The sequence below is a fragment of the Spermophilus citellus genome, assembly GCF_964194105.1.
Source record: "Spermophilus citellus genome assembly, chromosome: 4".
Taxonomy (NCBI): domain Eukaryota; kingdom Metazoa; phylum Chordata; class Mammalia; order Rodentia; family Sciuridae; genus Spermophilus; species Spermophilus citellus.
Genome location: NC_138185.1, coordinates 31,939,998 through 32,084,176, shown reverse-complemented (window position 1 = coordinate 32,084,176; position 144,179 = coordinate 31,939,998).

Below are 144,179 nucleotides of genomic sequence, written 5' to 3'. Positions count from 1 at the left end.
TATTTATTTATTTTAGTTTGGTTAGTTTTGCTTTTTGGTTATTTTCCTCCCCCTTTACTGAGATACTTCCTGCTGTTAGTTTTGGGCACTATTTTTCACATCCTCTTCTTGTAGTGTTTTGTTCAAAATGCTTTGCAGAGCTGGTTTTCTTGCTGCAAATTCTTTTAGCTTTTGTTTATCGTGAAAGATTTTAATTTCATTGTCAAATTTGAAGCTCAATTTTGCTGGATATAGTATTCTTGGTTGGAATCCATTATTTTTCAGCGTTTGAAATACGTTATTCCAGGATCTTCTCGCTTTCAAAGTTTGTGATGAGAAATCTGTCGTTAACCTAATTGGTTTACCCCTGAAAGTAATCTGCCTCTTTTCTCTCGTAGCTTTTAATATTCTCTCCTTGTTCTGTACGTTGGCTATCTTCATAATTATATGTCTTGGGGTTGGTCTATTATGGTTTTGAATGTTTGGGGTCCTGTAGGCTTCCAGGATTTGGCAATCCATTCCATCTTTCATCTCTGGGAAGTTTTCTAGAATTATTTCATTTAATATGCTGTCCATTCCTTTGGTTTGAATCTCTGTGCCTTCTTCTATCCCTATGACTCTCAGATTTGGTTTTTTTATGACATCCCATATCTCTTGAATAGATTGCTCGTGGGAATTAAGCATCTTTTCTGTGTTGACTATATTCTTTTCAAGTTGATAAACCTTGTCTTCATTATCTGATGTTCTGACTTCTACTTGATCAAGTCTATTTGTAATATTCTCGTTTGAGTTTTTAATTTGGTTTATAGTTTCCTGTAATTCTAGGATTATTGTTTGATTTTTTTTTAATATCTCTATCTCCTGGTAGAGCTCGTTCTTTGCCATTTGAATTTGTTTGTTTAATTCATTTTCAAAATATATTTTTATTTCTTGGACTTGCTGTCTCATGTCTTCTCTAATATTCCTTTCCATTCGAGTTAGGTATGCCTTGAGTTCTTTCCCTATACCTGTTTCTGAAGTTTCTATGTCCTCCTGTAGAATTGAGTAGTCTTGCATTGTTTGTAATCCTTTTTTCCCTTGTTTTCTCATGTTGTCCACATTACTTTCCAGCTCTTTTTGATTGTCGTGTTTCTGCTCTCCTCTATAGATTTGTTTTGTTTCTGTATTACTCTGATGTCTCTCCTTTGTGTTGTTGAAGTATGACTGCTAACGTGGATTCCGCTGGGAAGGAATTCTGACGTTCGAGCTCCAGTGACGACACTACTCTGCTATGACGAGCCCCAGTCTCCTTGCCGGGGTGCCCTAATGGGGGGGTGTGACTGGACTGTCTCTGTGTGGTTTCAGCTCCCGGTCATGGCAGGCGGGTAGACTCCAGCTGCCCAGTATCACAGGCCGCGGGCAGGTGATCCGTCACCAATGGGAGGGCGTTCTCCTACCGCCCAGTTACGCGGGCAGTGGGTGAACTGTCGCCGGTGGGCCTGCAGTTTACAGCTGCCCAGTCGCGAGGGCCTTGCCTCTAGGCTCCTGGTTTCTCCTGCTAGCCTTGGTTTCTCCTGCTAGACCAGATTTCCACTCAGTGGTGATTCTCGGCAGTTCAAACTGTACTCTGTGCCTGTTTTGTTGTTGCAATCTGTCGGACAGTGGCGGTGGATACTTCAGCTGTCCAAGATGGTGGCCGCTGGTTACCTTAGTGGAGTGTCCCTTGTGGGGGGTGGGGCTGTACCGCTTCCGTCCCCGTCAGCAATCCCGAACTCAGCCCGGGGGTCAGTGCGGGCTTGGGCTTGGCTGGTGGGATACCACCGTGTCGCAGCCACTTAATTCCCTGCTGACTAGTTAACCCCTTCTCTGGGGCGCCACGCCTTCTGTAGCCTCGGGGCAGGCCGCGCGAATCAGACAGCCTGGATCTCCGGGGTCACACCGTTGGCTTTTGGGATCCCCGGCACTCTATGGTTTTGATTTTTTCTGCTTACCCCTCCCCCAGCGCTGGCTAGACAGGTTTTGTTTTGGCCGCTGATGGGAGGGGGGGTTGGGGGTCAGGTGCCTCTAGCTCTCCTTTAGTCTTTATGCAGGCTCACTCTGATAGTCCCTCCCCCTGAAAGTCTAGGAGAGATTTTAAGCGAAATCCCCCATGTATGGGGGCTGAGCTGGGTGACACACACCTGTTTGTTGTTGCAATCTGTCGGAGAGTGGGGGTGGATACTTCAGCTGTCCAAGATGGTGGCCGCTGGTTACCTTAGTGGAGTGTCCCTTGTGGGGGGTGGGGCTGTACCGCTTCCGTCCCCGCCAACAATCTCGAACTCAGCCCGGGGATCAGTGCGGGCTTGGGCTTGGCTGGTGGGATACCACCGTGTCGCAGCCACTTAATTCCCTGCTGACTAGTTAACCCCTTCTCTGGGGCGCCACGCCTTCTGTAGCCTCGGGGCAGGCCGCGCGAATCAGACAGCCTGGATCTCCGGGGTCACACCGTTGGCTTTTGGGATCCCCAGCACTCTATGGTTTTGATTTTTTCTGCTTGCCCCTCCCCAGCGCTGGCTAGACAGGTTTTGTTTTGGCCGCTGATGGGAGGGGGGGGGGGGTTGAGGGTCAGGTGCCTCTAGCTCTCCTTTAGTCTTTATGCAGGCTCACTCTGATAGTCTCTCCCCCTGAAAGTCTAGGAGAGATTTTAAGCGAAATCCCCCTATGTATGGGGGCTGAGCTGGGTGACACACACCTGTTTGTTGTTGCAATCTGTCGGCGAGTGGCGGTGGTTACTTCAGCTGTCCAAGATGGTGGCCGCTGGTTACCTTAGTGGAGTGTCCCTTGTGGGGGTCTTCTTCTATTTCATCCATTGATATTGGTCTGTTCAAATTGTGTGTATCCTCCTGACTCAGTCTGGGCAAATCACATGACTTAAGAAATTAATCGATGTCTTCACTAACTTCTATTTTATTGGAATATAGGTTTTCAAAATAATTTCTAATTGATTTCTGTATTTCTGTAGCATCTGTTGTGATATTGCCTTTTTCATCCCGTATGTTAGTAATTTGAGTTCTCTCTCTTCTTCTATTCGTTAGCATGGCTAAAGGTCTGTTGATCTTATTTATTTTTTCGAAGAACCAACTTTTAGTTTTGTTAATTTTTTCAATAGTTTCTTTTGTTTCAATTTCGTTGATTTCCGCTCTGATTTTAATTATTTCTTGCCTTCTGCTACATTTGCTGTTGTTTTGCTCTTCCTTTTCTAGGGCTTTGAGATGAAGTGTGAGCTCATTTATTTGTTGTTTTTTTCTTTTTTTGAGGAATGACCACCAGGCGATGAATTTCCCTCTTAAAACTGCTTTCATTGTGTCCCATAGATTCCTATATGTTGTGTCTGTATTTTCATTTATCTCTAAGAATTTTTTTATTTCCTCCTTTATGTCTTCTGTAACTCATTGATCATTCAGTAACATATTGTTCATTTTCCATGTGATGTAGGATTTTTCCTTCCTTCTTTTATCATTGATTTCCAGTTTCATTCCATTATGATCAGATAAAATGCATGGTATTATCTCCACCCCTTTATATTTACTGAGGGCTGCCCTATGGCATAATATATGGTCTATTTTTGAGAAGGATCCATGTGCTGCTGAGAAAAAAGTATATCCACTTGATGATGGTTGATATATTCTATATATGTCAGTTAAGTCTAGGTTATTGATTTTGATATTGAGTTCTATAGTTTCTTTATTCAACTTTTGTTTGGAGGATCTGTCCAATGGTGAGAGAGGTGTGTTGAAGTCACCCATAATTATTGTGTTGTGGTCTATTTGATTCTTGAACTTGAGGAGAATTTGTTTTATGAACGTCGCAGCACCATTATTTGGTGCACAAATATTGATAATTGTTATGTCTTGTTGGTGAATGGTTCCTTTTAACAGTATATAATGTCCTTCCTTATCCCTTTTGATTAACTTAGTCTTGAAGTCGATTTTATTCGATATGAGGATGGCCACCCCTGCTTGCTTATTAGGACCGTGTGCGTGGTATATTTTTTCCCAACCTTTCACCTTCAGCCTGTGTATGTCATTTCCAATCAGATGTGTCTCCTGGTGGCAGCATATTGTTGGGTTTGTTTTTTTTAATCCATGTTACCAGCCTATGTCACTTCATTGGAGAGTTTAAGCCATTAACGTTTAGAGTTACTATTGATATATGGTTTGTACTTCCAGCCATGTTTGATTATTTATCTATTGTTTTTTTTAATTTAGTTTGTTTCTCCATGATTAGCTTTCCCCCACCCTCTGTCTTTACTGAGGCACTTCCCACTGATGGTTTTGGTTATTGTTTTTCATTTCTTCCTCGTGTAGTGTTTTGCTCAAAATGCTTTGCAATGCTGGTTTTCTGGCTGCAAATTCTTTTAACTTTTGTTTATCATGAAAGATTTTTATTTTGTTGTCGTACCTGAAGCTTAATTTTGCTGGATACAGAATTCTTGGTTGGCATCCATTGTCTTTCAGTGTTTGAAATTCGTTGTTCCAGGATCTTCTCGCTTTCAGCGTCTGTGATGAAAAATCCGTTATTGGTTTACCCCTGAATGTAATCTGCCTCCTTTCTATTGTAGCTTTTAATATTTTCTCTTTGTTCTGTATATTGGACATCTTCATAACAATATGTCTTGGCATTGGTCTACTGTGATTTTGTATGCTCGGTGTCCTGTATGCATATACAAATTGTATATCCCTTTCCTTTTTTATTTCTGGAAAGTTTTCTGTAATTATTTCATTCAGCAGGTTACTCATTCCCTTGGTTTGAATCTCTATACCTTCCTCTATCCCGATGACTCGTAAGTTTGTTTTTTTTATGTTAGCCCATATCTCTTGGATGTTTTTCTCGTGATTTTTTACCAGCCTTTCTGAGTTGGCTAGACTCTTTTCAAGATGATATATTTTGTCTTCATTATCTGACGGTCTGGCTTCTACTTGCTCCACTCTGTTAGTGATACTCTCATTTGAGTTTTTAATTCGGTTTATCGTTTCCTTCATTTCTAGAATTATTGTTTGATTTTTTTTATAATCTCTATCTCCTGATAAAGATGCTTAACTTCTTCTTTTATCTGTTTATGTAATTCATTTTCAATGTGTTCTTTCACTGTTTGAATTTGCTGTCTCATATCCTCTTTAAGGTTCCATTCCATCTGTCTAAGGTGTTCCTTGAGTTCTTTATTTGACAATTTTTCTGATGACTCTAGGTCCTCCTGAATATTTAGGCTGTCCTGCATTGTTTGTACTCCTTTTCTTCCTTGCTTTTTCATGCTGCTCATGTTACTTCTTGTTCTGTTTGACTGCTGAGTTACTGTTTACTCCTATAAATTTATTTGATGCTTGGGAGGAAAGGTATTAGGAGGGAAGGGAAGAAGTCACTAAAGAGAATGAGAGTAAGCAGGTAGAATTCAAGGAAGGGGGAATAAGAAAATTGAAAAGAAATAAAAAGACAAAAGAAAAAAATAGAAAAGAAAAAAAGAAAAAAATTTAAAAAAAATAATAAAAAATAAAAATTAAAATTAAAAAAAATAAAATAAATTTTTTTAAAAATTTAAAAAACAACAACAAAAAAAATGAAAATGAAAAAAACCCAAATTAAAAAAAAATTAATAAATGCAGTCTTAGAGTTTGATTAACTTCTCTTCCAGTAGGTGGCGCTGTGCCCACCAGGCCAAGCTTCTCTCAATACGCGGGAACCAATTACTGTGCAGCAGCTCCTCCTCCCAGACTGGGCGGGTCTCCAATCCTGAGTGCCTAGGGCCTTCTCTTGTGTCTAGTCACTTCCCCACTTTTCCTCTAGCCAGGCCCCTCTCATGGGTGCCGCTCACCACAATACTGGCTACATGCCAGGTCTGCTGCTCCCGGGAGCCCTGTTTTCATGAACGACTGGGCACACTCTCCCTGTTTGCCATTGCCTCAGACCCTAAGTTTGTAGAGCTTGGGGCTGAGAACCCTCAGCGAATTTTGCTTGCCCTCCGGTAGCCATGCCCCCGGTAGCTGGTGCAAGAGACCTCAGTTGTCAGCACTGGTGGGAGCGGTAGCCGGGAGTTCCGTGCCGAGGGTCCCGCACCACTCCTGATTCCCTCGGTCTGGCTATCACGCTCAAGGGAGAGCTGGGAGGGGCCCTTAAGGTTTCCCCGCTGTGTGGAGAAGGAAGGCTAGGGGGTTACACACCTGTCCCCGCCGGTTTCAATGAAGTTATCTCCTCCGCCACATTCTGGTGACATCAGTTCTCTGCCATGGTAGTATCCCATGCAAATGGCAACAGTTCGTTTCCCTTTGCTGGGTGACCAATGCAACGGGTGGGTCCTGACTGGCTCTCCCAAGCCCCGTTTCAATCCTGTGGCCACTGCCTATGAAGGCTTGGTTGGCATTTACCTCCGTAGGTTCAGAAGGGCCAACCAGTTGTTTCAACGGGATTGTTTAGTACTGAGTCACAGCAGTTTGTCTGCGAGAAGCAGGCGAACGGGAGCTTGAATTCAGCCTATCCGGGCTCGGTGTGTGTTCTGAGAGGCCCAGACTGTTCGCTCCAGATCCACGTCAGCTCAGCATTGCCTAGTGATCCTGAACAAACAGCATTTAGACGGTTTACGACTCCCTATGCCCACGCAGCTGAAGAGGTCAGAGACTTGATCTCTCCACGCCCGCCGCCATGTTGGATCTCCTCCAGGAGCAAAATATTAAAGTATAGTAGCTGAAATTTTTTTGCACTTAAACTATATAGCCATATTTTTATTTTTTATTGGTTCATTTTAGTTACACATGGCAGTAGAATCCATTTTGATATAATTACACAAGCATGAAATATCTTACTATAATTAGGCCCCCATTCTTTTGCAGGTACATAGTGGTGGGATTCACTGTGCTGCATTCATATATGTATATAGGAAAATTATTTTAGATTCATTCCACTGTTTTTTTCCTTTTCTGTTCCCCCTCCCTTCTGTTCATTCCCCTTTGTCTAATCTACTGAACTTCTATTCTTTCCCTCCCCACCTATTATAGGTTTGATTCCATATATCAGAGAAACATTCAACCTTTGGTTTTTGGGAATTGGCTTATTTCACTTAGCATGACAGTCTCCAGATCCATCCATACTGGCCAATGTCATAAAATCATTCTTCTTAATGGCTGAGTAATAGCTCATTGCGTAGATATACCACATTTTTAATCCATTCGTCTATTGAAGGGCTCCCAAGTTGGCTCCATAGTTTAGCTATTATGAATCATGCTGCTATAAACATTGATGTAGCTGTGTCAGTGTAATATGCTACATTTAGATCCTTTGGATATATACCAAGGAGTGGGATAACTGGGTCAAATTGTGGTTCCATTTTTAGTTTTTTGAGGAATCTCTATACCACTTTCCAGTGTGGTTGCACCAGTTTTCAGTCCCATCAACCGTGTATGAGTGTACCCTAAGAAACTCAGTGTTTAAAATGTCATCAAATAAGCCCAGGAACAACTTCCATCTGCAGAAGCAGCATAAGAAGAGAAAATATGACAAATATTTAACTAATATTTATATGAAATGTAAGATCATAGTTAAAAGATTAAAATTTAATCCTAAATTTTTAAAAAAGATAAAAGAAAATATTGGTTGAATGAATACAATGGAAAAGTAACTTTGAACACAGAAAGAAGAAAAAAAGCAGGTGTAAAATTCTCCAAAAGAATACACAAATGGAAAATGAGATAGACACATAAAAAGAAAAAGTGAGAGAGACATGGGAGATCACCTGCCAAAGGACCAATGGATATCTATTAAAGTTCTAGAAATACAAAAAAGAAAATCAAAATATTTAAGGTTAAAATAAGTCATGGAGTCCTTGGCAGGATAAATAAAATAGACCTACATCTAAACCCAATATAGAAGATTTTCAGAAAGCCAAAAGGAGAAAGAAAAGTCCTACTTGAGGTAGAGACTGAAAACAGATAATCTGCTGAGATTTAAAATTGAGATTTATGTTAGACTTATCATCAGTGATACCAGAGGAAGAAGGTAAAAAAGCAATGTTTGTTCTGCCCCATATTGAAAAGGATCTCAAGACTTCAAAATTTGGCTTTGAAAAAAAAAACATATGATGAATTCAAATAGCCTGATACTGTCCAATTCTCTCTTCAACTTACTATTGTAGGAGGATATTAAATAACCTGAAAAAAAACATAATATATTAGTGAAAAAAATAAACATAAGCAAACTCTCAAAATTGTATTTTTCTAATTATAACACATGTATGTATATGTGACATAAAATTCATGATATATATAGTTTCCAGAGAAATAACACAGAAGAGGAAAGATAAATACAATCAGTGGTTATCTCTGAGTGCAGAGTATAAATCAGATTATATTTTCTCTTTTTAAACTTTTTTGTGATTGTTAAAATCTTCCCAAGAAATTTATGTTTCTTTTAAAATTTAAAAAGTGTATTTAAAACACAGAATAAGTCGACTGTTGAGAAGAGTTACATCTTAGTCTTTGAAATCAAAGAAATACTAAAGAAAATACAAAGACTTTTCATATATTTCTCTTATTCAAATCTCAGAATGAACTACTTTCTAACTAATTTTCATTTCTCTTTTCTTTTATTAGAGCATTATAACTATGTGTAATGGTGGACTTCATCATTACATATTTGTACATGCACACAAAATAACAATATAATTTGGTCAACTTCATTTTAATTTTTATATTTTACAAAGACACAAATTCAAGTGACTTATACACTAGTTGACATTACCTATAAGTCTAGTCTAAGAAGATGTGAAAACACTGACCCCGTTTGTACTTAATTTAAAAAGTTATCTATAACATAAGCATAAACTTGATCATGTAAAAATAAAAGGAGATGCTGTCCCTGAATATATTGAGATAACAAGTATACACCAGAACAGTACCAGGCAAATCAATGCACATGGTCGGCCTGGTTATCAACAATAGCTTCTGGGGCACAAACATATTTGTCAATTTACAGTCAGAGAGGCCTCCCTGACTGTGAGCACAGGTATGGGCTATGGAGCATGTTCTTCTCTAAGCTGTTGGGCTCCTGTTGGGTCTTCCCACCCTGCCTGTCTTACTGAGGGCTGCTTCTCAAGCAAGGCTACCTGGCCCCCATCTAGTTCCCCTGGGGCTAACTCCTATGATTGATTTATTAATACTCAGAGGCTCAATTAGTAGCTAATTTTGCCCAGTGTTATACATTTGCATGTTAATGGGAGTAAGTTAGATCTTAATTCAGCCGGATTCATGTACTACAATCTTAAAGTGAATGGGAGGTTTCTGGGTATTCACCCAATTGCTGGTTCCCTCTTGCCCACCAAAGTAGGAAGGCTAACAAAATCAGGTTCGTTGCAAACCAATGAAGGAGAACAGAGGAAACACTCAAAGCCTCCAAAGCTTTTGAAGTCATTTGACCTGATTAAAAACACACCGGACCCCATTCACACTTGGGACTTTGAGTTCCAGTCTTAGTTTTGTTCTAAACTAGCTGTGAAATGCATTTCCAACTTATCAATGTCCCAATAATCACATTTGTTTCAAAAGGACATATGAATGAGACCAGAAGCTTATCATCACAATGATGAAAACCAAAAATACATTGTGATCAGTTTAGATGCAAAAGTATTGATATATTTACAAGTGTTGTGCCCATTTTAACAGTCCTTGTCATTCATGGATGCCACATTTGCAAATTTATCTGCTTGCTAAAGTATATTTGCAACCTCAAAATCAAGACAGCATTTTCATGAGCATTTGTGGACATTCTTAGAGTAGCAAAAGTATTTGAGTCAAATGAATCATACCTTCTCAGCTGAGATCAAAAAAGGGTATATTCGGGGCTGGAGATGTAGCTCAAGTGGTAGCACGCTCACCTGGCACACGCGGGGCGCTGGGGTCCATCTTCAGCACCACATAAAAATAAAATAAAGATGTTGTGTCCACTGAAAACTTAAAAATTAATATTAAAAAATTCTCTCTCTCTTTGAAAAAAAAATTGCTAAAAAAGGGTATATTCTACCTTGTTATTTCAGCTCTCCTTCTGTAGACAAGTGTCTTTTTTGCAACCTATTTAGTGTGGCATTTTTCATATTTTTTGTGCTGGTGACTCCCTTGTTTAAAATGGTACCCCAGCATCTTGCTAAAGTGTAGTTCATGCTCCTAATTGCAATAAGACTGTGATGTCTTACAAAGAAAATACATTTATTAATTAAGCTTTGTTCTAATGTAATTGTTGTTGATCATGAGTTCTATATTAGTAGATCAACAGTATATATTAAATAAGTGTCTTTAAATAGAACACATATGTAGAAACAAGGTTATATATTAATTGGTTGATAAAAATATGACCAGAGGTTCATGAGAAACTTACTCTGTATTTCTCTTCAAAGTAATAATTAGGTATTTGCTAATTCAGGGATCAAGACTTTTTTAGAATATAGCTACTGCACCTAAAAATTAACTGAACTTTTAGGGAAAAAAAGAAGAGATCACAGGAGAGAAGAAAAAAACCTTTTATCATTATGCCCCCAGAAAGCTACTTTCAAAATATTTACTTGTCTTATTGTTATTATTAATTCAGTTATTTTTCATGGGTGTGCAACCTCAAAAGCAGAAGAGCTAGGTTTGAAGTAACTTTACATAACACCACTTTGCAAAGAGAATGTAGAAGATGACATGTCCCCAGTCAGTTTTGAAGAACAGTGAGCTAAGGATCACACTCAGATGTGGAATGAGGATGAACATGAGAGCTGGTAGAAAAGTCCTCCTTCAAATAAGGAAGGATATCCCCACAACAAGGTGGAAACCTGTCACTCATTTGGTGACATGATGGTTTTCAGAGTCACTTGGTCAGTCACAGAACTTCTATCTGGCTCCCCTTGAATCAAGACCAGCTCCCTATGGTCATGACTTGGTGACAATTGGTCCTTGCCCAAAGGTCATCTTTCAAAACTTCAGATACCAGGACACACAATTTCTATTGATACCAAACTGCATGACCTTCAGCCCATTGATACCTCGGTTTTCCTAAACTTTGGCTCTATTTATCAGGTAAACTTTAACATAAGCCTTAATATAACACAAAGTTAGGCATGAAAACTATACCAAATCCATAAGCAACAGGCCTATTCTCCAGTCAAGCAATGAATGATTAAGATAAAAATTATAAAAACATACAAGATGGCCCATGATAATAATCTTGTATTGAAATCCCTCAATACCATAAAGAAAAAATGAAATTATGCCATTTGTAGGAAAATGGATGAAATTTGGGACCATTATTTTAAGCTAAATAAGCCAAATTCCAAAGGTCATAGGTCATATGTTTTCTCTCATATGTGGAAGCTGGAGAGGAAGAAGGGAAAGAAAGGTTGCAGTGGGGATCTCATGGAAAGCAAAGGGAGACCAACAGAGTAGAGGAAAAAGACCAGAGGGAGGGAAAGAAAGAGGAAATACTGGAGAATGATATTGACCAGATTATACTGTTACATTGTGTGCATGTACAAATATGTAAAAACAAATATCACCATCAGGTACAGCTATAATGCACCAAAACAAAATATGGAAAAAAACAAACACAAAAACAAATAAATAAGTAAATAGAAACTCAGTTCCTAAGCTGACATGATGAAGATTTGGGCCTACTTTTTCTTCTATTAGGGGGTGGGTCTTTGTCCAGTGCCTAAGTCTTTTACCCACTTTGAGTTGAGTTTTGTGCAGGGTGAGAAATAGGGGTTTAGTTTCATTTTGTCACATATCAATTTCCAGTTTTCCCAACAGCATTTGTTGAATAAACTATCTTTTCTCCAATAAATGTTTTGGGTACCTTTGCTTAGTATGAGATAACTATATTTATGTGGGTTTGACTCTATGTCCTCTATCCTGTACCATTTGGTTGCACAAACCATGCCATTTTTTGTTACCACGGCTCTGTAATATAGTTTATCTGGTATTGTGATGCCTCTTGCTTCATTTTTTTGGTAAGGATTGTTTTGGCTATTCTGGGTCTCTTATTTTTCCAAATGAATTTCATGATTGTTTTTTCTATTTCTATGAAGAATGTCACTGGGATTTTAATAGGAATTGCATTAAATCTGTATAACACTTTTGAGAGTATGGCCATTTTCACAATGTTAATTCTGCCTGTCCAAAGCATGGGAGATCTTTCCATCTTCTAAGGTCTTCTTCAATTAAAGCAAACATTATGGAAAAGAGTATGCATATTTCTCAGAAAACTTGGAATGGGACCACCATTTGACCCAGCTATCCCACTCCTCAGTTTATACCCAAAGAACTTAAAATCAGCATACTGCAGTGACATAGCCACTTCACTGTTTACAGCAGTTCAATTCACAATAGCTAAACTGTGGGACCAACCTAGATGCCCTTCAACAGATGAATGGATCAAGAAAATGTGGTACATAGACACAATGGAATATTACTCAGCCTTAAAGAAGAATGAAATTATAGCATTTGCTAGTAAATGGATGGAGATGGAGAATATCATGCTAAGTGAAATAAGCCAATCCTAAAAAAACAACGGCTGAATGTTTTCTCTGATATGCAGATACTAATTCACAATAAGATGTGCGGGGCGAGAGTGGGGAGGTGCTAGGGAAGAATAGAGGTACTTCCGATTAGGCAGAGGGGAGTGAAGGGGGAGGGGAGCGGTATAGGAGAGGAAGGATAGTAGAATCAATTAGACATTATTACCCTATGTGCATATATGATTATGCAACTGGTGCAATTCCACGTCATATAAAAGCAGAAGAATAAGAAATTATACTCTTCATGTATGACATATCAAAATGCATTCCACTGTCATATAATTAAGTAGAACAAGTAAAAATGAAAAATTTTAAAAATATTAAAAATATGGTATAATGGATTCACTACTCCATAAAGGTAAAAATTCTTATAGGTAGTCAATCATTATAAAATTTGTATCATTTAAATAATACAAATAGTCAACAGCATCTAAACTCTTTTTAACTCATAACCTCTTAACCACTATATAAAATTCAAGTCAAACACAAACAAACTATAAACTAGCAAAATTTTATTTAACAAAACTAATTTAGTGTAACACATGATTATTATCTTAAAGAAGCAAAAATACTAATCTTGCAGCCATAAATAGAGTTCTGTTTGTGTTCTTATTTTTAACTTCTCCACTTGGTCCTTTTTATTTTGAGCATGAAGGAACATCATTAAATCACTTTTGTTGAAATATTAGAATTTTCTTTCTGAACAATAAATCTGTATTTTTAAGCTTAATCCTTAAATTTGATGAGCACATGTATTTAATTCTGTCCCTCAAAATATTGGCAAAATGTAAAATGCACTTTAATTAAGCTCTTCATGTATAACAACTATGATGTTCAGTGTAAGTTATACTTATGGAATTGAATCTAAACAAAAAATATAAATTGTTAACTGCAAAATGAATAAACAAAGAAACAAACAAATCCCTTGATACCACCTTCCTCTTCTCTACCTACAGCATTCATTGATCATTTGATGTCTCTGGGGAGGCTTTCTTTCTAAACCTTCGCCTTTGCATTACATTATAAATGTGAAATTTAAAATATTTCACCAAGATTTACCCTTTAAAAAGTAACCTCAAAGAATGAATCTTGTACTTAAAATTTTTTTTGCTGCTGCTGCTACTCTGTAGTGTGGTTGACATGTGTCCAGAAAAGTGTTATTAAAAAAAAAAAAAAGTGGTGCTTTCTTAAAACTGTTACATTACCTTTTACTAAGAAGGAAAACTTAGTCTGAATTTCTAAAATCTATGGTTCCATCTACTGGCAACCTCCAGTACTGCTTTACATTGCATTAATAATTTTGCCTATCTGTAAGGCCGACTCAAAAACAAGCATAAACGTTAAAGTACATTTGATATGAGAAACATAAAACACTTTTTGTATTTTAAAACCTCACCATTAAAAGCAAAAATCTTACATGCTTAATGACTTCCCCAGCTGGCTTCCCCGTTTATCTATTTCTTCCTTTGTTCTTCCACTATGTTACCTACTGAATACCTCAAGCATGCTATGCACAAATCTCCAATCTTGTTGCTAATTGCATAACATGACATAGTTTCTCAGGGATTAAATTCATATAGCTAACCTTAGAGTAAATGTGAACATAGGGCACATTCAATAGATGCTGTCTGATGATTATAATAATATAATACAAATGATCCTTCAAGGGTAGAAAGTTTCCTTTATATCTTTCACTCAATGATAAGGCAACCAAAGTTCTTGCCCTAGTGGAGACTATAATGTAAATAATGACAAAAACTCTTGACAATTATCTCTGTTGTTGTTGCTGCAAGAGTTTTATTAGAGTTTACAATTGTAAGAAAATTATACTTCTGTGTCTTTCAATGTGTATCTCCTGAACCTTGAGGCACACAATGTACAAGATGTTTGATTCACACCTGAAAAATCTAGGGAGCAAGAAACTGCCTAAGATACTATATGATGACAGAGTAGAGGTGACTGAGGGGAGAGAATTAGAAAGCAGAAAAATAATTAGAAGCCCACCATGCCCCCCACAACACCACCCTCTCTCCACATGACTGAATATCCAGGAGCGAGCCCTAACTTGAGGAGATTAGTGTTAATTCTGAGTTTAGAATTTTAATTATTATACAAGTCTGGAAATTTAAATTATAGAAATAAGAGTATCATTGAGAATCACACATGACATGAAGAGTGTTTATTATGTGAAAATGGCTATAAAATCACATTATATACCATTATATACACATATGGAAATGTCACAATGAAACACACTAATTTTTGCAATTAATATGTGTTAATAGTTATAATTTTTAAAGTCACGGAACTTGCTGTATATTTCAGGAGAAATCCTAGCACAGAGGGGAGAAAAGTTGCTTTTCTGAGGACATCTTTTGAGTCCTGCTCACTCAAAATACCATTCCCACTAATATAGTATTTAGGAATTTTTCATGCTTATTCAAGTGTAAATTCCCATAGTTTTCTTTTCTCTAACTATCAAGTTTTGGTATTAAGGTGATTCCAACTTCATAAAATGAATCTATGAATTTTCCCTCTTACTCCATAATTGGAATAATTTAGGCAATTTAGAAATTGACTCTTCTTTGAAGTCTGTAAAAAAAAATTGTTTTAAAACTTCTTAAGTCTGCCTTTTTAAAATTCTATTTTTATCTTGAACACATTTTCATTTTGATTAATCTGTTTAACATTTTCTACTGTCTTTGTGGGCAATTTTAGTTATTATTTGTGTTAGGACATTATGCATTTCCACTAGATTTTTAAAGTGTTACCATAGAACACACATAATACGTTCTTATCACTTTTACTCTTTTCTATATCCATAAATACATTTAGTTTCTCCTCTCTATTATTGAATTTTTCTCTTTTTCCTTTATTATTTGTGGCAATGGTGGATTTTTTTGGAAGTACATATAGAGGAATCTTTTCATTTTGTTTATCCTTTCTAGTCTATTTTTGTAGTCACTCTACTTAATATCAGATTTTATCTTTATTAAGTTGACCTTCCTCCTTTTTATAGTTTGTATTGCTCACCTTTTAGACTGTTGCCTGCATTTTCCCCCATTCCCTCACAGTGCCCACTGAATTTACCAGCAGAGTTTTCCATCAACAATTCTTCCTTTTCTCAGTCACGAATCACCCTCCCAGTCATCTCAGCTCACTCCGCACAGACTTCAGACCCCCTCCATACTCCCACTCCCATTGATGAACTCTGCTCTCCTTTCACTGAAAAGATAAACACAACCAGAAAACCACCAAATATGCCAACCCAATCATGGCACCAACTGATCTCCTGTTATAATGGATAAACTATTCCCACTCAACCGAAAACCCAGTCCTTCTGGGTTAGAGCCTCTATCTCTTCTTCAGTAATCCGTTCTCTCTACTACATCATCAGTTTCTTGGACTATTCCCCTTGGTATAATGTAATATCACCAATCTTTTTTAAAAAGAAATAAAAGAACAGAAGAAGAAAGTGAGAGTCTTCTCTTGCCTCTTCTCTTGCCTTCTCTTACCTTTACAACTCCTTCAAATTTCTCTGCTCTCCTTTATAGTAAAAGTCCTCAAAAAGAGACCTTAAAAAGAGAGAGAAACCTTTACTTAATTTCTCTGTTTCTCATCTCCATTTTATCCTCTGTTAAAAATTGGGCTTTTGAATCCAACACAACTACTGAAATTGCTTTGACTCAGTTAAGGAGAATTTTCTTTACATTTAGCCAAATCCAAGGGTCAACAATATTTGCCATGGTCAATCTCTCTTTCCTTGAAATATTTCTCTCTGGCTTCAAAACCTCCTAGTACATTATGTTCTAGTATTCCCAAGCAGCAGCCTCTGGCATACAAAAATTTAAATTTAAAATTTTTCTCTCTATAACTAATGTTAATGTCTATTCAAGTGCTTGCTCTGTCTGATGACAGAAAATATAATCAGTTGGTTCCATATGAACTCTTCTGTGACCTTTGAGTACCTTTCTGGCTTGTCTCCACTATTAACCACTAATTTAGGAGGTCTCTCCCTCTCTTCTTTATCTACACCACACCTTCTTCAATTCTTTGGTGTTAACATCCTGGAGAAGTTTCTGAGGCTCTTTCTTAGAGCAACATTTTTAAAGGTGTACAATAAAGTATATAGAATTATACAAAAAGACTTTGACATATAATTGTCAAAATACTTCTTAAGGAAGATAGCAGCGATGGGAGTGCATCACCCCAGTGCGCCGCGTCACTGTGCGGGAGAAAGACGAGGTGAAACGGCTGAAGGCTACCTTCTTGGGAATTTCCAGTGAAATTGAGGTGCTCCAGAATCTAGAGGACGGATTTACATCGCGCGGGGTTCGGCTGCGGGGGCTCGGTTGCGGGCGATTTCTCCGCACGGAGGGTAGCAGAGCCTGGTCGGCGAGGTACCGGAGCGGGAGTACAGCGATGCGGATTCTGGGGGCTCCTGCCAGCGGTGCAATGGCCGTGCTTACTGCTGAGTTCCGGCTTTGAGACAGAGGAGAGAAGCGGTCCAGTTCGGTTCTCGACACCGGTCGGACCACAGAGGAGGACAGCAGCCGCCATCTTGGAGAGCTGATGTAATCATCCCTGTTTTCTACTGATCTCAGCTCATTCAACTACGGAACAGGTGATTTCAGGCTGGTATTTGCCTGCGTCTCGCAGACAGATCGCTCAGGCTCGGGGCTGGAGAACCTGAGGAGAATACTCCTCGGGGCTCGTTCCTGGCAAGGCATGTGCCGGGCTTTGAGTGGCCGGATTCTGGTTCCCCGGGCTGCTTTGGCCCAGGGCTGGAGAACCTGCGGGGACTGCGTGCTGAGGCCAGCTCCAAGTGGAACGTGTGCTGAGGGGCGGCTGGGCTCTGACTCCTGGAACAGTTTTGGCCCGGGGCTGGGGAGCCTGCGGGGACTGCGTCTTTGGGCCTGCTCCTAGCGGAGCGTGCACCGAGCTGGGAGAGTTTGGAGCGGCCGGGCTCGGGCTCCCGGGGCTGCTTTGGCCTGGGGCTGGGGAACCCTCGGGGGTCACTCTGTGGAGCCTGCTCCTAGCGGAGCGTGGCCGGGATCCGAGAGGCCAGGTTCTGGCTCCCGAAGCTGCTTTGGCCCAGGGCTGGGGAACCTGCGGGGACTGTTTCTCGGTCCGGGTCCTGCTGGGTGCTGTGGGAGCCTGGGGGGCAGAGTGGAGCTGCCGCCTGCACCCAGAGCAGGCCAAGTGACCCGCCGGCATGGTATCACGACACCAGAACTGCAGCTGGGGCCAAGGAGAGTAGCCAGGACCAGCAACCCGACGGCGCGGTAGCCTAATCATCCCATTTGGAGTGGGGGCTGTGCAGAGCAGCCGTCTGAGCCTGCAAGGTAGGCAGACCTGCGACCCACTGGCAGGACAGGCCCGGCAGCCTGCCAGTGTGGTGGACAAGTAGCACCGAGGCAGTCACGTCACACTGGTTGGAGTGGGGGTGGAGCAGAGCCGCCGCCCGTGTCCGGAAAAGGCCCAGTGACCCGTTGGAGAGGCAGTCAGGTACCCCCACTGGGAGTGGGGGCTGAGCAGAACTGCTGCCCGAGCCCGCAAGGTAGGCAGAACTGCGACCCACCGGCGGAACAGGCTTAGAGGCCGACCAGCGTGGTAGACACGTCACACCAATTGGAGTAGGGGCGGAGCAGAGCTGCCGCCCACATCCGGATCAGGACCAACAAACCGAGGGCATGGTAGTTACGTCACCACAATTGGAGTGGGGGCAGAGCAGAGCCGCCACACGTGCCCGCAGGGTGGGCAGACCTGCGACCAACCAGCGTAGTAGATAGATCACCCTAATTAGAGGAGGAGCACAGCCACTACCCGCCCTGCAAGGGAGATCTCCCAACTATACAAGAGCAATATAAATAAATAGGGGGAAAATTTCAAAAACACAACAGTTTCACCAAGCAGAAAGAAACGCGAGCAGTATGGAAAGACAAGGAAAGAAAGGACCACAAGCAATGCAGGTCAACTCAACTTTAGAAGAGGTAATAGCTGCAACAGATGGAATGTCAGATAAAGAGTTCAGGATATACATGCTTCAGATGATCTGGAGTCTCAAGGAAGACATGAGACAGCAAAATCAGACAATGAAAGATCACTTTGACAAGGAACTACATAAACAAATACAGGAAGTAAAAGATCAATTTCACAGGGAGATAGAGGTAATAAAAAACAAACAAATAGAAATCCTAGAAATGCAGGAAGCAATAAACCAACTTAAAACCTCAATTGAGAATACTACCAGCAGAGTAGATCACTTAGAAGATAGAACATGCGACAATGAAGACAAAGTATTTCAACTTGAAAAGAACATAGACAGCTCAGCAAGTCTGCTAAGAAACCATGAGCAGAACATCCAAGAAATATGGGATAATATGAAGAGACCAAACTTAAGAGTCATTGGGATACAGGAAGGCACAGAGCTCCAAACCAAAGGAATAAACAATCTATTCAATGAAATAATACGAGAAAACTTCCCAGACTTGAAGAATGAGACAGAATCCCAAATCCTAGAAGCCTACAGGACGCCGAATGTGCAAAATCATAAGAGATCCACACCTAGACACATTATAATGAAGATGCCCAACATACAGAATAAGGAGAGAATTTTAAAAGCTACAAGAGAAAGGAAGCAGATTACATTTAGGGGTAAATCAATCAGGATAACAGCTGATCTCTCAACACAGACTCTGAAAGCTAGAAGATCCTGGAATAACATATTTCAAACACTGAAAGAAAATGGGTTCCAACCAATAATCGTGTATCCGGTGAAATTAAGCTTCAGGATGGAAGATGAAATTAAAACCTTCCACGATAAATAAAAGTTAAAAGAATTCGCAGCTACAAAACCATCTCTTCAAAAAATCCTTGGCAAAACATTACAGGAAGAGGAAATGGAAAATAACATTGAAAACCAACAGTGGGAGGTAGGACAGTAAAGGGGGGAAAGTAATCAAAGTGGAAAACAAATCAGGTTTAGTAACATTAATAAACAAATATGGCTGGAGGAACAAACCATATCTCAATAATAACCCTAAATGTTAACGGCTTAAACTCACCAATTAAGAGACACAGGCTAGTTGAATGGATCACAAAACAAGACCCAACAATATGCTGCCTACAGGAGACGCATTTGATAGGAAAAGATATACATAGACTGAAGGTGAAAGGTTGGGAAAAATCATTCCACTCATATGGACTGCGGAAACAAGCAGGAGTGTCCACACTCATATCAAGTAAAATAGATTTCAAGCCAAAGTTAATCAAAAGGGATAAAGAGGGACACTGCATACTGCTCAAGGGAACCATACACCAACAAGACATAACAATCATAAATATATATGCCCCAAACAATGATGCAGCTATGTTCATCAAGCAAACTCTTCTCAAGTTCAAGAGACTAATAGACCACCATACAATAATCATGGGAGACTTCAACACACCTCTCTCACCACTGGACAGATCTTCCAAACAAAAGTTAAATAAGGAAACAATAGAACTCAATAACACAATTAACAACCTAGACTTAATTGACATATATAGAATATACCACCCAACATCAAGTAGTTACACTTTTTTCTCAGCAGCACATGGATCCTTCTCAAAAATAGATCATATATTATGTCACAGGGCAGCTCTTAGACAATATAAAGGAGTAGAGATAATACCATGCATCTTATCTGATCATAATGGAATGAAACTGAAAATCAACGATAAAAGAAGGAAGGAAAAATCATGCATCACTTGGAGAATGAACAATAGGTTACTGAATGATCAATGGGTTATAGAAGACATTAAGGAGGAAATTAAAAAATTCTTAGAGTTAAATGAAAACACAGACACAACATATGGGAATCCATGGAACACATTGAAAGCAGTTCTAAGAGGAAAATTCATTGCTTGGAGCTCATTCCTGAAAAAAAGAAAAAACCAACAAATAAATGATCTCATACTTCATCTCAAAATCCTAGAAAAAGAAGAACAAAACAACAGCAAAAGAAGTAGAAGGCAAGAAATAATTAAAATCAGAGCTGAAATTAATGAAATCGAAACAAAAGAAACAATTGAAAAAGTTGACAAAACTAAAAGTTGGTTCTTTAAAAACATAAATAAAATCGACAGACCCTTAGCCATGCTAACGAAGAGAAGAACAGAGAGAACCCAAATTACTAGCATACGGGATGAAAAGGGCAATATCACAACAGACACTTCAGAAATACAGAAGATAATCAGAAATTATTTTGAATCCTTATACTCCAATAAAATAGAAGATAGTGAAGGCATAGATAAATTTCTTAAGTCATATGATCTGCCCAGATTGAGTCAGGAAGATATAGACAACCTAAACAGACCAATAACAATAGAGGAAATAGAAGAAACCATCAAAAGACTACCAACTAAGAAAAGCCCAGGACCGGATGGGTATACAGCAGAGTTTTACAAAACCTTTAAAGAGGAACTAACACCAATACTTTTCAAGCTATTTCAGGAAATAGAAAAAGAGGGAGAACTTCCAAATACATTCTACGAGGCCAACATCACCCTGATGCCTAAACCAGACAGAGACACTTCAAAGAAAGAAAACTACAGACCAATATCTCTAATGAACCTAGATGCAAAAATCCTCAATAAAATTCTGGCGAATCGGATTCAAAAACATATCAAAAAAATTATACACCATGATCAAGTAGGATTCATCCCTGGGATGCAAGGCTGGTTCAATATACGGAAATCAATAAATGTTATTCACCACATCAATAGACTTAAAAATAAGAACCATATGATCATCTCGATAGATGCAGAAAAAGCATTCGACAAAGTACAGCATCCCTTTATGTTCAAAACACTAGAAAAATTAGGGATAACAGGATCATACCTCAACATTGTAAAAGCCATCTATGATAAGCCACAGGCCAGCATCATTCTGAATGGAGAAAAATTGAAGGCATTCCCTCTAAGATCTGGTACAAGACAGGGATGCCCTCTGTCACCACTTCTGTTCAACATAGTCCTCGAAACACTGGCCAGAGCAATTAGACAGACGAAAGAAATTAAAGGCATAAAAATAGGAAAAGAAGAACTTAAATTATCACTATTTGCAGATGATATGATTCTATACCTAACAGACCCAAAAGGGTCTACAAAGAAACTATTAGAGCTAATAAATGAATTCAGCAAAGTGGCAGGATATAAAATCAACACGCATAAATCAAATGCATTCCTGTATATCAGCGACAAATCCTCTGAAATGGAAATGAGGACAACTACTCCATTCACAATATCCCACAAAAAAAAAATAAAATACTTGGGAATCAACCTAACAAAAGAGGTGAAAGACCTATACAATGAAAACTACAGAACCCTAAAGAGAGATATAGAAGAAGACCTCAGAAGATGGAAAAATATACCCTGCTCATGGATAGGCAGAACTAACATCATCAAAATGGCAATATTACCAAAAGTTCTCTATAAGTTCAATGCTAAGCCAATCAAAATCCCAACAGCATTTCTTGTAGAAATAGATAAAGCAATCATGAAATTCATATGGAATAATAAAAAACCCAGAATAGCAAAAACAATGCTAAGCAGAAAGTGTGAATCAGGCGGTATAGCGATACCAGACTTCAAACTATATTACAGAGCAATAGTAACAAAACAGCATGGTACTGGTACCAAAACAGGCGGGTGGACCAATGGTACAGAATAGAGGACACAGTAACCAATCCACAAAACTACAACTATCTTATATTTGATAAAGGGGCTAAAAGCATGCAATGGAGGAAGGATAGCATCTTCAACAAATGGTGTTGGGAAAACTGGAAATCCATTTGCATCAAAATGAAACAGAATCCCTTTCTCTCGCCATGCACAAAACTTAACTCAAAATGGATCAAGGAGCTTGATATTAAATCAGAGACACGGCGTCTGATAGAAGAAAAAGTTGGCTATGATCTACATACTGTGGGGTCGGGCTCCAAATTCCTCAATAGGACACCCATAGCGTAAGAGTTAACAACTAGAATCAACAAATGGGACTTACTCAAACTAAAAAGTTTTTTCTGAGCAAAAGAAACAATAAGAGAGATAAACATGGAGCCTACATCCTGGGAACAAATCTTTACTCCACACACTTCAGATAGAGCCCTAATATCCAGAATGTACAAAGAACTCAAAAAATTAGACAATAAGATAACAAATAACCCAATCAACAAATGGGCCAAGGACCTGAACAGACACTTCTCAGAGGAGGACATACAATCAATCAATAAGTACCTGAAAAAATGCTCAACATCGCTAGCAGTCAGAGAAATGAAAATCAAAACCACCCTAAGATACCATCTCACTCCAGTAAGATTGGCAGCCATTATGAAGTCCAACAACAACAAGTGCTGGAGAGGATGCGGGGAAAAGGGTACACTTGTTCATTGTTGGTGGGACTGCAAATTGGTGCAGCCAATTTGGAAAGCAGTATAGAGATTTCTTGGAAAGCTGGGAATGGAACCACCATTTGACCCAGCTATTCCCCTTCTTGGTCTATTCCCTAAAGACCTAATAAGAGCATGCTACAGGGACACTGCTACATCGATGTTCATAGCAGCACAATTCACGATAGCAAGATTGTGGAACCAACCTAGATGCCCTTCAATAGATGAATGGATAAAAAAATGTGGCATTTATACACAATGGAGTATTACTCTGCATTAAAAAATGACAAAATCATAGAATTTGGAGGGAAATGGATGGCATTAGAGCAGATTATGCTAAGTGAAGCTAGCTAATCCTTAAAAAACAAATGCCAAATGACTGCTTTGATATAAGGGGAGTAACCAAGGACAGGGTAGGGACGAAGAGCTTGAGAAGAAGATTAACATTAAACAGGGATGAGAGGTGGGAGGGAAAGGGAGTGAGAAGGGAAATCGCATGGAAATGGAAGGTGATCCTCAGGGTTATACAAAATTACATATAAGAGGAAAGGAGGGGTAAGAGAAAAATAATACAAGTGGAAGAAATGATTTACAGTAGAGGGGGTAGAGAGAGAAAAGGGGAGGGGAGGGGAGGGGAGGGGAAGGGGGATAGTAGAGAATAGGATAGACAGCAGAATACATCAGTCACTAGAATGGCAATATGTAAATCAATGGAAGTGTAACTGATGTGATACAGCAATCTGTATACGGAGTAAAAATGGGAGTTCATAACCCACTTGAATCAAACTGTGAAATATGATATATTAAGAACTATGTAATGTTTGGAACGACCAACAATAAAAAAAATACTTCTTAAATGGTTTTTTGCTTGTGGCATGCTTTTTTAATGCATTCAATTACATGGTCAAGAGGTAGGTTTAATATCACTGTGATCTCTGGGTAATGATGATAAGTTTCCCAAGAAACAATATTTCAAGACATCTGCAACATTTATACTGTGACATAAAACATCTCTCATTTCTATTGAGAACAAAATCAGAGATACTGCAAATACTACTATGGTTTGTAACCTACATTCACAAAGTAAGTAATTGTTAATTCTCTACAGAGGTTACTGAAAACAAGTATGCAATTTTTTAAAAAATCTACATTCACAGACATCTTGAATTTTATGTTTCTATGTACCAATATTAAGAATACCTTGCATTTAACAACCACTCCATGAGTGCTCTCATGCAGTCCATGGATTATAAAACTGTATGATGATGGCTCCTAAACATAGTTCTTTAGCTCCAACCTCTCTCCTGTGTGTCAGATTGTTTTATTAAACTGCCTACTGGATAACTCGACTTGAATGTCTAATACTCATCTCAAATATATCATGCCACAAACTGAACTCTAAATTGTTTACCCTTCCAAGTTCAACAAATAGCACTACCAAAAACCCAGTTGTTCAGAAAAAAAGAAATCAAAGGGTTACCTTGGATTACCCTTTCCTTAACACCCTGCATGTTCTATTAACTTTCCCTTTAAAATGCATGCTGAATCTGGACACATAACATTTCCGCTGCTACTACCCTGTTTCCAGCTACCATCACCATGTGCCTGGAGCAGAGAAAATTTCATGATGAATCTCTGTATTTCCATTTCATCTCCCTGTAGTCCCTTCACCAACAGCAATAAGAATGCCCCTTATAAACATAAGTAGTATCATATGACACTCTCTCAAAAGCCCTCCAAAAGGCTTCCCCTCACATGAGCATAAAATCCAAATTCCCAACCCATCATGGCTTAGAACTTCCATGTGATCTCCCATTTGTATATGCTCATCTCCTCACTCTCCACCTTGCCCAAGCTACTGTGGCTACACTGGAATACCTAAAGCCTTTCTAAGAATGCCAAGCTCAACTCAACCCTGGATCTGTGCACTTGATATCTTATGGCCTGAGATCTTTGTGTGGCTCACTTCCTTGCTACAGTCGGGACTCTGTTCGAATATTACCTCCTTTGAGAGGTTTTCCATGACCTCCCTCTAAAATAAACCCCAATTCCCTAGCTCTTTTCCAGCTGTATTTATCTTTACTGTTCTTACTACTACCTAGAACGACTTTGCCTATATATTGTGTTTGTGACTAAGCACAATCTTTCTAAGTATGCCATCAACAGATTTTCTAATCAGCACAAAACTTGATACTAGAAACCCTGTCTTTCCCCATATGTCTAAAATATGTTTAAAAAAATAAAATCACATAGCTGAGCCTTAAAATAAGACAGGGGAAATTCAGGTGCCATAAACACAGAGGAAATTCACATCCAAAGTCACAAAGCTTAGCAAGAGTTGAAGCCACAATAGCCTTCAAGATTGATCAGATTAGAAAGATGCCCTAGAGTTTGGGTCAAAAAGCCAAGAGCCTGGGTAGACGCACCATCCTTGAATAGAATCTAAGAAAATTCCACCCCTGCCTAAAGTTATGATACAAAAGTGAAACATATACCCCAGACTCTAGTAGGAAAAAAAATTACCAGAGAATTTCTTTGAACATCTTGCATATGGATGCAAACCTAAACGGCACATAAAAGCCAAGCGAAAACATAGTATAATAACTCATCTGGAGCCAGTAAACCCAACAAAGCCCCAACAGAATCTATAGCATAACTGCACTAGGGAATGACTGCGTAGCTTCAGGCATCATTTTGAATAAAATATCCACCATCAAAAATGAGCTCGAGCAGAAATAACAAAGCACACAAAGGAAACTCACCACCATGCACAATGGAAACCCGCCACCATTAGAGATATAGTTAGCAGCCGGAAAGAATGAAGAATTCCCCAAGAAGAGCTAGAGTTCATGCAGTTAAATCTGAAAGTAGCTTTAAAATAAGTATTTCTTAAAATATTTAGAGATATATAAGAAGAGATATATAAGAAATTCACAAAGTGAAAAATGTACTTTTTGACCTCTCCAGACAGACATCCTAGTTGCCATGACTTTCATCTTTCATTCTGTCCTGAGCCTATGTCTTGTAGCCTCTAAATGGTTGTCAGAAAAGTCATCATTTATTGCTCCACTATAATGTAAGGGAGGGGTTTATAAACCAAGGCATGGTGGGATGATATGGAATAGAAGTTCATAATAGTTATGAGATTGATCTCATAAGCTTTTAAGATTTATGGGACTAGGCAGTAAATTCCCTATGTCTAGCTTAATAGAAACAACTACACAATAAAAAACAGAATGTATAACTTCCAAAGTATTATTCAAATTTTAAAAATAAAACTTTAAAAGCTAGTAAGAACTGTCAAGAGTCTTCCTTAAGTTGTGGTCCAGTTTTGTAGCTAATCACAACAGGTGCTGCCACCAAGTCAGTTAAAACACCAAAAGGAAAAACAACTCGTAAATTCAAAGCTATAGCCCAGTAGACTTCTGACTTGCACTAAGCCCAGTTCTGTATTGGGTCACTTATCCTCACAGCGGTACTCATCAGAAAGTGAATAAGGCCAATTCAGGAGCATAGTTCCCAAATCACAATTCAGAAAGTATCACATATACTATTTGAAAACATCCACTATGACACTTCCAGGATATTATGGGGAGAAAAAAGCCAAATAATTCTAGAATTGAAAAATAAAGTATTAGAAAATGAAATGGTTTATACAGTAGACTAGAGATAGCTGAGGAAAATCTTAGTGAATCAGAAAACAGATCTGAGGAAATCATCCTTAACATGGTACAGAGAGGGGAAACATATAAAAAGAAAAGAATAAAATTTATATCCTTAGAGGTATATTTTATCTTGAATCCCTCACCATAACTTTGGCTTTTATCTCTTTTATAAGAGTTTTCTTTTTCTGCATTTTTATTTTGTGTTTTTTAAAAAAATAAAGTCATGGACATGATCATTTATCTCTCTTAGTGCCAGTGTCTTTAGTAATGAAATTAAAATCTGCAGTTTCAGATACTTTCATATTCTTTAATCCTATGAGTATAAACATTCTCTTAATTTTATTCAAAGTCAAATATAGAGAGAACTAAAAGTGTTTTCGTGTAAATGCATCATATTTATAACCAAAACATAAAGTTCTAGTTAGAAAATTAAAGTATTGTTTCATCATAGTCAATTCTTCTTATCCCTTGTAAAAACGATAGATACCATGAATACATTTTTATGTAGACTTTACCTTTGTGAAACATCAACTGAGAGAATATGAAAATCTTATTAAGTGATGAATCTGTTACAAAAGAGCAGTCACTATTCATCCCCATTATCAACAAGGAGCAACCTTTTATTTTTCAAAATATAAAATGGTGTTGTTTTTGTGTATTGATTGCAAAAACAACACCGTTTTTCTACTCTTCTCTAATCTATGCCCTTTACAATATGTCTTTGCACCAATTCCCATCAAGAGGTGGAGTTTATTTCCCCTTGAACTTGCCCTGTGATGTGCTTCAGCCAAAAAAAAAAAAAAAAAAATGTGGCAGAAGTGACATTGAGTCAGCTCCAACCCTAGAACTCAAGAGCCCTTGAAAACTTCCCCTATCTCCTGGACTTCTGCTTCCACTATGAGAACAAGGCCAAATTAACCTGCTGGAGAATAAAAGACCATTTCTAGCTCCCTATAAATGCAAGACAAACCCACATAAAATCACCAAATGTAATCACCCAGCTTTCTTATATTAAAAAAAAATGCTTATTGTCCTATGGCACTGAAGTTTTAGGGTTGTTTGCAGCACTATAATGGCAATAAATAACTGGAAACATACCAAAATATTTATTGAATAGGATATAAGTTCACTTTTTATGGAACTTATTCACACATTTATTTATTTTAATGTGTTTTTTCCTCTGTTTTGTTTATGATCATTGCTTTACTCAAAGTTTTGTGAGTTTGTATTTATTTTTTCTATGTGGTAGGAGAAAATAATTTTCTTCCTGCTTCTTTAACAGATACTGTGGGAGGACTTAATTTCAAGAGCCATGTTTTCAGGACAGTCTTTGCTATCACCTAAGTTCTCAGGTATCTGACGGCAACAAAGGCAAATATAGCCACCTCCTTGCTATGTGGATCAGTGGAGTCAATCATAAACTTAGGGACCCCTGCCAAGGTCCATCACAGACATGCTTTAGAGTGACAAAGCCTCTTTTGAAAACACCCACATCTCTAGAATGAAAGAAAACATGTACCATCATTCAACCTCTAAGAGTCCACTATCAGAAAGAGTAAAATGGGAATAGAGGCATCTGGCTGACCACATTTATAATTTCCAAAAGCCACTGGACATGATGTGATTTTCTGTTTCATTACAGATACTACATACAATATTAGGGCAAATACTATCTTCCAAGTTTAAGAAGAGAAAAAAAGATGATGCTTTCTCAGGAAAGAAATTCAGGAAAGAAGACTGGATTTACTTGAGTATTATTTCATCATGGGCTACTATTATTTCATTATTGCCTATTATTTTAACATCATACATGTAAGATCCTTGCTTAGCATCTGGACAGCCATCTTAAGTGACAACCAGCATTTTAAGAAAAATTTCACTTTCCTGCCCAAGGGTGTTTCTGAGAAAGGCTCACCACTCCCTCATACCAACCCCATTGGTAACCTCCCCGCATTAGGACCTACCCAGCTCTAATCCCTGAGCCTGCCCCATAAAAGTCCCGAACCCCAAGCCTGTTTTGCCTTTCTCCATCTATGGAGAGATGTGTCTTTGTCAGCTCTGACAAATAAACTCTCGTGCACATCTCTGCCTGGTCTCTGTCTTTCATTTCTCGCTTTCCCATCTCCCAGTTCCTCTCTTTCCTTTCAATACATATTTCGCATTAAACTTCTATGAATCATTTTAAGAAGGACATGTGGCAACACAGAAGAAGTGGAAGTGAAGTTGAAACTGACAATATATATTACTTCACATTATGTCACATCTTAACATTTTTCTAAACTATCTTTGCAAAATGAACACAGTATAGAAAATTTAGAAAATACAGACGAGCAAAAAGGAAAGTTAAAATCATTCACAATCCTACCACCCAGATCAGTTGAATATAAATGTATACTTTTTCTAAACATACATTCTTATAAATAGGTTAATAGTGATATGTTTCTGCAAAATTGAAAAATAGTCTACACACTTATTTTCCTAATTAACACTACATTGCAAACCCTTTCTTCCTCTTTAAAAATTCCTGACAAGATCCTTCACTATACAGACATACTGTCATTTATATGACATTGTTGGATATTGATGTCATTTAAACTTCTTCACCACTTCATCAGAAAAATCTATTACAGAAAATGTAACTCTTTAAGCATCAGAATGCAGTGGTGAACAAACATCCTTATAGTTATATTGTTGAATACATCTGAGATCCTTTGAAAAAATTCCTTGAAATCATCCCAATTAATATGTTTTTCCAACTAGTTTTAGCAGCATTTACAAATCAATCCTTATCTCCCAGGGTTAGAATATGTTTGTCTTTGACAATCACATTGGTGTTGCAATATTGATTCAAGTCTTGCTCTCCTTGGCCCTCTGCCTTTCCTGACTTCACCCCCTCTGAGTTGTTTACACTTTGGAAGTGTACTCCACAGACTGTAGAAGCAGGGAAAGTTTACAGTTAGCACCTCTCTTCCTTGTCCTAGCAATCTTTCTCTCCCAAAATTCAAGGTGTCTTATGCTTTCACCAATCCCTTCTCCCATTAGCATATTTGGAAATTAGATTCTTAACTAGTTTGTAAGAAGTGTCGAATCCTTTAGGAAGCTTAATGTGTCTTTCCTTTCGGGTTGCAGATTTATTTGCAGAAAAATCTACTACAGAAATGTAACTTTTCAAGCATCAGAAATAGATCTATTTAGGAAATTTAAGGTGCAAGAAGAGCCCTCCTGGTATGCATAGATTTATGGATTGCATGGTGGTATGTTTAAAACAATGTAAGCAGAAAATGCAAAATAGCATATACAATATGCTTTATTTGTATTATCTCTTTGCTGTGGGGGGTATACTTGTATATGTATGAAATAATTTTACAAAGATATACAAGAAACAAATAATGACAGCTGATTTTGAAGAGGAAAGCAATGTGATGGGAAGACTAGAATGCATAAAAGAAATCTGAAATACAATGAATTGTGTTTATATAGTTGTATGTTTCATTACATGCAGAAACAAGATAGAAAACATTTCTTGCTTTAAAATTTTTATATCTCAGTAGGCACATATATTCTGAAATTTTTTAATTAATTCAACAAAGTTCATGAAGAAAGCTATTCCTTGTTTCATGAATAAAGAAATCCTACAAGGTTTGAAAGAAATGTTTCTGACAAAGTATGTCAAACCAGTCTCCATAAACTCAGAAGAAAGACAAGAGACAAGATACTTTGGCCAGAAAGAGTGTCATCTACTTAAAAAAAAAGCCATCAAATAAAATTCAGTACAGAAAGGGAGCAGTTGTTGCAAATTAAAAAGGACCAATGGGATAAAATCCTTTCTTTTCAAACATGAAGATCATACACTCTTGCAGTACAGTGATCGAATAAAAACTATTTTCTTGTTTCCTGTCTATATTATCAACACTCAGTTTATGATGGAATGAAGGGAAAAGAGACCAAAGGACAAATCGACATATTATTCTGGCAGATAACCATCAGTGTAAGAGAAGGGAGCATTCAGAAGATCAATTTTCAGCTCCCGAGACCATTTATTTCACACTTCTGACATCTCTGGTTGCCCTTCCAGCAATCTGTCAACAGTTTCTATCTGCCAAAGACACACATTTAGCATCCAAAAGCAATGATAAAGGATATCCTGCTCCCCACCTATGGAGTTTAGGTTTGGCTCTAAAAATAAAACAGTATATTCTCAAAAGAAAAAAGTGATTCAGGCTACTTTTTCTTTAATGTGCAATTCTGGTATTTCATAATGCAAGTAACCAGCCTGTGAAGACAGCTGTTGATGTCTTACACATCTTCTCAGCTAATAAGTTTCAGGCATTTCTTCATTCATAGCCTCCTACTATAGAAGAGTGCTGGGACTTGGGATAGAAAGAAGGATAAGAAATATCACTGAGATTCTTTTGGATGATGGAGAAAAACAAAGCAGTACATTGTCAATTACAACTGAATATAATCCATGTCTTAACAAAAGCTTCTGGTTATCATAGGAGCACAGGGGACAGATCTCAGACTAACAGAGTCAAAAGAGATCTTTCTAGGAGGGACTCTGATCCGGGCTCTAAGGCAAACAGGAAGTGGAAAGATGAACAATCAGAGAAAGAACAGTCCAGGAGGATCCTACGGTGAATATTTGACACCTGCTGTGATGGCCCTGACCCCCTATACCCACCCATACAATCTTTGTGTTTCCTCTGCTCTGCTATGAATCTCGGGGCTAGTCCACATAAGCTGTAATCCCCAGGTACTATTAGCCTCTGAAGTTCAGAACAGAAAAAAAGAGGACTTAGAAGTGAAGTTGAAGATCAAATGATATTCACAGAATTCTTGATTTGGTCTAGTTGTAAATGTAAGCAGAAAATGCAAAATAGGCAGTGGCAGGGATGGAAAGACAGGAGGGGTGGAGAAGCCAGGTTCTACCTTCTCTACCTTGACAGTTCTCCAATGCAGCTAAATCCCACTGTGATTCCTGCTTTCACTGAGCCAACCCACCAAAGTTCCAGCTTGGATGAGTTGATTCCTCCAAACTTGACTCCCTAATTCTCTCTCTCCTAACAAGGATGGAAACAGCTGCCTGCTGTTGCTAATCTCTGGTGGTTCCTTTGGTCCCTGTTTAGCGTCTCAGCTCTTCTATCACCTGTGTCTACGATTCCTTGCTATCATTATTGCCTGAGTCACTAAAGTCCCTCTGTCTTAAATGCTCATGAATTTTCCTGGTGAGACCCTAACAAATGAAATGTTCATTATAATCTGAGCTCCTCAAGGACAAGAATGGCCTCTCAACTGCTTTGTCCACTGCGCCTAAAGAAGTGGGACACCAAGGGAAGAAAGAGAGGAAGGAAGATGGCCTGTTAAGAAAGGGAGGAAAGCCCTAGCTACTCCTGGTTGACCAGAACTCCAAGAAGAGCCAAGCAGCTGCTGAAATCTGGCCTTGGCCTCGTGTTGTGTATACTTCCCCGAGTTTGAAGATAAGCTCCTCTGTATTGTCCATGCTCCTGCTGACAAAAGTGCACCTTGTTTATTGGGACAGGCCAGCTGGTCACAGATCACAATCAAAAGTCTAGTTATTAACACCCGTGTTCTAGTCATCCAATTTCCCGTCTGCCTCAAAAATCATAACATCACCTTGTTCCCCATAAATATATACAACTATAATTTGTCAATTAAAGAAAAAAAAAGCATAGGAAGAAATAGCCAAGCTAAACTACTGATAGATGCAGCATGAAGTCATTAAGACCTTGACCCTTCTGAAATGTGGGACTAAAACATAAGGATCATGTTTATCCCACATGGGTTTCCTGTCTACATTGTTTATTTTTAAGCAGTAAACATACTTGGAGGGTAGTGATGTAGCCTGTAGAAGAATTCCTAAGAAATAGGACACAATTTCTGTAAATCTTTAGAGGGTTATTGATGTGAAATTCTAAACACGGTATGGGCATACTTTTTCCTTGAATTAGATAGTCATTTTGGTTTGTAAAAAAATGCAAGAGGTTTCGGTGACAGACTTGTGGTCCTTGTTCAAAATTAGAAGAGTTAAAATATGAAAATTATTACTAATCACATATCTCTAGTTATTCCAATGGAAGGTTTTTTGGGTTTTCTTGGTCATGACTATATGGTTGTATTTTCAGAAGCCATCGAGTATTTCTCCTGTTTATCTTTTTTGCCTTCTCTACTTTATACTGGATTGATGTGGACTGGCACCATTTGTGACTTCCTCTGAAACTACAAAGCAATCCAGGAGTTTGACAGTCTTTTATTGTTTCTGGAGCCATAAGTATCCTCAGTGCATCTTAAGTCCATCCAGCTGTCAGTTGAGCTCATATCCAACTTTCAGCATCCCCATAGTTGTTGGAAAGGCCATCAGATTCAAGGTAGAGCAGAAGTCCTGGCTTTAGATCTCCCTCAGTCACCCTTCTGCGACTTTCAGTAAACCTTATGTGACTTTACTCAGACTTAGATGGTAAGAACCTTTATTTCCTTATCTGTAAGATGGTTTAATCACATAAGTATGAGAAAAGTAAAATTAAAAATTAAATAATATCGGGGCTAGGGCTGGGGCTCAGTGGTAGAGCGCTCACTTAACATGCTTGAGGCACTGAGTTTGATCCTCAGCACCACATAAATGTAAAATAAAGATATTGTGTCCACTTAAAACTAAAAAATAAATATTTTTTAAAAAATTAAATAATAAAGACCTCTTTTTTTAAAGTATACTATAACATAAGATAATGATTACTACAAATCACCAGTTATCATCTATAACCTTGGTCATGTTATTGTACTTCTCCAAGCCTCGGGTTTCTTATCTCTGAAATCATGGTAATAATACCATATGTTCTATGGCTATACACTGATCAAGTGAACACCTGTACACAATGTTCTTTGATCAGAAACTGGAATGTAGTAAGTCTGAAAAAACATTAGCAGTCATCATTAATGCTAATAACAGAATGGTTGACTTACACGTATTAAGTATCTACTATGTGCAAACCACTTGGATTCATATAAATATTGGACATAGTTTCTAATCTTGAGAAAGACTAGAAACACTTAAAAATCATGTGTACATAAAGCATAACAAATTAATAGACTATATTCTAAGTAAGGTGAATGATAGAGCATGAAGAATTTCAGAGCAATCTGGAGGGTCAAGTGGGATGTAAGGGTAACTTAGCTAAGACTGGAGCTGTTGAGGTGGAGCAAGGGAACAGTCTTCAAATATGGGCCACCTAGGAAGGGAGTGTGGCCTTGGACAGGCAATTTTGTTCAGTCAGGGCAATTACCAAAGAATTCTGGTCATTATTAGCTGACTTGAGGCAGCAATTTCAGCTTCTGGGGAGTAGGTTCATCCATGAAGATGGATCTGAGAGGCTTAGCACAGTGTCCATATATGAGCTCCCAGGAATCATTCAAAATGACCCTGACTGATTCAGAAATCCTTCTGAGAGGGATGCAGTTGGCCTCCCAAAGTCCTTCCAAAACAGTTCCAAATTGGAACAATGAGGGACCCCCCTCAGAATCATCTAGAACATCTAATTCAGGACATCCCAAGGCCTGCTGTGCCCAAAAGAGTCCTTCACCTATCCCAGGATTAAAATACTCAAAGATAACTCGGAAGGTGGATAGGTCTCAAAGAAGTTGGTGTAGATCAGCTGAGATTTGAAAGAATTGAGAAATTTCAGTTCAAATTCCTGTCTGCAGAAAATAACCCAAAATGGCTCTAAATCACTTCACTAAAGAGTTCATCACAACCAATTTCCTGAATGTCAAATGAGCAAAAGAGTAATTTTCTGAGTTTAACTGTTTTTTTTAATATCTGGTTGTATTTCACAAATTTTGATGTTATCAATATTATCATTTTTAAAAAGGTTCAATTTGCCTCTGCTCATCTCCTCATTGCTGTAGCTAGAGGCTAAGAAAAAAAAAAGAGAAAGAGAAACTAAAGATCAGAGAAGGAACAAAGAGAAGGGTGTCCTGAGGGATAAGAATCTTTAATACTAACTCTTGGACATATTTTTGAAAATGTAGAAATATTACAACTATATTCTTTTTATACTTTTTTCTATTCATCCAGGTATTGAGTTCAATTGACTTTCCAAACAAGTTAGACAGTCGGCTTCCCCCACAGATGCATGCACTGTGGAAAGTGGTGGAATCCTAGGAGTTAGGGCTGAACAGATGTCAGAATCCTCTCATCTAATAAAACCAACTGTAGCAGGAGTCACTGAGCTTCTCCATGGACACCCTGGGCAAGGTCACATGTGAGCTCTAGAGACTGCCTCTCCGATCTCTGGGCAGCAACTATCTTCAGAAGCATCTAGGGTCTTCTTCCTCACCCCTGGAGCCCTGCAGAATACCTCCCACCATAACCAGGTGCTGTTCCCTAATACGGTTGGTGGAAGGACCTCTCAAATACACCTGAGACCTCTCAAATACACCCCATTCCCCACTTTATAGCCTACGTTCTTCCTAAGAGTTGATTTTGCATATTTTCCTGTCATTTTATCTTCCCAAATGTTCGCCTCTGAATCTCTTCTAGCATATCATCTCCCTCTCAGAGGGTCAATGCCTGTTGTATTTTTTATGAATAAAAAAGTTTTAAAAGGTTTGTTATGATAATGTACATTATGTAGTCTATAAGGAATATATTAAAATATTTTAGACATTTACTGCAAAAAGTCAAAAGGCCATATTGGTCAAATTACATTGTTATATTGTATGCACATATGAATACATAACAACAAATCCCAGCATTATGTACGACCATAATGCACCAATAAAAAAAATGTGGAAAATTTTTTTTAAATAAAAAACTACAGATAAAAAGAAATGTGCCAAAGCTGGGGGTATAGCTTAGAGACAGAATATTTTCCTAGTGTGTTTGGAACACTGGGTTTCATTCCCAGTGCTGCCAAAAGTAATAATAATAATTAAAAGAAAGGAGACCTTCAATGATACATAAAATTATAAGAGGTTATGAGGGGCAAGGGGGAGGGGAAAAAGGGAGAGAATTGAACAACAGCAGGGGAGGTAGAGAGGGAAGATGGGAGGGGAGGGGAGGGGAGGGGGGATAGGAGGGGATAGGAAAGGTAGCAGAATACAACAGTCACTAATATGGCATTATGTAAAAATGTGAATATGTAACAGATGTGATTCTGCAATCTGTATTTGGGGTGAAAATGGGAGTTAAAAAAAAAAAGAAAGGAGAATAAAAGCGTCGGTGGCCTGTCGTGGTCATCTGTTGTTTCTGCCCTCCCAGAACCCCTTCCCTTTCTTTGGTAGTAGCACTGGTTTCCCATCAAAGCGTTCTGCTTTCATGGAACCCAGGATGGTCATATGATCAAAGTTAGGACAACAAGGTCACCCTCCTTAAGGATTTTGATTCTTGAAGGGATTGATGTAAGGACGGAAAATGCTTGGAGCTGAGGAACTCTAGCACCCTTTATTTCTGATTATCCATATCTGAGAGATGCCTTTGAAAGTGACCTTTCACTGCCCAGGTGTTGGGGGTCTTTCTCAAATCTATGTTCTGACCACATCTTCCAAGATATTCCGTATTTACTTCAGTTACTCAGAATTGTTTCTTGATTGTGCCAGACCCCAACTTCCAGAGATAACCAGCTGTTAACATATTGTAGAAAATATCCTGGGTTTTCATTTTGATTTTTTGTTTTTGTTTTTGTTTTTCTTTGCCTGGATTAAAAGAGAACAACAATCCATATGAAAAGGAAGGCAGGTTTCATGAAGATGATTTTTCTTCCCATAAAATGAATGAAACAATATAAACTGGTGGATAAGTTCTCTTTTTTATTGAACAAAATATGGTCGACGCTCGTAATGGTCTCTCCTAACATTTTTTTTTTTTAACCGTGGCCATAGAGTAAAAAGCTAGAACCCACCACCTCATAAATACAAAAAACCCAAAACACAATCCCTACTCTCCAGGATCCCACAATTTGACTAAGGAGTTACTCAAGAACACAATACCAGAAGAAAGATCTACAAAGAGTTCTCCCTCAACAGTTAAGATTTTAAATGCTCAGAGCAGAGGGCTCTGCATTCCACTGCAGGCTTCTCTGCCTGAGAAGGCAGGAAGGGGTGATTTTTCTATCTGCTGTGCAGGCTTAACCAATCAGTCACCTCTCAGCCCCTCCAGCAGCAGCTGTGTTGTCGAGTCTGGCCCTCCTCTGATCTGTCACCACCAGGAAATGTGGCACTTGCACCTTCTGAGACTCCCAATGTGATGGGGAGTGGTGGGAACTGAACTGTGGTACTTAAGAGTTCCCTGACCCAGGAGGCTATCTCTAGTACAAGGGAGATTTCTGGGAGAATCAAGTCACACCTTGTCCTGACACTTGACTCACAAAGTACTGGGGTGCTGGCCCACATCCAGTCAGTGCCCACAAATATCCGGAAGGGAGGATACAGGAGGTGGGGCAACATGGGTGGTGACTGGAGCTGTGTGCAAGAGAGGCACTGGCCATTTGTACATATTGGTGGGAACGTAAATTGGTGCAGCCATTATGGAAAACAAGGAGAAGTTTTCTGAAGAATTACAAATAGGATAACCATATGATCCAGCAATTCCACTTCTGAGTCTATATCAAAGGAAATAAAATGAGTGTGGTTAAGAGACATCCGCACTGCCATGTTCATTGCAGCACTATTCACAGTAGCCAAGATGTGGGATCCACCTAAGGATCTATCAATGAGTGAATAGAGAGAAAATGTGGCACATACACAAAATTTAATCCCATTCGGCCTTTAAAAAGAAAGAAATCTTGTCATTTCACACATGGATCAACCTAGAAGACATTGTGCTAAGTAAAATTAGCTAGACACAGAAAGAATAATACTTATATGTGGAATCTAAAAATGTTGAACTCATAGAAGGAGAGAATAGAATATTGGCTGCCCAGGGATTGAGGTGGGAGGTGGAGGACAGGAAGGAGAGAACTGAGAGATGTTGTCAAAGGATACCAAATTTCGGGTAGACAGGACATAAGTTCTGGAGATCTAGTGCACTGCATGTTGACTATAGCTAATAATAATTTACTACATTCTTGATTGCTAAGAGCAAGAGATCATAAATGCTCTCATCACAACACACAAAAAAATGAATGAGCACATGAGTTAATTTGACTTAATCATTTCACTGTGTGTGTGTGTGTGTGTGTGTGTGTGTGTGTGTGTGTTGAAATGCCACATGGTATACCAAAAAATATATAATTTTGTTTGTCAATTATTTCTTAATAAAATTGAGGAGAAAATGGGTATAGGACAACCACCCTGGGACATAATACAAAGTCCTATAGAGGACCACCCTGGGGCCTCTTTATCCTTCCATCCTGTCATTGATTGTTCCTTTGTCCCTCCATGTGACCACCACCCCAAACATATCTCTGACATACAAGGGCCTTTTAGGTAGCTGGAATTACTCCTTCTGAGAATGTTGGATCTCCAAGTCAGTTTTTGTCTTAAGCTGAAAAAATGCAGAGACCCTCTCAACCCCCTTCCAGGTAATGCTCTATGAACTCCCAGGTTTCATCTACTCAAAGAGCCCAAAATCTAAAATTATGAGTTTCTAGAATGCTGTCCTCCAAGTATGGCTGAATCTGGAGAGCATAAACTTTGGCACTGACTCCAGGCCAGAGAAGCCTCCCATCCCCTGACCCTCACCCCAGGGCCCCTGCAGAGTCTGAGAAATCTTAAAACCCCCTGAAGCCTAGGAAATGGATGCAGATGTGAGGTGCTCACAGTGATGGAGGCTAGAGTAGCAGGCACAAGGCAGAAGAGGCTCAAAATCTAGCTGTATGATCTCAGGAGACTTACTCTACTTACACTCATCTGTTAAAGAAGAATAAGGATAATCTCCACTTTGTAGGTTTATTTTGTGGTTTCAATGAGATAAAGTACAGAAGGTTCTTGAAAGCACATTGTCTGGCATGGAGTAAAAATCTCAAAAAAAAAAAAAATGTCAGCTGTCATTCTCCAGCTGTCAAAAAATCCAAATTATAAAGTGGGGAGGCCATATTTTCCTACCTCTGTCTCCTCTAATGTCATAAATCAGCTCCGTCCAAAAAAAAAAAAAAACTTCTGTAAGGATGGAAATGTTCCAGATCTGCATGAGCTAATTCAGTAGCCACAAGGCACATGTGGCTATTGAGTACTTGACATGTGATTATAGTGATGGAGAAAACTAATTTTTTATTTCAGTTCTTTTTTATTTCATTGAAGTTTAAATAGCTACATGTGGCTAGTGGCTACTTTATTGGACAGTGCAGCTCTAAATGACAAAGCAGAGGTGACAAGGCTTTGAAAGCACAGTGATAGACATTAAATTACAAATTTATGCTAAAAGAGGCAAGACCATAGCAGGGGAAGGAAATGGACCAATACACACACACACACACACACACACACACACACACACAGGTCCAGTCCAGAGTTCCAGGCAGCTGCACTGCAAGGCTGGTGCAAGAAGGATGGGGTCTCTGTGTTTCCACATGTGGTTAATCTCTTGGGGCCAAGGTGACTGTTCTTGCTATCAGGCAGATTAACTGTGTATTTATGGCCCTGCCTGGAGACTCCAAAATAAGTCATAAACAGTTCCAAACAGCACACTCAGACCCTGTTGAGAGCCTGCTTTTTCTGTATACAAGAGAGGAACTTGTTATAAACTGCTAAAAGGTTGGGGAGGGTGAAAGGATAGGAGGAAAGAAACAGAAAAGCCCCTTTCTTGGTGGGATGCAATGTGGAGCGATAAGGTGACCAAGTCTCAAGCTGGAGACCAGATGCCCTCTCGCCTCTGCACTTGGGACAAAATGAGAAAGGCGAGATGATACAGAGAAAGGAATGATAGCTGGCAACGAGGGAACTGCCAACAGGAAAGCACTTGGAACTGCTCTCTTTTATCAGGAGCAGCTGTAAGTGATGGGCTTGCCCTCCAATTTACGCGTCTGCTTGTCTTGTTCTGACTTGGGCACTGAAAGGCAAACTATTAAAAAAAGAAGAAGAAGAAGAAGAAGAAGGAAAGAAAGAAAAGAAAAGCACCCTGGTTTGACTGAGGACTTTGTTCTCAAACAGCTTCAAGAATGCTATCATTGAGGTTTCCCTCATTAAGAAATTATATAAGACAGCAATGATAAATACTCATCCTGGTAACAAGACAACACTCTCACCTACTCAACCCTCAGATGCCATTTCGGGGTAGTTTAGTTTATATTCAAATCCCCCTTTTTTATTTGCCTGGAAAAGATAAAAGTTGTTTGCCTTAAAAATGTTTGTATCATTGACCAAGAAATTCCCCTTTTAGGAGTTTATCCTAAGGGGGAAAACAATCAGAGACACACACAAACATTAATGCACACAGATGTTTATTACAGCAGTATTAAAAACAAAAGAAACTATGTAAATATCCAGATAGGGGTTGGTATCTTCATACAACAGAATCTTAGTTCATTAAAACTCATCATTTCAGAGATATTTATTAACATAAGGAAATTCTTGTTTTCATGTTATTAAGTGAAGAAAAGCAGGATTTGGAATTGTTTATAGAATGTGATGCTCTATTTCTCAGGTGCATGGTGTCTTCGTGGATAAAATCAGAAGCCCCTCGAATTCTATAGCCTCCCAGCAGGTAAGTGAATAAAAAAGGACCAAGGGACACTTTGGCTGATCAGAATAGCTTCTAAGAACTTCCTGGTCTGAATTTTTTCATCTGACCTAGTGAATACAATGGTTAATTTCATTTGTGGTCTTCTGGCAAATTTAAAGTCACTCCAGGCTTCCAGAAAAGTTTTCCGCAACATTCCCCCATGTATTTTATTTTCCCCACATGTACAAAAAGAAATGGGCTTCCCCCAATGTGTTTATGTACTGCTTAAGAGGGAGGTATTTCTGCTCATACTATTAGAGCCTTACAGACATTTTATTTTAATTCCCAATTCTCATTAGTTATAACTAGCCCTCTTCCCTGTTCTCAGCTGCTTTCCCATCTAGAATTATGGAGAATGTGAATTCCATAAGCCCAGGGACTTTGTACTGATCAATGCTGTACCCCTAGCACTTGAAATAGTATCTGGTATATAAATAATGACACTAAACAAATACCAATCAATGGAAATGAAATGGAGGAAAGAAGACAGAAAGGAAAAGAAGGAGGAATGGGTGGATAGAGAAAGAGACGGATACATAGATGGAGCCTTCCTAGTCAAAACTAAACAAAATGAGCAAAATTTTATGTAAATCTCTGAGTCAAATTTTGCACCTGGGAATCTTAAAATAGAGTGTGTTTTTCAGAAAAAAAAATAATAAATTGCCAATGCTCATTCAAAAAATAAATCAATTATGCTCAATAATATCACACTCAAAAGAAGAAACTAAGCAGCCTTAACTTCTTTAACTTAGCAAATCACCGGATCACCTTTAGTCAACAATCATACTCAGTCTGACCACTGATCCCAGTATTAAAGTGAGTGTTTTCTTCTTTTCTACTTCATGACCCAAAATGTATGGCTTTATTTTCCAAAACTATCTACAACAATGTCTCCCATTCCACGTGCTTCTCTGAAATGTGATCTTTGACTTCCCCCATCAAGTGGTAGAATTTATTTCTCTTCCCCTTGGATCTGGGGACATTCAGTGACTGCTTTAGCCAGTAGAGACCATGGAAGTGATCAGCTGCCATATCTCTACTTGGTCTTCTGGAGATACCCCATGGAGAGACCCCATGGAGAGACCCTATGGAGAGGCCCGAGAACATAAGGGAAGAGAAAATTACCCAGCTAAGCCCTTTCCCACACATGCCTGTTCAGGCCCAGGCATGCTAGTGAAGCCACCTTGGAGCCTCTAGGCAAACCCAGACCACTGAGTGATTCCAGTCAATACCACAAGGAGCAAAAAAATTGCTCTGCTGAGCCCATCCAAATTTCTGACCCTTGACACCATAAAATGTAATAAAACTAACATTTTTGAAGCCACTAGGTTTTGGTATAGTTTGCTGTGCTGCAATAGATAAGTGGATCATTTAGCTTTAATCAGATCACTACACTCCACCACAAGGTTCCTTTAATTCACTTAATGAGGGCAGCAGGTTAACTTAATGGAGAAACTAACTTCTCTTTTAGATGTTTTAGACTGAGAAATTGGTGATCTTCTCACAAATTCTTCCACTTCACCCAACCCCCAAAACAAGAATGGTATGGGAGGGCTGGAGTTGTAGCTCAGTGGTAGATTGCTTGCCTAGCATGCGTGAGGCACTGAGTTTGATTCTCAGCACCACACACAAATAAATAAAATAACAACTAAAAAAAGAAATTAACAACTAAAAAAAATTTTTTATAAAGAAAAAAAGAATGGTATGGGAAAAACAACAATGCTTTGAGTACTGAAGGACTGTGTTATCTCTTGTCCTTTGAAGATAAAGACTGTAAGCCATCCCTTGGAAATTGGGTGGGCCATTTTAACTGTTTCAGCCTATAGAACACAGTGAGAGTCATGCTCTGTGCTTTCCAAGGCTAGGTCATAAAAGGCAGTACAGCTTCTGCCTGGCACTCCCCCTCAAGAAACTTACTTTTGAACTCTATTGCTGTGCTTACTCAAAAGCCATACCATATGGACAGAGACTGAGTACATGTTCCAAATAGCAGCCTCAGCTAAGGTCCTAGACAAAAATCTGCATCAAACACCAGACCAGTGAAGAACAAAGCCCCAGCTCCAGCTGCTGACTGACAGGTCCCACAGGAGACAGTCTGAGTGAAAGAAAGCTGTCCTGCCAAACACATCAACCTCATATCTATGAGAGATCACCACAGTAAATGATCCTTGTCCTAGGTTTGAGTGGTGTGTTATGTAGAAATAGATAAGCAGAATGCTGGTCTCAACATCTGAGGGAAAAATAACCAGTTAGACCTTGAGCATGGCCAGGGGCAAGAAAAGGGAGATAATAGGAGAAGGTTGCAGTCACCCAACATCCTGCAGAAGAAGAAAGGAGAGGTGAAAAATTATTTGGGGGAGAAAGTGTGGTCCTGGACCCCTTTGAGAACATCTGTGGGTCCATAACAGCAACCCATCAGAGTGGAAAATCAAAGGTGAGTCCCCAATGCCCCCAAGGTCCTGACTCCCAAATACCTCAGTGTTTTAGTCACATTGTACTGTGGTTCAGACTCTCCAAGAGTAAGTTCTACAGCTTGAAATATTGATCATTCTAGATAGAATAGAAAATGGATAAAGAAATACAATTTCTTTGACTACTTGTCACTGACTCCTTGAGAAATATGAGTTTACAGAACCATAATTTGAATTTTGAGGATTAAATCCTAAGGATTAGGTTCTGTATGTTCCAATCTTCAAGTGTCTCTCTTCTTATGTCTTAAGAGTATCCTGTCAAAACCAAGGTACCTAAAAAAGGATTCCATATATATATATATATATATATATATATATATATATATATATATATATCAGAATATCCATAAACATTCCCGCTTAATGCCACAGACCATTCTCCTTTTTCTAACATTCATAAATTCCAAACTTTTCTCACCAACAGACTGTCATCATTTTTCCCTATAGAGCCTATTATTCAAAATATTTTATCAATTATCTGTACTTCAAGTGTTAAGTCACTATTAACATCCAACATTTAATTTTTAACTTCATTTAACATCATTTTAACATCATTTAATTTTTAACAACTTTTAAATTTTGACTAATTTACCAATTTTCAAGTCAGACTTTCTTATTAGGCGAGTTTCTTTCATTCTGATCAAAGTCTACACAGTTAATCTCTCAATATGTGTCTATATATCACAGATGCATGTGCATATGTAATTTCTGTTGTTGTTGCCAACACTGTTGTTACTAGCAACATCTTCAAACTGTGCTCATGTCAATATATAGTTCCTTTGTGTTGTCTTAAAAAAAAAAAAAACTTTTGTTCACTGTTTCCTTTACCTGGGTCCATCATACCCTCTGTAGTCCCTTTGGGAGGCAGAACTAGAATGTTCTTTGGAGAGGAGCTGCCACTGGACCCAAGGCTACCAGTTCAGACTGTACAACTTATGTTGTGATCTGAAATGAGAAGATTTGCTGAACCAGAATCTCCTCCTCAGATTTCAACTAGAACTAAGGCAAATTGTCCAAATAAAGGCAAAGGAGACAAAAGGGAAGACGAACAGTGAGACTGAGTGATCATCTGAAAGTAAAGTCACATGCCTGGGCCCTAATGCAATTCTGCCCTTTCACACTCTGCTTTTGCTAGATTCTGCTTTTGCTAGATCTTGCTCTGTGTAGATGTGGATGCTAAGCTTCTCCTTGGTATTTGTGCATCTGTCTCCTTTGGAGTAAAGCTCCCACAGCTTAAAGCAAGTTGAGGAAATCTCACATTAATCAAAAGTCCTCATAAGAATAGCCTCCCATTACAACACCATAATTTTCTGCTGTACACTCACCCAAATAACTACAAGGTAAATATAGAAAACTCCAAGTGTTAGTGAAAATTTTGAGCAAATGGGATTCTCATGACAACTGATGACAGTGTAAACTTGCATAGTTGGAAAACTGTTTAGCTATGTCTACCAAAGCTTGTTACATGCTTACCCTATGATTCAGCAATTCCACTCCTACATAGAGGCCTGTGTTAGTCAGCTTTATTGTCACTGTGACCAAAATACCTGACAAAAACAAATTAGAAGAGGAAAAGTTTATTTCAGACTCACGGATTCAGAGGTTCAGTCCATGGTCGGCCTACCCCATTGCTCTCAGCCTGAGATGAAGCAGAACATCATGGTGGGAAGATGTGGCAAAAGGAAAGCTACTTGGCTCATGGCAGCCTGAAAGCAGGGAGAGAGGAAGGGGTCGTGGACAGACATAGTCTAGGCCACTCCCCATTGTCCAGTTTCCTTCAGCCACACTCACCTGCTTATGGTTACCACTCAGTAGTCTATTCAAATTATTAATTCATCAAATGGATCAACCCACTGATAAGGTTACAGCTCTCCTAATCTACTCATTTCATCTTGGAACATCCTTGCATTAACTAACACATGAGCTCTGTGGGGGACATTTTTACATCCAAACCATAACATTGCCTAATAAAAAAAATGCTAATTTGTTCACCAAAATATATGTACCAGAACATCCATGGCATTTGCTAATAGAGAAAAAGTAAAAATCATGTAAAGGACCACTGAGAATAAAATGGAGGAACAACTTGTGACAGAATCACACAGTGAAATCCTAAATATCAGTGAGGATGATATTTAGGATTTCACTGAATCCTCATCAATGAATCTCACGAACATAATGCTGCATAAAATAAGCCAGACACGGATAATTCATATTGAATGATCCCATTCACAGGAAGCACATAAAGAGACAAAACTATGCACAGGGTTAGTTCACAAGGTTAGTGTCTACCTTTGGAGAGGTAGTGACCATCCGTGAGCACCAGGGGTATAGGTGGGACGCCAACCATGTTTTGTTTCTTGGTCTGGAAGCTACTTACTCATAGTTATGTTCAGTTTGAAAGTTCATATAAGTGGTCCCCTTATTATTTAGGCACTTTTGTGTGTGTGTTATGCTTCAATAAAATGTTTTTAAATGTTTTAAACTATTATGTCTGAGTGTCCAATGTCCTGACAGCACCAGGTCCAGCACCATTACAAAATATGGTGTGTGTTTTGTAGTTATTTTAGGTAAGTAATCTGACTACTTTTGTTTCATCCTGAACTTCATCAGTGTCAAAACCAATGTATTATGTGAGCTTTCATTCTAAACAACAAATAACACTGGACTCAAACTTTCTTCTACTGGGATAACCATTTACCAGGTTAGAAAATTATGATTGTTTGCCATAATAACTTACTACAAATAAAAATTTTAATAACTTGATTTTTAAGTGTTTCCTAGGGATGTATTATACACTTTGGCCAAGACTGTCCAAATTAAAAATTAAATTCTCCACTTAAATCACAGATTGAAATGATTTTGCACTGTCTCAGGATGTGCCGCTTCCAGGTTTTTTTGTTGGTTGGTTGGTATTGGTTTTGGTTAAAGTTTTATTTTGTTTTGTGTGTGGTGCCAGGGATCAAACTCAGGGCCTCACACAGGCTAGGCAAGCACCCTACCATTGAGCTACAGCACCTGACCTATTGTTTGTCTTTCATTGTGGCAAAAGACACAGAGGATCTACTTCTTAAAATTTTAGTATATGGTACAGTCTTGTTAATTATAACAATCTAGCAGTTAGAGATCTATCCTCATAGCAAATTTTAAGTGTTAGTACACTATAGCTAACTATGAGCCCGATGTTGTACAGTAAATCTCTAGAGAACATCCATCTTGCATGACTGAAACTTTGTACTTTTCATTTCCCCTCCCCTGTGCCCCTACAAACCACCATTTTACTATTTCAATGACCGAATACTTTAGATACCTTTAAGTGTGATCATAAGATATTTGTCCTTAGCTTATTTCACTTTGTACCTTGTCCTCAAGGTTCATGGATATTATAATATATGACAGGACTTGGTTATTTTTTAGGGTTAAATAATCTTCTACTGCATGTATATGTCACATTTTCTTTATCTAATCATCCATGGGGGAACATTTAGGTTATTTCTAACTCTTGGCTATTGTAAACAATGTTAATATGAACATGGGATTACAGATATCTCTTTCAGATCCTACTTTCAATTTTTTGAATGAATACCCAAAGTGAGATGGCTGGTTATACAGTAGTTCCATTTTTGTGTGTGTGTGTGTATGTACCTTCTATATCATTTTTCATAATTATTATACCATTTTACATTCCCACCAACAGTGAACAAAGATTCTAAACTTTCTCCACATCCTTGCTAATATTTGTTACTTTCTGGGGCATATTTTTCATAATAGCTAACCTAAGACATATGAGTCAATACCTCATTGTGCTTTTGACATGCATTTCCCTGATAATTATTAATACTGGCATCATACCTGTTAGGTATGTCTTCCTTAGAGAAATGTCTGTTCAAATCTCTATCCCAATTTTTAATCAGATTATTTAATTTTCACTTTGTTGTTTTGTTTTGTTTTGCTTTCTTTGTTTTTAACTATTGATTTGTAAGAGTTTTTTATATATTTCTAATATTAAACCTTTATTGGATATATGGTTTTTCTTGCATTGCATAGGTTCTTTTGGCTGACTGTTTCCTTTGCTGTATGGAAGCTCTTTAGTTTGATGTATTCACACATGTCTTTTTGCTCTTCTTGTCTATTTTTTGGTGTTGGGTAAAAGAGATTATCACTAAGACCAAAGTCAAGAAGGATTTCCCCCATGTTTTCTTAGAGTGTTATGGTTGCAAGTTTTATGCCTAAGTCTGTAATGCTTCCTGAGTTAAATTTTGTGTATGGTATTAGATAAGGGTTCGATTTCATTCTTTTACTTGTGGATATCTAGTTTCCCAACACCATTTGATGCAGATACTTTCTTTTGTCATGGGTAGGGCTAGGATTGTCAAAGATCACTAGGCACTCTTGTCAAAGATCATTTGACCATATATACATCAATTTATTTCTGAGGTCTCTATTCCAGTGATTTTTATGTGTGTCTTTACACCATTACCATACCATTTTAATTATTATTACTTTGTAATATGTTTTAAAATAAAAAATATGATACACAGATTTTGTTTTTCCTTATCAGGACTGTTTTGGATATTTGGGGTTTTTCATAGTTCCCTATGGATTTCAGGATTATTCTTTCTATTTCTGTTTAAACATGGCCTTGAGATTTTGATAGAGAATGCATTGCATCTGTAGGTCACCTTGGGTACTATGGACATTTTAACAATTTTAAATGTTCCAATCAATCCATAACCATGAAATGCCTTTCCATTTATTTGGAACTTATTTCACCACTGTTTCGTGACTTTCAGTGTGCTAGCCTTTCCCCTCCTTGCTTAAGTAAATTTTTAAGTATTTAATTCCTTTTAATGTCATTATAAATAGTTTATTTAATTTTCTTTGAGGATTGTTCACTGTTAATTGTTATAAAAGTGAAAGTGATTTTTACATGTTGATTTTGTGTCCTGCAGCTTTGATGAATTTATCTCTTCTAATAGTATTCTTTGTACATATTACAGAATCCTTAGGGTTTTCTACGTACAAAATCATGTCATCTATAAACAGATAATTTTACTTTTTTTTTTATTCAAGGGTACATTTCCTTTCTTTCTTTTGACCTATTACTGTGGCCAAGGACTTCCAATACTATACAGAATGTCAAAAGTGAGCATACTTACCTTGCTCCTGATCTTAGAGGAAACATTTTCCCCTTTTCACCATTGAGTCTGATGTTAACTTAGGGATTTTCATATACTGGCCTCTTTATTTTCAAATAGCTATAACTTTCTTGACTTTTCCTATTTGTGGGCATCTGGAATTATAAAGCATGACAGAATTTGACTAAAGTTTAAATTCAGTTACACACACAAGGTTCAATTCTGGACCTTTCTAGATTTCCACTTTGGACCTTTTCTCAATAAATATTGATATGAAAGAAAAAAAATGAAGCCCTTTATTGTCTCTCTAAAAATTTCTTGGAAAAATATGGTACAATGCCACATTATTTCACAGCCCTATCTTGCCACAAATATAGAGAAGGATGTCTGAAAGTGATCCCACCTGAATTGGCATACATTTGTCTTGGCACCATTCACTTCCTGGGAGCTAGTGTATTTGTTATGCAACTCAAAAGACTGGGCTAACTGTTGACCTAACAATAGTGCAGCTGCAAGCTGAAAAAACACCAGGTCCCCTCAGGACAGCTAAAAAACTCAAAAGTACATCATTTGTAGCACGCAAAGTGACTAAATTCAGCCCCAGAGGTACAATCAAGAATTTTATCCTTTTTTTTTTCCTGAGAGGAAAAATAAAAAGCTTCTGCTTATGACAGAACTATTGTCTGCAGATTAGTAAACATGTGATTAATGTGATTCCTGAAAATAATGATAGTACAAAAGAAAAATGGTTGATTAATTCTGAGCCAAGGACCCAACTTTGTCTATATACCCCATTACTTGGGATCTGCATTACTTAGAAATGCACTGTCCAACACATGTGGCTAATAAGCCTTGAAATATGCTAGTACAACTGAGAAACTAAATTTTAGTATGAAAAAAATATATAAAATATTAATCATCTTCATATCTATTATATATTGAAATGATAATCTCTGGAACATACTATGTTAAATAAAATATCATTGAAATTAATTTTATCTACTTCCCCCAAAAGGGGGAAGGGGGTACCAAGGATTGAACTCAGGGGCACTCGACCACTGAGCTACATTCCCACCCCTATTTTGTATTTTATTTAGAGACAGGGTCTCAGTGAGTTGCTTAGTGCCTCACTTTGGCTGAGGCTGGTTTTGAACTCAAGATCCTCCTGCCTCAGTCTCCTGAACCACTGGAATTACAGGCGTGAGCCACCGTGCCCAGTTTATCTACTTCTTTTTGCTTTTTAAATGTGACTTGTGGAAAATTATAAACTGCCTATATAACTCATGTATTTCTATCAGACAGCCTTGACCTAGAGAATCACACTCATTCTCCAATTCACTTTTGGAATGATAATCTAAACAAGGAATCAAAGATTTCACATCTTATTTTTTATTACTTCTATGCTGGGTAAACAAATACCAATTGCATTTTTAACTCTTATATCCAAAAGCTTATCTATGCTCCAAGTAGCACATTATTGAGGATGGTACAAATAAAAACCAAGCACCAGCCTTCTAGAATCTTAGATCCTAGTGAGGCAGTGACCAAGAAAACTAAAAATTGGAACAGTATAATAGGAAAAGATATGCATGGAACCACGGAAATGGAAAGAATCATCTACTTTGGCCAGCAGGAGTAGGATAAACATGCTAGAGGAAGGGACAGTTGAACAAGCAATTGTTTGTGCTCTTTAGTTAATATTTCCTTGTTATTGATACACAGAGCCTATGCTGTATATACAATATAGAGCATATTCTGTGCATTACTCTTCTCTGGGTGGATTCGCATCTCCTTGGCCTTTAGTTTGTTCAAATATAATGAAGAGAAGCGATGGAAGTATGCACTGATGCAGTCCAAAGTCTCATTTCAGATCTGTTGTCTCAGAAAAGCAATATGTCCTCTGCCCTCAGGGAGACATCTCCCATCAGTGTTCAGGGTTTCCTGCAGCAAGCCATCAGCCAGGTGGGAGTTTGGCAGGAACTGGCAGGAATCTTTGGTTTGCTGATTAGCATTTGTTTATCTCTGCTCAGCTGCCTCTGATCAAAGCTGCCAAGCTTTCCTGTTTCCTTCCTTCTCTCTTTTAGCACCAGACTGGTTCTCTTGATAAGGAATTTGGAGAGGATAAAAATGAAGCATCTTAGGGATTCTTCCCGCAGTTCCTACTTTTCTTTTCTTTTTTTTTTTTTTTTTGGTTGTTGTTGTTGTTGTTCTCATTTAAGTAACCCTCAGGCCTTCTTACCTTTTTTTTTCTCAGAAAAATTTGTACCCTACTCTTGACCCAGAGAGCTATCTATGTTGCCTCTCAGCTATTGGCATCTAGGTTTTCTTGTATTGGATTTATAATCAGAACTCAGGGTTGCAATTATGACATTGCTTAGTTTTGGTGAAGATGGAACAATGTTAATTTCTATCACTGCTTTTCTTGTGATTTGTTGGATGATGCTCAGGAAGGAACATCTAGTAAAATCATTTAGTCATTTTACTTGAAATTTAATTTGTGTGTTTCAGAAAGATCATTCTGGCAGCAAGGCAAAAAAATCAAAAATTAAGAGAGCTAGGAAAAAAAGATCGAGTACATCTTATTTTTTTAACAAATATTGATAAGGCACCTGACTAGTATTCTAGCAGATACTAGAATAGGCAAATACACATGTACGAGATACACATAAGTTCATAAATATACATACATATATACAGATATATACACAAATGTATTATATATATATATATATATATATGAACAGAATTATCACATCTTATATTTTAGAAAATAAAATAGACAATTAAAACCTATTAAAGTCAGGTCAGAAGCACTTAGGAGCCACCTTAAAGAGACGTTCAGTGACCAAAGATGAAAAAATTGAGTACCACTAAGGATAATAATTATAACAGATCAAAACATAAGAAATAAAATTTTTAATAAAATTTAAAATAATAGGCTCATGTGCCATGGTTACAGAATGCTCAATAAAGGGCAAGATAAAGGAAAGGAAGCAAGCATTTATCCTGCCCTTACTATATAACCATAGCAGTCAATAACCAAATAGTAACTATAGAAGAATTCCAGCCAATGAGTAAAGAAGGAAAAATAGAATATCAATGACTTTCCAGGCACAGTGGCACAAACCTGTAATTCCAGCAGCTTGGGAGACTGAGGCAGGAGTATTGCTTGTTCAAAGCCAGCCTTAGCAATTTAGTGAAGCCCTAAGCAACTTAGTGAGACCCTGTCTCAAAATAAAAAATAAAAAGGGCTGGAATGTAGCTCTGTGGTAAAGCACCTCTGGGTTCAATCCCCAGTACCAAAACCAAACCAAAACAAAAAATTGATAGCATAATTGCATTATAAAGAATCAGCTATGGCTGCATAATGAAGCCCAAATCTGAGGAATGCAACAATAAGCATTTATTTCTTGCTTATGCATCTGCAGATTAAGCTGAATTCAGATGATTTATGCTGGGCTCAGCTGGGGTTGGCTTTAGGCTGGAGTTAGTTTCAAGGCTCCTTCACCTTTCCCATCCTCCTAAAACCAACATACTATGGGCAACCAACAGATAGACGTGTTCTTTGCATAGTTTTGGCAGAACTACAAAAGGTAGGCCAAGAGCCCAGGTACATCACTGGGCCTCACATCAACTAATATCCCATGGCATCCAAAGAAGACAAACGGGGAAGCCCAAAATCAAGGCCTGGGGTAATCAACTAGCTGTACAGTTATTGCTGTCTCCCTTATTGAAAGGCACCAAGGAGACTAGAAAAGTATTTAGATTTGGATCACCTTCTGGCACACTGTCCAAGTTGGAGATCACTGACGTCTGTGATATCTCACGATGTGCCAATGCACAGCCTCAGGAGACTGAAGGAGGAAGAAGAACACATAACCTCAAAGTGAAATTTGAACATATCCTGGGCATTTTTAGAGAAATCTGTGGCTTGTTTCCATTTTCCTTCTCCCCAATCAGGGAGGAAAACTTTCCTAACAAACACACTCACAGACAGGACATCCATCCCTTGGGCTAACACCAGGAAAACTGTGAAGACAAGACTTTGTTGACACCAGAGACTGTGATGTAGTGAGCCAAAATCACTGCCTGCTGGGCCAAGACAACCAGGCAGTGTTAAGGGGCCGTATTTAGACAAGCACTTGAGCCCACCAAGGGCAAGAAAAACCTACCACTGTCAGCCAGCCCAGTGGATGCACCCGACTTCCCAAACAACGGTATCCCCAACACAGCCCAACAGAAATGTTGATTTAAATTATTCGTGCTAATGTGAGTGCAGGATAAGGTGATGTGATTCTTGGCTTGCTGACAGCAAGCCGTGAATGATGTGGTAATGGTATATATATCCTAGCCTGGATGCCCGAGAAGAAAGGTGGGACTGTGAAGTCACAGCAGGATCCTGCCATTTGCTGCCCTGCTGAGTGCAACACACACAGGACTGTATCCAGGCCTGTCCCTAAGAGGTAGCCAGACAAGCTCCAGGAGTCCAGAAAAATCCTCAAGTTCCTCCCAAAAGTTTGTGTACAGAATATCAAGCAGAGGAAGAAAGAAAGCAGGCAGGCAAGCAAGGAAAGCTCTTTATATTTTAATTACAAGTGATAGAAAAATCACTAGACAGAAAGCATCTTGTCAGAACCCACAGATGTTTGAGAGATGGCCCCAGTACGTGGGTTGCCACCTTTCTAGGTGTGACCTGGCTTCCAGGTTCCCATCTTTAACAATAGAGTGGGTGATGTTGAGACACAAAGTTACTTAATTTGTTGAAACCAAAAAGGAAAGAGATTGCACTTTGAGTTTTAGGAGAAGAAAATGACTCCAAAATTATGGTCATTAATTTCAGAATGGTCATAATATAAAATTTACTAGTTTGACATTGGCCAAATTATATTTTTATATTGTGTACATGTATGAATATGTAGTAATGAATCCCACCATTGTGTTTGACTATAGTTTACCAATAAAAAATGTAGAAAATATAAAATATAATAATAAATGAACTTAAAAATTTAATCATTTGGAAAAATTAGTCTGGAAATTAAGTACCACCATCCCTCAAAAAGCCTATGATGCCCATGAAAAAGATCTAAAATAGTCCACAACAGGCAAGGGGATTAATTTAGGATGGAGTTAAAGGACATCGTCTTCATCTTCTTGGCATATCTTTTTTCTTTCTTTTTTTTTTTAAGTTGTGTGGTTTTTGAGCAAAGATCTGCTATTTCACATTATCAAATTTTAACGTTTGGAGTAGTGGAATGATTTTGCAACCAAGGACTTGATTTGAACATAAGAAATATAGTCTGATACTGAACCCACTCATGGTCACAAGTAAATTTCCAAGCAGCTTGAAAGAGCACGCAGAGATGTGTCACTTGGCTTAACCCACACAATGACAACATCTTGGTAAGACATTGTGTCCTGTACCCCAACACGCTCACACAGACCATTGGATGACACATGCATCTGCCAAACACAGTAAAACCAACATTGCTCATCCTGATGTTCACATTAAACATCTTCCAAAAGTCTGTGCCGTGAGATGGGTTAGTCTGAATCCCACGTGCAGTCCTGCGATGTGGACAAAGACTTCTGGCCCTCTTATTTCTGGTCTTGGGCTGGTCAGACAAGGAAAATGGCTTTGTCATACAACACAGGAATAACTCGAATTCTATTTTTATTTTTAAGTTTTGACACTCAACCCTCAGCACTTTTTCACTAAATATGTTTCTTTCCATTCCTTTTGAAGACTGACTACTGATTTCAAGCCCAACAATAACTCAGTACATACAAGATCTGGTAAAGAAATGATCCCTTAATTTGACTTTTATAGAAGGGAGAAAAAAAAAATGTTGATTTGGAAAGATTTCTTAAACTATTTAAATACCCTGAAGACCCTGCTTTCCTTTCCCACACACAAGTACCAGAAAGTCTATATAAGAAACATGGCAAAAATACGAGCTATAGTTCCGGTGTTTTCTTAAAGTATACATTTAGTCTGGGCATTAGTGAGGGGGGAAAAGAACTGTACAAAACCAAATCAGATTTTATAGCAAGGTGGTAAAAGCCAATCTCTTGGGACTGAATTAACTCTGGCAAATTACAGAAGAAGAAGAAAAAAAAATCAGGTGAGTCGTTTTAAATTTATACCCAAGCAAACAAATTAATTTTGCTGTGATTCCAGACCACGTTTTGCCCTCATCTGTGGGGAAGAAGTAGCTCATTTTTACAGCCCTAGATATTACAACTGCTGGTCTTTATGCTCTCGATAATTCCTTGAGGTTGCCTCATTTTTGTTTTTGTTTTTGTTTTTTTAAACTCTAAAAATGTTTGAAATTGAACTACACCCTCATTAGCTGGAAACCTTAAATTGGTAGCAAGGCCCGACTTCTCTCCTAGAAACTTTTTTTTCCCCTAACATCTGACCCCAGCTCCTCCCCACACTGCCAGTCTCATTCGATCCCATAAAGCCAGGCACCCACCACTGAATTTGAGTCCAGACATTATATTTTGGGGAATGACTAAAAATACCAGTCCATCTATTTTTAGCAAGGAGAATAAACATTATCTGTGTGTTTCTTTGGCTCCCAGGAGATTGTTTTTAGTCACAGAATTGAATACCCCTCCTTCCCGCCATGGATTATTTTTAAAATGCAAGCTCAGAAATAGCCCACATACAGAACATCGAAGGCCTGAATGCCCTCAGAACTAGAAATATACTATCCAGAGTCAAAAGCTGATGCATGAAATATGCAACTGACAGAAGTCAGAGGCCTGGATATCCGACACATCTTTTTTGAAGATTTGACACACTCCAACATGGCACCGAAGACCAGCCCTCCTTTGGGTTCAAGTAGTGACTCATAATCTATTAAGTGAACTAAGTGAGAAGTTGTAATGGGAACTGGTGTTGAAGAGAGAATGAACTGATGAGATGGACCAGACTGGAAAGATTCTTCAGAGGGTGGGGAGGAGTCTTAATTAATTTGGCCAACTGGGGAGACTCCAAGGAAGTTAAAGGTCATGATCTTTCTATTGCTTTTTAAACTGCTGGGTCAGCCTATGTCAAAGACTGTGGTGATATCCATGAAAAGAAAAAATTTATGTCCTGTATTGCTGTTAGAGGGGTCACTGTTACTGATCCCAAGCTCTAGAAAGCCCCACTCTGGACCTTATCCAGCCACAACTTTCCCTATGCGATGAGACAGTCATGAGGCCAATGAGATGTGTCCTCTCTTGGGAACCCCTCCTTACCCTCTGTTACAGGTTGACTTGAGTCCTCTCAAATTCACCTGTTGAAGCCTTAATCCCCAGTCCTTCTTTGAAATGTTATCAAACCTGAAAGTAGGATCATCCTAGTTAAGCTAGGATGAGGGCAGTCCTAATTCAACGTGACTGGCATCCCTGTAGAAAGACTAAATTACGACACAGACATGTACACTGGGAAAATGCCATGCAAAGATAAAGACAGAGATGGGGGTGATGTGTCTACAAGACAAGAAATGCCAAAAATTATTGACCAAACCAACAGAAGCTAGAGAAGAGGCACAGAGTAGATTTTTCCTCACAGCCCTCAGAGGAATAAATTTTACTAATACTTTGATATCGGACATCCAGCCTTTAGAACTATGAGACAATGAATTTCTGTTGTTTAAGGCACTCTGTATTACTTTGTTCCAACAGTGTTGGCACACTAGTACACCCTCCTTCTAGAGCATGCATCTCTAGTCAGGACCCAGGACCCCTCCAGGGCCCACTGAGGGCAGAATGTGCTTCTGTGTGTGCCCTCTAGGCCCAAGTCAGGGCTGAGGGACAGCTGTTCATGAGGCATGTATGCACCAGCTTGCACTTGAGAGAGACCTCCACTGGTACATGAGGGAGACAGAGGTTGGCAGAGAAAGGCTGCAGGCCTGGACTGAGGTCAGCTATCCCCAGACAGTACAATCCAACACAGAATTAAATTAATTACTTTTCATTTTTAAGAATTCTAAATTTGAGCTGGGCGCGGTAGCGCACACCTATAATCCCAGCAGCTTGGAAGCCTGAAGCAGGAGAATCTGGAGTTTAAAGCCAGCCTCAGCAACTTGCATGTCCCTAAGCAACTCAGCAAGACCCTGTCTCTAAATAAAATATTAAAAAGGGCTGGGAGTATGGCTTGGTGGTTAAGTACCTCTGGGTTTAATCACTGGTACCAAAAAAAAAAAATTATAAATTTGAACCTTGCCTTCCAGGTAAAGATGAAGGTGAATGTATCAAAAAAAGGAGGCTAAATTATGCTTCTTATTGATGGCTTTCAGCTTATTCTCTGACTTCTAAATTGCCTGACATAGGGTACATGGACCTCCTTTTATAATTTGGCCTTAGTCTCCCAGGAGCTAAGAAACAGTGGCTCTAATGGTTTCATGCCAAGATGCCATAATCCACGCAGTCAATCTGAAATAAATCTCCACCTAGCACCAGCCTTCACTTGAAAGCACAACTATTGTACATCCAATGGGAAACCCCTGTGTCCTACTGCATAATGAAACTGTATTTGCGTTTCAAAAAAAGACATGTTGGGGCTGGGGTTGTAGCTCAGTGGTAGAGTGTTTGCCTAGCACGTGTGAGGCACTGGGTTGGATCCTCAGCACCACATAAAAATAAAAAATAAATAAAATGAAGGTATTGTATCCTCTACAACTAAAAAAACATTGTTAAAAAGACATGTTGAAGGCAAAAGCCTAAAAATAAAAATTCTTCAGCCAAAATTTGCCATAAGTGCTGATTAATTTTTAAGAACTCTACAAGTTCTGAAGGAAAAGAGGAAAAGGGGCGTTAGGCAAGTTCAATTTTAGGCAACAAGGCCACCCAGAACCCCCAGACTCACTGACCATTCACTTCCTTAGAATTGCATGAATGCCCACCCAAGAATACCCTCAGCTCACCCAGGGTCTGCCGAGCCAGGCCAGCGCATGGAAAACTGTGTTAGAGGAGGTAGTGTAAATCTATTTCAACTAATACCATACCCTAAGATCCTGAAGTTCAGAGAAAATGGAATGCCTGAGATACAAATCTACACAAATAATTGTGCCAGTGGGTTCATACTTCCAGGGAGGATGCCGCCTGACTTCAGGAGACTCATAACTGAAACAGAGGCCTTTTTTTGAAAAGGAGACTCTTTTAAGGAATATATGCAAATCAGAATGGTTAAACCAATGGCTAAATCAGGTCATATAATGACCCCCAAGGATATGCAAAAGAAGAATGAAAGCAGAATTAATCTGGCAGCCACAAAAATGATTTTCTGGTAGTTTTTTTTTTTTTGGTAGGTCACATGTTTAAACAACATAAGGGAGAAGTAATTGAGCATGTCCTGGATGCAATATAGAGAAAACACAGCTTTGTAAAAATGCCAGGAACATACTTGTGAGACCCCAATTAGCATTTCAACAAGAGACCTGGCTCTGTTAACATGTAAATAAAATAATCCAAGTTCAAGACAAAATTATGTAGCAATAGGTGCTAGGGTTGCAAGTGCACTGGATTATGTATTTCATCTTTTTTATGTAAAAAAAAAATTTAAGGAAAGAACACTTGTTTTCTGACCTAGTGTTTGGCCAATGAACAGTCTTCCCAATTACCTTGGAAAGCAGGAAATAGTTAATAAAAAAAAAAGGGCAGGAAGACCAGTTCATAAAAGTGGGTAACAGACTCCAACACCTCATATTCTCACTGTTTTCCCCTATAAAAAAATATAAAAAGCATCATAAAATCAATATTAACTTATTTAAGTAGCTGTAAAAGAGCTCTCTGGTCATTTGGTCCAACTATAAAATTATCTCACCATCTCACTTGACTGGCAATCCTTTGAGAGCTAGCTATTGTGGCTGTCTATTGGTCCTTAATGATCAATACTTTTATTACACCTGGAATATCTTTCTAAAGGTTGGAGAGGAGTTTTTTTAAGCAAACATATCAGGCATTGCAATGGAACTCTTTCAACATTACCCAGAGCCACTCTACATACTCATGAAACACACAGTGAAACAGTAAAATTCTCATGCCTCTTTCCTAAATAAATCACAAGTGTTGTGTAGCCAATGCAATATCAAGAAACTAACTTCCCCAAACTTTCTTGTACTTATCTTGAAATAATCAAAATAATAAATCATACAGGTCCCCCAACATAGCCATTGTTCGATCAAAGAATAAAGCATATATTTCTTCCCCAGCTTTTCTGTTTTATTTTTGTTTGGAGAAAGAGTTCACAGCTCCTCCTGGCCAGCTTGTACTGTTAAGAGGTTTGTGGGGATTGTTTTTCCTCCTACCTAGAAGAAGTCACTCAATCATGGTTCCCTAATTTCACAGACACTTGTTAGAGATTTTCTTTAGACCTTAAGGTCAGAAACAGCCCTGCTTTTCTTAACAACTGGTTTGTTTCACTGCAATTCTTAATGACTGGTGATGTTTCCCTCTGCCTGGGCTGCACTGCCACCTGTTAGCTCTTCCTCTTCCTCCTGCCAGACAATTTTTCTACCTTTATTTTCCCCCACCCCAATTACCTTTAATCATTCATTGTATCTCCTAACTGTATAATTTTTGCCTTGGTGTTTTTATTTTTTCTATATTTTAATTGGTGCAGTACAGTTGTACATAATTTGGGGATCTGTTGTTACATATTCATATATGCAGGCACACAATATAACAATATATTTTGGCCAAATCATTCCCCAATATTTTCCCTTTTCTTCCCCTTCTCCCCCCAGCACCTCCGTCCCTTTTCTCTATTCTTCTGATCTTCAATTTTCATGAGACATCCCACCTTTCTTTTCCTTTTTCCTCTCAAGCCTCTACATATAAGAGAACACATAAGACCCTTGACCTTCTGAGATTTGCTTATTTCATTTAATATAATGGTCTCTAGTTCCTCCATTTTTCTGTAAATGACATAATTTCATTCTTGTTTACGGTTATGTATACACCACATTCATCCGTTGATGGACACATAGGTCCACAGTTAGGCTATTGTGAATTGTGCTGCTATAAACATGGGTAAGCATGAGTCACTATAATATGATGTCTTTAATTCTTCAGAATAAATACTGAAAAGAGGTATTGCTAGATCATATGGTGGTTTCATTTCTAGTCTTTTGGGGAACCTCAATACTGATTTCCATAGTGATTATACAAATCAAAAATCCTACCTAAAGATAGTCATTATATTTTAGCTTTGACTTTCTTAATGCTATCACACAAAATTACATTCTTTGGGTTCCTTCCCTTCCTCTCAACTTGGAGCAGATTTTTCTAGGAAACTAATCCAGACAACATGACTCAAATGTTTCCAAAAATCCCTTACCTTAATTGTTCCACCCTTGTGTTAAATGAACACTCATAAGCACATATCCCCTAAGCATAGCTAAGTTCCTAGCTTTTCAGGGTTGGTTGTGTGCAATTTATCTTATTCCTCCATGTTTGCATATATTTTATTTTATTTCTCCTAGGCCAGAAAAACTATTTGAGCATAAAAATTGTGCCTATACAACCATCACTTGCCAGTTAACTTCCTCTTGATTCCTGAGTAACTCACATTGCCTACAAGGCACACCATTGGCTGTTATCATGAACAGTCAGGATAAGAGAGGTTATGTTGCAGTAAGAAAACAAAAGAATCTCAGTGGCTTCACACAAGATTTATCACTCATACAAAATACACTGCAAATCTGAAGGATTCTCCAGAGCAACCATCCTCCAACTAGTACTTCACAATCTATGCTTCTTTAACTTATGAGCAAATTCATCCAAACATTAAAACGTATCCATGATCAAGAGGACCCTGGGGGAGGGGGGACGGGAGGGGGGGCTGAAGTTGTGGCTCAGTGGTAGAGCGCTTGCCTGGCATGTGTGAGGCCCTGGGTTCAATCCTCAGCACTGCATATGAATAAATAAAATAAAATAAAGATCCACTGACAACTAAAAATTATTTTTAAAAAAAAAAAAAGGACTCCAGACCACTCGCCCACACAGGACCTCTGACCGCCATGTCCTAGCAGGACCACCAGCATCAGCACCTGAGCAAGACTCCTGGCTACCCACCCGCAAAGGACCTCTGGCTGCCACTCCCATGTGGACCTATCTACCAACTTGGGGCTCACCAGATCATCTCCATCTCGGGATAACCTAACTGCCATAGTCCCATACTCGTGATAGCCTGCACCTGGGGACACCACTCAGAGTCTGGAGAGAGCCTCCAGCCACAACACTGTGTGCCACAGAGCTGCATCTCTGAACACCCCACCCAATGCCACCACCTGGCCCCACCTAACCCAACACCCCATTGCTGAAAGCAGCTACCTCCATTTTGGGACACCTTTGTCGCTATCTTTAGTTTGGGCAACTCCCAGCTTGGGGCACACACTAGGGCTTAGAAGCAATATTAAGGTACCTATAATCCCCAACTCCCCCATCTCCCCATCATCTATTAATCCAGCACAGTACTTGCAGCTTCATGGCCAATCTGTAGCTCTCAAAACCTGGCCCTGAACTGCCCAATACAAAACAGCTCTTTGTGGCAGGTGTGCCGCCCCTAGAGCACAGCTCACAAGACTTCCAGAGAGAGAGGTTCCTGATTGGGAAGTAGAAAAGGGGGGGGTGAGTGAGATAAAGTTTAGACTACATTATAGACCAGGAATTGCGAGGTCTACAGGCAACATAAGGAGATAAGACCAGGCGCCCACATCACATGAGTGGGCCCCAAAGGAGATCCTTGTGGTGCAGTCTCTCATCAGGGACCAGCAAGTGCTATACCCCATCTCCAGGAGCTCCACCCTCAAGACCAACCCTCCCACCCTGATAACCTTCACCATCCTGAGGATGGAGCTATCAGCAAACAATAGACAATCCCACCTATTGGATGAGAAGGGAAGCAGGACAGATACTGATCTCCAACAAAACCAATCCTTGTATCGTCCTTCAAGATTTTTTCCCCTCTTTTCTCTCTCTCTCTACTCCTGTCCTCACATCCCCAACATTTGTGAAACCAAGTACTTTTCATGAATTAGGCTACTGAGACTGGGATGTCTCAATAATATATTACAGTTGTGTTGTATATTCTTTTATCTCCTATTTTTACATTTTTTATTTCTTAATATTTGTTTGTTTGTTTTTTGTACTCTCTCTATTGTCTTCCCAAAGACTTGTCTTACTTGTCTCCCCAAAATCACTTTCTCCTACTACTAACCAACTTCTTTAGATTCCTCTTTCATGCTTCATAAGATTTAATAACTATATCCTCACCTCCTACCCCCTTAACATCTCATGTTACACCTCACCCCGGGTACTTTCTTGGTTCACCATCAGAAACTGTAGACAGTTTTGCTAACCTACTTTTACATTACAGATAATAACCTAACTCACCATTTCTGAATATTGTGACAAAACCATAAATATCTTAATAGCATCTATTTGGTTTAAGGCTGTATATTGTTTGTAATGGGATATGTTAATATTATTCTCCCCCTTAAAGGAGAGGTACTGGAACCCTGCAGGAACACTATAAGCTTATAAGGTAAAAACTGTAATGCCTCAGATCCGCATTGCTAGAAGAGAAAACACATGAATAACATGAAAAAACAAAGGAAGAAAGTGCCCCCAAGCAAACCAAGTTACTACATTATTAGAGTCCATGGCCAGCACAACAGAAGAAATGACAGAGAAAGAGTTCAGGATGTACATAATTAAAATGTTCTGTAGATTAAAGGATGATATAAGAGAGGAAATACAGGAAGCAAAAGATGTTTTCAATAAAGAGCTACATAAGCAAACACAAGAAGCAAAAGATTACTTCAATAAGAAGACAGAGGTTCTAAAAAGCAAGCCAAACAAAAATCCTTGAAATAAACCAAATTTAAAAACTCAATAGAAAGCACGACCAACAGATTAGATCACTTGGTAGACAGAACCTCATACAATGAAGACAAAATATATAATCTTGAAAAGAATGTTTACTAGACAGGGAAGATGGTAATAAGCCATGAACAGAACATTCAAGAATTATGGAATAACATAAAAAAACTAAATATAAGAATTATTGGGATAGAGGAAAGCATAGAGTTACAAACCAAAGAAATGAAAAATCTATTCAATGAAATAATATCAGAAAATTTTCCAAACACGAAGAATGAATTGGAAAATCAAATACAAGAGATTTATAGGACACCAAATGTACAAAATCACAACAGATCCACACCAAGTCACATTATAATGAAAATGCCTAGCATACAGAATAAGGAGAGAGTTTTAAAAGCCACAAGAGAAAGGAATCAGATTACACATAGGGGGAACCAATTAGGATATCTTAAGATTTTTCAACCCAGACCCTGAAAGCTAGAAGATTCTGGAACAACCTCTGAAAGAAAATGGATGCCAATCAAGAATCTTATATGCAGTAAAATTAAGCTTTATAGTTGATGACGAAATAAAAATTTTCCATGACAATAAAAAAAAGTTAAAAGAATCTACAACTAGAAATCCTGCAGAACATACTTGGCAAAATATTCTATTAGGAGGAAATAAAAAATAAAAATGAAAATCAGCAAAGGGAGATATTACACTACATGAAAAACCAATCAAAGGAGAAACCTAGTCAAGTTAAATACCAAAAATAAACAAAAATGACCAGGAATAAAAATCATGTCTCAATAATACCCTGAATGTTAATGGCCTAAACTCACCAATCAAAAGACATAGACTGGAAGATTAAATTTAAAAAAAAAGACCCATCTCATAGGAAAATATTCATAAGAAAAGACATCCACATACCATAGGTGAAACATTGGGAAAAAAACATACTACTCATATGGACTGCAAAAACAAGCAGGGGTTTCCACTCTCATTTCAAATAAAGTAGACTTCAAGCCAAAGTTAATCAACAGAGATAAAGAAGAACATTTCATACTGTTTAAGGGAAACATAAATCAACAAGATATAACAATTATAAATGTATATTCCCCAAACAATGGAGCATCTGCATTCATCAAACAAACTCTTCTCAACTTCAACAGTCAAGTAGACCACAACACAATAATTCTGGGTGACTTTAACACATGTCTTTTGCTACTGGATAGATCTTACAAACAAAAGCTAAACAAAGAAACTACAGAATACAATAATACAATCAATAACTTAGACTCAACAGACATATATGGAATATTTCATCCATCAACAAGTGAATACACTTTCTTCTCAGCATCACATGGATCCTTCTCTAAAATAGACCATATATTATGCCACAAAGCAACTCTTAACAAATACAAAAAAGTAGAGATACTACCCTGCATTCTATCAGATCATAATGGAATAAAGTTAGAAGTCAATGATAAAATAAAAAATAGAAGCTACTCCAATACCTAGTGACTCAATAATATGCTTTTGAATGAACAGTGGGTTGCAGAAGACATCAAAGAGGAGATTTAAAAATTCTTAGAGGTAGATGAGAACACTGATGCAACATCAAAATCTCTAGGATATTATAAAGGCAGTTCTAAGAGGAAAGTTCATTGCATGGAGTTCATTCCTTAAAAGGAAAAAAAAGTCAACAAATAAATGACCTAATATTACATCTCAAAGCCCTAGAAAAAGAAGAACAAACCAACACCCAAATCAGTAGAAGACAGAAAATAATTAAAATCAGAGCTGAAGTCAATTAAATTGAAACAAAAAAAAAAACAACTGAAAAACTTGACAAAACAAATAGTTGGTTCTTTGAAAAAAATAAAATTGACAAACACTTAGCCATGCTAACAAAGAGAAGGAGAGAGAAAACTCAAATTACTAATATCTATGAGGAAAAAAGGAAATATCATAATGGACACTACAGAAATACAGAAGATAATTAGAAATTATTGGAAAATTTATACTTCAATAAAATAGAAAATATCAAAGGCATCAAAAAATTTCTAGAGTCATTATTTGCCCAAACTGAATCAGGATGATACACACAAGTTAAACAGATCAATTTCAAGCAATGAAATAGAAGATGCCATCAGAAGCCTACCAAGAAAAGCACAGGACCAGAGGGATACACAGCTGAGTTCTACAAGTCCTTTAAAGAAGAACTAATACCAATACTCTTCAGCTAATTTCAGGAAATAGAAAAAGAAGGAACACCTCCAAACTCATTCTATGAGGCCAATATCACCCTGACTCCAAAACCAGACAAAGACACATCAAAGAAAGAAAACTTTACACCAACATCTCTAATGAATATAGATGCAAAAATTCTCAATAAAATTCTCACAAGTCGAATACAAAAACATATCAAAGATAGTGCACCATAATCAAGTGAGGTTCATCCAAGGGATGCAATATTGGTTTAACATATGGAAATCAAAAATAAATGTAATTCATCACATTGATAGACTTGAAGATAAGAATAATATTATCATCTCAATATATGCAGAGAAAGCATTCAACAAAATACAGCACCCTTCATGTTCAAAACACTAGAAAAACTAGGGATAACAGGAACATATCTCAACATTGTAAAAGCTATCTATGCTAAGTCCGGGCCAACATCATTCTAAATGGAGAAAAATTGAAAGATTACCTCTAAAAACTGGACAAGACAGGGATGCCCTCTTTCACCACTTCTATTTATTATAGTTCTTGAAATCTAGCCAGAGCAATTAGACAGATGAAAGAAATTAAAAGGATACAGACAGAAAAAGAAGGAATCAAGTTATCACTATTTGCTGATGACATGATTCTATACCTAGAGAATCCAAAAAATTCCTCCAGAAAACTTCTAGAACTAATAAATGAATTTAGCAAAGTAGCAGGATATAAAATCAACGCCCATAAATGAAAGACATTTCTGTACATCAGTGACAAATCCTGAAAGAGAAACTAGGAAAACTACCCCATTTAAAATAGCCTCAAAAAATAAAATTCTTGGGAATCAATCTAACAAAAGAGGTGAAAGACCTCTACAATGAAAATTACAGAATGCTAAAGAAAGAAATTAAAGAAGACCTCAGAAAATGGAAAGATTTCCCTTGTTCATGGATAAGCAGAATTAATATTGTCAAAATGACCATGCTACCAAAAGCACAATGCAGATTTAATGCAATTCCAATCAAAATCCCAATGACATTCCTCAAAGAAATAAAAAAAGCAGTCATCTGGAAAAATAAGAGACCCAGAATAGCTACAGCAATCCTTAGCAAGAAGAATGAAGCAGGAGGCATCACTATACCAGACCTTAAAGTATACTACAGAGCAATAATAACAAAAACAGCATGGTATTGCTACCAAAATAGACTTGTAGACCAGTGGTCCAGAATAGAGGACACATCAATATAGTTATCTCATATTAGACAAAGGCGCCAAAAACAAATATTGGAGAAAAGATAGCCTCTTCAGCAAATGGTGCTGGGAAAACTAGAAATCCATATGCAACAAAATGAAATTAAACCCCTATCTCTCTCCATGAACAAAACTCAACTCAAGTGGATCAAGGACCTAGGAATTAAACCAGAGACCCTGTGCCTAATAGAAGAAGAAGTAGGCCCAAATCTCCTTCATGTTGGATTAGACCCTGATTTCTTTAATAAGACTCCTATAGCACAAAAAATAAAATCAAGAAATCAATAAATGGGGGCTGGAGATATGGCTCAAGCGGTAATGCTCGCCTGGCATGCGCAGAGCGCCAGTTACGATCCTCAGCATCACATAAAAATAAAATAAAGATGTGTGTCCACCGAAAACTGAAAAATATTAAAAATTCTCTCTCTCTCTCTCTCTCTCTCTCTCTCTCTCTCTCTCTCTCTCTCTCTCTCTCTCTCTTCTCTCTCTCTTTAAAAAAAAGAATCAATAAATGGGATGGATTCAAACTAAAAAGCTTCTTCTCAGCAAAAAAAATAAAAAATAATAATAATAATCAGTGAGGTGAATCGAGAGCCTAGAGAATAGGAGCAAATTTTTACCACATGCACATCAGATACAGCACTAATCTCTTGGATATATAAAGAACTCAAAAATCTTAACACCAAAAAACCAAATAACCCAATCAATAAATGGGCCAAGGAACTGAACAGACACTTCTCAGAAGATGATAAACAATAAATCAACAAATATATATATATATATAAAATGTTCAATATATCTAGCAATTAGAGAAATGCAAATCAAAACTACTCTTAAGATTTCATCTCACTCCAGTCAAAATGGCAGCTATTACGAATATAAACAACAATAAGTGTTGGCAAGGATGAGAAAGAAAGGCACACTCATACATTGCTAGTGGGACTGCAAATTGGTGCAGCCAATATGGAAAGCTGTATGGAGAATCCTTGGAAATCTTGGAATGGAACCACCATTTGACCTAGCTATCCCACTCCTCGGTTTATACCCAAAGGACTTAAAAACAGCATACTATACTAACAGCTACATCAATGTTTATAGCAGTACAATTCACAATAGCTAAACTGTGGAACCAACCTAGATGTCCTTCAGTAGATGAAAGGATAAAGAAAATTTGGTATATATACACAATGCAATGTTACTCATCATTAAAAGAGAATAAAATCATGGGATTTGCAGGTAAATGGAGGGAGTTGGAGAATACATAATATTCTCTTAGCATACTAAGTGAAATAAGTCAATCCCAAAAAAACAAATGCCCAATATTTTCTCTGATATGTGGATGCTGATCCATAATGGGGATGGGGGCGGGGAGCATGGGAGGAATGGAGGAACTTTAGACAGGGCAAAGAGGATGGAGGGGAAAGGAGGGGGTTTAAGGGTAGGAAAGATGGTGGAATGAGATGGACATCATTACCCTAAGTACATGTGTGAAGACACAGATGGTATGATTCTACTTTGTGTACAACCAGAGAAATGAAAAATTGTAGTCTATATGTGTATTATGAATTGAAATGCATTCTGCTGTCATGTAAAACAAATTAGAATAAGTAAATAAATTTTTTTTTAATGTATTCATGGTAGCGCGCTTGCCTGGCATGCGTGCGGCCCGGGTTCGATCCTCAGCACCACATACAAACAAAGATGTTGTGTCCGCCGAAAACTAAAAAAATAAATATTAAAAAAAATAAAAAATAAAATAAATAAATGTATTCATGATCAAAAATACAGTAAAAAAAGAAGCAGGAGAATTAGAGAGAGGCTGAAAGCAACCTGATTCTCTTAGGTCGCTATTTTACTGACTGAACAAGTCTCACATTCTTAATTGCCTCTGGACCAGGAATACAGGCTCCCATACACCCAGGAAGGACATAAAAGCCAGATGTTGGTGAGCTCTAGTAACTTCTATTGCACATGCATACTTTTAAAAGAAGAAAAATTTGTTTGCTAACTTCTCACAAAGTCTTAGGAATAAAATCAGGATTATTTTGCTAGGTTTTGGGGTGTTTTTTGGTTTTTTTGGTTTTTTTTGTTTTTGCTTTTTTTGTTTGTTTTGTTATTTTGTTTTTTGTTTTGGGAGGGGTTTTTGTTTTGTTTTGTTTTGTTTTTGTTTTTTGGTTACTGGCGATTGAACCCAGGGGTGCTTAACCACTGAGACACATCCCCAGCCTCTTTGATTTTTTATTTTGAGTCAGGATTTCCCTAAGTTGCCAAGGCTGGTCTCAAAATTGCAATCCTCCTACCTCAGCCTCCTGAATTGCTGGGATTAAGTGAACTTATTTTAAGTTATTAAATAAGGTAATAAAAATACCTTCATTCTCTGGTTGAATCACCCTTCTTCTCCAAAACCTTTGCTGGTCTCCCATTGACTCAGAGTTCACACCTTGAACCTAAGCAACAAAAGCCCTTAAAAGTCAACTGCTTTCTTCAGCCTTATCTCCAACTATCTCTCCCAAAAGCATTCTGCTCTAAACAAATGAAATAATTCATGGTTCCCTAAATATACTTTAAGCTTCCCATTTTAAAATTCCACAAGTTCATTTAAAGTTTTCCCAAAAATCTTACTCTCAGAGTCATTTACTAACTACAAAATTTATCTATTAAACTTGCAGAAAAAAATCCAACTTAACTCTCTTTTTTCAGCTCACTGCCTTTAATGTTTTAAGTCATTGCTCAGAATTATCTCCTCCTCAATACGAGGAGTGATTCATGATGCTTCCTGTACAGGAAAAGTATGAAAAGCAGATTTACAACGAGCCTGAATTGAAGAACATAGACTTCACTTCTTTATCTTCTAGTCTAATTTTTAGGGTTATAAAAATAAGATATACTGGTTTTAAAACTTCAAATCATTTTCAGAAATATGTAACTTTGCTGATATTTTTTATGTGCCAGGTAATATGCTAAGTGCTTTATGTAAATCATGTCATTTAATCCTCACAACAACCTATGAGAGAAGAACTTTTGTTATCTGTGCTTTATAGATGACAAAACTGAGAAAGCTTAAGAAAGTGAAGCTTGATCATCACATTCCACCATCATCGTTACTATCCAAAGTACACGTATGAAGACACGAATTGGTGTGAATATACGATGTATACGAGAGAGATGAAAAATTGTGCTCTCTGTCATAAGAATTGTAATGCGTTCTGCTGTCATATATAAATTTTAAAAAAATACATTAAAAAAAAAGAAGAAGAAAGTGAAGCTTGACTTAAGTCAAAAAGTTAGTAAGTGGTAGAGCTACAATTCTACCAGCCCAGGAATCAAAAGTCTAATATAATCCCACCTTAGGAGTTTCAACCTGAGCTTTTAAAATGAATAAATAGTGTAGTGAACTCCTTCCAATGAGATTATCGACCTATAAAGGAAAGAACTAGAAAGTCTCTGACTCAACTCTCCACAGAAGTATATTGAGAAATACATGTGGCACTAACTGGCCAATTCTTCTCTCCCCCAGGTTGACTCTCCCACGTGACATCCCTCTGTTGGTTCAAGATGCCAATCTTTCATTCAGGTGAGAGTAATTTCCAAATGTCGTTTGTTCATATTATTATTAATAAAAGAGGCCTAGAATGGTTAAGACAAGTGACCACTAACCCACCATGCAGATTTGCTCACTGCTCAATGGAGACAGGCAGCAGGAGACCCAAGAACTGGCTTTTTAGTTGGGGAAAACTCAAGAGGTCAGAGCCTTCTCAGAGAAGGTTCAACAGAAGGGATGTTGCTCTGAGTCTCTGACAGACCTCCCAGAGGGCAGAATGGGAAGAAGTGTTGGAAAAAAATCTAGGAAGGACCACAGGGACCCCAATTATCATCTTAAACAACCCTCTAGATATTTAAAATAAAGAATGTTTATTCTGTTATAAGATGGAGACACTGCCTTCGCCATCTCTTTTACACTTAAGGGCATCCTGAAAGGAAGTTCCTAATTTAGGTAGGTTCACTCTGAGACCTGTGAAAGAAACAGACACTAGCCCTGGGTCGGGGGAACCATAGATGAACAATATTTGACATGTAACTTCAGGAGCTTACTAGACATCAAATGAAAAGCCAGAGTCATCAATGGTAAAAAGAAGAAAATAGACAATGTCCTGTAAGATATGCTTCCTGTGCCTTTACAGTGCCTAGGGCAGCAATTTACAAATCTCCATTGTCCAAAGTGTTTTTTCTGAACTGGGAAGAAACAAGAAGGTGAATAAGTAATTCAGAGAGATGTGCAGCCACAGCTAGCTGGGCAGGCTGTTTTGTACAGAATACAGAAAGCAGTTCCTTCCCTTCGACTCTGCTACATTCTGTTATAAATGGCCTCCATGATGATCTATAACATCTGCAGCATGAATGGCACCCTCTGGGGTTGTCTCAAGGACAATCCACAAAACTTGTGTGGAACCTGGAAGACCATAAAACAGACCCAGAGGGACAGGCTAACTAAAGAAATGTTACATTCATCCAAGGGAGAAGCATCTTAAGCAACTCTTCCACAAAGGGCAATAAAGGGCAGTTCTCCACATCGACCAGGGATAATGCCAAGGAAGAAGACTACAGGTACAGCCTGAATGATGCACCTCCAAGAGAAGGAAGAAATCTCCCAACAGATGTAGTGGGAAGCTTCTACCTGGGCTTGCTCAAGATGCTCTAGCATCTCCTTTCTTAGGATTCAGAAACCTATATTCATTTGCATGTGCACACCTGCCCTGGCTTATATACTCACAATTCTCTCTTACGTTTGAGAAGGAATACTAGGCCTCTTTATTCCCCTTAATTCTAAGCTAGGACACAGTTGCAACACATAACAATTAACAGATCTGAGTAAAAACACAAACCAACAAAACTTTGGTGTGCAACCCAGCCCCACCCCCTTATCAGAGGAGGATTTTGTTGAGTCCACTAGTTTCACTAACATCTGAGATTAAATGCACCATCCCAGAGAAGCCTTCCTCATGACACACTAGAACATAGTTATACCACCTCACCAGTAAAGTTTACTGATAAAGTGATCCTGGGCTATTTATTAGTTTCTGTTCTATCTCTTGCTGTAGCTTGTATTTTTTACCTGTCTGTTCACTTGTCTTATTTTCTATAACCTCCATTAGAATGTTACAGCCATAAAGAAAGAAATGTAGATGTTTTCATCATGTCCATGTGTATATCCGCCACCCATGGTAGTGCATGGCTTTGACAACCCCTCTAATGAATCAGAGGTCTGCTCCAGGACTAAAGAACACAGCATAACAGAACTGGCCTCTATGGTAGCCAAGTCTATCCCAGCTGCAGCTAAGTGTACCCCAGACTGCCTTGCAGTCATGAGACACCACAGTGTGGTCTTCCAGCTACAACTCGTCATCAACAGCAAGATCCAGAAGAGGTGCATTCTCTAGCATGTAGAAAAGTCTGGTATTAGCAACCTTTTTGTCTACCAAAGGCTAGCAACGTCTCCCTTTATGTCTCTTTGCTGTTTTTGTATCATAATCTATTTTCCCCAAGAAAGCATGGGACTGGCAGGGGCTACAGAGAGGTTTAGGGACAGGGTGGGTAGATGAGTATTTCTACTGCAGTCATCTGCAGCCATCCCTGAACACTGAACACCTGGACGATGGTATGCTTGAAGATATTTTTCATCATTTCTCTGTGGGACTTCTCTGAGACCGGCTCATAAAATGAAACCTGTGATAGTTAATTTTACACATCAACTTGGCCAGAGGTTTTGGTGCTCAGTTGTTTGGTCAATCATTAGTCTCCATGTTGTTTTGAAAGTATTTTTTGTAGATGTGATTAATATGTCCATCAAGTAAAGCAGATTGACTTTCATGTTGTGGGCAAGTCCCCTCTAATCGGTCAAAGACTTTAAAACAAAGACTGAGGCCACCTACAAAAGGAGGAATCCTGCCCCAAGTCTGTGACAGCCAGCACCTGCCCTATGGATCTGACACACCAACTCCAACAATTAGCTGAGCCAATTTCTTATACCAGTGTTCTCTCTCTCTCCTCCCTACACACACACACACACACACACACACACACACACACACACACGTGCTAATTATAGATAATAGAGATAGAGAGATATGGAGTTATCCTTTTGGTCTGTCTCTCTAGAAAACTCTAACTGATTCAGGACCATTAGAGCATTTCTTAGAAGTTGTGATTTTTTTTTTTTTTACATGAAGAGAATCTAACTTTTCTATAGCACTAAAAGCTGATGGTTTTTCTGTCCCAGGAAGACAGTCAAGAACATCAGGGTACCCAATGAGAGGAATGGCCCTCAAGAGAGATCTGTTGGTAGGTGTCTTCTGGCCTCCTCAGGATCACTTAACCTAGGCCGCCTCTCTTTAATTCAGAGAAAATCGAAACCACAGTTCAGAGCCTTGAAAACAGTTCATCAAGTGGAGAACTCAAGAGTTCCTCAGTTCTGACGCAAATGGAAAAGATTTTTTTTTCCACCCCCAGTTACCTCTCTGGACGCTTTCACCACCTAGAGAAAAAGAAAGAGTGGTACATGATTGAGCAGAGTAAGTGCCTCTCACTCCCTCTTGAATTCATTTTTTTTTCATCTTTTCTAAAAATACGGGGAATTCTATGAATCTTTTTTCTGCTTCTGAAATATTTTCTGCAGAATCTAGTACTTGCAAAGCGGTGATTATGAATGACTAAACAGTCATGCATATATTTCTGGAATACTTGGAAATGCCTCTGTTATTTTTGGAAAAGGGTGCTTGTTCAGGTTATTCTGGCTTTGGGCAGCTACTGAAAAAATTCTTCTGTGATAACAAGCCTGTAGCTCCACCTACTGCTTTTCCAAAGATGACAACTAGGGTTTCAGCACTGAAAAATGAAAACTAAGATCCCCCCAGTTAAACAGCTTCATTTTCAAAACACAGCTCATCTATTTAGTTGCTTTCAGTAAAAGTAAGCTAATGTGTTTCTACCACAGGCAAAACAAATATATAGAGCCCATGCATTAGGCATTACTAGCAAAACAAAGGAAATAAAAAGCAGGCACAGAATGAATTGTTTGAGTATTTTGAAACATCTATCAACATCTTTGCCAACATCTGCTGAAAACTGAGATGACCAAAGAAGTCCTTGGAGAATACACTACTTTGGAGAAAGAAAAGAAAAACTGACTTTAAAACACAGGCAAAATAATCACAAACATGAGGACTGATGGTATCAGGGCATCTTGTTTTGCCTGGATTTGAAGAAAATGATGAAATGGGAGCTGCAGGCAAGAGAGAAGTAAGAGAATCCAAGTCTTTAAATGGTCCTTTTAAAATGATCCAATTCTCAACTTCCTTGTCTTTTTTTTTTTTTTCATGGCTCACCCACACAGGATCTGGTCCAAAAAACAATTTCCAGTGGAACTAATTCTTTTGTTCTGACTATTTCCACTGCTACCAAATCTCCAAATCAATGCCCCTCCTTTGTGGCAAACTTTCCTATCTGATTTCTGCCTCCCTCAGCCACAACGGATTATGTTATTCCTCTCTCAAAATGGGATTAAGAAAATGCCAACAAGGAAACTTGCTTTTCTTCTCTACTTTTTATTCTTTCTGTGAGTCTCAAATGCTTTTTAAAAATATTATTTTAATTGTTGGTAGACCTTTATTTAATTTATCTATTTATAGATGTGCTGAGAATCAAACCCAGTGCCTCATACATGCCAGGCAAGTGCACTACCGCTGAGCCCCAGCCCCAGCCCAAGTCTCAAATGCTTTGGGGGCAAAAACTAGCTTTCTATGGGGCTGGGGATGTGGCTCAAGCGGTAGCGCGCTTGCCTGGGATGCGTGCGGCCCGGGTTCGATCCTCAGCACCACATACCAACAAAGATGTTGTGTCTGCCGAGAACTAAAAAAAAAAAAAAAAAAATATTGAAAAATTCTCTCTCTCTCTCTCTCTCTCTCTCTCCTCTCACTCTTTCTTTAAAAAAAAAAAAAACTAGCTTTCTATCCCAGATATAAAGAGAAATCAGTGCATTCTTCCCACTTTTCATTATAAATAATGAGCAGCACAACTGAACTAGTATAAAATTAAGAAGACCACTAATAACTGTCAGTATTGTCAAGGTAACCACTCTATTATTACTAAGCCTAAAAGGTGTTGTTTCTGTTTTTATTAATGAGATTTAACCATATAAAATGCATATATATGGCTTTGGTTTCATGGTAACATAAACCATGAAATGCAATGGTACCACATCAATAATATCTGTTTTGTACTTTTCATATTGGGATAGTTTTTTTGTTGTTGTTGTTTTGGTTTGTTTTGTTTTTGTCTTTGGGACAACTTTTTCATTTGATACAATTTTAACTCTCCAAAAAAGTTGCCAGAATAACAGCACTCCCCATGGAAACTTAACCTAGATCCAAAATGGTGCAAACTATAAAAATTGAGTTCTTTTTTTTATAACTTTCTCTGTAAATATCATTTTTCCAACTCTTTGAGTCTAAATTATAAACATCATGCTCCTGTATTTCTTACAAAGAGAAATGTCCTCTTACATAATTAGTGAAATCAAGATTTAACGTTGGTGTAATTCTACTATCTAATCCATAGTGCACATTCAAATTTTACCAGTTGTCCCAACAAAGTCCCTTTTACCTATATTTTTAATTCTAGTCTGACAAAAAGTCCAGATTCACTCCTTTCAGTTCATTATCATGTCTCTTTTGTCTACTTTATTTTAGAATAGTTCTTCAGCCTTGTTCTTTCATGACTTTGACATTTTTTAAGTGTCCAGGCAAGCTCATTCATACAATTTACCCATTTAGGGTTATGTCCCCTTTGACATGACTGTCACAGAAATGATGCTGTGTTCTCAATGCATCACATCAAGAGAAACATGATGTTGGCAATGTTGACTTTGGTTACTAGAGATAAGTGGTGCTCAACAACTTTTTTCTATTCTAAAACTATCAGTTTCCCCTTCGTAATTAATAACTAACTTGGAGGAAGGTAGTTTAAGACTTGGAAAATGTACTGTTCCTCATAAAATACCCCCCTAGTTTTGATATGTACTGATATTTTTCCCTAAATTAATTACTAATGATGATTTCAAAACAGTGATTTTTCTAACACCATCATCCTTTCCACATTGCAAGGCAGCCTACCATAGTTCAGTATGATCTGTAGCTCCCAATTGCAAATAAGAAGCATGACTCATAAAGATGTAATCTGCTTCTTGAATTGAAAGAGAATTCTGAAAATTTTGTGGGTATTAAATCCTAAAGGCTAATATTACATAACCCCCCCAAAAAACCCTCCAAACCTTTAAGCAAATTCTTTCAAAAACTTGAAATTTTCAAGGTGCAAATGCTCATGCTTATAACTTCAGCTACTTGGGAGACTGAGGAAGATGACCATTCCAGAGCAGACTGGGCAACTAAGCAAGATTCCAACTCAAAATAGAACTTTAAAAAAGAGTTGCAGAATACTTACTAGTATATGCAAGGCCCTGGGTTCAATTCCCAGTACCAGAAAAACAAATTTTCTTCACCGCACCTATAAGTACATTGAATTATTTGTTTGGGAAAAGAAGAGCCATCAATTAAAATTAAAGTAAGATATGGCTCTTCATGTTTGATTCTTTAAAGACAAGAGACCTCTAACTTCCTGAAAATTGGTCTGACAAAGGCCAGAAGACCCTGAAAGAATATCCATTGTGATGGATGGTTACCAGAGGCCAGTGTTCAATCACTAGAGTCCGTGACTTGAAGGAACCTAGAAAGATAACGTCACTTATCATCTTGTCACTCATACTTGTCCCTTCTTCTCAGCACGTCATTAATATCTTCTCAGAAGAAAAACAGGCTTACTGTGAAGATCGTCAGAAAATCTATCCTTCGACAAACTGAGCAAATTTTCCTGCCAGATAAAATCATGTCGGTACCCAGAGTTTTCTTCACTCCCTCTTCCTTTCGGTATTATCCTGAGGTTAAAAATCCAGCAACTAGGCTTACTCGCTCCTATAAAAGCATGCAAACTCTTGAATTCTAAAAGTCTGGTTTATTCATCCATATATCCCCTCCTCGGTGGGTGAAGTTTACTTTCCTGCCCCAGTGGCATTGGCCTTTGGTACACAACTTGTCACAGTCCATGGAATGTTAACAGATATGATGCAAACAGAGGCCTGAATTCCGCTTCCACCTTGCCAGCTTGACCTCAGCCATGGTTTGTATCTGGAGTGTTCCCTAAAAGCTCATGTGATGAAGGTGATGCAGCAGTGTCCAGAAATCAGGCTTTTAAGAAGTGATGGGATCATGAGGAATTTTATCAAAATGGTGGACTAATCCTTTTGGTGAATTAATAATTTGAATGGACAACTGGGTGGTAATCATAGGCAGATGAGACATATTGGAGGAATTAGGTCTCTGGCATGCTCTCAGAGATGACAATATGTCCCTGGTCTTCCCTGAACCTGCTTCCTATCTTCCAGGAGTTGAGCAGCTTTCCTCTGCTATACCCTTCCACCACAATGTTCTGCCTCTCCTCAGGCCCAAAGCAATGGAGTTGGTCAACCATGGACTAAAACCTCTGAAACCATAAGCCAGAACAAATTTTTTTCTCCTGTATGTTGTCTTTGTTGGGTATTTTGGTAACAGAAACTAAAAACCGACTAAAATTGCCTCCCACATTCCAATGATAGCTATGAGAAAAGCATACCTCACTAGACACTACCTCATTAGCATAAGACCCCCAGAAAAAAAGGTACAGACTTAAGTCCAATTCACAGCCTGGATCTAAGACTAGTTAACCCTCAAACTATAGTAGAGTCACCCCTCTGAGCCCACTTTATACCAGCTAAACCACAGTCCCCTAAGACCCACAAGCATTAAAACAAATACCTATTTTATATAACTGAGTATGAGAATAATTTGTCACATAAGATTACTATAACACAGGTGAGTAATAAAAATACCACAATAAAGTCCTTCTCTATTACCTTATCCTGATTAGATAACCCCAGCTCAACATCCCCATATCGTTAGGTCCTATTTTTAAATTATTCCACTTTCTTCTTTTTTTCTTACCCTTCTCTATAAGAAACTCCATTGCTGTTTTGTAAATCAAAGAACACCTTTTCTTAAAAAAAAAAAATACTGGGAACCTGACTTTGAGGCGTTTGTTTGGACTTGACTTATGGCATGGCAATTTTAAAAAAATACTTTTGATCAAATCCAAAGTGGCAAAATAGGCATAATGAAATTACCTGCAAAATAGATACCCCTAAATATATGCTTACAGATCGTAAAGTCTTTCTAACTATAAGACTAGAAGGAAATAAAGTATTATTCTACTCAGAGCCAAATTCAAGGACATGAAATCCTCTGCAGTTACCCAAGGTCCCATATCATGAAGGCCCTGTGCCTGGCTCAATTCTCTGCTGCCACTGCCTTTAAAGTATTCTTGTTTTTGAACACACACTGAGCCCGGAACGGCTGAATTCAAGCTCCCATTCGCCTGCTTCCCGCAGACAAACAGCTGTGACTCAGCACTAATCCATCCAGCTGAAACAACTGGTCAGCCCTTCTGATCCTACTGAGGTAAATGCCTACTGAGCCTTCATAGGTAGTGGCCACAGGTTTGAAACGGGGCTTGGGAGAGACAATAAGGACCCACCCGTTGCATTGGTCGCCTGGCAAAGGGAAACGAACTGTCGCCATTTGCAAGAGACACCACCATGGCAGAGAACTGACGTCATCAGACTGCGGCGGAGGAGATAACTTCATTGAAACCTGCGGCTACAGGTGTGTAAATCCCTAGCCTTCCCTCTCCACACATCGGGGAAACCTTAAGGGCCCCTCCCAGCTCTCCCGTAAGGGCCCCTCCCAGCTCTCCCGTGAGCGCGATAGCCAGCCCAAGGGAATCAGAGGTGGCGAAGGACCCGCGGCGCAGAACTACCGCTCCCACCAGGGCTGACTGCTGAGGCCCCTTGCACCAGCTACGGGGGCGTGGCTACCAGAGGGCAAGTAAAATTCGCTGAGGATTCTCAGCCCCAAGCTCTACAAATGAAGGGTCTGAGGGAATGGCAAACTGGAAGAGTGTGCCCAGTCGTTCATGAAAACAGGGCTCCCGGGAGCAGCAGACCTGGCGTGTAGCCAGTATTGTGGTGAGCAACACCCGTGAGAGGGGCCTGGCTAGAGGAAAAGTGGGAAGTGACTAGACACGAGGAGGCCCTAGGCACTCAGGATTGGAGACTCGCCCAGTCTGGGAGGAGCTGCTGCACAGTGATTGGTTCCCGCGTATTGACAGGAGAAACTTGGCCTGGTGGGCACAGCGCCACCTACTGGAAGAGAAGTTAATCAAACTCTAAGACTGCATTTATTAGTTTTTTTTTCTTTTTTTCTTTTCTCTTTTTTTTGATTTGGGTTTTTCTTTCATTTTCATTTTTCTTTCTTGTTTTTTAAAAATTTTTTTACAATTTTTTTAAATTTTTTTCTTCTAATTTTAATTTTAATTTTTTTTATTATTTTTTTAATTTTTTTTTCTTTTTTTCTTTCCTATTTTTTTCTTCTTTTGTCTTTTCATTTCTCTTATCCCCCTTTCCTTGAATTCTACCGGCTTACTCTCATTCTCTTTAGTGACTTATTCCCTTCCCTTCTAATACCTTTCCTCCCAAGCATCAAATAAATTTATAGGAGTAAACAGTAACTCAGCAGTCAAACAGAACAAGAAGTAACATGAGCAGCTTCAAAAAGCAAGGAAGAAAAGGAGTACAAACAATGCAGGACAGCCTAAATATTCAGGAGGACCTAGAGTCATCAGAAAAATGGTCATATAAAGAACTCAAGGAACACCTTAGACAGATGGAATGGAACCTTAAAGAGGATACAAGACAGCAAATTCAAGCAGCGAAAGAACACATTGAGAATGAATTACATAAACAGATAAAAGAAGAAGTTAAGCATCTTTATCAGGAGATAGAGATTATAAAAAATAATCAAACAATAATTCTAGAAATGAAGGAAACGATAAACCAAATTAAAAACTCAATTGAGAGTATCACTAACAGAGTGGAGCAAGTAGAAGCCAGAACGTCAGATAATGAAGACAAAATATATCATCTTGAAAAGAGTCTAGCCAACTCAGAAAGGCTGGTAAAAAATCACGAGAAAAACATCCAAGAGTTATGGGATAACATAAAAAAAACAAACTTACGAGTCATCGGGATAGAAGAAGGTACAGAGATTCAAACCAAGGGAATGAGTAACCTGCTGAATGAAATAATTACAGAAAACTTTCCAGAAATAAAAAAAGGAAACAGATATACAAATTGAAGATGCATACAGGACACCGAGCACACAAAATCACAGAAGACCAACGCCAAGACACATTGTTATGAAGATATCCAATATACAGAACAAAGAGAAAATATTAAAAGCTACAAGAGAAAGGAGACAGATTACATTCAGGGGTAAACCAATAAGGTTAACAACGGATTTTTCATCACAGACACTGAAAGCAAGAAGGTCATGGAACAACGTATTTCAAACACTGAAAGACAATGGATGCCAAACAAGAATTCTGTATCCAGCAAAATTAAGCTTCAGGTATGACAACGAAATAAAAATCTTTCATGAAAAACAAAAGTTAAAAGAATTTGCAGCCAGAAAACCAGCATTGCAAAGCATTTTGAGCAAAACACTACACGAGGAAGAAATGAAAAACAATAACCAAAACCATCAGTGGGAAGTGCCTCGGTAAGGACAGAGGGCGAGGGGAAAGATAATCATGGAGAAACAAACTAAATTTTTTTAAAAAAAAGGTTAAATAATCAAACATGGATGGAAGTAAAAACCATATATCAATAGTAACTCTGAATGTTAATGGCTTAAACTCTCCAATAAAGCGACATAGGCTGGTATCATGGATTAAAAAAACAAATCCAACAATATGCTGCCTCCAGGAGACACATCTGATTGGAAAAGACATACACAGGCTGAAGGCAAAAGGATGGGAAAAAATATACCACGCACACGGTCCTCGTAAGCAAGCAGGGGTGGCCATCCTCATATCAAATAAAATCGACTTCAAGACTAAGTTAATCAAAAGGGATAAAGAAGGACATTATATACTGTTAAAAGGAACCATTCACCAATGAGACATAACAATTATCAATATTTATGCACCAAATAATGGTGCTGCGACATTCATAAAACAAATTCTCCTCAAGTTCAAGAATCAAATAGACCACAACACAATAATTATGGGTGACTTCAACACACCTCTCTCACCATTGGATAGATCCTCCAAACAAAAGTTGAATAAAGAAACTATAGAACTCAATACCACAATCAATAACCTAGACTTAACTGACATATATAGAATATATCAACCATCATCAAATGGATATACTTTTTTCTCAGCAGCACATGGATCCTTCTCAAAAATAGACCATATATTATGCCATAGGGCAACCCTCAGTAAATATAAAGGGGTGGAGATAATACCATGCATTTTATCTGATCATAATGGAATGAAACTGGAAATCAATGATAAAAGAAGGAAGGAAAAATCCCACATCACATGGAAAATGAACAATATGTTACTGAATGATCAATGGGTTACAGAAGACATAAAGGAGGAAATCAAAAAATTCTTAGAGATAAATGAAAATACAGACACAACATATCGGAATCTATGGGACACAATGAAAGCAGTTTTAAGAGGAAAATTCATCGCCTGGTGGTCATTCCTCAAAAAAAGAAAAAACCAACAAACAAATGAGCTCACACTTCATCTCAAAGCCCTAGAAAAGGAAGAGCAAAACAACAGCAAATGTAGCAGAAGGCAAGAAATAATTAAAATCAGAGCAGAAATCAATGAAATTGAAACAAAAGAAACTATTGAAAAAATTAACAAAACTAAAAGTTAGTTCTTCGAAAAAATAAATAAGATCGACAGACCTTTAGCCATGCTAACGAAGAGAAGAAGAGAGAGAACTCAAATTACTAACATACGGGATGAAAAAGGCAATATCACAACAGATGCTACAGAAATACAGAAGACAATTAGAAATTATTTTGAAAACCTATATTCCAATAAAATAGAAGATAGTGAAGACATCGATAAATTTCTTAAGTCATATGATTTGCCCAGACTGAGTCAGGAGGATACACACAATTTGAACAGACCAATATCAATGGATGAAATAGAAGAAGCCATCAAAAGACTACCAACCAAGAAAAGCCCAGGACCGGATGGGTATACAGCGGAGTTTTACAAAACCTTTAAAGAAGAATTAATACCAATACTTTTCAAGTTATTTCAGGAAATAGAAAAAGAGGGAGCTCTTCCAAATTCATTCTATGAGGCCAACATCACCCTGATTCCGAAACCAGAAAAAGACACCTCAAAGAAAGAAAACTACAGACCAATATCTCTAATGAACCTAGATGCAAAAATCCTCAATAAAATTCTGGCGAATTGAATACAAAAACACATCAAAAAAATTGTGCACCATGATCAAGTAGGATTCATCCCTGGGATGCAAGGATGGTTCAATATACGGATTCAATAAATGTTATTCACCACATCAATAGACTTAAAGATAAGAACCATATGATCATCTCGATAGACGCAGAGAAAGCATTCGACAAAGTACAGCATCCCTTTATGTTCAGAACATTAGAAAAACTAGGGATAACAGGAACTTACCTTGACATTGTAAAAGCTATCTATGCTAAGCCTCAGGCTAGCATCATTCTGAATAGAGAAAAATTGAAGGCATTCCCTCTAAAATCTGGAACAAGACAGGGATGCCCTCTATCACCACTTGAATTCAATATAGTTCTCGAAACACTGGCCAGAGCAATTAGACAGATGAAAGAAATTAAAGGCATAAAAATAGGAAAAGAAGAACTTAAATTATCACTATTTGCAGATGACATGATTCTATACCTAGAAGACCCAAAAGGGTCTACAAAGAAACTACTAGAACTAATAAATGAATTCAGCAAAGTGGCAGGATATAAAATCAACATGCATAAATCAAAGGCCTTTCTGTATATCAGCAACAAAACTTCTGAAACGGAAATGAGGAAAAACACTCCATTCACAATATCCTCAAAAAAAATAAAATACTTGGGAATCAACCTAACAAAAGAGGTGAAAGATTTATACAATGAAAACTACAGAACCCTAAAGAGAGAAGTAGAAGAAGATCTTAGAAGATGGAAAAATATACCCTGTTCATGGATAGGCAGAACTAACATCATCAAAATGGCGATATTACCAAAAGTTCTCTATAGGTTTAATGTAATGCCAATCAAAATCCCAACGGCATTTCTTGTAGAATTAGATAAAGCAATCATGAAATTCATATGGAAAAATAAAAGACCCAGAATAGCAAAAGCAATTCTAAGCAGGAAGTGTGAATCAGGCGGTATAGCGATACCAGATTTCAAACTATATTACAGAGCAATAGTGACAAAAACAGCATGGTACTGGTACCAAAACAGGCGGGTGGACCAATGGTATAGAATAGAGGACACAGAGACTAATCCACAAAGCTACAACTATCTTATATTTGATAAAGGGGCTAAAAGCATGCAATGGAGGAAGGATAGCATCTTCAACAAATGGTGTTGGGAAAACTGGAAATCCATATGCAACAAAATGAAACTGAATCCCTTTCTCTCGCCATGCACAAAAGTTAACTCAAAATGGATCAAGGAGCTTGATATCAAATCAGAGACTCTGCATCTGATAAAGAAAAAGTTGGCCCCGATCTACATATTGTGGGGTCGGGCTCCAAATTCCTTAATAGGACACCCATAGCACAAGAGTTAATAACAAGAATCAACAAATGGGACTTACTCAAACTAAAAAGTTTTTTCTCAGCAAGAGAAACAATAAGAGAGGTAAATAGGGAGCCTACATCCTGGGAACAAATTTTTACTCCTCACACTTCGGATAGAGCCCTAATATCCAGAGTATACAAAGAACTCAAAAAATTAGACAATAAGATAACAAAAAACCCAATCAACAAATGGGCCAAGGACCTGAACAGACACTTCCCAGAGGAGGATATACAATCAATCAACAAGTACATGAAAAAATGCTCACCATCTCTAGCAGTCAGAGAAATGCAAATCAAAACCACCCTAAGATACCATCTCACTCCAGTAAGATTGGCAGCCACTATGAAGTCAAACAACAACAAGTGCTGGCGAGGATGTGGAGAAAAGGGTACACTTGTACATTGCTGGTGGGACTGCAAATTGGTGCAGCCAATTTGGAAAGCAGTTTGGAGATTCCTGGGAAAGCTGGGAATGGAACCACCATTTGACCCTGCTATTGCCCTTCTCGGACTATTCCCTGAACACCTTAAAAGAGCATGCTACAGGGATACTGCCACATCGATGTTCATAGCAGCACAGTTCACAATAGCTGGACTGTGGAACCAATCCAGATGCCCTTCAATAGATGAATGGATAAAAACAATGTGGCATCTATACACAATGGAGTACTATGCAGCAATAAAAATGACAAAATCATAGAATTTGCAGAGAAATGGATGGCACTAGAGCAGATTATGCTTAGTGAATCTAGCCAATCCCTAAAAAACAAATACCAAATGTCTTCTCTGATATAATGAGAGCAACTATGAACAGAGCAGGGAGGAAGAGCAGGAAGAAAAGATTAACTTTAAACAGAGACATGAGATGGGAGGGAAAGGGAGAGAAAAGGAATATTGCATGGAAATGAAGGGAGACCCTCTTTGCTATACAAAATTACATATAAGAGGTTGTGAGGGGAATGGGAAAATAAACAAGGAGAGAAATGAATTACAGTAGATGGGGTAGAGAGAGAAGATGGGAGGGGAGGGGAGGGGGGATAGTAGGGGATAGGAAAGGTAGCAGAATACAACAATTACTAATAGGGCATTATGTAAAATTGTGGATGTGTAACCGATGTGATTCTGCAATCTGCATTTGGGGTAAAATTGGGGGTTCATAACCCACTTCAATCTAATGTATGAAATATGATATGTCAAGAGCTTTGTAATGTTGTGAACAACCAATAAAAAAATAAATAAAAATAAATTGTAGTATAACATATAGAACAAAAAAAAAGATACAGCTGTGAACTGGAGAGGCTTGGTCCCTGTCTTTAAGGTTAGTACAGAGATGGGAAATAGAGGGAAACAAATAAGCAATATAGTCACATGTGCAAAGGAAGGAAACACGATTTCTAGGTTAGATAGCAAGTGCACAATGTATACTATATAGGTCAATCAGAAAAATCCTATTTAGGCCTGCAGTCTGCAGCTACCTGAAGAAAAAAGGAAAGTGTGGAGACAGATTTTTGATAATAAAAACTCTAGAAAAGAATGGATTAAAATCTCATGAATCAACAAACAGTTAAGAAAACAGAGGAACAGTCCAAGTAGCCTCATCAGAAACTTTGGAAACATCTTAAAAGGAAATTATATTTTCTGGTCTTGGGAATTCCTTCCCACAGAGAATTTGGAATTAAGCTTGCTGGTTGAGGGCATGTAATCTGGGAAGAAGAATTCAACAGGAAGCCAGCACTGCTCTTAGTTAGATGGCTTCCTTCCTTCTCAACTCTAGTTGCAGGCACATTCACTGTAAAACTGGCTCTCAATTAAAACAGAGCCCAGGATCAGAAAGCTCAGTTGAGACACAACATCTCTTTGCACCTTCATGTCCTGTTCTGAAATATGGGGACCAGGAAGGACCAAGAGCTTTGATTATAGACAGATCAGTTCAAATCTCAACTGGACCACTTCCCAGAAATGGCATTTAATGTCTCTGAGGTTCACTTTTTTCTTCTATAAAATGAAAAATATATCATCAATCTACAGGGATTTTTGTGAGAACTCAAGTTAATTAAAGACCTCAGCACAACATCTCCATTGCACTCAATTTAAATATAGTTTGACAGATGAATAGATTCATCCCCGCCTTTTCCTACATAGAGTTATAGAGTTGGGGGGAGGAGTAAGTAGCACACTGACACATAACCATCATATAATTAATGTTGATTTTCTTTTCTCTTCCTTCCCATCCATCATCATGATAATCAAGGTTTTGAAATAGCTAATTCCTAAAATCCCTTCTAATTCTTCAATTCAAATAAATTCTCCACTTTACCACTTTACTTCATTGGTATGTCTTTGGATCCATTACAGTAGCAAGTCAACATAGTTATAAGTCCTAATTAATATTTAATTAAGCATGTAATTAAGTTTCCCCAATAAGTGGAGTAAGGCACATGTGCTGTGTTTCTAGAACTACACACTGAAAACAGTGACTCCACTTCCTAACATATGGGGAGATTCTAAGAGTTGAGTTATAGTCTTTCAAAGAACAGCCATTGACATGACTCTTCTACAAGAAGCCCACACCATGTCCACCCTCCACAGTGCAGCTGGCATCTTGGCAAAATCCTATAACTGCTTTCTAGAATTCAGCAGCAATCTCTAGAAGTTAGATGCATATCTAAACTATTGTATTCACGTGCTATCTTTAGACAATGCTCATGGCTCAGTGGGAGCCATCAGGGATCTCCCTTTTAACCCATATTTGATCACTGATCAAATTTTTCATATCCTGTTCTAGGTTGCAAAAAAAAAAAAAAGATCTGTTTTGATTAAAGAGTGATCAGGAAAATACTCTCACATTATAGAGGAAATAGGATTCGTTTAATATGCATGACTAGCACTATAAATCCATGTTTAAAGCTAAGGAGTGATCAACATCTGTTCTAGCTCTAGCAACACAGGCTAGGCCATCCTGACCTCGGATCTGAGTGACTCAGGTTCTGGGAGGAATTGCCCCGAAATGTGGGACTGGTGACCTTACAGAAGAAAAGTCTCTATCACCTAATTGTGGTATGCATCACCCCAGCTAGACACAAGAGAAGAAAAGAAAAATCAGGGAGATACCTTACTCCATCCCAGGCTGGGTCTCTCTTAATCCCAATTCATCTCCATTAACACAGTTCTCAGATGTATTTCTCCTATTTTCACCTTCTTCAAGTGTTCAATACTAAATTTGAATCACTTCAAAAAAATTTAAAAATTCATCTCCCTTCCTGTTCCATTTTCAAATGTATTATATGTCACCCTATAACATTCATTATTTGACATCTACACATTTATGTTAGCCATACAAGAACACTTACTGTGCACCTACAGTATACACAGCACTGCTGGACTTGGTGTTTGGTCTTGTTAAGAAGGAGCCAACCAGCATAGAGAAGAATTACATCGTGTACAGGGATGCCCACCAAACATGGAGGGGAAAGTAGTTATCTTCAGAGCCAGAGCAACAGGTGCTGCCTTAACTCAGAGGGGAGAAAGGCAATTTCCAACTGGACTAAACACTAAAGTCATGGCCCATGGACAGGTCTTTGGGGGATTTTAATGAGAGATGATTGCTGGGAGAAGTTTTTTGCAGGTAACAGAAAAGGCATAAATAAAGAAGTATTCAAGACATCAGAAACCAGACACAACCTTTACTGCCAAAAAGACTCTAACCAACCCCTCTTTGTGATAAGTTAGATTGCAGACATACAACTAAAACTTGTTGGAAAAGCTTATGGGTTTCACAGACTGATTAGTGTTAAATGGCATTATAAATGATGAATTAAGGAAAGAATACACAGCAAGATAGGTGATAAGCTGATCACTAAAGAATATGCCAGGATTGGTGTGGACAGCAGCAAAACTATCTTAAGTAGATATACTAATCAATATGTGAAGTTACCTCAGTGAGCACCTTCCTCCCAAACACATTCACTCATTCATTCACCCACACTGGGCATCAGAGATACAGACATGCCTTTGTAGAATTGTGAACTACTTTAGAGCTTTCGCAGTATTGTGAAGGGGATAATATCTTAAAACTACATCAATCATTATAATTTTAATTGCTATTATCATGAATATGGTGAATAGGGTGTCTGTAATTTAAAAACAAAACTTGGTGACCTCTTTACAAGTTGCTTTTAAAATTCCAAATAGGTGCCATGACTGTCCTTTTCTGAACGCCACAGTGCCTTCCAGTCATAAACCTCAACACTTTTAATTTCTCTTCCAATGCTCTAAAAATAAACAGTGAAATCAAGAGACTAGAAAGAGACCAAACAAGGAAGATATATGAACCAAAGGCACTCTATTTAGGATTCCCCTTGGTTAAAGGATTCCCATTTGATAAAGTATTTTTAAATTTTCTTTTTCATTTTTTCCATAACTTTCCCCATTAGAAAGTTTTTTAATATGCTACTAGTATTTTATTGGAGATACACACACACACACACACACACACACACACACACAGAGAAAGAGAGAAGCTTGCACAGACCTTGATCCTATAGCTGAATAAAATTAACCATTAAACCCATATGAACATCATCCACATCTGGGCATAGACTTTTCCTGTATCTTTCCTTTATATCATCCCCCAACAGAGACAACTTCCATTCTGATTTCTATCACTGTAACAAGTTACCACATAAATGTAATCACACAGTACATACTCTTTTTGTATGGCTCCTTTCATTCAATAAAATGTTTTTAAATCTCAATCAGTATTATTGAGTGTGGTCATTTGCTGATTAGAATTCTATTGCATGGATATACAATAATAAGTTTATCCATTCCCCTACTGATGGATATTTGAGGTGTCTTCATGGTTTGGCAAACAGAAACAAAGCTACTAAGAAATTTCTTGTACCCTACATTAGAAGGATTTATAATTTGTTGTAGAAATTCTATATATGAAATCCTTCTTTCCCACCGCCCAGTTAGAAAGCAATAAATCCCCAGGGTGGGCACAGAATCAGAGGTAATAAATCTGCAAGTCCAGGTTCTGGTAGGGAGATTCAGCTCAAGTTCAGTAGGCATCTCTGTGACACCCAAGGGTCAGGAAAGAAGAGTCTGGAAGGCTGACCCAGAATGGGTTTTCCACCCCAATGCACCCTTGTTTTAAGGCCCCCTTGTCTATTGACTATTGCTTTTGGGTACTTGATCTCAGCATGGAACTAACAGATAACTGTGCTTACTAACCCACAATGAAGGGAGTAACAAAACTTGAAATTTCCTCTAGAACTGCATGGGGACGTCAAAATCAGCAGACACAGGACTCAGGGATTCAAATAGGCACTCCTCCAACATGCAATGCTGATGTGACCTCTAGGAGGCAGACCCTTCTAAAAGAGTTTGGTTTCCAGTGGAGGAAATCCTCAAAATCTCACAGGAGTTTTTACAAAGCCTGTATACTAAACTCACACTTTACTAATTTCTTGAAAGCAAGTTTCTACATATTGGATACCACCTGTTTGTCTTGAACTGTAAAAGTGCTGACTTTACAGAAACTCAGTCACTTAACCTTTAGAGTGACCCTATGAGACAGGTCCCATTACGATTTCCATTTTATAATTGAAGAAACAGGCACGGGGAGGTTAAGTAAGTTGCCCAAGTTATACAGCCACAAAATTCATGTTACCATGTCCAGGGGCTTGCTTTGTGTCATTTTTAGACTAAACCACGTGAAAATGGGTACTCCACAAAAATAGTGACTGTATTTATCTAGAAACCAAGGCCTCAAGAATCTATAACAGGGACTGAGAGGCTGCCTTGGCTAAAAGCAGTGACTCTTTCCTTAGGCCTGCAGATGCCCAATGTCTACCAAAGCAGGATAAAGCTCTGCATCTCTGCCTTCATTTTGTATCTGTTTCCTTTACTACTTTAAATTTGAGTCAGGTCCCTGTACAGCTCTGCATGTAGCATGCTAATCATTTAAGGAGCGTTCATCTAAAAACTAGCAATGTGAGTTTTATTATCCCTAAGTTTACCTAACCTATCTCACCCCCTTCAAGATTGAGAGAAGATCTGCAGGGGCATTTGACAGTCAGCCTTTACAACATCATGTTTCATTTCCCTGAAGTGGCACCTAGAAGTCTTCAGTGGTTGTCCTACATCATCTGGGAATAACAGGGGCCTTGCAGACAGATCACCCCAGAGTGAGAATGCTCCCTGCCCAAACAGGAGCAGCCATCTCATGAGAGCTGAACTGTCCCCTCCAGGATCTCAGGTCTGATAGACAAGCCTTCTGAGTGGAGACTGCCCCTCAAGTAGTAAGGACTTCTCCAAAGCTACCATGTAGGACCAAAATGAGATAAAGATCAACCAGAACATCATTTGACCAAGACTGATTAATTAATTACACATCCCTCTTACCCGTCATACCCCAGTTCTTCCTCTACTTAAGCCCAAAGTTTGCATAAGCACCCTGAAGACAGGACTAAGAATAAAGGTCCCCTTTTCTTCCCAGGGTAACTACACCAATGAAACTTCCTTTCCTGATTCTTAAAGTTGCCCATTCTTTTGGGTCCTTTGGGTTCTTCGGGTTCTTCCTTTCCTTTCTTTAGCTACATACTGGGTTTGTTACTGGAGTTCTAGGACAGAGGACTGCAGGGGAGGAGGCTCCTAACCAGCTGCACCTAGTTTTGTTAGAACCCCAGAGGCAGTTCTCTGGCCTAGAACTCTAGTAACAAACCCAGTATACAGCTAAAAAAAAAAGGAAGAAAGAAAGAAAAGGGAGGGAGAGAGGGAGGAAGGAAGGGAAAGAGGAAAGAAGGAAAAAAGGAAGGAAAGTAGGATTTGCAGGATCCTGAAAAGCTGGAGCTAGCCATATTATTCCAAGACTCTGGAGACCCCAGGGATGAGGACATGGCCTTGTTGATGCTAACATTGGCCCAAGCACCAGAATGGTCCTAAATGCCATAAATGGTTCCTATTTGGGGTACTGTTTGCTATAGCAATCTTTCCCTGGGTGATCATTCAGGCTCCATGTGTTAAAGAACTGGGTGCCAAGAGCAAGACACCCAACCCAAAGCAGGCCCAAGCTCGGCATAGAAAGAGGAAGCAGTAGCTTAGGGCAGCAGGGTCAGCTCTGCTGCATAAATCCTATATAGAGTGGTCTCTAGGCCTTTAATGATATTTCCATGTCCTTAGAAACCATCTATCCTTACAGTGCAGAGGGGTGGTCTCTTCAAAAAAAAACTGAGAGCCCACCAGATACCAGCAATTTCATAATGAGAACTAACAGAAGAGCAAACACCATAGGCGTTCAGTCAGATCCAGTTTACTCTTAGTTGACATAAGTCTAACAAATTTAAGGTGAAAAAGAAGGCCATATGCAAGCCCATACACTGCTGGGGAAAGGGTCCTTCACATCCTGAAGCATAGAGCAAGAATTCAAAGATAATGGAAATTCAGCTTAAAGAAAGATTCTTATCTACTGTGTAGTCCATTTTCCATCACCAAAATATCTGAGAAGGCTAGCTTAATTAAGAAGTTTATTTAGCTCACATTCTGGACATTCAAAGGCATAGCATTGACATCAGCTGGGCTCTGCTGAGGACCCCATGGCCGATGGTATCACCATGGTTGGAAGCACATTCAGGAATGAAAGATTGCAAACTTTCCCTTGGCCTTCCTGGCAATCCTTTGAAATACTGATGGAAGTTAGGCATAATGGCACGTCCCTGTAATCCCAGCAATTATAGGCATTTGACATCATGGAGACTGGGATAGGAGAATGACAAGTCTGAGGTTAGCCTAAGCAACTTAGTGAGATGCTTTATCAATATAAAAAATAAAAAGGACTGGTGAAGGGCCTCAGAGTTGAATCCCCAGTATGGAAGGAAGGAAGGAAGGAAGGAAGGAAGGAAGGAAGGAAGGAAGGAAGGAAGGAAGGAAGGAAGGAAGGAGAGAAAGAAAAGGAGACAGAAAGCAAGAACGAAAGAAGAAAGAGGAAGGAAGGAAGGAAGGAAGGAAGGAAGGAAGGAAGGAAGGAAGGAAGGAAGGAAGGAAGGTGAGAGATTGATTGGTGGAAGGTGCCATGACCCCATAAATTCTTGCTTTCTGTTCCTGCAAACACCAAGGTCTGCTGGCAGCACAAGTGGTACCTAGGCCTGTCTGAACCAAGACTATAGATACCAGCTGCAGGGCCCATTGCCAGAAAGTCAGAATCCTGAGATGGCCCTGGACAGTGAAGTGTGTCCTAGGCTCAGTCTTTGAAACAAATTTGTACTTCTAGACCTTGGGACAGTGATGACAGGGGCAGCCTCAAAGATTTCTGAGATGCCTCAAGGTCTTTTTTCAATTGTCCTGCTGCAAAGCACTTGGCCTTTTTTTTTTTCTTTAATCCAAGCTAATCTCATTAGTAAGTGGTTGCTTTACTATAACTCCCTGTCTCAAACATACTTTTTCTCCAGATTTGAATTTTCTAAATCTTTCTATTCTGATTCCTTTTTCCCAAAGGAAGTAGAACAGGAAGATTTGACTCAAAGCCATGATAATGCCCGTACCGCAACTCCAGTGCTTTGCCATTTTGGAATCTACTCCACCAGATAGTTTAGTCCTTCCCTAAAGGTTTAGAACATAGAGAAAATGAAATTGAGTTCTTTGCAATGATGTAACAAGGATGGCCTTCAGTCCAAATTCCAAAAGAGAATATTTAACTCCAGCCCCCTCTACTGTCTTGTCCCATCTCATTTGCACTAGTATTCTGATTATGAGCGTTTATCCAATCTCTAAAATGTTCTAGCTCTTCCCTAGTCTTGTCTTATGACCCCTCAGGAAAATCACTCATGACACTGTTCACAGCATTCTAGACATTTTCTAGCCTCTTGCTCCAAACTCTTCTAACCTCTCTCCATGACCTAGTTCCAAAGCCTCCACGTTTTAAGTTACAGTAACAACTTTGCTCCTCAGCCCCAATTTTCTATATTAGTTTGTTTTCTATTACTATAACAAAATATCTAAGGCAGGCTAACTTCATTTTAAAAAGAAGTTTATCCATTATTCTATCAAAATATCTGAGGCAGGCTGAGGTTTATTTAGCTTACAGTTCTTGAGGTTCAAGTGTATCATGCCAGCATCTGCTCTGCTCTGGAAAGAAAGCACCTGATGGTGCCATCTGGCATTATGAGGACAGAAGCTTATGCCAGAGTAAGATACCATCTCCTCAGAAAGAAAGCTAGAGAGGTCAAAGCCCCACAATAACTCCCAAAGACGTGACCTTATGACTTTAGCATCTCCCACTAGGGTTCACCTCTTAAAGGTTTAGGACCTAGCTCCCAAAAATAAACCTACGGGGGACAAACCACATCCAAACCATGGCACCTACTTTACTGAAGACTTCATCATATGTATTAATCATGTCTCTTTATTTTCTATATTTCTGATGATTAGAAATCTGGAGCCTTGGGAAAGACTGCTCCTCCCATGGTTAGCCAAATTCTAGAGTCAGCAAACAACTTGCCCCCATGTCTTTCTTATGCAAGCCAAACCATCCAGAGCCCAAGCACTAACCACCTCCTTATCAGCCCCCCTGGGCTCTTACTTGAGCCACTTAATGCCCTAATCACCCCAAGGCCAGGTACCAAGCAATTCAGGACAGCCCCTTTGCCCAAGAACCCTCAAAAATCATTCAAACTAAACAATTTTGAGCCTGTTTACCCTTCTTTGCCTCTTGCTTCCCACAGAAACCACAATAAAGGCTCCTTCCCTCTGCCTCCTGACCAAACTACGTGGCCCAACATGGTATGCAGTGCTTCCTATTTCTAGGGATCTGTGAGTATAAAAATGTGTTCCTTCATAATAGTCATTTCCATGTCTGTGTGTCTTAGAATATCTGTGTGTCTTAGAATATCTGATCAAAACAAATCCTGGGCACCCTTAAGACATAACTAACACATATCTAACACATAACCTGAAATTCACAGTGACAACCCTAAATCATCAAGAAAAGGACTAAATTCTACTCAGTAGAATAAATGACAAAGCTCAGCGGTATTATAATCTATTCTATATGAATGTAATAACATTTCTTTGAGTGTTTTGTTTTGTTTGGCTACTTTCATCATAAAAGTAATGCATGTGGACTTCTGGAGTTTCTAGTTCAACCTGTCGGAATCTTGGAAGCTGTCACTCCAATCTAACAAGTAAAACCTAGTTTGTTCAAAACTGAAAAAAAAATAATAACTGTTCTTCTCATAGGGAAATGAGGTCACAGGAACACTTACTTTCCCAAATTTGGAGAGACTGACAGGCAAATACAGAGAATTACAACTTCCCAGAGTAGAAACCAGTACCAGGGTAGAAAAGCCTAAACTGCAATTGAAGAATAACCAAAAGCTCAGTATGAACAAGTCTGTGAGTGCGGGAAAAAAAAAACTCCAAGTCATAGAGAGGTAGCCCCATTTTTGTGAGTTTTACTTCCTGTAGCTCTATCAGGTTCTCCCAGTGAAATGAGAGGGGAAATCCCTTGTGCTTCCAACAGGGAAAGGGAAAAGAACCATTCTGGACTATGCCAGAGCCTTCTGTTCCTAACAAGGCCTGCCCTCAATAGAATCTATTTGATTATAGTCTAACATGGATAGGTCAGAATTTAACTGGCCTGAAGGAAGAGAATATTCAAATCCAGCCCCCTCAACTGTCTTGTCCCACCTACGCAGGGAGGGAGATTGAGGAGAACTGTGCAGTTCACAATCCAGTGACACAGGCTCCATACAGGACTGAGATCTAATCCTAGGACTAGAAAATGTTTGCGTTCCCTCCACATCTCCCCATCACACTACCAAAGACTCACAACGGTTCCCTTTACCCAACACATCATGTCGGTCTACCAAGCAAAAATTATAACATACAAAAAGGCAACAAACAACTTGAAGAGACAAGGCAAGCATTAGAATCAGACTCCAACACAACAGACATTGGAATTATCAGACTAGGGATTTACAACGACTACGATTAATATGCCAAAGGCTGGAATGGATCTCTAACCTAATGGAAAATCTAGACCACATGCAAAGCAGACCGGCAGGCTGGGGTTGTAGCTGGAAGCACTGGGTTCGATTCTCAGCATCACATGTAAGTAAATAAATAAATGTCCATTGACAACTAAAAAAAATAACAGTATGGGGAATGTAAGCCAAAAGACAGAAATCCAAGGCAGAACCAAAGAGAAATGCTAGAGATCAAAAACACTAACAAAAATGAAGAATGCTTTTTGTGGGTTTTCTACAAGATTGGACTTTGTAAGGAAAGACTCTCTGAACTTGAGGATACCTCAACAGATACCTCAAAAACTGAAAAATAAACAGAAAAAAAACGACTGAACAAAACAAGAATATTCAAGACCTGTAGAACAACTACAAAGAGTATTATATACTGTAATGGAGTTATCAAAATATTTGGAAGAATAATGTGTGGGACAGTTTTGAACAAAAGAAATATTTGGAATAATTATTTCTGGGAATTCCCCTCCAGGAAACTCAGGGAACACCAATCAGGATAACTGTCCCACCCACCTCCCACCCAAAAAAAAAAAAAAAAACTAGGCATATTATATTAAAACTACAAAAAAAAATCTAAATTAAAGAAAACTTCCCGAAAGAAGAAGATGGAGGGGGGGAACAGCACTTTCACTGTAGAGGAGCAAAAGATATGTATTATATCCATTTTCTCCTCAGAAATCACACAAGATGAAGAGAGTGCATGAACTATTAAAAGCATTGAAAGAAAACTATTAGGAGCTTCAAAAGCTGTACTCTGTAAAATGAACCTTCAAAAATAAAAGAGAAATAAAAACCATTCTCAGATGAGCAAAAATTAAGGGAATTTTTTGCCAGTAGACCTACCTTGCAGGAAGTGTTAAAAAGTTTTTTTAGAAATAAGGAAAATGCTACAGGTCAGAAACTCGGATCAATATAAAGAAAAGAAACGGTAAGTGAAAGTTAAAGAAAAACTTTGATTTTCTTTTTCTTAGTTGATATAATAGGTAATAGTTTGTTAAAAATAAAATAGCAAAAATGTATTCAATGTATTATATATATGTGTTATGTACCTGTTTTGTGGATGTTTATGAATGAGTGAAGTGAATGATAGCAATGATACTAGGGACCTGAGGGAGGAATTGGGAATGTTTTGTTACTATAAAGAATTTCACTGCTCACGAAGTTCTTCAGTTTTATTTGAAAGTTGGCTTGGATTAGTTATAACTGCAAATTCCAGAGCAACCACTAAGAAAAGTGAAAAATAAGAAAAAGACAAAGAAAGGAAAATAACTGATATACTAAGAAAGGAAAGAAAATTGAATCATATAAAATGCTCAATTAAATTACTAAAGGAATGAGTGGAAGACTAAAATAGGAAGAAAGAACAAGAGAAACAAAGCAGTAACAAATGTGGTAGATATTAATCTAACTATATCAGTAATCATTTTGACTATAAATGGTCTAAATGTACCATTCAAAAGACAGAGACTTTGGGAATGGATCAAAAAACAAGACCCAACAGTATGTTGTCTACAAAAACATACTTTAAATATAAAGACACAGATTAAAAGTGAAAGGATAAAAAATGATATACCAGGCTAAATTTGATACATGTTCAAGGAAAAGAAACTAAATTATACACACACAATAGAAAAATATAAAACATAGTAAGTGAAAAGTATTAGTTCTCCTTCCCTCCCTTAATCCCACCACTAACAACATTTTGTTTATCCTTTTATTCATTTTCATATGAGCATTCACACTTCTACCATTTTTATTTTTACCAAATCAGATGGTACTATACCTGCTGTTCAGTAACTTGCTTTTATTTTCTTAATGATAATTCTTGTTCATCTTTTTTCTTTTTGGTAGTCTCAGCCCTTGTAGTTCTACGTTTTAAAAAATAACTTCAAAGTTGAAAAACTAGTGAAAGCCTATACGCAGATAACAGGATTGTGCTGGACAGCACAGAGCACGGAATACCTCTCTACTCTTTTGATGCTGATTTTAGAATCCATTTCTAAATTTCCAAGCCTGTATATTGTGATGGCGGGTGGCAGGGGTTCCAAGACTGCACTGTCCTATACAGTGACTGGTGACTGAGCAGGTATGAGAACAGGGAGGTAAGAACCCATTTGAAACAAGCAGAGGAGGCAACTGCCCACAGGATAACATTCAAGGGACGCCAGGAAAAACCATTCTGAACCAAATATGTTTCATCACTGGACTGCCACCAATTTCTCAAAATTCTGCTCTGGACATAGTGCTGGGCAACGACAGAGAAGGTGTGACCTCCAGGAACTTACAACCAACATTGATCTCTCTAGAGGTCACTGACCTACATGGCACCAATAGATTAAGCCATTGGCCTTAATGCCAGACTTTCCTTAGGGCAAGGACACAGGGGATTCATAGCTTTCATGAACACCAGAGTCTAAAAAGAGGTCCCTGAGCTTGGGGAGGGTTCCCTCGAGGCAGCAACTGGGTCTCTCCGTTCTTCAAGCAGAGCTTTAGAGCAATGCTCCCCAAGATGAATCCCATATGCCATTTAAATTTCCTAGTAATCACATTAGAAAAAAATAATAAAAAGTAAAATTAATTTCAATAGTATAATTTACCTAAGCCATCATTTCAACTTATGGTCAGTATTTAATAAATTATTATATTTTTTACCTTTATTTTAATTATTCATTTTTATGTGGTGCTGAGGATCGAACCCAGTGCCTCACACGTGCTAGGCGAATGCTCTATCGTGGAGCCACAATCCCAGCCCTTAACAATTTATTAATAAAATATCTTGCATTCTTCTCCCAGCCACCTCAGACCAAGTTTTCAAAAGCTGGTGTGTAGATTATACTCAGAGAACCTCTCCAAAGTCTGACTTGCCACTTCAAAGGCTCAGAAACCACTTGGGGCTAATGAGTCCTATTTTGGGTAGTGCATGTTTAGAAGATAGCCATTTCTTAGTTGGGCTTTCCTGAAGAAATAGATGCATCCTTTCCCATGGAATGAACAACCCAGGACTTGTTCTGGGAATTGGTATCATTGTTACAGCTATTGTTCTGAAGGAAAGGAAATGGCAGGCAGTGGAGGTGAGGGAGACAAAGTCTAGAAGTTGCATAGAGACAGGGGCCAGAGAACAATTTGCCTGGAAATCCAAGGTGAGAGGGAATGAGCACCAGAACACTCCTGGGGAGAGAGATTAATTTGAAAATGAAGGTAAGAGGTCAATAAAAATATGAACACCTGCGCCCATGGTCTCTTTCAATATAAAATGTACCCACACAGCAGTGCTCAAGTATCTCCATACTGCCTCAGTGCTATGAGACACCTAAGTCTGTATTCCTTATGCTTGTTTAGACATGGAGTGAATCATGAGAAATATAACACTTCAGTGGGAACACATACTGTGCAACCTTGGCTAAGGTGCAAAACTTCTCTATTCCTCTGCTTTCTTGTCTATAAAATGGAGTTAATAATACCTTCTTTAGAGAAGTGATACAAAGATGAAACAAAACCATGGAAACAAGTGTTTCACCTAGGACTGAGCCACATAAAAAATACTCTTTAAACATAAGCTGTGGCAATTTTTTATTAGAATGGGAATACATAATTCTTCAAGACTTCTCAGAACAGAACAAAATCATCCGGAGTGCTGATATCACTGATGGAAATTCTTTTTCCTCTATCTCTACTTTTTGTTTTTAAAAGACAGACTCATTTGAGAGCAGAGGTGAAAGTCAGGGGTCAAGGCAGAGGAAAAGGCTCTTGCCTGGAACTCAGGACTCACAACCTTCCAAGATCAAATGGGCCTGGGCAGGATGGGAAAACACACAGGAGAACATATCACAATGGGCTCCCCATGGAAAAAGTGAGGAAACCAATACCAGAAAGTGAAACCCCAGGTTGGGTCAGAGAGGACTGCTCTGCTGGGAACCCAGACAGAAAGACAGGACTCTGGCTATGCGTGGGAACTGGACCCCTGTGCCCTGCTTACAGGTAGGTGCTTCCCAGCGTCCTCTCTACCTGATCTTGGCCAGTATCTTCTGTCTCCATTCCCCAGGGTAGACCCACACCTGTGGCTTTATTTGTATTGCAGGGTACGCCTATGTCCCATCACACAGGCCTCAGGGCTCTACCCAATTAAAATGAAGTTCCCAGCCCCTTCCTAGGCTGGGAACACCTAGCTTCCATCTAAGACATGTCCCAGCTACCACAAGTGTAGCTATGTATTTCAGTACAGCAAGGATATCCACAGTTGGCTGCCACCCAGCTTGGTGACTCCTACCAATGGAGTCTCCACAGAGACACTCATGAAGCATGATGTTTCCTCCATTTCACCAGCTTGCCCTTAAACTAGGAAGTAATCGGGATGACACTGAAGTCGAGGAGAGTAACATTAAAGAGTTAGAATCAACTCCCCATTCTAGACCATGTATAAATGATGGTGAAAGCCTGCCCCACCCCTTCCCTGGGACAGTAGATTGGAATCTGGTTTCCAAAATGGAAAAGTTTCCATCAGGAAGAGAGCCAAAGTCCACATCCAGGCCATAGCACTAGGAAAATCCTTCCTCAGAAGGAACAGTGCTGGGCATTTGACTGGACCATATCATGTTCCCCATAGAGATGAAACTAACCAACCAAAATCCAGGTATCCCGACAAAACAGATAGAACACTGCTTTATTTTATAACTTTTGTTTCAGTTGACTTCATTGGCTCTGGATCTTAACAAAATAAATCTGGGGGTGGGGACAAAGGAGACCCTGGAAAACTGAAATTTCCTGCTAATCTGCCTCCATTCCCTTGTACCTGTTCAGCAAGGGTTCAGCATTGCCCATTCAAAGGAAATTGAACATGGCAGAGTAAGTAGGTTCAACAAGTCAGCACTAGAGTAAGTTCTTAGTATAAAATACTTGGCAATTATTTTAATAACATTCTTCTATCAAACTTCTGGGTCATGCAACTATCATCATCGATTTGTGTCTCCTCATTATTGCTTCTCCCGACCTGCAGCCCCACCATATTCCAGAGAAAACTCCTGAAGCACAAATTAAATGGTCAACTGTCCTTGGAGGATCAAGCGTTGATTTCATGCCTGGTGCTGAGCCAGGGCTGGGAACTGCATCTGGTGCCTGTTCTCAAGAAACTCAGGGCTGGGTAGTAAAAACCAATATGCTCACACACCAAGAAACAGGAACAAAGGCACACATAGCAAGATGTACAAGGACGGAGAAAGCCACTGCCAGGGAATGGCCAGCAAAGGACAGTTCCAAAGAAAAGGTGAATTTCATGTTGTCTTTAAAACCGTGTTGCTCAAACAACTTGATTGAACATAGCCAAAGGACCTGAAAAGACATTTCTCAGAAGAAGACATAGCCAGTAGGTCTATGAAAAATGTTCAAGGTCACTAATTATCAGGGAAATGGAAATTAAAACCACAATGTGATATCACCCCACTCCCATAAGAACAGCTATTATCAAAAAGACAAAAGACAAATAAGGGTTGGTGAGGATGTGGAGAAAAGGGAATGCTTGTACACTAGTGGAGAGAAAGTAAATGAGTAGAGCCATTAAGGATAAAAAGTATGGAAGTTCCTGGAAAAATAAAAAATGGAACCACCACATGATCCAGCAAATGCAAACCCACTATTGAATATAGATCCAAATGAAATGAAATCCGTCCATTGAAGACACTGCATTCCCCTGATCATTACAGCATTATCTGTGATAGGAAAGATAGGGAATCAACCAGTGTCCATCAATGGATGCATGATAATGGTGGAATGAGATGGACATCATTACCCTCAGTACATGTATGACTGAACATATGGTGTGACACTATGTCATGTTCAACCAGAGAAATGAAAAGTTGTGCTGCAATTGTGTACAATGAATCAAAATGAATTCTTCTGTCATATATACCTAATTAAACCAAATTCATTAATTAACAAAAAAGAGAAAAAGGAAATGTGGTATACACAATGGAATACTATTTAGCCCTAAAAAGGAGAAAATCCTGTTATGTTCAACAACATTGATGAACCTGGAGGACATTATGTTAAGTAAAGTAATCCATAAATGGTAAGACAAATACCACATCATCTCATTGATATATTGGATCTAAATTGTTAAACTCATAGAAGCAGAGAGTAGAATGGTGGTTAGCAGGGGCTGGGTGGTGGGAGGAACTGGATGAATGTTGGACAAAGGATACAAAATTTAATTTAGATTCTGGAAGAAGTTCAAAAAAATCTATTACACAATGGGGATAACTATACTTAATAAAAATGCATTGTAGACTTTAAAAGTTGAGCTGAAGTTCACAGGTGGACAAAAAAATAGAGTCTATGCCCCACACACTGACCCTGATGCTTAAGAAAGACATGGGATGGGTGAGCAAGGGCCAGATAATGAAAGGCATGAGCCATGAAAGGTTTGAAGCTGGGAAGTGACAGATAGCATCAGATCTGTCTTGGGAAAGATACTTCTAGCAGTTCTGTCTAGGTGTAGTTATGGAGAGTAGTTACAACACCGTCATAACAAACTAAATAACATATGAAGGATTTGAGCTATGTTCTAGAAGTAGAGAAAGACACAAGTCCTAGGTTATTTAGGAAGCAAAGACAAAGTTCTTAATAATTCCCTGAATGTAGGTGAAAAGAGGAAGGGGGCTCCCTGATGGGCTGCTGTATTCAACGTCTAGTTAGTTTGCCTTACTCCAACCACAGATCCTGAGACAACAACTGGAAGTGACAAGGAGCACAAGGAAGGTGAGAGAAGAAATAAAGAAACCCATGTTAATGAGAAGTGCACTGATGTGGGCACTAGGTTTCAGTCTCCCTGGGAAACTCTCAGATGCTGTGTAGAACTCAGCTCAAAAAGGAGCCGGGGGTGAGGGAGGCTGGTACCCATCCACCACCTCTCATCCCTCAGAAGTTGAGAGTCAGTCTTGAGGGTGCTGATTCCCTAGCACTTGTGGCCTGTCCCAAGTCAGGCTGAGCAAAGTCCAAGACCAACGGCAGACCTCAGGCAGGGTTCCAAGCATCTGAGCTACAAAGCCATCAGTGTGGCTCAAAGTATCCACTGAAGGAGCAGGTGACCTCCCGGGTGGGTGGAGAGGGCAAGGGTAGGGCATATAGCATATTCTGATGACATCTAGGCAGTCTTGAGCTCAGATTGGCTAGAAAATAATAAATAACTTCTGAGCTATCCCATCAATTGCACCCTACACATTTTTAAGTAAGCTTTAATACACTCTAATCGGACCACTTTAAGGAAACCCCGTCTCTTATTAGGCGAGTTCCATGGGTCATCTTCTATGTATTAGAGTGTTTTTCCATGACCACAGAGGCTCCAAGAAATAATCAGAACGATCAACTGATAATAGAAGCATCAAGACCACAACCACAATATATATATATATAACTACTTATGATTAGCAAAGTGGATGAAAATTTTGGTGCAGGATCGGAAGAAGTCAGTAACACAAGAAGCTTCCAAATTATGAACAAATTCCGGGTGAATGTGAATGTCTCATGCCTGGAGGGAGGAAAAGCCCAGTATTGTTTGATACGCAGCATTTGAGGCTTGGAACTGTCAGATTTGGTCTCTGGATCACCATACTCTGATAATCTTCTGAGGATTTTTTTTTTCTTGGCATTCCTATGGATCCCAATCTCTTCCCCTATTAAAGAAGGTGGCTGCCAAGAGGCTCCAAGGGACCATCACAAAAGCAACACATATGAATGTGAACAGGATTCGTAGCCCTAGAGAAACCTCCGCACACTTCTAAATTTATCTTGGGAAAGATCAGACGTTTCCTACCCACAGATTTGAATCAGCCTGAACCTAAAGTATTTAATTTCCATATTTAGAGCAGTAGTTGCCATTGGTTTATAATCCAAACCATCCCGTGCAGCTGTGATTCAGGCACATACTGATTACTGCTAAACTACCCAGAATTCGAGCTCAATTTCACAAGACAGAAGTATGACTTTTTTTTTTCTCTTGGTCATAAAAGATCACCCAAGGAAGTAGCATGACAAAATGTTTCCTGATGCCGTACAGGCATATGGCTGAAACCCAACCTCACACACATCAGTACAAAAACGCACTGAGCAACCCACAAATATCTGAGCTTTCTGGCAACATTAACACCCCAGCATCAACAAGCCTTCTGTCGCTAATTATTTGAGACATCTCCTGCTTTGCTTTTATAACATCCTGAGCTGTTTATCAAAGAGGTCGTAACATGAGAAAGTATTCATGCCATCTTTAATAAAGAAAAAAATCCGCCTGGATGAGGAGAGAAGGAAAAACATTGTTACAATAGAGCAACAATCAAATTATGTTTATAATGGGCTTTAAATCTTTAGAAGAAAAGATCTACAGTTTAACAGCACAAAGCAGTATTATTCCTGTTGTTATTAAAAACTGCCCTCTAATCCTTCACACATATGTAATACATCTCGTCCAAGGATCTCAAAGTCCATTATAAATAAACAAGAAGCTACGCTTTATAAAATCTAGCCAAGACCACAAAAGAGATGGAACTCTCTGGTCATGAACAAGCCAACACTTTTAGAACAGCTCATCAGCTAATATATAAAGTCTCTTGGTCTCACTACAGTCTGGGGAAATAATTGACTCTCAGTATGCAAAAGGCATTCAATAAATGCTCGTAGGTACAGAGATTGTTAGAAGGTCCCTTGTCGGATTATAGTAGAGATTAGTTTATGCACCTGAGTTTTAAAATAAATCTATTTTGTTCAGAAATGTCCCCACTAAACACATAATCCCTTATAAATTCATGTTAGCCAACAGGCCCTGTAATCTCAGTATTCACCCACAGAAATGTTAATTACCTCCCTGCTGCCTGTAGTCCCATTATTATTTTTCTATATCTCCATAGAATTTATCTCCTTGCTAATTAGGAGATGAAGTACCAGTAAAGAAAGAGCAAAGTTATCAAAAACTAAAGCAAGAAAACTTGCATAAACAGTGTAATTAGCTGGTAAATTTAACCCCTTCACTCATTGAGCAGATGTTTATTAAGAGTCACGTATTTATTCAAGGAAAAAATATTTATTGGAGTTATAGTATATTTCAGGCCTCATGTTTGAAACTAGCTTTGAGCAGTGAGGAAGACCGGACTACATTAAAGGTAAGGGTAGAAGGATAACAAGTACATTTAGACCAATTACAGACAGTCTCCAACTTCATGGTTCAACTTAATGAAGTTTTGACTTCATAATGTTGCAAAAGGGTACCCACACAACAGTTCTGTTTCTTCATATCAGTCCCTATTTAATAAATTACATGAGATACTCAACTCTTGATTACAAAATAGGCTCTTAATGAGATGATTTTGCAGAACTGTAAACTAACATGAGTGTTCTGAGTGCAATTAAGTTGGGGTAGAGCCATAATTCATTAGGTCAGGTACTTTTTTTTCTCTTTCCACACTTTTTAATTGGTGCATTATAGTTATACAAAATGATAGGCTTTGTTGTTACATATTCATATATGCACACAATATAATAGTGGCCAATACCACTCCCCAGCACTTCCCCTTCCTCCCCTCCTCTCACCTCTGGTCCCTTTCCTCTACTGATCTCCCTTTTGATTTTAAGGAGATCCTTGCCCCCCCCCTCTCTCTCTCTCACACACACACACACACACATACACACATACCACGCGCGCGCGCGCGCGCGCGCGCACACACACACACACACATACACTCTCTAGTTTTGCATATGAGAGAAAACGTGACCTTTGACCTTCCGAGATTGGCTTATTTCATTTAACATAATGGTCTCCACTTCCATCTATTTTCCTACAAATGACATAATTTGATACTTCTTTATGTCTGAATAAAACTGCATTGTGTGTTATGTTTTTAATGCATTCATCCCTTGATGGATGTCTAGGCTGGTTCCACAATTTGGCTGTTTTGAACTGTGCTGCTATAATCATGGGCATGCTTATCTCATCATAAAGTATGATGACTTTAATTCTTTAAGATAAATACCAAAAAGTGGTATAGCTGGGTCAGATGGGGTTTCCATACCTAGTCTTTTTAGGAATCTCCATACTGATTTCCATAGTGGTTGGACTAATTTATAATTAAAATTCTTTTTCTCCACATCCTCTCCAGCATTTATTACTGTTTACATTCTTGATGACTGACATTCCATCAGATTTTTATTTTTTGTGGCACTAAGGATTGATCCCAGGGCCTTTCACATGCTAGGCAAGTACTCTACCACCATCCCCCACCTCTTTTTTTCTTTCAAGACAGGGTCTAAGTTGACCAGGCTGACCTTGAACTTGCAATCCTTGTGCGTAAACCTCCTGAGTAGCTGGGACTCCAGGCACAGTCATTGTGCCCATACACTTAAGTACATTTTTTATTTCCATATGATGTGTTTATCAGGACATGGCTCCATTATAAGTGGAGGAGCATCTGTAATGCCATTTGGGGTGACTACCAACAGGATGTAGCCCTAGAGCAACATTTCTCAATCTTGACACTTCTTGGGACAGATAATTTTTTTTATTGCAAGAAGCTGTGCACTGCCAGATATTTAACAGCATCCCTGACCTTTACCCACTAGATGACAGTAACACTCCACTGCCCGCAACCCATTCGTGACAACCAAAAATATCTCCAGAAATTGATAAGTGTTCCTGAGACAGCAGAACTGCCCCTAGTTGAGAATCTCAGAGATTTTACATGTCCTAAAGATCTCAGAAAATGATTCACTTTCTTTCACTTATGTATTAATAATCGCTGGACAATGCTGGTTTAAATACTTACTTGTATCTTTAGCCAATACATGCCCAGATATTTCTAGAAATCTGTGGAGTCCAGAATAATCAATCTTCAGGAGCCACTGGGATAATGAGTTCTCCTATTTCAACAAGGCATCTGCCTTCATTTTTGTATCAAAAACCTAAGCTCCAAAAACAGCATTTATAGTAAGAAGGTTTTAAAAAGAGCATTCATTAATACCATAATGGACTGCATGTAAGGTGAGAGTAAATCTCTATGACATCAGATCTCAAAAGATGATTCAGAGACATGTAGTTAATTATCTGCTTGTCAAACAATTTGCTTGTACATAAAGGAAATGGCCATTAAACTGTTGTCAAATTTTTTTAAAAAAAGTAAAAGTAGGATTTATTTTTAAAATGAATTAATTATAATAAATTTCCCAGTGGTGGAAGAGAAGGAAGAAGAAGGAAAAAAAAAAAACAATGAGTCTCATTTTGCCTTTTGGAGGTGAATTAATTAACTGGCAGCTAGCAAAGAGGTCTGTCTGGGCAGTCTGCCCTTGAACCAGCCACCTAAGGTATCAAACAAAGCAACCTCAGTTGATGATGGATTCTAAAAGAAACCCAGAGGCTTTACCTATGAAGTGTGCATGAGGAGCCACCCCAGCTACATGACTGCCTGCCGGATCCTTCATCAACATCTCCATGGCAGTGAGGACAGGTCTACACCATTTCTCTATTAGGAATGACTTTCATAGGAAAGCCAATATTGATATAGCAGTCTTATTTCTAGCTCTATGGATGGATGGAAAGGAACTGCTGCATACAACAAGCTTCAAATTCACAAAAGCTGGAAATCCTGGTGTGACTTTCTTTGCTCTTCTGATAGTGGAGCATGCACCAGGCTTTTCAAACTGTGAACAAAAATGCAAAATCTGCACATCTCAGGCTCACCTGCTCTTCCATTGTGCCTTGGAGAAGATTATAGCCACTGCAAAGTGTGACAGAAACCAGTGGCAAAGAGTTCCAGGAAGGGAACTCATCATCCTTGTTGATGTTTCAGAGAAGACTATTCCTCCTTCTTGTTTCATGTTGAATTATTTTAGTTTAAAAAATAAAAACTACTATTTGGCACCCATATGATTTCTGAGTAGAGTACCTGGCACAAAATGGCCAGTTGATAAATAGCAGATATTGGAGTTATTATTTTTTACTTACTGTTATAAGAAAGCAGGTAATAAGCTACCATTTATTCAACATGTATTATGTCCCAGACATACTCCTTACATCAACGTTAAATGAGGTTGCCCACTTTACAGAGGAAGTTCAGACATTTAGATATTCCTATTGTTGCAAGTTCACATAATCATTTTTAACATTTTGGTGATCTTTTTTTCAAAGAAAAACATGATTTTCTTTTTCTGGACTAAAGGATTTCTCCCTTAGCTTCCATTCCCAAGGCCTCTAGTCATAAACTCTTCTTAAAATATATTTCAAATTTTTTATTTCCCTATGGAGCTGTAGAGCCCAGAATTAGAAGTAATTGATTCCACTTTTGAGTGTTCATCTATTCTAAGCCATGTCTGTATTTCTGAGCATATTACCTGCCAGATACTGGAAGTCATTCAAAAATATGACTAAGATATGATTTTTGCCCTTTGAGATTCTCCCAAAAGGAAACCAATAAATGCCCAACACAACAATGAGGCATGAGCTAAATACAGAGGGAGCCAAGAGGAGAGATTAACTAACTCTGCCTGGGGCCATGAGGAAATGGCCTTCAAATCTGAGTTTTGAGGAGGAATGGGAGGGAAGAGGAGAAGGAATTCTGGTCAAAGGAAACAGTTTCAAGCAAAAGTTACAGTTTCACTTTACACTACACATTCATTCATTTTTATAATAAGTATTTACACAGATATGGTTTGTCAAATACAGCAGTAGGTCCCCGGAGTCCACTTGAGGACTTTGTAGGACCTAACATTTTAGTGAGGGACAGCATGGCAGCTGGTTTCCAAAGATGGTCACTATCAATTCCTTCCTTCCCATATGCACAAGCCATCTCTCATTTCTCCCATCAGTGAAACTTATGTCTCCCAGCCTGGAATTTGGGCAGGGCCTGTGACTCCTTTGACTATTGATGAAGTGACATTCTGAGATATCCAAGCTCAGGCACTAAAAAGACCTAGAAGTTTCCACTTCCTTTCTTTTGGAACACTGAATGTCACATAGGTAGTGTAAGCTCCCAATCTAAAAGAGAAGCCACCTGGAAGATACCAAAGCACTATATATCCAACCCCACAAGACCATTTGATTACATGACATAAAAGAGCATATTATCCTACTGCTGCATAACAAAATACTCCAAAACCTAGTGGCTCAAAACAATAATGTTTATTTTACTCATGCATCTTCTTTTAGACAAACCTTGGCATCTCCATGTAATGCTCCATGTCACCTCAGCTGAGGTAAACTTGACTGAGAAGTAGGGGATTCACATCTAAGCTCACTCAGTTACATGGCTCTTAGCTGGAGTCTCAGCCAGGACTGAGTCTTTATATGGCCTGGGCTTCTTCAGGGCATGGTGACTGGATTCCAAGTAAAGTGCACCTTGAGAGAACCAGAGAAAACTCTTAACCTCCATTATAAACTAGCCCCAAAGCCACAGAGCATCTCCTCTGACACACTCTCTTAGTTGGACCATTCCTAGTACTCTACCCAGCTTAACAGTAGAGCATATAAACTACACCATTGGATCAGAGTGTGGTAGGAACATGGAAGAGCACATAAAATGGAGAATATTATTGTGGATGCTTTTGTCCACCAAATGCCAATAGAAGAACTGACCAGCTAAACCCCAGTCAACCCATAAAAGCATTAGATAATAAATTGAATGTCATTTTAATTCACTAAGTTTGGGGTTGTTTGCAAATAAAGCAAACAGACCACTAGTTAGCTGAATTATATATATAATTTTTATATATGTATATATGTGTGTGTGTGTATATATATATGAGAACAGGAACTATCAGGTTCTGAAAAATGAATTTAAATAGAAATTTAACAGAATAATTCTCTCATCTCTTATGGTTTGCAGGATAACTAGCACAACTAGGTATGACTCCTCTATTTACATATCTAGCAATTGATGCTGACTTTCCTCTGGGACCTTGGTTGGATTTGTTACTCAGAATATTTAAACATGGCCTTTCCCTGCAGCCTGAGCTTCCTGGAAGCATGGTGGCTGGGTTCCAATGGCAACCATCCTAAAAGAGAGTGTGCACGCTAGTCAGAAGGTGTAATGCCTTTTGTGAACCAGCTTCAGAAGCCATTCACATCACTTCCTCTACACACTGTTAGAAGTGAGTTATTAAGCCTGGCCCTCATTCAGGAGGGAGTTTAGACTCCACCTCTTACTGGGAAAGTGTCAAAAAACTTGCAGGAAAGTCTTTTAATTATTTAAGATATATTGTTGCTAAGAAAATAACTAATGGTTTAAAAAGAAAGAAAAAATTATACCATCCATGAAAATATGAAACAATAAAAAAGTAGTAAAGAACACAGCATTTTTAACATTTCAAAAATTACAATGAATATGGCTGGCATATATCTAGTGTTTAAAGGACAGAGACTTAGATTAGACAAAGGGGAATGAAGGAAAGGGACAGGGTAGGAATAGGAAGACAGTAGAATGAATCAAACATAACTTCCCTTTGCTCATATATGACCAGTGTAACTCCACATCATGTTCAACCACAAGAATGGAATCAAAATTGTATTAGGTTGCACCCCATGTATGTAGAACATGTCAAAATACACCCTACTCTTGTGTGTATCTGAAATAAAATGAAAAAATAAAAATAATAATAAATAAATAAAATACAGAGACTTTCAAACTGGATTAACAAACCAAAAGAACATCTCCTACTATAGAGCTGTTTTTTTAAGAGACAGAGAGAGAGAGAATTTTTTTAATATTTATTTTTTAGTTTTCGGTGGACACAACATTTTTATTTTTTATTTTTATGTGGTGCTGAGGATTGAACCCAGCACCCCACGCATGCCAGGCGAGTGAGCTACCGCTTGAGCCACATCCCCAGCCCCATATAGCTGTTTTTAGACACACACCTCCATGTGTAAAAGGAAATATGAAAAGAGTGATGAACAAAGATAAGTTAAGCAAATTAAATATCAGAAAAAAACAGCATTGAGGATTATATAAGCTAATAAAATACTATATATAACAATAAAATCATCCAGAAGATTAGACAGTAATGAATTTTTAAGTAAGGACACAGTTTTGAAACATAAGAAATAGAAATGTTGGAAGTCAAAGAATGATTGGTAAACTGTAACTATAGTAGAAGTCTTTCACACTTTAATGATAGAAATAGATCAAATACATAATAAATACCTGAATTAGCATACCTGTTTTAATAGACACAAGTAAACATACTCTTAAAGAATACATGATATTCTCTTCAAGCAACTATGAAACATTGAAAAATTGTTCTCATGGCTTTAGGAAAATTTTCAATTAAACACAAAAACTAAAATCATTTCTGTCATTTTTCTAAATGTAATACAAAAAGAAAAAGAAAAAGAAATCCCAAAAAGTCACCCAACTTAGAATATTAAAATATGTCTCTGTATTAACCTTAAATTTAGAAGTGGATTAAACTGGATATAGGGGCACATCCCTGTAAACCCAGAGACAGAAGACACTGAGAAAGGAGGATTGGAAGTTCAAGGCCAACCTCAGCAATTTACTGAGACCCTGTCTAAAAATTTAAAAAATAATCCAGGTACAGTGGCACACAACTGTAATCCTAGCAGCTTGCGAGGCTAAGGCAGGAGGACCATGAGTTCAAAGCCAGCCTCAGCAAAAGCAAGGCACTAAGCAATTCAGTGAAATCCTGTCTCTAAACAAAATACAAAACAGGGCTAAGGATGTGGCTCAGTGGTCAGGTACCCCTGAGTTCAATCTCAATCCCTGGTACCCCCAAAAAAATTTTAAATAGAATAAAAAGGGCTAGAAATGTAGCTCAGTGACAGAAAACCCCCGGTTTAATTCCCGGTACTGCAAATAAATAAATAAAGTAGCTCAAACTAAAACTACATATTATTTTAAGTGAGTAAAAACACATACTATGAAAAAATGTCCTACATCTTTAGAAATTAGAGAAATGCAAATTAAATCTACACTGAGATTCCATCTCACTCTAGTCAGAATACAAGAATACAAGCAACAATTAATGTTGGTAAGGATGTGGGGAAAAGGTGCACTTATACCTTGCTGGTGGGACTGCAAATTGGTGCAACCACTCTGGAAAGCAGTACAGAGATTCCTCAGAAAAATTGGAATGGAACCACCATTTGACCCAGTTATCCTACTCCTTGTCTTATACCAAAAGGACATAAAACAAGCATTCTACAGAGATGCAGCCACATCAACATTTATAGCAGCTTAATTCCCAATAGCAAAGCTATGGAACCAATCTAGTTTCCTTTGATAGATGAATGCATAAAGAGGTTGTGGTATATATACACAATGGAATATTACTCAGCTTTAAAGAAGAATGAAATTATGGCATTTGCCAGTAAATAGATGGAACCAGAGACTATCACCCTAAGTGAAATAAGCCAATCCCAAAAAAACAAAGGTCAATGTTTTCTCTGATATGTGAATGCTAACTCACAATAAGGTGGGCAGGCGGGGGGGTGGTATATAAGTTCATTGGATTAGACAAAGGGAGATGAAGGGAAGGAAGGGGAATGGGAATGGGAAAGGCAGTAGAATGAATTGGACATAATTTCCTATGTTCATATATGAATACACAACCAGTATAACTCCATATCAAATCATGTTCAACCACAAAAATGGGATCCTAATTAGAATAAGGTATACTCCATGTATGCATAATATATCAAAATACACTCTTCTGTCATGTACATCTAAAAAGAACAAATAAAAAAAGAAAACACATTTCAATTTCTAGAAAATCAACACATAGATGAATTATGACTATAAATCAATATTGGAAGAAATGTTATAGCCTCAAATTTGACCATCCATCAGTTTTAAGCTTATTAAAACACTGACTGCCAAGCTCTAACTTCAGAGTTTCTGATTCAGAAACTGAACTGGGGCTTGAGAATTTACCTTTTGGCCATTATCTAGATGACTTTCAGGCTGCTGGTCCTAAGACCAATTTTGAGAACCACTACTTTACTTAAATGTCTTCTATTTAAAAAAAAAAAAAAAGGCTTCTCTGACCACTTAACCCAATATCCAGTACATTTCATTCATCTTACATTGTTTTTTGGTCACTGTGTAAGCAAGCACTCTATTACTCAGCCACATCCCCAGCCATTTGACATTGTTATACTTTGGATATGGAATGTCCTCCAAAGTCTCATGTGTTCACAGGTGGGGATCTTGGGAAAGTGATTGGATTGTGAAGATTCTGACCTCACCAGTGAATTAATCCACTTGATGAACTAATCCATTGACAGCTGGATGAACTACTAGGAGGTGGAACCTAGTTGGAAGAATTAGGTCACAGGGGATGTGCCCTGGAAGGATTTGTCTTCTCTTCGCACCCTTGACCCCTCCCCTCAGGGCCAGAGCAATGGAATTGGATGACCATGGACTAAAACCTCTGACACCATGAGCTATAATAAAGTCTTCCTTCTTTAAGTTGTTTATGTCTGGTGTTTTGGTCACAGGAAAAAAAAAAAAGCTGACCAACACAGACATCTTATTAAAAATTATTTGTTTGGTGTGGTAGCTTCTTATCATTTTTCCTCCAAGGGCATAAGAGATGATGATCATAATGATGTGATGATAGTGATCATGATGAACTAGACAAATTCTGTCAGTAAAGTAGTTGACAAATATAACATGATATATTGGTTTAGAAATCAAATACCATGTACAACTATAATGCACCATTAAAAATGTGGAGAGAGAAAAAAAGAAATCAAATACCCATGGATGACTGTAAGTCAGTAGATGTTCCCATGTCTATAACTAGAATTTCCTGTGATGATCCAGAAGTTCTCAGATTTGGCTGCACATCAGCACCCCCTGGGGAGTTCTAATAACAATAGAGCGATGTTGGGTCCCAAATCTAGAAATTGTAATTTAATAGGTCTGGTGTGTGGGCTGAGTGTTGGGAGTTTAAAAGCTCCCAAGTGGTTACCATGTGCAGCCAAGATGGAGAACCACTGATCTATAATAAGGAAATCAGGTCATAGATGACTACACATTGCCTCTACTCTTAAAGGACAATCAACTTAAACATAAGTTAGGATAATAAGTCCTGCCTTCTTGTGGAATCCATGGGAGCTGGGTCTGCTGAGGAAAAGCAGACAGAGCCATCAGCCCCTACCAGCCACAGTTTCCATGGAATAGATACTGTATTGTGGTACAATGCCTCCCCTCCCCCAACTTATTTCACAGCAATTATAACAACCCTATGAATTACAAGTGATATGCTTTGAATGTTATTATCCATTTCCCCGTATCTTGACATTTGAGATGGAACCACAGACTTTGCATCCCCTTGGATTGGTTGAAGCAGGGAGACTCTGATTAATGTCCTTTCAACTTCCATGTGAAACACATGGCTTGTATTAGAGACAAGATGAATGAATTGATGCATTGGGAACAGCTTTCACATTAGACAAACATGACTCACTAAAGCCAGGAATGTCCTAATGATTAAATCTATCTATGTACGTGAATCAACATAACTCCTTGGGGGAGAAGTCTTTTAAATGAGTTGTGTTTGCTTGCAAAGCTAGTCCAACAGCAAAGCAAAAAAAAAAAAAAGTCTTCCCCATCACTTGAGAAATCATCATTCCTTGACGTAACTGTGAACGTTTGAATTTAACAGGCTGACACTACAAAAACAAATTCACCTTATTTGCTGCAGCTCTGATCACTTAAATTTATTCTCCTTCAAGTATTTAGCTTAAAAATACAAACCCCGTGGCCAAATTTTATAGTTTCGCTGTTAAGGTTGCCAGATAAAAATGCAAGGCACCCAGTTAAATTTGGATTTCAGATTAAAAACATGAGTGTATTTTTAGTGTAAGTATGTCCCATGCGATATCTGGGACATAGTTATACAAAAGAAATTATTTGTTGTCTATCTGAAATCCAAATTTAACTGGGTATTTTGTGTTTTTATTTGCTAAATCTGGCAACACTAACTACTGTGGACTTCTACATGCTGGAATCACATTGTTCAATTTCAGGAGGCTTTGGTGGGTTTTGGTCAGAAGATATGATATTATCACTAAATCAATGTATAAAATTTCCCTGCTAGCAAAAAACAAAATCTTTCTATAGACAAACAGTACCAACAAGTTAACCTCAATCTGACATGAATGAAAACCATTTCTAAGTGGTCATAGTTTCTAAAACAGAGCCCCATCTACAATAAATGTAATTATTGCACTGAAATTGTTTGCATGTGTTTCTTTCCTGCACCAGCCCATGTTCCTGTACCATCTTAGTTACCTTCATGTGTTACTTTGTAGACCTTTCTTTGCCCATATCTTTGATTTAAATTTATCATGACACATTTTTAAACAATAGCAGGAAACCTCACTTATGACTTTAATTATAAAATGGTGTTATAAAATTATATCCACATTTTACTTTTGGCAGGCCACAGTCCTCATTTAACATGAATATCTCAAGTTGGCCTTGCAGTTCTCTTTGGTTGATTTCAGTGCTTACTGTATGTAATTGATATAAAAACACCAGGTTTAGGAAGCAGTTATTGGAACTTGTTAAAAGAAGTAGCCACATTCATAAATACTTTCATTTTGCTGTGTAACACGCCAAGAGAATTAATAACACACTTTGGGGAATACAGGAGATATTCTGACTTTGTAAAGAATAACTGATATTTTCTGTTCTCATGCTACTTGTTTGACTATAAAGTCTGTATACTAGTTTCTCTTCAAACCCTGTGTTTAATAAAAAAAAAAAATATCTAGACAAATATGCATGCATCTCTGTAAATACCTGTTAGCACTTAAATAATTCTGTTGTCCTTTCTTAATGGAAAGAAAGAGAAATGTGTCAGTCCTCTAATAGGTACAATAGGAAAAAACATGATAAAATCAGAAAAAGCCATCACTGGAAACATCAGGTTTAATGTCAATAAATTTTAAGCAGAAACTTTAAAACTAAAGAGTAGTGATCTCTTTCGTCAAAGTAGGCAAATTACCCCATTTCTCTGACCTGAGGGCAAAAGTAGTTTATAAAAGTTGCTTCATTTATATTTATCATTTACATACTATCAAAAATATGTTTCACATAGCAGAATTCAAACAAGTAGAGAGGGGAACAAGAGAGAAAGCAAATTCAATAAATTATATTTCTAGTTCTAATGGGGGGGGGGGAATCCATAGCCCATAGCCCACCATTGTTTCCTTTTAAAATACCTATTTTATACTTTGACAATGGATACTGATAATATATGTACCTAGGAACCTGAGATATGAACTACAAAGTTTCTCCAAGATATAACCCTAACTTTCCAATTGCTATCTTGAGCAACACACTAGGAAATATTAAAGGGCTAAATGGCATGTTACTAACTCTTAAGAACAATGAAAACTGGCAAGGGGAGATAGCAGTATAACTTGGGAGGGTCTTGGCTTAAATAATATTTAGATAAACATAGATGAGATAAAATGTAGCACACATGGGGACTGGTGACTTGGGGGTAATACATCACACTGAAGGTTAACAAAACAGCAAAGAACAAAAAATTGAAAACTGACACTGAAAATGGAATTGATCATTTGTGGTACAAGCAGGGCGTCTGCAGAGAAAGAACTGTTTTAAGGGCAGGGAACTATGAACCAGAAAACTCCAGGGAATTGCCTTAACTATTGACTTTCAAAAATGGAATGACTTAAAAAGGCAATTGTGTCTTGGAACAACCAAAGAATACGTCAAGGGAACTATTACCTCCAGAAGAGCCTGAAGATGCACTTGCTTTGTCTCAAGATCCACCTCACATCCTCACAAGACTCAGAGATAAGCAAGACCATTGCCAAGACCAATGCAGAGTAGACTGAAGCACTGCAATTAGAGCTAAGTAGCTTCCTAATAACATTTTGAATTTATATGGATAATAATAGCTGCTACTTTAAAAATATAATCTACCCAGCCTCAGCCATCATGAGACACTACGCAACTCAGTGAGATCCTATTTCTAAATAAAATACAAAATAGGACTGAGATGTGGCTCAGTGGCCAAGTGCCCCGAGTTCAATCCCTGGAACCAAAACATATATAATACATATTTATATTATTATTATATATAATTATATATACATAATCTCCCTGTTCTGGGCATTGAACTTTACTACCATTGTCACAGATTGTCATCACAACCTTGCTTTATAAACATTTACCATTTTTAAAATGAGGAAACCAATCAAAGAGAGAAAACCCCCATTATGCAGTTATTAAAAGGTGAACCAGAGCCAGGCGTAGTGGGGCACACCAGTAATACCAGCGGCTCAGGAGACTGAGGCAGGAGGATTGCAAGTTCAAAGCCAGCCTCAGCAACTTAGCGAGGCCCTAAGCAACTTAGAAAGATCCTGTCTCTAAATAAAATATATATATATATAAGTGGGGCTGGGGATGTGGTTCAGTGGTTGAACACCCCTTTGTTCAATCCCCAGTGCCAAAAAAAAAGGTGAATCAGAGCTGATATCCACAGCTGTCCCCCTACCAAGTTCACATTCTTTTCACTACATTTATGTCACAGAACTTGCCTGGAGAGCTTTCATTTCCCCAGCATTTTACTATGAATATTTTCAATCATTCAGAAAAATTAAAAGAATGTGACAAACCCCCATATATCTAACCACCTACGATCTGCTACATCACACTTGTCTATCTACAAATCTATTCTTAATTTTGATGCATGTCAAAATAAATTGCAGGCATCAGTACATTTCACCATAAACATTTCAGCATGGATACTGTTAGTGTTCAACATTCGCTTTCAGATGTTCTCCTCAGAGATATGCTTAAATATAATTGAATGCACAAATCCTAAGTGTACCAGTCAATGGATTCTATATATACTTGTGTAATCCAAACCTTTATCAAAAAGCAGAACATTACCCTCCCCCAAAAGTTTTACTCATCTCTCTCTCTCAGTCAATTTCCACCCCATCCCAAAGGCAACCATTGTTCTTAATTTTTTTCCACCATAGATTATTTTGCCTGCCCTTGAAGTGCATTTTTTAATGCATAGCTCTGGGCTCTGTGCCAATCTACTGAAAGAGAGCCATTATGTGTTAAGTTTAGGAATCTATGTACTTAACAAGCTCATCTGAAAATTCTTATGCACAGAAAATTTGAGAGTCACTGTAGTACATCAGTCTCCTTTTCTGTGTGCCAAGAGATATAATCTGTTTTATTCATGATCTTCTTGTTATACAACCTAAATGAAACTAATTCTGAGTAATTCTTCTCTAGTTAGTCTTCATTGTCAATAATCATGTGCACAATAAATTACAGCTACTTAAGGAATGAAACAATCTGATTTATTTATATAAATACTACCAAGAGCAAGATGGAGGGCATAATTATTTTAAAAAAAAATGAGTCAAGAAAACAGTACTACTATTGGGGGGAGGGAGAAAAAAAAGAGATATTCTAGATCAATAGAATCAGATTAGGAATACATAACACAATTCTCTTAATGCTTATCACATGGATCAGTCTCAATCTTCTACTTAGGAAAAATCAGGCCAATCAAATTTTTAGGAGTTTATAGGGTTGTTTTAGTAGCAAATGGTAAAAATCTAATCGAAACTATCTTAAGCAAAAGAAAAAATATAACAGTTTGTATAACTGAAAAATATGGGGGTAGATGAGGTTGTGGCTCAATGGCAGAGTGCTTTCCTAGCACATGCAGGGCACTGAGTTTGTTTTGATACACAGCACCACATAAAAATAAATAAATAAAATAAAAGTATTGTGTCAAACTATAACTAAAAGAAATTATTTAAAAAAATATGTAGGGATAGAGATGGCTTCATCAGTACATAGTCTACATTGTGTGTGTGTGTGTGTGTGTGTGTGTGTGTGTGTGAGAGAGAGAGAGAGAGAGAGAGAGAGAGAGAGAGAGAGTTAGTTTAATTTATAAGTGATAGTGTGATTTTGCCTTCTTTCATGTTGATTCCAGTGATGTCAATGTCAGCTACCAGCGATGACTGGCTTACTCCCCATGGACTTGGCACACACAATCATGAAAAAAAAAAAAAAAGAACATCCTTCCAAGAAATTCTTGAAAACCACTGACCAGAGACTTGTAGAACAGAGTGTGTGATGACTCTCACTTCAAGAGGAAGGTGACCAAGAACCAGGAAGTGGCTCAGCAAAAAAAAAAAAGTGCTGTACCCTAGAATATATAACATATAATATCTCTTGGTATGTAATGTTTTTTCTTCAAAATCATAGATTATTCAAACAGGTGGACAACAATTCATTGCACATTTCAAAATAGCTGGTAGAGGGGATTTTGCACTTTCCTAAAACAAAAAAAAGTATTTATATTTGAGGTGATACATGTGCCAATTACCCTAATGTGATCATTATACACCATATACACATATTGAGATATCACACTATATCCCGTAAATACATATGATTATTTTGTAGCAATTAAAATGAAAATTAAATGTGATTAAAAAAAAACATTACCTTTAGATCCAGTCAAGGTCCCTGTCCTGAATTAGAAAGTTCCACATATCACAAAAATGAGCAAATTTATTTAAGAACACGTGGGTGTCTCCATTACTGAGGATCTGGTGCACAGAGATGGCAGAGAAGGAGCAGAACTCTACATATTCATTCTTAGGGTTAATACTGTTCAGGCCCCAGGGAAACTATTTTCCATATCTCTCACCTATGTTTTCAAAATAAAGGGCACCTAGAACCAAATGTTGAGCAACTAATTCAGAGTAAGAGGAGGATTTGAATATTTGAGTGTAGAAACATTTGGGTAAGTAATAAGAAAAGTCACCTTGTCAAATCTTTCCACTGAGAGAAATGCATTCACAGGTTCTTGAAAAATGAAAATTCATTCCCCATAAAACTTAGGTATCTTGGGCTGGGGATGTGGCTCAAGCGGTAGCGCGCTCTCCTGGCACGAGTGCAGCCCGGGTTCGATCCTCAGCACCACATACCAACAAAGATGTTGTGTCTGCCGAAAACTAAAAAAATAAATAAATATTAAAATTCTCATTCTCTCTCTCTCTCTCTCCCCCCCCCCCTTAGGTATCTTTTGCTTCTCCAGAGGCAGTTATAGGTCTACTGGCATTTGTGAATTGAACTTGGCATCCTCAACAGCTGCATAGACAATGAAGGCTATTAATTTATAAAATCTTTGTATTTGTATATACTTAGATCTAGATCAATGTGAGAAGATTGATTCAAATACTTTACATTGGTAACAAGAGAGTCACTGAACACTGAAATCAGAAAAAGTTTTATTTTTGTTAAAACTTTTAATAAAGTTAACTTTTAATTATAGTTATACAATTTATATTTCACTTATTCGTTTTGATAAATATTAATATCTCAGAAGAAAACATCTTGAAAATGAATGAATGAAATTTAAATTCTATGATTTGTTTTACATTTACTTTAATTCACATTTTGGCGAAAATATTTAAAAAATTTATCTTGGCTATAATTGCATTCTACTTTTTCAAACCTTTCAGATCTATTCAATACCAATATTGTCAATTCATAAATTATTTTTGTGAAATTTTTGACCAGAAAGCAAAGCAATTCTGCTGAAATAAGGGCAAGAAAAACAAATTTTATAAAATTAATATTATAATTATGTAGTTTTCTATTTTATTATTTATCCAAACATTGCTAATCTATCAAAAGAACACTGGGACATAGACAACAATCATAAATCCATCACCTTTGGTCTTTCATAGACTTGCAGTCATATTTGGTAAGATAGGAGGACAGAACATATTTTAATTTAATGTGTTCTCCTGGTTTATTATTTCCAGCCCTAGAAACTAAACCAAAGCATACTAATTCAATGCAGACTCTCTCCCACTATAGATACAAAAGTATTTGTATAAAATACAAAAAGAAAGAGAAAAAGAAAATCTGTAGATGCAATGGGTAAAGAGGAGCAAGTACATGTGGGGACACCAGACCTACATTAATAATCCTTGATGTATACTCACAGCTGGAAGGCTGCATCTATCATAAATGAAATGACAGACTTACTATTTGGGGCACAGGTATTTCTGAAATAACTGTATAAAGAAAGATAATGAATAGATTTCTCCCTTTGTGAAAACAGAAATTTTCAAAAATTAGCTTTTGGGCCTATGTAAGTATCAAGGAAATCTGTACTTTCCAAAAATGATGGCCAAAATGAAATCAAATTTTCCCATAAGGAATTGAAGTATCAAGTCTGAACAATTCTAGAGTTTAATTCTACTCAAGTAATGCCAGAATTCTAAGCTAACTGGATAACTTAAAAATCCCAGGGTGTTAGGCAGAGGCAAAGTAAAACTCCCATGGCAGGTTGCAGACAACACTGACACACTTGCAAAAAAGAAAAAAAATTAAAGTCTGTTGAAGATAAATTCACATTCAAAAACTATACATCATATAAGGAAACCATCTACTATCAGAGAAAGTCAGCAGATAAAACAAACTGGAATATGGACCATACCAAGAATTTTAGATACTAGAATAATCTGAGAAAGAGTAAAAGAGAAGGTATCTTTTTAATAAAAAGCTAATGAAAATATAGGGAAAGAACAGAATACTCTAGGGAAAAAGCTTTAGAGAAAAAATATCAATGACAATGAAATTAATTCTCAACAGATGGGTTAAAATACAGATTATTTAAATTTTAAAAAGAAAAAATAATGAGTACTATAGAAGATAGATCAGAAAGAATGATCCAAAAACAAATAAAAATAAAAGATAAGGGATATGGGATCACAGCAGAATGAGAAAGTTTAACTTACATAAAACTGGAAAGCTGGAAAGAAAGAACAGAGGTGATGTTTGAAAAGACAATGTCTTAAGAATTTCTCAGAATTGATGAAAAACATAAATCCTCAGATTAAAGAAACAAACACTAGTAATTTTTTCTTTTTTATGAAAAGAAAAAATTCATACCTATCTATATTTTTAATCTCATAACAATAAAAATAAAAATAAATCCATATCTATATACATCTTAACAAACATAGGAAACAAAAAAGACAAAGGAAAAAATCTTACAAGGAAAAAAATGGAGAGAATTTAACTATAAAGAACATTAGAAGACTTCTCCCCAGCAACAACAGGCATCAGAAGACAATAAAATATATTTTCAATGTGTAGAAAGAGCAAACTACAGCCTTAAAACTGTATACCCAGCTAACCAAGATTTGAAAATGAAAATGAAATAAATACATTTTTGCTTACCTGAAGACTAAGAACATGTATAATTCAAAGACTTTCACTGAAAGAAACTATTGAAGTATGTTCTTCATTATAGGTTAATTGAACCCAGAAGGAAAATGTTAAATGCAAAAAGCAATTGTGAGCAAAGAGATTGTAAAATACACAGTTATGATAAAAAGAATGTCTAACTTGATGTATAAAAAAATGTATAGCTGAATATAACACTAAAGATTCTGAACAGTGGAAGAGGTTGCTAATCAAGAGTTGGTAATCAGATAATGATTCTAAGAAGCTTGTATCGACCAGGTTAAGGATAGAGGTATTATTTGAGTTGGCTAAATCAAGTATGCAAATCAAAATTTAAGTGTAATACCTAAAGCCATAAAAATAGAATTTATAATTTCCAAACTAATAAAGAGGAGAAAGTAATATTCACAATAAATATAAATGAATTAAACTTACCAGTAAAGAAACAAAGATTCTCAAGTTGGATTTTTAAGCAGATTTTGTCAGCAGCAGTATGCAGATTACGGAAGATGTGATAATCTAGATGACACAGAAATTGTTGAAGAAAGAGATAAAGGAGATAAATTAGGATGTCCAGTTAAACATTAGAAATGCAAACCAATTAACGATCCTTATTTTCCTGTAAAGCTCCCAAAAAGAATTTTCTTGAAGGAATAAACCTGATAACACAAGGTAACAGAAGAGGAGATTTTTAAAAATGTGGAAAGAAAAGTTTGAAAGGAACACAGCTCAATAAGTGGTTAATTGATGCAGCAAAGCCTCAGGGTAGAAAAATAAATGAAACACAGAACCAGTCTGTGGAAGGAAAGAAAGCAATACAAAGTGCCTGATTCACACCCATAAATCCAAAAGGGCCTGAGTCAGATTTTGTATTGCTGTGATCAAAATACCCAACAAGAACAATCTGGAGGGCTGGGGTGGTGGCTCAGTAGTAGAGGGCTTGCCTAGCACGTTTGAGGCCCTGGGTTCGATCCTCAGCACCACATAAAAATAAATAAAGAAAATAAAGGTATTGTGTCCAACTAAAAAATAAATATTAAAAAAAAGAACAACCTGGAGGAGGAAAAGTTTATTTGGTGTTCATGGCTTCAGAGCTTCAGTCCATAGACTCCATTGCTCTGGGCCCCAGATGAGGCAGCACATCATGGCAGGAGAAGCCAGAGCAGGAAAACTGCCCAGCTCCTGGTGGGGTACAAGGAGGTGAGTCACTAGGAGTGTGCCCTAGAAGGGTTATTCTTCCCTGAGGCCCCTTTACTCTCCCATAGGAAATTAAATAAGTAGGTAGAAGAGAGATTTGCACTCCCACATTTTTTGCAGCTTTATTCCCAACAGCCATAACATGGAAATAACCTAAATGTCCTTTGACAAATGAATGGGGTTCCTATATACTATGGAATATTATTCTGCCCTTTAAAAAAAGGAAATAGTTCCATTTGCAGCCACACAGATGAGGCTAGAAGGTGTTACGTTGAGCTACATAAGCTAGATACAAAAGAGAAATACTGTGGGATCCGCCTATGTGGGTAATTTTAATAGTTGAACTAATATAACCTCAGAGTAGAAGGTTGGCTTCCAGGTTCCTGGATATGGGGTTTGTGGAATAGAGTGACAGCAGTCAAAGGGCATAAAGTTTCAGTTATATAAGAGGAATAGGTTCTAAAGACCCAAAGTATATCATAGTGACAGTAGTTAAAAACTCTACATTGCATACTTGAAATCAGCTAAGCAGATAGATTTTAAAGTAAATCTCAACACACACACACACACACACACACACACACGCACACACACAAATGGTAACTATGCAGAGGTGATAAATATGTTCATTATCTGAAATGTAGTGATCATTTCACAATGTTTATGTGTATCAAAACACCAAATTGTACACCTTAAATAAATAGAATTTTTATATGTCAAGTTATCAATGAAGTCGTTAGAGGAAAAACAAAACAAATTTAAGAATGAGAAAAGATAAGCTTTCTTTGATTAGTCAACTATTTTTTTAAGAATTGTATCTCACTGGGTACAGAGTGAGAGATTCCTAAAGTTGAAAGGAAATTAAGAATTCTTATAGCCTTTCCAACTCTGAATCTTGGCCTGAGGATAGAGGGTAACTGGGACATTAAAGATGAAAGAATTGCTAAGAGGTTCAAAGAAAACAAGAAAATATAAAAGAAAGAGAAGAAACAATTGTTAACTCTAGGAAAAGCAAAAGGTTACATGAGAAAGTCAATTTTTTCTTAGTACACTATGTGACTTGGCTGTGAATAATATTTATATAGTCATAATAAAATAAATGCTAAATTTTTCTCTTTAAAAGACTGTATTACTTCAAAAGGTTTCTGAGAGTCAGAAATCTAGAAGCAGCTTAGAGGCTCCAGGTCTCTCAGAAGGTTGTAGTCAAAATGTCTGATGAGGCCACGGCCCTCTGAAAGTTTGACGAGAACCAAAGGATCCATTTCCAAGATGGCTCCCTCCCATGGCTGTTGGCTTCACTTCCTTCCCTGTTGGCTGAATGCCTCAGCTCAAAACCGTCTGAGCCTTTACACAGAGCTGCCTGAGTGTCCTCATGACATGACAGCTGGCTTCCCCAGAACAAGTTATCATAGATAGAAAAAGACAGAGAGAAGGCAGAATGGAAGCTACAGTGTCCTTTATAACCAAATCTCAGAAATCTCGTCAGCTCTTCCACTGTTTTCTTATTTGTTAAAATAAACTCTGTAAGTCTAGTCCACATCAAGAAAGAGGTCTGTATTCGGTTCCACCTCTTGAAGGGAGATATCAAAGAATTATTGACATTTTCTAAACAAGAGCAACTATTACCATAGAGAATCCAAAAAAAAAATGAGTACAATTTATAATAATTAATGACAAGCTTAATTTACAAGGTTGCCAGAAGCAGAATAAAAATTAAAAATTCAATTGTATTTTTGTGTGTCAGAAAGAATTAGAAAATATGACTTTTAAAATATAATATAAATTAACAAGATGACACAAATATTAAAATAATGGCTGGGGATATAGAGCACTTACCTGACACACATGAGGTCCTGCGTCCAATCCCTAGCAGCACAAAAAAAAAAAAGTAAATAAGCAAATCAGTAATCTCCAAATTAATCTATAAATTTCCATCATACTTGATACACTGATTCTAAATTTTTCAAAAAGAGAAGAGGCTCATAAGTAATCAAAAAATACTTTGGAGGCTGGGGTTGTATCTCAGTAGTAGAATGCTTGCCTTGCATACACAGGCACTGGATTCGATCCTCAGCCCCACATAAAAATAAATAAATAGAATAAAGATATTATGTCCATCAACAACTAAAAAATAAAAATAAATATTTAGGAAGGGATGTGGATAAGGGGTAGGACTGGAGATCAAAATGGAGCAAATTATGTTATGTGCATTTATGAATATGTCAAAATGAACCCCACTATTATGTAAAACTATAATGCCCTAATGGAAATATAAATAAAAAATATTTGAAAATTAATAAACTAGAGAAGCTTGCCTTACCAAATATCAAAGCTTATTTTTAAAGCTATAGAAATCTAGAAAATGTGTTTAATATGATGATAGATAAATTAACTACTGGTTCGAAACATCAAGCCCAGAAATGAACCCGTACCTATTTAAACACTTAATATTTGGTAGAAATGACATTGCAGATCAATAGGAAATGATTGGATTACTTGATAATTTATGGAATACTTAGTTTTTCATATTTTTTAAAGCAGAATAGATTTTTATCTCATATACAAGTGGAAATAAGCTGAATTAAAGACATTTTTAAAAACTCAAAACTTTTCAAAATTGGAATAAAATTGTGAGATATCTTCATGACCTTGAAGTAGGGCAGGATCTTTTTAAACAAAATATACAAAATCATAATGTAGACAATAAAACGTTGACCAATTTACTACAATATTTTTTTAAAAAAATCAGCATAAGAATGAGAAATGACAAGACACAATTTGAGAAAATTTGCTTTCCATATGTAACACCAACCAAGGATTAGTACCACATAGCAATCAGCGGAAAAATTGGACTGACGATATTAATAGGCCATTCATGGAATGAAACGTGGGTGCACAAAAACATATGAAAGTATCTTCAATCTTACTGATAATGAGGGAAATTCAAAATTAATTACCATGTCACATTCATCACAATGGTAAAAATGCAAATCTAATATTCCAAATGTTGGAAAAACAGAAGTTCTCAAGTATTGCTGATGGGAACACAAGTTGGCACAACTACTTTGGGAAAACAAGTTAGCAAAATCCAGTATAAGAAGTCTGTTTCCTATCCTCCTCTATGATCACTTAATAATCATGGAGGCTTAGTTAGATGGAAGCAAGTTTGGAGTTTCTGCAAGAGTTCTGGAGAAAGAGCAGAAGAAGGAAGACGAATTCAGTGAGGAGCCAGATATCCATAGAACATTCAGCGGAAGATGCCAGCAGACAGATGGACAACTGTCTAGAACTAAGGAAAGATATCTGTATCAATGGATAAAGATTTGGGAATCTTTAGTGTCTAGACTGAAGGGATGACCCATAAATGCCTGAGGATGTATTTTGCTTCACATGTGCAATATTTTTAGCTCGGAAGGTGCTAAGTCACCATAAGCCATTTGGCCCCCACTGCTTTCGGCACTCCTGTTTCATCTGCTTGGGACTGAGGTGAGAATTCTGATGTGGGTGATGTAAGGAGCTACGGACCTACTTGGACCACCAAGTGGACCCAAATGCTTGAGCTTGAAATTTTAATTTTATAATACTTCTATAATCTGAGAAAATCAACTATGATGTATATTAATTATTCTCCTATGCTAATTCAAAAATCTCATGCATGAATGGGAAGGACAGTAGAATGAGACAGACATTATTACCCTACATATATGTGTAATTACCCTACTGGAGTGACTCTGTACCATGTACAGCCAGAGGAATGAGAAGTTGTGCTCCAGTTGTGTACAATATGTCAAAATGCATTCTACTGTAAAATAAATAAATTTTTTAAAAAGATATTTAAAAATTTCATGCATAGAATTCAATATATCAGATTTCCTTCTAGTGAATTTTATGGATTTTTTTCAAAGAGTTATAGGACTAGTATAGAGTAAGATCAGTAACTGGAAAAGAGTAGAAAGTTAAATCATCTTACTTTAATATCATTCCTAAGTAATCAAAAAAATACTCAGTATAGAGTGGAGTCCAGGCCTCAACAAGCTAGGAAGCCATCAGGCCATTCCTACTAAATTTTTGGCTTCTGTTTGGAACTTAATAAGGAAAAGAGTTTTTGTTGTTGTGGTGGTGGTGGTGGTGGTGGTTGTGGTTTGGTTTGGTTTGGTTTGGTTGGTTTTTTCGTACCAGGGATTGAACCCAAGGGCACTTAACCACTGAGCCACATTCCCAGCCATTTTTATTTTTTAGTTTTGAGACAAGGTCTCACCAAGTTGCTTAGGGCCTTGCTAAATTGCTGAGGCTGGCTTTGAACTTGTGATATTCCTCCCTCAGCCTCTCAAGCCACTGGGATTACAGGCGTGTGCTACTGTACCCAATAGGACCTCTTTTAAGAGAACTTGATTTGCAACAAGTATTAAGATGCAGTGAGTGGAAATGATTAACCACTCTCAGTAAGCATATCTAAGAAACTCATTCAGAAAATGCTTTTTAAAATATGAAGATTCCAGAGATAATTATTAAATGTTAGGGCTGAGCAGAGCTGATATAAAGTTGGGGGCAAATGTCAGCCTTGCTAGGACAGGGCTTGGAAAACAAAAAGGTAATAAAGTGATTTCAGGGCTAATTTTTTTAAATAATGTTAGAATTGATGTTATTCTTAGGGACATAGGGACGAATAGAGGGCTTCCTATTCAAAGCATTATACAATGCTCTTATCTTTAACCTCATTTCTGAACCTTGAAAGTGAACCTCCCCTTGAACCACCTGTCAGTTTTCCCCCTTTTAGAATCAACTGAAAACAAAAGTAAAATCTTGACCACTTGCTTCCTAAACAAAAGATGACTCAGGATTTAACTCAAAAGAAAACATATCAAACCACCATCTGACCTAGCTATCCCACTCCTCAATTTATACCCAAAGGACTTAAAATTGGCACATTACAGGGACACAGCCACATCAATGTTTACAGCAGCTCAATTCACAATAGCTAAACTATGAAACCAATTTAGGTGCCCTTCAAGAGATGAATGGATAAAGAAAATGTGGTATATATACACAGTGGAATACTCAGCCTTAAAGAAAAATGAAATTATGGCATTTGCTGGTAAATGGATGAAGCTGGAGAATATCATGCTAAGTGAAATAAACCAATCCCATAAAACCAAAGGCCAACTGTTTGATATGCAGATGCTAATTCACAATGGGGGTTCGGAGGTGGCACCTAGGAAAGAATATAGGTACTCTAGACTAGGCAGAGGGGAGTGAAGGGAGGGAAGGGGGTATGGGGAGTAGGAAGGATAATAGAATGAATTGAAGATTATTACCCTATGTACTTATATGACCACAGTACCAGTGTGATTCTACCTCACATACAACCAGAATGAGAAATTATACTCCATGTATGTATAATGCATCAAAGTGCATTGTACTTTCATGTAGAACGAATTAGAACAAATTTAAAAGTACAAAAAAAATTAAAAATGAAGGAAACCTACTCAACAGGAACAATGTCAGCCTTAGGTAAAGTCACAGTGCCCTGGCAGTTTAGGCCTCCCCAGTTTTCCTGTTTCTGGCCCTGATGTACAGACATCTCATGTGGGTATCAGAAAGAAGAAAGGAATCAAGACATTGCCATTCATTTGAGGAGTGACAAAATATTGCTTGTCCCTGACCTGGGGAATCCCAATTTGTTTCTGGAATTATTTGATTGTATAAATTCTGAAGACCTGAGAACTAATGCTTAAAAATGTTGCTGGCTCTCGGCCACCAGCAGGCATGAGCTTACAATACCTTTGTAAGTGGAGTCCAGGCCTCAACAAGCTAGGAAGCCATCAGGCCAATTGCTCTTCAAAGAACTTCAAGAACCTCTTGCAGGGGCAGACTGGAATACTGCTGCCTGGCTGCATTAGGTCTATGCACCCTCTGAGCCTGGGATACCCTAAGAAACTGCCAGCGAGTTAAGACCATTTGCCTGTACGAGGGATTTAGCCAAAATGTAAAGCTCTATTTTTTTAAATCTGCAGGTAGACAAGAATCTACGTCTAATAGCCAATTTATTTTCCTGGTATCCAGTTTCCTAGGGCAAAGGGCAATGTGTGCATATTACTAAGGATGCAGGGAAAGAACAGCCCTTAAGAATGTGTACATGAGTGTTAGATACTTTTGACATGGCCTCTATCCTCATTCAATCTTTGATATCTAGATATTGCTTTTATACCAGTAAATGAGTAAACGTCTACTCTGCTAAAGAAAATTCTGTAACACAATGGTTCTCCATCTGAATTGTGCAAGTTCTCTAGAAATACAAAAAAAAGCAATTACTTCCCAAGTGAATAAAGGGGAAAGTCATGGAAGATGTCACATTGGAGCCTTGGTCTGGGAGCCAGATTGAGACCCTTCCACCACAGGCTCAAACAAAACGGTTATTTCAGGAGAGATTAATTGAGTGGGATGTATGGGGAAGGGTGAGAAAAACAGAAAAGGGAAATCCCAGATATTGAAGGATTTAGCAAGTCAAAGATTTTAGACTTCAACCCAGTGCTTCTAATGCTTTAATGTGCATAAGAATCAATGGGGAGTCTTATTAAGGTTCAGATTTAGGAATTGTGGATTGGGGCGAGAAATTCTGCATTCCTAAAAGGCTCTAAAGGGATGCAGATGCTGCTGGTCACAACAGCACTACTGTTGGAAGCTAAGCTAGAGTTGAACTGTCCAATATAGTAGCTGCCACCCCATGTGCTAGTTAAATTTAAATTATAATTAATTAAAATTAAATATAAGTTAAAACCTAGTTCCTGAGTTGTACCAAACACTTTCCAAAAGCTCAATAGGCTAGTAGCTACTGTACAGTACAAAGAAGAAATAGAAGATTTCAACTGCAAACTGAGTTTCTCTGAAGAAGTTGCATCTATATTAAAGATTCTGCAGGATGTTTGAACTTGGCTAAGGAGATCATCTTGATTGTGGAGAGATGGAATGCAGTAGGTCAAGAGTCTTAGGCTATCTTAGACCATTATCTTAGGCTACCTGAGACCATTTAATGTCAATTACCTTAACTTTTGTATCTGACCTAACATTCCCAAGACTGATAGATAAAACTTCGCAGAATGTGTCAATAAGCTCAGCAGATCTCTAGCCTCCACCAACCCTAAGAATGATAAAACATCTACAACCTATACAAGAGATTTCCCCATTTTTCTGGAGCCCACCTACCTGATCCTCCCACCATTGGAATTGGTCAATGTACTGCTTTGTGCTTTCTTTTGTTCTGTGACTATAAAATTCCATGTAAACTCTTGCATGGTAAAACATGTTGTTCCTGGTAGCTTGGTGTGAATTCTGCGTCTGTTGACTATGCTTCTGAGCCTTGGTCACTCATATTTGCCTCAGCAATTTCTTAGGTTCCCTTAAACAAAGTCACTATTTTTTATATCAATACCATCATCACAAAAGTTTCCATGGGTCAGGGCTGTGTCAAGAAAACAACATGGCACCATGAAGCATTTTCAGATGGGGATATGCTACCAGCTAGTGAAAATAGCTAATATTTAACACACTGCTTACTCTGAGCCCAAAACTGTGGTGGTTTTAAAATATATCCGTAAATTCATTGATATTCTTCCTTTCAACAGGTGGAGCTTCATTTAACTCTCCTCAAGTGTGGCCTCACTGTTAAAAATAAAATAGGACAGATATGATGGTGTGACTTCTGAGTCTGTCTTAAAAAACCATCTTGACTCCCAGGGATCACTCAGTCTGAGAGAAGCCAGCTGACATGTTATAAAGACATTTAAGCATCCCTGTGAAGTTGCTCATGTAGAGAAACTCAGGCAGTCAATGGCCAAGTGATGGAGCTCTTCTGGAAGAAGATAATCCTCTAGTCCTGTCAAGACCACTGCATTCCTAGCAGGTATTTTTCTTTTTAAGAAGTGAATCATGTATATTTAAGCTATACAACATAATATTATAAGAAATTCATATACAATAAAATGCTAGATAAAGTGGAACAGTTGAACGAATCATCATTTCACATAGTTGCTCATTATTCTCCCTGTGGCAAAAAAAAAAAATCTCTAATCCACTCTGTTATAATTTTGTTCTGAGGTGTCCCCCAAAAGCTCATGTGTGAGACAATGCAAGAAAGTTAAGAGGTGAAATGATTGGATTATAATAATTTAAACCTAATCAGTGCATTAATCCCCTAATAGGGATTGACTGAGTGGTAACCATGGGCAGGAAGATGTGTGGCTGAAGGAGATAGGTCATGGGGGTGGGGGTTGCCTTTGGGGTCTATATTTTGTTCTTAGTCAACCATTTACAGACTGAGACCTTTGAAACCATGAGCCCCTAATAAACTTTTCTACCTCTAAAATTGTTCTTGTCAGGTCTTTTTGTCACAGTGGTGAAAAAGCTGACTAAAACACACTCATTTAGCAATAATTCTGAATACAATACTCGGTTTTTTTGAAGGGGGAATACTAGGGATTGAACTCAGGGCACTCAACCACTAAGCCACATCCCCAGCCCTATTTTGTATTTTATTTAGAGACAGGGTCTCACTGAGTTGCTTCGCGCCTCACTTTTGCTGAGGCTGGCTTTGAACTCATGATCCTCCTGCCTCAGCCTCCTGGACTGCTGGGATTACGGGCATGCACCACTACGCCAGGCTCAAAACTCTATTACTCACTATAATCCTTAAGTCATTCATTAGATCTTTGGACTTGTTCATTATATTTGTTTACTACTTTGTATCCTTTGACCTACATCTCCCCCAAATCTAACATATTGACTGCAACTTCATGCCAGACCCTGAACCAAAGCTACTTCCAAATTCCTGACCCATAGAGACTATAATAAAGGATTTTTGTCTTCAGCCATTAAGTTTTTAAGTAATTAATTATATAGCAATAGACAGATGATATACTGTTCTGAGGACTTTGCATATTTTAATTTATAATAATCCTTTAAAAGAACCTAACTTATCCCCATTTACCATAGGGAAACCAAGACACAGAGAGTTTAATTAGATTGTCTAGAGTCACACAGCTAATTAGGAAGAGAGTGAAAACCTGGGAAGCCAGGGTATCCAATGTTTTGCTCTCAACTACTACTCTCTACTCTATCTCAGATCTATTAGAACGTGTCTATGGGGAAGGGGGCAGGGTGAAGGAAAGTTTCAGAGAACCACTGAAAGAAAGAGGACTTCCTTTTTTTCTAGCTGCATATTAGACTCACATGGGAAACTTAAACCAATGTCTGAGGCACAATCATTGGTAATCTTTAAAAAATGCCCTGCATCCCACCCATGATTCCAATGTTCATCAAAGGTCAAAAATGAAAGATAGCTGGATGTGATGATGCACACCTACAATCCCAGTGATAGGAGGCTGGGGAAGGAGGAGGGCAAGCTAGAGGCCAGCCTCAGCTACTTAGCAAGACCCTGTCTCAAAATTAAAATAAAAAGGACTGGAGATGTAGCTCAGTTGTAAAATACAACCCTAGGTCCAATTCCCAATACACACCAAAAAAAAAAAAAATGAAAGAGTTTTGCTACTCCAATTGCAAGCCCAAGAGCTTGTAAGAAGCAAAATTTGTATTTCAACAAGAGTGCCCAGGTGCCTTGTATAACACTGATGTTTGAGAAGCTCCACTCTAATCCCTACCTCGGGGCACATTTGATATGGACAGCAACTGTACATCAAACATATAGGTACATGTGGCATTTGCTGCAGGAACTGCAAACAAGTGCACAGAGAAAAGCTAAGCTTAGCATTTTATAAAACAATTCTTCAAAATGCCAAAATGATGGGAGGAAAGAAAACTTGAAGAGACAGGTGGGAAAATCAGGAGAGACCAAATAACTTCTCTCCATGTCGAAGAGAAATAAAGAACTCCAGGGGGTGATCAGTAAAAATTAGGGTGTCAGAGAAGAGCTGCCTTAAAAGACAAAAATCAAACAAGACAGCAAAATTGCTGTCATCGGTCTGAGGCCAGGGGTAATACTATACTCACTATATGGCTCTGGAGGTTTCTTGAGAAGAATGTGGAAAACTGCTTTATCCTAGCCTGGGCCATCTACAGTAAATAACATGCCAGTAAAAGTTACAACTTAAAAGGAAGAAAACAAATCTTCTTAACTTTTTCCCTATTCAGTTAGCAGGAGTATAGTTAGAGTTAATCCTCTATCAGAGATGACTAACTTTATGGCTCAACCATGGACTTCAAACTTTATCAGTGCAATCTGTTATTTAAAAAGTCGATCACATACAGTATTTCCCCTCATCCTCCACAAAGCTTCCAGCAAGGTTGGAAGGGAGTGCCATATCAATCCACAGATGAGAAAATGAAGGCCTAAAGCAAAGTATTGGTCGCATCCTCCTGCCTCAGATCAAGATAGGGGAACCCAGTTCCCATAGAAATGCTTGGATAGCACAAGTTTCTACTCTTTATCTGAAAGGAGACATAACTCAAAGGGTAAATCCAAACGCCTTTCAATACAGATCTTTGGACTTGTTGGCAGTCTACAGTGGTTGTGTGTATCAGATCACCTCCAGAGCTTGTTTCAATACAGACTGCTGGGTCCATTCCCAAAATTTCTATTTGAGGAAACTGAGCCATTGCCAAAGAATGTACCTTTCTAATCTGTCCTGAAGAGCTGCTGATGCCGTTGGGTCCCAAGACTACTGAAGAGATCCATCATAGTACAGCATGGTAAATAATGCTATGGCTTACAATTAGGGAACTAGAAATCTGAGCCAGTGTTGTGTGGCTCAAATCCCAACTCTGCTTCTTTCAAACTGTGTAAGCCTAGGTAAAATTATTTAACCTTTCTTTGTCTCTGCTTCTTTGTAAAATGAGGACAATTACAGGACTACCTCTTAGAGTTGTCATAATGATTAGAAACATTAATTCACATAAATGGTACAAAACAAAGCTTAGCAAACCATGAAAGTTCTCTCAGTGCCAAATCTGAATCAATACATACTAAAGAGAAGAAACTATTTTTGTACTAGCTTTAACCAGTGAAAGTATCTTTCCTTAACAGCATTTTTTTAAAAAAAGAGAGACGGAAAAAAAAACTATATTGTATTTACTTATTCGGCCACTTTATTATAAATATAAATCCAATTATCTTCTGTTCTTAAATATCACATATAAAATAGTGAGTCATCAAATGAGAGAACAGCATGATTTTTCTATGATCTGGAACCTTTTCCAAAGGTATAAGCAAACTTTGTCACAGTCTGTAGCTTACAATGCACTCAAAAGATAATAGTTCTTTTAAAACCTCCTTATAAACTGCAACTATTAGATAAGTGTTTGATAATCCATATAATGGCATAAAATGAAGAATCATCTGACAGGAAAAAAAGAAGTGAGAATTTCAAGGCAGAGCAATTTGCAGCAGGAAGTGGAGAGGACCCAGACAGGAGTTTGAGACAGGGAGATGAGGGCACAAGATGGCCGCCACTGCTTCAAGTGCTGGGAGACAGAGCCATCCTAAGATCAATGTGTGGAACCCTGTACCTAGAATGAGCCAGGGGGGAATCAACTAAAAGAATTTAGAAATAAATATCCAGACACCAGAAAAGGCAAACCCAGAGCTCATTCAAGGAGAATGAGGAAGAAGCAGGCAAAGGATGAGATATGGCATTGCCTGAAGGATCCAGAGGCAAATGTCCGTCTGTAAGTCTTTAAAATGTAGTGCTTTCTTCTTCTAATGAAAATATCATAAATTGAACTCTTGGCCCGCCATCATCTGGCTCCATTCTCTTCCAACTCAATTTCCTACTTCATCTCAACTATATTTTGTCCCAGTCAAACCCACAGCTTACAACTTTCCCAAAATACCATCTGATGCAGCAACAGCCATTCCTATGTTAACATTAGTCTGTACACTTGAAATGAGCTCCTCTCCTCATTGAATCCTTTCCACCCTTTAAAGCCAAATGAAAATCCACCTTTTCTGCTCTCCCAAAGTAAAATTAATTTCTCCTCCTTCTAGGTGCACGTGGCTTCTTTTTAGCCATCCTATTATCATATAGCATATGAGTTTTATGAGTACCCAACTAGCAGGCTGAACATGGGACATAACCACAGACAATGTTGCAGAGCCCTTCTTACTCACCATTTTCCTCCAGAATTTCCACCGCATATACCCGGGGATATGCCCTGGGAGGTATCTCTGGTGGTTGGATTCTAGACCATATAGAAGAAACATAAAAACTGGAATCAATGTTCCTTGGAACAAGTTTCCATCAAGTTTGGACTTGGATTGGTGAGTCATATTCCTGATTCCTTTGCCCCTTAAGTAGAACAACTCCCAGAGGCATATTCTACCCAGTCTCAGAGGTCTCCAGAATATTTGAGCCCAAGTTGTCTTGAGCAATAACCTGATCATTAAAGCACTCTGTGTTGGTTCCTTTCTCGATTCTCATTTTCAATTCCCTACCTCCAAATTCATATTTCCTAGGATCACCTTCATATAAATGCCTGCTCTAGTATCCTTAAAGTCTACCTGGGAGAATCCAATCTAAGACAATGCTCAATACATACCATTATTTGCTGAGATGACTTAAATTCATAGAAAAGGTAAAATATAAAAAGAAAAGAGAAGAAATCAAACTCCAAAAAAGGTGACTAAATATTAGAATAAATCTTCAAAGACAAAAAAAAAGAGCAGAATACAAAGTTCTTCCTAACCTGGAGGTTACAGATTGGAAAAAAGGGCAGTTAAGACTGATGAGACCAGATGTTTATGACACTGCTCTTCCCCAGGAGATCCTCACAAGCTTCTCTTGGAATCTCTTTGTAGAATCTCATTTCTTTGTAAAATAGCTACAAATAATTCATACAAAGAATTCATACTGAAGTTTTCTCATAGGTACTCTCAGGAAGTGTACAGAAATATTCCATTAAAGATAAAAATTATAGGATGACTGTGTGTTGAGTGGGATTTTTTCCTTTTATCTCACAGTTTTAGTGGAAGAACCAAACACTTGACTTTATCAGTGAAGATAGGCAAAGTAAAACTGCAGGAACAAAGGTTGTTTGGAGTTTGTTTGTTGGTTTATTTTGCTTCCACTACATCTAAGGAAGGTTTGGTGGGGGAGGGTACTCTGCTTCATGCTGTCACTCAGGTATCCAAGATGACAGTGACACTATCATCTTACCACTGCAATGTCTCAAAAACAAGTCTTCACAATTTGCCATAAAGAAGCAAAAGAGGGCCAGGGAAGTCAAGCACTGGGAATTAAATGCCTCCATCCAGAAGTGAAATGCATATTTACAACTCACATGCCATTAGTTGGAACTAGTCACATTGCCACAATAGAACTTGAAAGGAATAGGGAATTATGATCACTGTGTGCTCTGAACCATAGATTGGGAAATCAGTCGCATTCATGCAACCAAAGCAGACTGAATAACAGTCTCCAAGAATGTTCATGTCCTAATTCCCAGAATCTGAGAATATTTTACCTAACAAGTCAGAAGGGGTTTTGCAGATGTGATTAGGAATTTGGAGATGGGTAGATGATCCTGGATTATATCTGGGTGAACCCAATATCATCACAAGAGTCCTTATAAAATGCAGCAGGAAGGCCAGAGTCAGAGACGTCAAGGTGACAATGGAAGGAGAGAGGGGGACATCTGAAGATGGACTGCTTCTGACTTTGAGAATAGAGGAAGAGCCCAGGAGCCAAAGGAGGCAGATGCCACAGAAGCTGGAAAGAGCAGCAAACAGATTTTTCCCTAAAGCTTCCAGAAGACACTACTGACACAGTGACTTTTTAGACCACTGAGACTGATTCTGGGCTTCTGACCTCCTGAATTTTAAAATAATGAATTTGTTTTTAATCTGACAAGTTTGTAGTAATTTGATACAGCGATCATAATGCAATAGACTGAATGTTTATGTCTTCCTAAAATTCATATGTTGAAATTAACCCTCAAGGTGATAGTGTTAGAAGATGGGGGTCTTCATGGGAATTTATCTGAATGAATCAGATTAGTGTTCTTATTTTTTTTTAAATGTGGGGGGACCTCAGGGAGCTCATTCATCCTTCTACCATGTGAGGACACATCAAGAAATTGGCAGTCCACAACCTAGAAGAAGGTCTTCATTAGAACCTGACCATGTTCACACCCTGATCTCAGACTTCCCAACCTTCTGAACTGTGAGAAATAAGTTTCTGCTATTTAGAAGGCTCTCTGACTACATTTTCTTACAGGATACCAAATGGTCTAAGATACAGAGGAAACTAATAGGGGAGCCCTCCTTCAGGACCTCCTATGAGGTGACCAGCCTGCCCCTTTGACTATCAATCCCCATCATACACCTCCAGCCTCCATCAGAGAAAATTAGAAATTTGAAAAGTGTTAACAAGAATTCACTGGAATAGAAAGTTCTTTGGCTTGGTTTTCTGCTGCCCCAGACTTCCAGTGGAATTCCTCCTAGAGAATGTGGTACCCACAAGACAGATACCAGCTTCTCATTCCCTGGCAGAAAGTTGAAATTTCAAAACCCATTTGGTGTGGCCACTATGGCAAAGCATGTACAGGAGCCCTTAGAGTAATTTTCAAAAGTCACTGGGAGTAGAGAGGATATGTAAACACAGACTGGTGTCTGCTTCCTACCAGGAGAGATCTGAATGTGGGGAGGTGAGGGAATGGCTAATGCCCTCTACAATAGTCAGGGCAAATGCAGAGAGAGAGAGAAAGAGAAAGTCCATATGTTGAAATCCTAACCCCAAAGGTGATGAGTATAGCAGGTGAGAGCTCTGGGAAGTGATTAGGTCAAGAGGACAGAGCAAGTTTCAGGTCATGTTTTAGTGGGGCAATGGATAAACAGATTGACCAAGGAGATAACTGGAACACAAACTCCATGCATCTTGATGGCGTCCCTAAGCAGGGATACCTTTCAGGAAGAGGAAGAGGCTGCATGGGGTTTACTGCTAGAAGATGGAGGACAGGAGCTGATGAAGGATCCCAGAAGGGGTCAAGCAGTGAACCTATCCAAGGAACCCCAACTGTGTCCCACTGAAAATCCAGTATTCGGACAGCAGCCCATCATGGCAGAAACGGTGGCCAGCAGGAGTCACCCAGGACAACCACACCAAACACAAATTGAGAATAAAACAACCTGGAAACAGGAGGCAGATGCAGGCATGAGATAGTGAAAGTATAAACCATGACTCCTTCTTGTCCAGACCCCAAGCCATCAGTCTTCAGGCCTGGGCTGTAAGAATGCAAGATGGAAATTACTGACTTAGCTTGGACTGTATTTTATGACACACAAATGAGATGTTCTTACAATTGAAAGTGAGCAGAAATCTGTCATCAGGGAGAGGGAAACAAGAAAAATGTAACAGAGAATGTTTAAAGTCAGTGACAGAAGAAAAATAACCCCATTTCCTGTTTTTGCTTCCATCATCTTAGGATCGATCATTCAGTAAATCTTCTACATAAGCCAAAACAAAACGCTCTACAAATTCTTACCAGCCCATTCTTCCCTTTATAATACAAAAATTGAATGTAATCAATTCCCTTTTTCTATTTTCTCAATATCAATTGGTCATTTAATAGGCAGCTTTTCTCAAGACCAGGTTTTTAGGTATCCATATACTCTCATTTACAGGTAGCAGCAGAATCAACTACAGAGTATTTAAGCAAATATAAACTTTCATCATTTTGCAGAGCTAAAAGAGAGGCTGCTCCAGGATTAGTTAATTCAATGGTTCAATGACATCATAATCTTCAGAGTCCAAGATCATCTTGGCTTTCCCTCATAGTCAAAAAATGGCTGCTGAATCTCTGCTAACACACTCACTCAACAATGTCCAGAGATGCGAATACAAATGTGCTTTTTCTTTGGCTCTTCTTTTGAGATTAAAGAAAATGTGTGCAGATACATGTTGGCTGACCAATTTTAATTGTTACTGGCCAGAACTGGGTCATATGCCATTCTTAAACCATTCACTGGAAAAGAGGGGAAAAAAAAACTATAGTGATTAGCTTGGATCTAACAAGATTTATTCCTGGGAACCAGAATGGACTGAAGCCCATGGGCATCTGATACATGAATAAACTGCTGTTCTCAAAAGGGAGAGAAGGTGGGATCTGCTGATGGGCAACAAACAACTACGTAAAGTGAAGAGGGCTATTTGTCTTTCCAACTCAAAAGAGATGCTGTCAGCTGGGTGCAGTGGCACACACCTGTAACCCCAGTGGATCCGGAGGCTGAGGCAGGAGGATCGTGAGTTCAAAGCCAGCCTCAGCAAAAGTGAGGTGTTAAGCAACTTAGTGAGATCCTGTCCTAACAGAATATAAAATAGGGCTGGGATGGCTCAGTGGTCAAATGTCCCTGAGTTCAATCCCTGCTACCCCTGGGGGAAAAAATAAAATAAAAAACAATGAGATTCTGTCCAGGTTAGATCTCTAGAAGGTTCTGAGACAGGATTTACTGTAGGGGTGCAGTGAGGGGGAGCCAGGAGAGCAGGATGGGGCAGGGAAATTTGTTAAGCAAGAAAGAGGCCATCTCAGCCAGACTTTACCTTCACTCTGATTCCACAGAGAGCTCTGAAATATGAATCAGGGCACAAAATTGACTCCTACCCTGAGGCAAAGAGGCTGGCGTTTGGCACCCCTGCTTTTTGTCTCTCATCTGGACTTGCTGGAAGAATACAGACTCCAAGGCAAGGTGACTCCCTTCAATGGGGACAATGCTCTGGAGAAAGGGGCAGCTGTGGGTCATTAGCAGCCACCATTCACAACAGCTGGGCATGTGAGCTCTGGTCCAGCAGAGGGCATCTGAGCAGGGTACTATCAGTGTCTACCATGGATGCTGTTATGGAAATAAGTGAGGACCAAGAAACTTACCAGGCCTTCAGAACAGCACTCTCCCCAAAAGCCTGGCATGCAGGGCTCCTCTGGCAGGACCATTACAAAAAGTGTGGTCACCCCAGGCTCTGGGAAAACACCTGTTCATCCTCTCGAGAAGCTCAACCTTCTTGTTTGTTCCAAAACTCCGCTCCCAGTGGTACAGCCTGAGTTCCAGGTACTGCTTTCAAAGATTTTTTCCGGACATGGAACCCAAAACAAAAAGCATTCATGATCCTAATCTGCCCAGCTCCACCCTCTGCCCACCCATCTAAAGGTGCTACAGGCCATACCATCTGACTAACAAGTTTCTGCAACTGCTGGTCTGGTTCTCTTGGTGGGTCTGAGAGGTTTCATTCCTGAGTGGACAAAGCAATTGAACCTGGAGAATTATCTGCTTTTCTTTGCTGAAAACTGGCTAACATGAGGTTAAGACGGATCACCCAGAGCCTGTGGTCCAGTCCCAGCCTACAGCATATCATTCAACCATCACACTTTTAACCAACTGTCCAATGCCAACACTCTGACAGGAAAACGTTAAGCAACTCTGCCACTTTCAAATGTCACTCCAGATTTCCTCTGGGAGGAAAAAAAAAAAAAAGCCAAGCTACCATAATTCCTCTTTTTCACTAGAAATGGAAAGACATGAGAAGATACCAAGACAATGAGCAAGTCTTTCCAAATAATCTATTTTAAAAATTATGGTTGGAATTGCAATGTACAGATTAATTTCCTCTTAAAACATAGCTGGAGTTTGAACATAGGAAGAAAGAAGGCCTGAACAAATCAATTTTGGCAGAAGCTAAAACATCTGAAAACAACTCAATTTTTCTGGCTGCCATCTACAACAGGAAATGGAAAGAATTCTAAAGCCTACCAACAATTAATATCAGGGAAGTCAGTGCTTCTATTAAGCAAGCACTTGAAACAAGAATATTATTTTTTCTTGCTTGTTCTCTTCCTGCATTTATATCTTATTCCCTCTATCAGAAGGTCTCTTTCAGAAAGATTGAATTCAAGTTCATTCTTGTAGGTCCATTTCTGCCTCCATGCCTTGCCCACAGAAGGTGTTCCACCAATATCTGTGGACTTTATGAGTAAATAAAATCAGCCGAATTTTAGTTAAACCATTTTATGATCTGCTACCACCATCATTAACAGTACAACTTATCACTTACCCAACTAAGAAAAATATTGGAACGAGTCTTCTTAACACTTTAACACCTTGTGTATAAATGACTTGCCAAAAATAAGAAAAACTGCAAAGCCCTTCAGAAGCAAAAGTGTTCCCTGGTGCACTTCAAAAAGCTACAAATAATTCCGAGGGTTAAGAGAAATTCATGACATAAGGATGCCCTCTGCTGGGAGTTTTTTCCACTAAGTGTGAAAGACAAATTTCATGGACTTAACTACCCATCATATTTCCCACCGAAAAAAAGAATTATATTCTGATTTTTTTTCCTTGCGTTTCAATGGACAAAGGAAAACTGCTCACTTCCTGGTCCAATCGGAACTTAGTAATGGTGGAAGTAGCCAAAATCATTGAATTTTAAATTCTAGATCGTCCCTGTTTGTTTTCCCCTCTCCTCCCCACCTTCCTTCTCTGTTTCCTTATTCTAGTTGAATAATTTGTTGTCTCCTGAACAAATGTTGGTAGGAGCCTTCCTTTGGAGGAAGTTCTTCACAGTCCCCACCAATCTGCAAGACTGCTCAGAAATTCTCTCCTCCTATTAAATCAAGGCCAGTGGAAGAAGGATTAAAACCATCATCTCAACACCTATAACTTGAATCAACAGCGGCAGGGGTAGGACATGGAACCTATGGCTGGTGTGGACGATTTCTCATTTAGAAATAGATTCTGAGGTTTAGCAAAAATCTCCTGACAGTCTTTGAGATTTGGATTGGAGGAAAAAAAAACTGGAGAATGGTCAGCCAGTCCTCAGGATGAGAACAGTGTCTCTAAGGCACTCTTCCAGCAAAAAGGGGGTTTCTATGCAGGGGGTCAAGGGCATGCTTTCTCTTCCACTACTGACGATCCTACTTCATCCTCTTCTTCCTGCTTTAGTCCAGTTCTTTGGGAAATGGGACCCTAGAGTTGCCTGCAAATCTCGCAGAGAAGGTATTCCACCTTAGCATTTAAAGGCTGCTGTGTTCTCCTAGGAGGGAAGGTCTTGCAAACAGAACAAGGCAGCTTCAAGTCAGGGGTCTGCACTGTGGTTCCCACACTGTGACATACATGAGAATCTCCCGAAGAGCTGATAAAGAACACAGAGGCCCTGGCCCTTTGAAGTGGAAGAGGACTGGCCTTTGTAAGTCTACCAAGTTTCCCCGAATGACCCTGGTACACCCCAAATACCATTTGCATCAATCTCCTTTAGCAATGGCTTTGCTGAAATATTAGGATTCTCTGGAGGTGCAGAAATATATATTAATATATCATATATTTTTATATATACACTATGTTGGGAAAAGTATAAACAGCAGCCGTACCCCAGAGAAAAAACCCCAACATGGCGCCTAAGGACTTCTCCTTCCTACCTTCTTCTTCTCTGCAGTGGAGCGAAAAGTTCCCGCCCTTGTGAACTCTCCCCTTGGCGCCAATTTCAAACCTCGCTGGCGGGGAACCTTAGCCCCAATAAGAACTAATGCCTGGGCGCGGGAGCTGATATCTGGAAGAACTTGCCAATAAACGGGTGGCCTGCCATTTATCTAAGCCCTACCATCTCCCCTTTAGTTCTATATAAGCACATAGCTTTTTGCAATAAAATTGGAATTCTCCCGGCGAAGTGTCTTTGCGTGGGGAATTCTTTCACACTATATATAATTGCATACGTAGAATCTATATGTAATTATGAAAGGTGAGTTATTTGGTTGGTTAACATGATCAGAAGCTGCAGAGTCCCACAATGGCCACCTGCCAACTGAAGAGCCACAGAAACCAGCAGCTGCTCAGTCCAAGAAGCTGGATCCTCAGAACAAGAGGGACCAACGATGCAGGGTGAGACCCAAGGCCTGGAAGAGCCCTGGAGAGGAACTGGCGTGTCCAACTCCAAGAGCTTCTTCCCTGAGTGACGCGGCAAAATATCCATCCGCTCATCTTGAAGGACGCAGCTACCGCGCACGGACAGGCTTTCTCCTTCCGCTCCATCCGGGTCTCCAGCCTGTCCACAGTCAGTGCCGTGGGTTTTTCCCACTCGGTTTGCTGTCGCGTTCCCATGGTGTCTGGAAACGCCCTTGCAGACAGTGTGTGCTTTATTAATTCCTAGGTTGTCTCTCATTCCAGTCAAATTGACCATCAAGATCAGCCATCACCGCTGGTGAAATGGGAACTATTCAACTTCCAGTACCTAAAGCTCCTGGGCCCGGGACAGCTCTTGGATGTGCAGTGGTTGCTCTTCTCTTTTTTCAACCCTTCCTTAAGTGATGAGGCCTCGGCAGTCATTAGCGAGGCTGACACATTCCCGTTGCCCAGTCTCACCTGTGGGGAACACTGCCATTGCTCTGCTTTTACACTTAAACTCTAGAGGGCCATGCGAGTGTCTTTGTTTCCAAATTCTTAAAGAAATGCCAACCAGGTGTTCAAAACGAAAGTTGGTACTTAGTTACTTACTTTTTTTTTTTTTTTTTTTTTTTTTGCCAACCTGAAGTCAACCTGAACGCAAAGCTAGAAAGAATGAGCAGGGTGGTCATCATCAGGGAGGAGGGAGGAGGGGGGACAGAGGAGACCCAAGGCAGTAAAGACTCCTGTGGACTGAAAATCTGCTCACCCTCTCAATCCACAGAGAATCAATCCATACACGTGCCTGATGAGATTAAAAGCACAAATGAATGATATCAACTTGACTGAAATAACAAAGGAGATGTCCTCACCTCTTGTGAAAAATCTAAAACTTTTCAGAGAAATGAAAAACTGAGTAGTTTTATGGTGCTATGCCAAGTTCCTGCATGCCGAACATTTCCTTCCTTCTTGGCCTTCTCACCGAATTGGCCTTTCTTTTCCCCTCTCCACCTGTTACAGTGCAGGAGATATTTCCCCTTCTGGCAAAGACCAAATGTGGCTCTCTGCCGGTTCTGCTGCCCTCCTGTCTTCTGGGATCCCGCTCCACCTGCAACCTCTCTCTTTCTTGCAACTTCAGTCTCCCTCCTCCTAGGATCTTTTCTTCAACAGTAAATCACATGCTAGTAAAAACATTCTGTAGTCTGTCATCCAACAACAACAAAAAAAGCCCTCTCCTGACTCCCTCCAGCTGTTGTGCTGTTGTGATCTCTCTATCTCTGACTCTGATAAGTGTGTTATATATAATTTTTTCTTAAAAATCCTCATGAGGGATCTCATTTTCAGCCTATTTTAACCAATCACCTACTCCCACTGCTCTTCCAGAACAACTCTTACTGAATCCCAAAGGCCTCCATGGTGCCGTCTGTTGGATGATTCTTTTTTTTTAATTGATTTTATTTTTTAACTACATGACAGCAGAATGCATTACAATACTTATTACACATATAGAACACAATTTTTCATATCTCTGATTGTATATAAAGTATGTTCATACCAATTCATATCTTCATACATATACTTTGTATAATGATGTCCATCACATTTCACATCATTGCTAACCCCCTGCCCCTTCCTTTCCCCTCCCACCCCTCTTCCCTATCTAGAGTTCTCTATTCTTCCCATGCTCCCCCTCCCTACCCCACTATGGGTCAGCCTCCTTATATCAGAGGTAACATTCAGCATTTGGTTTTTGGGGATTGGCTAACTTTATTTAGCATTATCTTCTCTAATTCCATCCATTTACCTGCAAATGCCATGATTTTATTCTCTTTTATTGCTGAGTAATATTCCATTGTGTATATATGCCACATTTTTTAATCCATTCATCTACTGAAGGGCATGTAAGTTGGCTCCACGGTTTATCTATTGTGAATTGTGCTACTATAAACATTGATGTGGCTGTGTCCCTGTAGTATGCTGTTTTTAAGTCCTTTGGGTATAGACGAAGGAGAGGAATAGCTGGGTAACTTTCATCTTACTTCACCTTTGGTACCATTCGGCACAGTTGCTCTCTGTTCTTCTTGGAACACTCTTCTCACAGCTTTTGGGATACCTGGTCTACCTCATACTTCCCTAATAATCACTTCTCAGTTTTCTCTGATGACTCTTCCTCCTCTGATTAATGCATCAGTGGGGGCTCTATCCTTGACCCTACTCTCTTGGCATGCTCCATTTTCAACATAGGTGTTCTTACTCCTTTCCAGGGCTTTAAAGAACTTCTGTGTGCTAAGCATTTACACATCCTACTTCCAGAATTTATGGACTACAAATGCCAATTTGACATTTCCACTTAGAAATCAAACCAAACCTGTCCAAAACTGAATTACTGATCTATCCCTAACCAACCTGCCCCATGTCTATAAGTGACAGGTCCATTCATCCAGTTGCTCATTCTAGGACCTAGAAGCCATGCTAGCCAATCTAGTCCTTGTCTACTACTACTCCAGCCTCCCCTCATCACCCTTCACCTCACACTGTGCCCAGTCACCCTGGGTTTCCTTCAGATTCTTGAACATATGAATTCTTTCTCAGAACCTTTGTTCTGCTGTTCCTTCAACCTTGTTTGCTGCTAAACTTATCTACCTCCAAAATAATGATCCTCCACTATCATATTAAATGTCTCCTCATCAAAGAAAATCCTCTGTGCCTCCAATTTATGAAACCCTGGCCAGATGCAATGATGTAACTCTATAATCCCAGAGGCCCATGAAGCTGAGGTGGAAGGATCACAAGTTCAAGGTAGCAATGTCCTTCCTCAAAATAAAAAATAAAAGGGGTTGGGTATAAAAACAAAAGCAAAAAAAAAAAAAAAAACTCTGCTTTCTCAATACACCATACATATTTCCTTCAAGAGGATGTCTGTTATTAGTCTATAGTAGGAACTCAATAGTATTTGTTGAATGAACACACACACATTATATAAAAAGACTTTTTAAATGCTGAGGAGCAACAAACACTAAACATTTTATAAACATGAATAATTCCAGATTGGATTCCACATTCCCAAATGTACCACTAAAGTGATTATAGAATTATGATCTGGGAACAATGGAATAATCCCATTGTGGTTTCAAAAGATGTCAACATGCACATGTTTAAAGTCATTGCTATACTGTAGCAACACGTGCACACCCATGTATACAACGGTCTGAGTCATAAGTAGCCAAATTATGGAACCAGCTTAGGTATCCATCCACTGATGAATGGCTAAAGAAAATGTGCTCCATAAAAAATGGAGTTTTTATTCAGCTGTAAAAAAAATGTCATTCACAGGAAAATGAGTAGAATTTGAAAGCATTACATTAAACGAAATAAGACTTAGAAAGTCAAGGGTCCTCTCATATGTAGAAGTTAGAAAGAAGAAAAAAGGGAAGCTGTCTTATGAAAATAGAATGGAGAACAGTGGTGTAGAAGAAGAGGAAGGGAGCAGGGGAGGGAAAGGGGAGGTACTAGGGAATTAAATTGCTCAAATTATGTGCATGTATGAATATGTAACAACAAATACCACTATTATGTATAATTATTATGCATCGATAAAAAAGAGACAATGTTTTTAAAAAAGTCATTGCTAACTATGTTGTGTGATGAAGTACACATAGGAGCAGGGAATTGGGGATGAGATTTAATAATAACTTTGTACTCCCAGGGTTCC